Below are 141,784 nucleotides of genomic sequence, written 5' to 3' on the forward strand. Positions count from 1 at the left end.
TCTAGCGGAATCAGAGCAGTTGGTGGTTCGGCATCGAGATGTCGTCCTCGCACACATGCAGAAATTGGGGTTGAGGCTCAATGCCAAGAAGAGTGTGCTTTCTCCAGTACAGTGAACTACTTTCCTTGGTGTGGTCTGGGATTCAGTCACGATGTGAGCCGTCCTATCGCCCGCTTGTGTAGCTACTATCCTCACAGCCACGAAAGAGTTAAAGCTAGGCCAGTCACGCACTGTGAAACAGTTTGAGATACTGTTAGGCCTCATGGCAGCAGCGTCCAATGTGATACCCTTTGGTCTGCTGTACATGAGACCTTTGCAGTGGTGGCTCAGGACCAGAGGGTTCTCCCCAAGGGGAAACCCACTTCGTATGATCAAGATCACGCGGCGGTGTCTCCGCGCCTTGGTTATATGGAGGAAATCTTGGTTCCTGTCCCAGAGGCCAGTGTTAGGAGCTCTTTGCCATCGAGTTATGCTCTCGACAGATGCTTCCCTCGCTGGCTGGGGAGCGGTAATGGAAGGCCGCTCAGCTCAGGGTCTCTGGAGCACTTATGTCCACAGAGCTGCCCCGTGGAGAAAATCAAATCAGCTGTTTGTCTGTTTTGGATCACCTAAGAAAGGTCTTCCAGCTTCTAAGCAGACGATCAGCAAGTGGATAGTCGAGGCTATTTCTCTTGCTTATGAGTTCTCTGGCCAGCCATCACCTTTGGTGGTCAGAGCTCATTCTACTAGGAGTATGGCGGCCTCCAAAGCCTTAATTTCAGGGGTTTCCCTAGAAGAGGTGTGTGATGCAGTGGGCTGGTCTTCCCCACTCACATTTGTGAGGTTTTATAGCCTGGACCTGGACGCTGCCCCAGGGTCTCAGGTGCTTATGACTTAGTTGCCAACAGTTTAACAGCATTTGGGTATTATCGTTCCCAAAGCGTCATCGACGCAGTGCGAGTTCCCTCGAAAGGGAACGTCTCAGGTTACGACTGTAACCCTAGTTCCCTGAGAAGGGAACGAGACGCTGCGTCCCCCTGCCATACTTCCTGCATCCCTGTGATCGACTTGCTTCGGCTATATCGGAGCTAACGTCGGTCAGATCGGATGTACTTTTATCCTTTCCTGGATGTGACGTCACCCGCCCGTGATGCTCTCTCGCGCCATTGGACCAGTTGACATACGTGCTTCAGACGCAATCACGCAGGGGCGTTACCAAAGTGCCATCGACGCAGTGTCTCGTTCCCTTCTCAGGGAATTAGGCTTTCAGTCGTAACCTAAGACGTTTTTTACCCTTTGTAAGAGTGACATTGTCACTCTTACAGTAGACAAGGATGCTTAAAAGGTTCTTTTAAAAGGTTATTTTCACACGTTACAAAACAGTCATGTATATGTTTTTGTATACATAATAATCTTCCCCCATTTTTTTTAGAGATAATATACTTTAAGTTACATCATTATTCACTATTCAGTGATGTAAACGCAGGTTTTAGCCAAGCAAATAAATGTTTCCTGGTCCCAAGCACAGTTTCCAGAAAAAAAAATCCATTTGAAACTGAAATTACAGAGATTTTAGTGAATTTTCAAAAGCTCAATTCTGTTTTACAAATACACAACAATTATTTTGTTAGACTACACTTTTGATTGTTTCACTGCCAAATACTTGACTGCAAGTGTAATTCGCACTTTATGTAACGCAACCTTGTTTTAATTGCAAGTTTAATGCTGCTGCTTGATGCTTTATCATTATATTTCTCTAAAGGTAAATGCACACTATAGGAATGCAAACTCTGAATGAGAGGAAATGAAAGTTGCCTGAAAATAATTCAAATGACACAACTTTATAACAATCCTTCTTCTTCATTATAACTACAAAGCATAACTTCTACAACACATACTGTAAATAATGAAGGGGAAAAAATCTGAACTATGTCAACCAGTGACTTCAGTCTAAAGCTTCTTTGGCCTAACAAACACTTGCAATAAAACATAATATCACATTACCATGACACATGGAATCAATTAGTGTAAAATGTTTACAATATTGTTTACGAAACAACTGAATGATGATTTTCTGCTCATCAGACTCTGGCAAATATCAGTAGTGCTGTAAATAAAGGAACAATCCAATACTTCACAATCAAACCAGTGTGAGGCTATTCAAGCTGTCAAAGCTTTAATTTATTTTCCCCCCTTTTTTTCTTTTGTCAAACAAAGGTATTGATTTAATACTAGCGTAGAAAAGTGGTAGCCTGATTTAGTTTAAACGTGTACAGTACACTGGCTGGGAGGACCAGCCATTCCCATGATGCCATGAGGTACTCAGGCATCTATACCCGTGCTGACAAGCAGTTCATAGGCAGGGTCATGACCTCTGCGGCAGAGGACCACACATGCACACAGCAGCCCAAGCATCTGTGCAGAGAACAGGAAACTATGGTCAAGACATACATTTACATTGAGGATGATGACAAAAAAGATTATGAGAAAGTATTTAAAATATTCTGTATTATCTGTAAACATCAAGGCAGTATAGTTCATAAAAGGATACATATATGTTCAACGATGTTTTGATCAAAGAACTAACAAAAAGAGAATAGCTGCAATGAGCTCTAAATAAACATGTTTTTATAACAAACAGATAGGCTATTACACCCCATACACAAAAGAAATATATGTAAATATATTTTAAAGTGTCGAAAATATATGTGGCATATATTCCAAATACATTGACGTTGTCCACTTATATTTATCATTTTGAAATATATTCTGAAATATAACAAAAATATATGATGTTAAGTGTGAAATATATTTACATTTATATCATGTAATTTAAAATATATTACAAAATATATGGTCATAAAATGTTTAGCTTGCTAAAGAAGGGTCGAAAATGTATTTTTTAATCATAGTAATTCCTCTACCTTTTCCCCAATACACAAGAGTAGGCTACCATATTTCACTACTGTATTATGACACACAGCTATAATAAATACTGTACTTACATTTAAATGACTGCAATGTAAAATGACAGATAGTTGCTTTCCTAGGACTATTAGGCCATATTAGGTGGCACGTACCTAACACTAAGTGCATTTATTAGATTTATTGTTGTTTTATTGACATCTTTCCTGAAGTCATTTAAATATTGAAAATATGCACAATATTTTTGATGCAAGTATAACAATGATACTCCAACAGTGAAGTGCACTTAAACAATAGATAGAACTCAGTGTCTAACACTGCATACACACACTATTAAATATCTGTATTCAATTCTGTAAAAATAGGGGAAAAAAAACTCTGCATTTTGTGTTGTTTCCTACATAAAATTGTCATTTTAGGCTAATAAAGTTATTAAAGGGGCAGCCGTGGCCTACTGGTTAGGGCTTTGGGCTTGTAACCGAAGGGTTGCTGGTTCGATCCCCGACCAGTAGGAAAAATGTGGGTGGGTGAAGTAGAGCACTGCTCTCCCATGCCCACATCCACGGCTGAAGTGGTCTATCTAAATAATAAATTGAAAGTGTGTTGTTTGTTTGTGAAAATGTTGACTTTTTAAATTTCTAAATATATTTACATATATTTAACTAAAATATATTTATTGGGCCAATTTCAAATATTTGCATATATTCCAAAAATATATTCTGAAAATATATTTCAAATACATTTCTTTTGTGTATGGGACAGCTCTCCTGATCACTGCATGGAAGCTTGTTTCCACCACGCGACCACAGAATAAAAAAATAATAAATGTAATTGCGACTTTTTTTCTCGCAAGTCCGAATTTATCTCCCAATTGTGGGGAACAAAAGTCTGAATCGTGACATATAAAATTGTAATTCCGAGGGAGTAAAGTTAGAATTGTGAGATAAAAAGTCGCAATTATCTTATTTATTTATTATTCCATGGCAGAAACAAGCTTCCATACGATTCTGATTGTTCAGTAATACAGACAGTGATATGATGGTGCGTTCCAGATAAACAGAACTCTCTGGGAGCATCTCAATCAGCACCCTAGGTCATGAATCGGTATTGTGTACACGAATTCAGGTCCTTGTGATTGAATGGAAAGCGTTTAGAAGTTGGGCATTCGCTGTATATCAAACCGCTCGACTTGGTGTCACGAACAATTGGGTCCGACGGTCAAATGGATCAGCCAAATATAGACGATTTTAAATGTAGAACAAATGACGCCATCTATCATCAGTATAGACTGTTTTTAAAATTACCTCAGAGGACGTCTTGTTGCTAGGCCGATTGTTTTGTACATTTTATTTGTCTTTACTTAATATAATATTCAGGTAAGATTATTAAATAATTTGGAATCAATCTTTCATGTTCACGTATTTATTTATTTGTAACCTGATTAGCCAGGTTACTTTTTCCATGTGGTGTTTCCATTATTTTACACTCCCTGTACTTACTGCTATGGTATGACAATGGTTGGCCTCAACTGCAAATTACCTGTATAGCAGCGAATGTTAATGCAGCCAGTATGACGTACAGCATAATGTCCTTAAGTTTCTTTACTACAAGAACTTCACAGCCCTGTAACAAGAAGTTCAGTTATAATAAATTAGTAATTTAGCCTAATAGTTTTGGACTTTTGGAGAATGTGTGTGAGGGTGTTACCTCAGGGAAAAGGTCTCCTGGTCGCATTAACGTCCCAGTGCAATTACCGATGGTGGGTTTGCAGCAGCTCACTGGAACGCTATTGTTTTTGGACTCAATAAACCAGTGAGTGTTCATCCAATCAGAGTAGTTATGAATGCCACAACAGTGGAGCTAAAAGTGAACGATTGTAAGAAGAGAGGTTTAGAGAGAATTGGTGGAAAAATTATGAAAAAAAAGAGGCAAAGGAACTGAAGGTGTTACTTGTCGCTGCACATAGTCAATGGCCCTGCTTGGAGCGTCTGTGTTGGTGCCTTTATATTCATTATATACTTTCTGAATAGAGTGATTCACCACAGCCTCGACCTTTGGGAGAAGAAGAAAATATGTTTTAACAATGATACTGTCAAACTACCCACATGCACATGTCATTTTATTATTTCCAAGTTACCTTGGCTCTGTAAATATACCCTAGCACCACTACAACCACCTCTGTAGCGAAGACCAGTAGCAGCACTGCTGAGAACTGTAGAAAAATCAAGAACAATCAGGAAAGTTTCTGAATAAAACGCTGCTCTATATATGTTGAAGTGAGGAGTGTCAGACTGTAGTTTACCGTGACCAGGCCACAGCGGCTTTCTCGAATGGTGGCACAGCAGCCAATGAAACCAATGACAAAAAGAAGCGTGCCCACAGCAATTATCACCATGGCAGGGATGAAAGTGTAGATATCCTCAAAAAAATGATCATAATCATCATATGTAATAAAAACATAGGCCCCAATGTAGCACAGTATACCTGCGGCAGCCTGGGAAGGGTGAAACAAAAATATTGTTAGTGGGTCTAAAATTGCACACAATACATTTTTATAAAAACCTATTTTGAGAGATTAAAACATCTTTCTTTTGTAATTTTTGTTGATTGTCATTTTAATTGCAGTATATCAAATTAGGCATCATTTTATACAGTTATCTCTCCAAAAAAAATTATCTGTTGTTTTTGAGCCTGATTTAGAGGCAATATCACAAACAACCTGCGTTGTTATGTCTGTCTGAATTAATCAGTTGTCTCTGTGAGGGTCTAACTAAAATGTGGATACATTTTTATTAAATTGTCACAATTACTATTACACATTTATTATAGTATTTAAGTTGTGTATTGACAACCATGAACTAATTGTAGTGTTATGCATCACAAGCCACCATATTTATATATTATATTATAGGCTATAATACTGTAATATAGTATAGGCCTACCGATTATATAGGCTTACCAACGATGTCACAATCGTGTACTTCAAGTTTCATTATTAGACTTGATTAAGATAAAAAAAAAATGATTGAAACAGGTGATCAGTGATATCTCAAAGATGTTTAAGACAAAAAAAAAGCTTTTCAATTTTCAGAATTAATAAACAAAAACTAAAAAGTGCTGCAATTATCCCTGCTACATATAAATCCCTATACAATGATATTGTAGAAAGACATACAGCCTTGATTTTCCTTGCAATTACAGTCATCACAGAAATTGGGGATCTTATTTAGCGGATCTTATATAATAGAATAAGGATAGATTGAAAATACAAACATGACGCATAAAGGACAAAATAGACAGATCTATTGAAATTCGCCGGGTGAAATTTAGCGCTTGGCTTCTTTTAATGATGATTTGAGTCAAAAATCATAATAGTTTTCTGTCCATTAAGAGCCTGTCGATTATACATGTAACGTAAACAACAGCTCATTCGCTGTAGCTCGTGTATCCCTGCAGAGCTATGCCATAGTGCCCGCTAACCACTGCATTCCAGCTATTATACTCTAGCCAACTTACCCAAAATATCAGATTTAGGAAGACTAAAACCGTCTTCGAAGAAATAATACCACATTGTCCCATGATCACGCTGAGGCTAGAGTAAATATTTTAATCCAGGGAGAGATATTTACGTTAATAGCAGATGCATATCGTGCGATTGTCAAGCTCCTCTAGTCAACACTTAACAGAGCATCCAACTGGACAGCGGCAGTCACGTGTCCCACTGACCTCAATAAAGCGAACTGTGCTATTTGTTCTCAGCGGCAGACAGACGCTAAATAAAACACAGTCCAATGTTGTGTTGTTCTAAGAAACTGCGCCAGCCTGTTAAAACTATTAAAAATGTATGAATTAATGAAGAGTGAGTCTAAAGACACCCCTAAGGAAAGCTTAATGGGTATTTTGCACATCCATCTCAACAATTTGTTGTGGTAGTAGGCTAGTTGCAGGTCTGAAAGTGATGTCTTTAGTAAACGAAAGTAACAGATGTTTTTTTGTTTTTGTTTTTTTTAAACAAACAAAAAACAAACAAATCCAGGCCTATTACACAGCATTTACAGTCAATTCAAAAGTCAAAGACAATGACAAAAGACAAAAAAAAAAGTTATTTCAGTTCTTCACTGTTGTTAATGTATGCAATTTGTAGGCCTGGCTACATCTTTGGTTCCCTTTCAGTCAGTCACTGCGAGTTGAGTTGTCAGACACTGACAATTGGGGGTTAGAAAACGAGCCAATGGTATAAAAATACCATGGGTCTACGGAATTTGCATCGCGAACTCCGCCCCACCGCGTGGGTATAAAAAGAGCCGTGAGTGCAATCTCGCATTATGTTTCTGCTTTGGAGCCAAAGTGTTTATGTGCTTCTCTTCGCCTTCATCTACAAGCAACGAACTCTCTCTTCAGTCTGTGTTGGTGTGACGGCACGTTTCAGCGGATTCACAATCCTGCTGCTGGTCTGTGCAGTGGCTTGCACGCGGCTCGTGTTTCTCCCCTGGGCGCTTCAGCACTGCTGAAAGAGTTTTTCTTTTCTGAAAGAGCTGCACGGGCACATCTTTTTAAAGATGTCTCACCCGTGTGTTTCTGGTTGTGGGCACGTGATCCATCCGCCTAACGGTCACGAGCACTGCCTCGCGTGTTTGGGCTTTAATCACGGTCAGGTAGCGCTCGTGGATGAGTCATGTTCTCACTGTGGGAACATGACCATTGCGATGCTTAGATCAAGACTCAATGACCTCCGAGTCCCCTCTGCCACACCCCAATCTATCTCCTCCTCGAGAGGGGATACTTTGGCTGGTGGCCAGGGTGATCTGAGGGTTTTGGTGTGGAATAACCCAACGAGTCTTCCTCGGGCCACGCCCCCCTTCTCATCGCAAGCCGTGGAGCTTCTGGATGAGCCTGGTTCCTCTCGGGGACCCAGTGTTTCATTCGGGGCTCTGGTGGATGATGCCATGTTGCTTACAGCATCATAAGGCAGGCTTGATTCCTCTGGAGATGACGATTCGGCTGCGTTGCCTCCCTCCGGAGTGCCAGCGTTGTCCGAGTGGGATCCGGAGCTGACGGCCATGCTTGCCCGGGCAGCTGAGAGCATCAGGTTCGAGTGGCGCCTGCCACCTTCCCCCTAGCTCTCAAAGCTGGATGATTGGTTCCTGGGAGCGGCGCGTGCCACCTCAGTCTGCTTCCTGCCGAGGGCGCCCTCCTGCGGCTCCCGCCCCTCCTGCTCGGCCCACGCAACAGCCTTCACCCAAGCCCAAGCAAGGAGAAGGTCGCAGGAGCGCCACAACCCGTCTCCGCTAATGAGACGGGCAGCTCAGAGTTAGGCCTCAGTTCTTTTCAGGAGATGGTGGCCGGCGGAGGGCCGGGGGAAAATATTTTGTTCTCTTAAAGAAAGAACTGACTCCCCTTCCTCCAAGCCCCAAGAGTTTGCGGATCACAGTGTGCGACGCTATGCCTCGCGACGCTTGGCCCCTTCTGTCGCCAGACCCCTGTCAGAGCAGGCCACCGTGGAACACTCGTCCTTCCCTGGCCTCCACTGTCAGGACGCGGAACATGACCGCACCCCGACTTCGGGACGCTCCACCTCCCACGTCTGGGCCCGTCATTCCGCTTTGCTGCCCCATCGTTGGTTTGCAGCGATCGACCTGAAGGACGCGTACTTTCATGTCTCCACCCTGAAGGTTTACGTGGCTGCGATCTCTACGCACCACGACCTTGTGGAGTCGAAAATGGTGGGACAGCATGACCTGGTCGCCAGATTCCTTTAGGGGGGCGAGGAGACTAAATCCTCCTCGCTCTCCTCTTATACCCTCTTGGGACCTCGCAGTGGTTTTATCTGCCCAACAGAGAGCTCCCTTTGAGCCATTGCGATCAGTCAAGCTTAAGTTCATGTCTATGAAGACAGCGCTCCTGGTCACTTTGGCCTCCATCAAGAGGGTAGGGGACCTGCAGGCATTTTCGGTTGATGAAGTGTGCCTAGAATTCAGGCCGGCTAACTCTCACATGGCCTGGATACGTGCCCAAGGTTCCCACTACTCCTTTCAGGGATCAGGTGGTGAACCTGCAAGCGCTGCCCTCGGAGGAGACAGACCCAGCCTTGGCACTGCTCTGTCCAGTACACGCCCTCCGTGCTTAAATAGACAGAACGCAGTGTTTCAGGACCTCAGACCAGCTCTTTTTCTGTTTTGGTGGGAAGCTGAAGGGAAAGGCTCTCTCCAAGCAAAGGTTTTCTCACTGGATAGTGGACGCCATTGTCTTGGCTTACCAGACACAGGAGTGTGGCTTCCTCCTGGGCTTTAGCGCATGGCACCTCGCTAACAGACATAGAGCTGCAGGCTGGGCGACACCCAACACTTTCACGAGATTCTATAATCTTCGGGTAGAGCCAGTTTCCTCTCATGTACTCACTTCCACTAGCCAGTAAGTAGGACCTGCTCAGTGTCATCGCTTGCTGTGCCATTCCACTCCATGGACTGGATACGTGCACTATTTCACTCAGATGAGTTCTCCTTAGACACTGAGTTCCTCCTGCACTGTCGATGCCGTCATCAGAGTGCATGCCCGGTTGGTCAGCCCAGGCGAGAAATAATGCGAGATTGCACTCGCGGCTCCTTTTATAGCCGCGGACCGATGGTATTTTCATACTATTGGCTTGTTTTCTAATAACTTAAAGGTGATAGGGCTCTCTAGCGATACCCTCATTCGTCAGTCTCTGACGTAACGTCTCCGTTCCCTTCTTCAGGGAACGAGGGTTACATACGTAACCGAGACGTTATCTGGTCATGTTTAAGAAAAAAGAAGGAAAGTAGTAGGCTATAGCTAGTGTTATATTGAGTAAATAGAGAACAAGGTCTGGTCAAAGAAAATTGTTGTCATTTGTATTTGTCTAAAGATAATGAGCTTGTATAGTAAATTTATATCTGAGAAGATTATGGTCAACTGATCTTCACATTGACAGAAACACGACTCAAAAGGTACAAGAATGAATATATAGAGCACAAGTAAGTATTTGGTAATTGGTTGCACTCTTTGCACACTGTTTGTACAAGTATTATATTCCGTTCTCAGGCCAAGAAATATATTATATAGCAATGCGTTATTTTTGTATATACTATTTTGTTATTTTAGTACATTTACAACTCATCTTGTAGTGCTTTGAAATTTGGATTTTGATGGTTTGTCAATGTAACTGTTAAATCTATTTGAGGTGTGAATTATTCATCTGGATAAGTGTATTGCTTATTATCTTTGAAATCTTTGATTTCCATTTGTGATGTTTGTGTGATTTTGGTAAAAATGTGAACACTCAAAACTAGGGCTGGTTGATAAAATGATAATGAATTGCTGAACACCTGAATTCAGCGAAGAACACAAATGTCAGTTTAAAGCTAAGATCAGGGGCGTAATTTGTGGGGGGGTTGGGGGGGAGATAACCCCCCCAATATTTAAATCTATGCATTACAACCCCCCCCCAATATTTATACCATGATCACATGAAAAATATGCAGACCCAAACTTCAACCCCCCCAATGTTCAAACCAAATCTGCGCCCTTGGCTAAGATGAAACAGCATTGACATTCTCAACAGCACTGATGAACACGAGAAACATTGTTCCATGAATGATTCAGAAGACTTTTCAATCTACTAATCGCCGTCATTTACGTCATTTCTTGCAGAAGTGTGGTATGTTCCTGTTGAATTTTATTGTAACAAATATATAGTTACATTTAACCAGGGTATGAGGTGCTATATGCATGGTTTTACCTATGGTTATCATGATCTAAATGTATGATAGCCTATATGAAAGACCAATGGTTAATTTTAATAAAAGCTTAACCCAAACACTCAGAATATTAAAATTTTAACCTATTTTTTTATATAGATGTTATATTTTTTATTAATTAACATAAATTTACATCTGTGCCATCAAAGTCAGGCAACACAAACCTGTTTCATGATTTGAAACATATCACCTGTTCACACATGCAGAAAATAAGAAATTCTTTTCTTTTTTTTCTATTAAGATATTTCTTTTGTTTAAGAAAAAAGACTGAAAATTGACTTTACTTAAGTTAACTCGTGTATATTTTGATGCAAAGTTGTCCAAAAGTACCGACTTCGGTACCAAGTCGGTAGCCTACTGAAATTTTAAAAATGTGACGCTTTGAGCGCTTTTGAGCGGAATCGTAAACACCTCTGAATCTGATTGCCCGTGATTGTGCTCACGCGCTCATCAAATATGTCTGTGATTGGCTATGGCTACAATGAATGATCAGCGCTTCAAAAACACGTTGTAAACATACATCAGTGACGCTCTTCACCGAGCGCTTACAGACGGGCGCACCGGTCATTGATAATTGATCATTGTAGCCAATCACAGACATATCCGATGAGCGCGTGAACACAATGACCAATCAGAGGTGTTTACGATTCCGCTCAAAAGCGCTCTAAGCGTCACATTTTTTAAATTTCAGTAGGCTACCGACTAGGTGCCGAAGTCGGTACTTTTTAACAACCTTAGTAGAAATAATAATAAATAAAAAAAAATTAAATATAGGCCTACTAGGCTACCTCAGATTTGCGAGATGTTGACCTGTTTGGCAAGGGTTTGTCATGTTCAGACAATAAATAGTAGTTTAAAACCACAATAAACTGTCTGATTTCTTTCACTCAGGAGCAAAATCTGCCTTTAAACTTGAAAGAAATAAAGAGTTGACATTTATCGTGATCATTTTTTTGTGCCATAGCCCAGCCCTGCTCTTTTCTGAGATTACTGTTGTGCTTTGGTTGATCACTTTTTAGTTGTTTTGTTTTCCTCAATCATGTCTCGAATTTCCTTCTGATGTTTTCTGTGCAGTATTAATGTGTAACATTTTTAGTTTTCATAAAACACCATTTGTTAGTCTAAATGATACCTTCTACAATTACAGCTCATTAATCAATGAAGCACCAAGAATAACTGTTCTCTAAATCTGTCAATCCAGTTTTACACATTCACTGAACTTTCACTGAATATAGAAATTTAGATACAAATTATGACACTTTTAACATTGTAGTTGCATGCAGGAGCAAATGACTTCACTAATTTAGTCTTTATTTAATACAAATTATTGAAAAAAAAATACAATTCTGGACATCCTCTAAAAATAAATATACAAGTAACTTGTTGCATTTCTTGTGACATGGAGGTGGTTAATAGGCTTAGTTAAGGAACAAATTACAGTTGATGAAAAAGCAGTTTCAAATTCCATGTGAATTGAACCTTTGAAGATTTCAGACAATGGAAGTCATCATCATTTTTTGATTGTCTTGGATGTAGCTTTCTAATATCTTCATTAATATTGCAGTCTCCTAGAACAACCAGAAACAGTTCATATGAATCAATTGTTGATCTGTGGTTAACTGATATTTTAAAACTAACAAGCAAATTCATTTAAATCGCATTATTCATGAAAAGTATTTACAACAGAAGAATATTCTCTCTCATATTTCGTCAGTCATTTCAGACCAGAGTGCAGTATAATCACTTCAAATCGACAGAAGATCCAGTCTCGGTTCTTACCGGAACTTTATGGCGGATCTCCGGCGAGTCGAGGTGTGCTTGAAGCGCGATCCTCAGCATCTCCTGGTAGAGGTCCGTGGGCTCGACCTGCTGGGGATTCAGAGCAGCCTCGAAGGCTTTCATCGCGGAGTCGTTCTCGGTCGGGAAGCGTTCGCTGTCCACGACACTTTTCTTCCCCATAAAATGACCTTAAGTTAAGTGTCAAATCACAGTTCTGTTCTAGGTATGTCACGTTATATGTAGCACAATAATAAGTCATGTATGCACCTCACCTGTTGCCCATAAATTTCCTCTCGGGTTAACTTTGATCTTTGCAACTTTGTTTCTTAGTTCAGTCAAGTCAAGGCTCACTGAGGACGTTACTGGAATGTAAAAAGAGAACAGCACAAGGTACGTGAGGAATCCACAGTGACAAAAACTGGCTACACTTAAACTGGACATTTCTAAACGTTGTCGGTGTCTCCTTCTCTCTCTCAATGCGCGTACATCTACTACGAGTGGGGGAGTCAGGTGTTGTTTTTATATTGCGCGGATGGGAGGGTGTCGTGTAGTAATGAATGATGACTTATTGCGTTCCATTCAGGTCCAGCGAACAGCTGCGACGTTGTCAGTATCTGCAAATATGGCGCGTGTTGAGAATATAAGCGAGCTTATGGAAAAGTAATTTTCACTTGCTAACACGTGCCAACATTTTGCAGAGTCAAATGTCTCTGATCTGCAGCGTTGAGTTCAGCACCATGGACAACGCTCACATCACATGCTGCTAACAGTTGCTGTTGGCTTCCTAAAGGATTGAACATGCTTTGTTGAACTGAAAGATGTTTATCCTATACCTTGTTTTGTTTTTTATTGTTTGTCTTAATTCCTCATTCTGTGTAATGTTCAAAACAATGTCACATAAATCATAAATTAAATTAAATGATTAAATAAATGGTCAGTATGTTTTTGAATGGGTTCATATAATACTTCTGGTACAAATTATTGAATTGCCATTTGTAATCAATACAGATAATGTGTTCTTTGCATCATGATCCATTCATATGTTTGTTAAATGCAAAAATGTCAGGTTCAAAAATGATCCTGTGAGTCAAATCACACAATATGTTAAATGTCAGTTATGACGTTATGTGAAATAGATTTTTTTCAATGATTGGGTCAATGGCATGCCTTACTCTAAAAAGCTTGCTTAAACATTATACAAGTACATCAGTAAAGAAATCAACTTTTATAAAAGAAGGATTTATATCAGGTTCTCCTCGTCTTGTTTTTTCCCCTTTCATGGAAATCAATGAGTTTTCCTGTGGGAGGAGGGGTGTTTCCTTCATAGTTTTCCGGAAAGGAGAGGGTGGGAGGGGGGTGTGAACTTGCTAAGGGTTGAATGTGAAAATGCAATCCATTACCACCAGTGACACCTCTTTTCCCAATAGCCTGACATCCTGAAACCCTAATGGTGTGACTCCACTGAACACGCATTCGGTTCATTTTTTTTCTCTGAAGTCTGAAACAAATGGGCCAGTGACTCACAAGGGACACAGCATGCCATAAAACTCAGATGTGTGGAAGCAGATAATGGCTGATTAATACTGAGAATTTAAAGGCGCTAACCTTCCCCTGACTCACACCTTTCTTTATGATAACCCACATAAGAACTAAGCTGTAGTAAGTTAGAGTGCAGAGAGAGAGAGAGTGTAACCCTGAACCTGTCCTGTCTCTCACCCATGCCATTAACATTTACACACTTTATAAAGTGTGAAAGAAAAAAGCAGAATGATTCATGTTTTATGACGCTGAATGTGATAAACACTATCTAATTATCACTTTGCGTTAGTGCTTGCCCTTTTTTAATAGATGCCAGTGAGGGAATATGTGTCTTGTGTTTTGACAGGATAAATTGAAGCAGCAGAGACAGATCAAATCATTTTCAGAGATAATTTATAGATGTCCATTAAAAGTTAATATTAATGATGATTTAAGTTTCTGAATACATGGAGTTTATCATAAAATGTCCATAAATGGCAAAAAAATTATTGATTCAAATGTGAGACTGATCATGTGAACGGTTCTGATCTACAAATTAGAAAGACATCATGCAATACACTTATCACCTCAGAAAACTACATCATTTAAATGTGATTGATAACTCAACTTTTTAAAGATATTTTTATCACATTATTCATCTTGCATTAGTTCAGTACACTAGAATAATAGCTATTAATGGGTGGCATGGTAGCTTCGTTGATAGCACTGTCTTGTTGCACAGAAAGAAGTTCCCTGGGTCAGTTCCACATTTTCTACACATAGGAGAATTTGTATCATCAAATTTATTAAGCTTCACTGGAGTTATATAATATTTATACAAAAATGTATAATTAGTAGTCAAGGGTGAGGTCAATTCAGTGCACAAAATTAACCATTCTTTTTCACTGAACTTCCTTTTAAGGTCTAATTCCCAGTTTGTTTTCAAAGAAGAAAAATAATTCTGGGAGCTTTCAGACAAAATTTTATACTAACAAAATATTTTTAAGCCTCATCTCTAAACTGAATGTTTGGTAACACTTTACAATAAGGTCTCATTTGTTAACATTATTAAAGCATTAACTAACATGAACAAACAATGAGCAACATATTTTTACAGCATTTATTAACCATAGTTAATCTTACTAAATAAAAAATTTCATGTTAGTTCACAGTGCATTAACTAAGGGTTATGAATACAACTTTTTATCAAAAAAATGAATCAGTAAATGTTGAGATTAACATTAGCTTGATAAATGCTGTAGAAGTGTTGTTCATGTTAGTTCATGTTAACTAATGCAGTTAACGGTCATTCCTGTTGTATTATCCCACAAATGAACACCACTGCTGTTTTCAAAATATGTTGTAAAATAACCATCCTAGGTTCAGGAAAATGACAATTATGTTTTTGAGCCATATACGTATAAAGTGTAATGGAAATAACGTTTCTTATTTTAATGCTTTTCTTGTGCTTGTATTTTTGAATGAGGACAGTTCAAACACAATAATTAATCACAGTATTTCCATCTTTATCAGTCTTTGCTCACGCTGACAGTGCTGAGTAAATATTTCCATACTCAAAATGTTTCTCTTTATTATCATGAAATGCTGTTCTAATTTCCTGTAGGGATGTTATACTATGAAGCGCATTATTATGGTGATCAAGCTCAAACAATTAGGTGAGAATGACACCCTAATTTATGAGTAGGTAATTAGTCTTAGTGTGTAGTCCGAGAGTAATCTCTGGAACAACAGGTCCTGGCCAATTTCTTAGCATCTGTCATTGTTTACTTGAGATTACAAAAAAAAGTGATTGGTTACTTTATTGTCTTTGCAGAGATACTGTCAGCAGTTTCAGTTTCACAACAACATCAACTTAACTAAAAAGACCACTGCATATTGTAAGTTTACTCTAAAGAAACACATCGATGGACATTGGACAAACATTGCCACTTTAATTGCTTAGCTGGTTCCCATGGCGGTATGAGTACATCTGAGAGGGCCGGCTAATCTTATCAAAACAATGTGACACTCCATATGTTATGCTAAGAGATTCACACAATATATTGGTTAACTAGCAGTCGTATTGCCACAGTCTGAATCAGCCAGTCTTCAAAGAAAAATGACGACATGCTGTCTGATCCTAAGGACTGAATCAGTTCCCAATCAGCTAACTTTTTATGACTGAGGTCTGCCTCATGCAAGCAGAACTTTGTTTCTTTTTTCCAAACTGAAGATTTGGTGAAGCATGTCAGTATTTGTAATGTTTATGTACATCTGACTGTAGGATATGCAGCTGGATCTATACACCCAGATGAGTCTTATAGTTTCCACCTCACTCTGGAGAATGCACACCTCCGTTGCACCTTTGTGTGTGTTTGAATCACTTGCCACACCATTAAATCCTTTGACAACACACACCTGCGCTGGGCATTATGACTCACATTCAGCCTGACAGGACAACATTGACTGAGTCATTCCCTGATCATGTCATTTCTTGAATGTCAGTTGATGGGATATTGCCGATTAGTTATTAATGGCAGTGAAGCATATTATAGCTACTCAACCCCCACGTTTTACAGCTCTGGATAATAAACTGAAAATATTTACAACCAGTTTTAAGAAGTTGTAAAAGTCTTGTCAAATCATTTTTATATGCAAAATTAACACAGACACAGAATCAAAAGGTGAATAACCCGTATTTATATATTATTATTTATTATTATGAACATCCATGAGTTCAAATATGCCTTTCTTGCAGGGAAAATGAGTTTTCCTTTATAAGGATGTATGATGAACTGATCCATATGTGTTTACAGCAGATGGTAGAAATACAACAATGGAGGCTGATTTGAGAAGTCTATGTTGGTTGTATTGATTGTATATTGATTATGTAAGTGATAATGTACTACCAGCAGGCCTTTATCGTAAAATAAACATTGAATACTCACCCTGAATGGGTTTATTTTACGATAATTACCTCCTGACTGAACATTATCCTGCTTATTACACGCGGCTACATGAAATATTGAACTTTTTGCTATCACAATGTAAGTTGAAATTAGAATTTTACCTTTACAATATCTACGAAAAAATAGTCCATTACAAATTATAAAACCGATGGCCTAGCAACAAGTTGAACGCTACCACAGTATTACAGTAGCCTAAAACTGATAGGTCTATAAGTAACTGCTCTGATGTCAGTTTCTCGAAAATCGAGTTGTGTCTAGTTGTCTGCATGAAGCATCAAAGTATTTGTGTTTTGTATTGCCAATTGACATAAATTAATATCCAGTTTGATGAACTAGGCTACACTAGTCCTGCATAATGGTCAATCGCGGAAATGATTAAACACTGACCAAAGGACTATTGATCTAACCTGTAATCTTTCAAAAAGCATTATCATATAATTAGTCAGTCATGATTTCATTCAAAAATGTTTAGCCTTTTCTCTTGTTAAGATGCACAGCGCGAAGGCTGTGAGATTGTTATCAGAATGTCAGAGCAACACACAGTTCACACACACGGTCTGCAGTGCCAGATTATACCACCAGTGACAGTTACCACAGTGACGGCATAGACACACTTGCTGCCTCCAACTTTTAGTGGATAAGAGATAAAAGTTGTTAAAATGCCAGCGCTATTGTGACATTTCAGAAGCTTCGGGTGCTTCTAATTCAATTCCATATTTAGTGCAAAAATTACATCCCACGTGTCATGATTATCAAAATGAAAAGATGACAGTATATTCAACCTGATATTTCAACCTGACCTTTTAATAATATTATATGGTAAGGTGTATTTTGCGCATGATCTTTTAAAAGCACTGTGTTTACACATTCAAACCCTTTCCTCTCATCCTTCTTACTCTGCATTTGTTTCTAATTAATGAGTTTGCCTGTTCATACTCAGTCTGGATTCCAGTCTAACCCTCCACTTTGTAGCTTATTACTTCATCATGACGTGAACAGACAATTACGCATAAGTACATGCTAGGGACTATAATTAGGCTCCCTCATGGTAGGCATTTGCAAAACCTCAGGCTAGAATATATATTCGTTCATTCGACTAATTTATCACAATCAAAGTATATGGCAATGCCTTATCACCAATCCTCTGCTGGATATGAGAGACTATGTTAATGCATTCATTACTCTGCACACTCTTCTCAGATCCTGTCTAGGTTTTGGAATGTTTCATTTTGTATTCATAATGTTTTCTCCATATGTGTCAGTGTTAGCCGTTGACTGTAGTTTGCCCACAGACCAATATACACTTAGAATTAGGTTGGTTTGGTAAAATTTCCTTCAATTTGGATATAACAGTACTGTATCCATAATATATATATATGTCTTTATTTTATAAGTCTAAATGTTATCACAGTTGTTGACACAATCCTTTATTATAGTCAACATTATAATCAGTTAATCTAACTTCATGATTACCTGCATTAATACCTCTTACTCACAGAGTCTTACTATATGTTTACCGACCCAGTATTACCAGAACAAAGGCAAAACATGACAGTTATCCATCAAAGTCATTCAAATCAGATTCTGGGGCCAGATGCGAAATGGCTGTCATGATGAGCTATGGTAAAGTTATTGTTAAAACGCATACAGAGTGCATACATATGAAACAGAGTCCATGCAAGCTTGTCTCATAAACAAGGTGAAATTGAGCAGTGATTATATAATTGTCTATTCCATTCTGAGACAAAGTCAAAATCCACAAATATTCATACATATGAGATGCAACATACTTGTACTCTTTGGAATGATTCCTTTCCCTTTCACTTAAGCCAAATGCAAATTTACAGATTGATCACCTGCATCTTCTACACAGTAAAATCGAATAAGTTATTACTTAAAAACAGCATGCAAACCGATTGCCTTAAAAAAACGAAGTCAAGTGAAATAGGAATAGTAATTTGTACTGACAAATGCTTAGTTCACAAGAGTTCAAGTAATTAAAAAATAACTGTAGAGTGTTTACAGAACTGTGTTTTGCATGCTGAATGTTGAAGTCTGTGTGTCTCAAGAATGGTCAATTGCAAGATATTGTCACAAACATAGAGGGATTACATCAACCCAATTAAAAGTTCCACAAGGTGTTTATGACAGAAGTGGCCCAACCAAAGCGAACATTAATTCCCATAATAATGAGTTCAAACAAAAACATTTTAGGGAAATCAACATCAATTTATGAAGTCAGTATCATGTGATGCTCTCTCAAATTTTTCAGTTGTATTGACAATTCAATGTTCAAGATCAAATTAGTGAATGCAGTGAAACTAGAGAAAGATAACTGCAGAAGTGGAGGAAATTAGTGAAAAGACTATTAAGAATAGTCCGGCCTCAAAACGTATTTTTTGCTTGACAAAATGGCACTCAATGTCATTATATAATAAATAAATAATGTTAGCATCAGTTTCTGTGTTTTCTATTATATGCCTCTCACATCAAGCTCAATTCAGCCATAGATAGTCTTATAAATGTTGCTCCCCTTCTTATTGTGCAAAAAGTTCATTTCTTCTGTGGAGCACAAAAGATTTGAGAGTTTGTATTATAAAGTGCAGTAGCATTTTAATGGACAACATTCAATAGCTTTCTAAAAGTTAAAGATTATAATTTGAAAAGTATTTATCATTTTCAGGATACGCATCACGTTAATCCACAACCAAATGGAAATAATAAAATAAAAGGTCATTTATAACTAAATTATTATATTTTTTTAAATTATTATTTACAAACAGCTAGTGAGCCAATAGCACTGTACTTCCTTTAGAAATAAACAAAGAGGTAATAACATTTTGTAGTGCCACAGCTCCTCTTGACATTTTCACGCACATATACAATGCCCTTTCAAAAAACCTCTGAGGATTATACAACGGATTCTGAAAGGATCACTACAACAGAAGATTAGGGTATGTTTCTGGATTTACATATTTCATTTAAAATGTTGCATTTATCAAAAGAATGTTTCTTACTTGCATTCTGGTTGTAAGTGCAGCTGCATCCTATATGCAGATCAGTAGGCAACCTTTCCTATCAATAACAGATATACTCCTTTTTTCCCTTTAGTTTTCCCTTTGGCCTATTTTAAACACCTTCATTTCGAGTTAGGCTGAGGTCTGAGGGTTCAGCTTGCGGGATACTTTGGGGCTCTTTGTGGACTTGCGTGAGGTTTGGGGACTGGAGGAGCTGGGATCTGTTCTTCGTTGTAGTAGTGGGCTGCTTGAGCCTTTGGATCTGGATGGAGCCTGGAGTGTTTCTGGGGCTTTGAGAGGTTTGAGGTTTAAGAGACCACAGAAGTAATTACACTGATGCTGAATGTGAAACAGCTCAAAAACCTTCGGATTAGCTTCACAGGGAAACCCCTGATACCTGCATCAGAAAAAAATTAATAAGAATGCATCAAGAAATTACAGAATATTATAGCACTGTAAATTAAATCACATACAATACCATTCAAAAGTTTGAGGTCAGTAGGATTTTGTAATGTTTTTGAAATAAGTCTTTAGTCCAAGGCTGCATTTATTTGATCAAAATACAGTAAAAACAAGAATATTGGTAAAAATTTCAATTAAAAATAATTTTTCTATTTATTCCTGTGATTTTAAAGCTGAATTTTCAGCATCATTACTCCAGTCTTCAGTGTCACGTGATCAGAAATCATTATAACATGCTGATTTGGTGCTCAAGAAACATTTTTTATTATTATCACAGGTGATAAATGTGCTGCTTAATATTTTTGTGGAAACCACGATATGTTTCATGATTCTTTGACGAATAAAACTTTCAAAAGAACAGCATTCATGTGAAATTTTTGTGTTTTTTTTTTTGACAATGTAAAAGTCTTTGCTCTTTTGATCAACTTAATGCATCCTTGCTGAATAGAATATTAACTTCTTTCAAAAAAAGATTTTATCATTAGAAAACATGAATGAACTGTTCTTACAATACCCACCCCTTTGACCTGATTGCTATTCCGATATTTGTCAATATTACATCAACTCCTGCAAAAAACAATAGTATCAAAGTCAGCATTTGAACTAAAACTAGTGCGAAGACATGCATAATCATTTGTTTTGGATATATTTTCTTTAACTTACCCTCAAGTCTTGAGAACAGCACATTTCCACTGGTCCACTGGTGGATCCAGTGCTGGAGAGAAGAACATTTTTGTCCCACCTCTAACTTCTCATTTAATACCATTGACCCGGTATGATCCAATCCACAATACCGCTTATAGACACCCTTAAGCTCTGCCTCCGCTGTTGCATAAGGAACACTGCTTGCTGGACAGTACATGAAGTATAGAGGGATTACCCTGAAAAATATACATAGTCACAGTGACAACACATGTCAGATCAACTAGGATCCTCATATGCTCTTTGACTTTGATATACTATAATAAATCTACGGAATGAAATCACATGATTTGAGCAGATCTTGGTAGAGAAAAAACCTCACTTACTCCAGCGCTGCACCAAAGCTCTCTATCACTCTCGTCTCTGTAGCAAAGATCTTGAAGTATTCTCTGGCCATGTTCTGAATTCTACATTCCTACAAATTAGAAATTTATAGTCCTATAAATAAGGAACTTATGGGAAGAAATTCGAAATATTATATAGGATAAAAGTGTTACAACTTATCGTTGAGAAATGTTACAATTTTACCTGGATTTTTCAAAAACTTGAAAGAGCTGTCACCTGTTTTGTGATTTGGAGATTCCTTTCAGCCAATACAGTCTCCTCTCTGCTCTCATATGCAATGGGGCTCCGCACTTTTATAAAACATGAGCTGCCCGACTCAAACACAGGATCTAACCCATAGATCACTTTCAACCGTCTGGTTTTGTGCTCACATCCCATTCCGACCTGAGCTTCTTCTGTTGTAACACGGCCGTAGAACTTTGAGCCCCAGCAGCCAGCTTCAGCAAGACCTTTACTAAAGATCAGAGGAGTCATCTCAATCTCCTCCCCAACTTTATATGAAAGAGAGAGAGAGAGAGAGAGAGAGAGAGAGAGAGAGAGAGAGAGAGAGAGAGAGAGAAATGGTAAAAGGGACAGAGAGATTTATATGTATACTGATGGGTCAACAAAAGACTGAAAGCACTAGGCTATACAGCTGCTATTTTTTCTACCTTCCTGGAGCTCCTCACGCAGAAACATATTGGAAATAACTGTCAACAGATGTAACAGACAACATGAAGCACAGTCACAATTAGAATACATTCTCTAGAAAAAAAAAAGTCTGTGAGAATTTTATCATGGATAATTTAGACAAAAGAACACATTAGAAAGTTAAGAGCATAGATAAGACTTACACTCTGCACTGAGAAGATACTCTGTGGAATCTTTGCCATAGTCATTGGTAATTGTGCATCTGTAAACCCCACAGTCTCTTTTGGACATCCGTATAATAGCCAAGCACACCTGAGTCTCATCTCCTGCACTAAAACAGAAAACAAAACAATATACAAGCAGGCAGCAGAGTACGTAAGCCTATAATAATATAATAATACTAATATGCATCATGTTGTATTTTGCACGTTGTCATATGACACCATTAATGAAAGCATTAGGGTTTGAAGCACTGGATAACACTAGGGGTCAGTAAAACTCTAGGAGTGCGTACCTTCTCTTTATCTGTGCAATCTCCACCTCATCCTTGTACCACCTTATTGTCGAGTCACTTACTATATTGAAAAACTGACACCAGAGTTTCAGATGTCCAGAGGCATCAAACACCTCTGGTCGGATTTTACGGATAACCTGTGGAACTGCAAGGAAGGAGAGGGAGGACGAGAAATATAGGGGGATAAATGGTGTGATAAACAACATCCAAAGGCAAAGTGAACAACGGCCATAAACAACACAATAAGTTTGATTCCCAGGGAATGCATAAAATGCAATGTAGCTTTGCATTAAAGTGTGCCCAAATGTCTGAATAGAAATGTAGCAAAATGACACATGTCATTGTTTTATGTTCAAACACACCGTCACATTACAAGCATTATAAATAGTTGCTAGAATTCAGGTTTTCCGTCCGCTGTGAACCACTTGTCTACACTATTAATTGAAAATAACTGCTTTAATTGTGTGTTCAGTGTCCATTCCTCGATATCTTTACCTTTGAACTGGTTTTCTTTGTCTTTCTCTGTTGATTTGGGCTTAATGTTCTCATTTTCTGCAGGCTTGGGGAGGTCAGCCGGGACACTCTTCCGGGTGAGACGAGGGGAGTGCGTTTCTAATGATGTCTTCAACTGTGAGTTACTGACTGATTGTGACGGAGATTCAGGTTGTGTTTTCAAAGATAATATGTCCCTCTGATATGCATCTCTATTTGCTTCTTCAAGACATATGGCCATTCCCATTTCACTCCTCTCTGTTTTAGTGCTAGGTAATGTAGTCTTTTGATTCGTCCTGGTGGCAAGTTCACTGTGGGCAGCAGTAGAGTTGTCCTGATGGTCTGTATTCTTCAGTGGGATTATTACCTTACAGACACCAGGCTGGATCACTGCAGAATTGACTTCCTCCCCATATTTATCATTGTCTCTTGAGTTTATATGTGTTGCAGCACTGGACATGGTGCTGGTGGAACTTTGATCTGACATCTCAAGGTCCAATGCAGCTGATTTCAATTGTTTTATGAAGGAGTCAGAATCAGTTTTCAGATTAAGATCTGTTTTTGGATGACGAGTGGTTTCAGTTAATTCACACTCATTTGTCTTTCTGCTTTTGTCAGCATTGTGATGTTGCTTAGGAACCTCTGATAGTCTAATATAATCTGTTGAAACCTTCTCAGTGGAACAATGACTTGATGATTCAGGTCCTTGAATCAGGCTTTCTTGACTTAGTGAATGTTGATCAGGCTTGTTGACTTCAGAAGTTTGTGAACGTAGGGAGAGATCAAACTTCTCATCACGCAGACCTTCTGTAAAGCCGAAACAATCTCTGTTACCTTAAATTATACGCTTATCTCTGTAAAGCTGCTTTGAGACAATCTACATTGTTAAAAGCGCTATATAAATGAAGATGACTTGACTTGACTTTAAATTCCGAAACGGCTGTGGTTTTGTTTGTGGTGTCTGTGTCAAGTGTACTTGTTTGACTGACAGTGTTGCTATTTGTCACACTAGAGGTTACTGCATTTGCTTCAGTTCTGATTTGAACAGTATCTGATTTATTAATAGCACTCTTGCATACAGTGTGTTCTGTTTTGTCTGTGCTATTTTGAGATGTGCCGTCCACATCTGTAATACATATTGCAGGAATGGTAAATTCGGTGGGTAAAGCTTTTGAATGTTGGGAAAGGAATGTAGAGGGGCCAGAATGATCAATGCCTTTTTTTGCAGAGTAACTTTGCATCTTGTGATGAGTTGATACTGGTACTTCAAATGTGGTAACTTTAGATTGTTCCTGTGTGTCCATTTTAGAAACATTGTTTGTAGCTAGAGAAGAGCTCTGACACTCTCTGGCCTTAGTATCTTTCATTTCAACTTTAGTAATAGAGGAGCTATTCATGGTCTGTGGTTGCACCACATTCGAGTTTAACTTGCAAATTTGAACAAACTCTGTGACAATGACTTGATTTGTGGAATGGTTTGAGTTTGCCGTTGATTTTTCTTTTGAAATGCTGTTCTGTACATGCACATTTGTACTTGTATTTATGTTTGTCATCTCATTTTCTTCCATATTGTTAAAAGACACGGATGCAGGTTTTGTTTCACCCTTAGGTTTGTCAGACTCATTGATGAGTTGGTTTTCAGCTTTGCTATCCTTCTCAAACACGCTGGTTAATGTGTCATCTCCTAACGAGGAACTCATAGCTGTTGTAACTTGGCCATCATGAAGCATGTGTGAAACATGACCTGAGGAGATTTTCTCACTCGGCTGAGTGTTTTGAGGCCCAGTGACAAGTGTACTGCTCTTTGTTGATGCCACAGACTGGTCACCTGCTCTCAACTTCTGTCCCTGTGATGCAAGGTGGCAGGAACTTAGTGTGTCCGTAACACTCGCAGTGACCTCACGCATCAATGGGGGTTGCTCCTTTAACTTCTTGGATACTTCTTTATAAAAGGGAGGAATATCTTCAAGAATCGGTGACTCTGTGGGCGCAGTGTGAGTATCGCCTGCAGCCTGAAATCATAGAATTATATTTATTTATATTCAGAAGCCTTACCCATATTTATGTTGTTCCTAACCCTTGTAACTTTTCTTTCTTCTGTGGAACACAAAATAATATATTTTTTTCTATGCAATGAAAGTCAATGGGGTCCAAAGCAACATTGGAACCCACTGACTTTAATTAGACACTACACTAGAAATCTGGGTCGGTAAGATTTTTAAATGTTTTTTAAGAAGACTTTTATGCTCACCAAGGCTGCATTTATTTGATAAAAAAATGAAATATTTTACAGTTTAAAAGAACTGTTTTCTATTTTAATATATTTAAAAATTGTATTTACCCCTGTGATGGCAAAGCTGTCATCACTCAAATCTTCAGTGTCACATGATCCTTTAGAAATCATTCTAATATGCTGATTTGGTGCTCAAAAAACATTTCCGTTGAGCTGTTTTATAATTTTTGGAAATTGTGAAAAAAAAAAAAACATTTGGTCAATTAAATGCATCCACATGGAATAAAATGATTATTAATTTCTTTCAAATTAAAATCTTACTGACTGTAAGTATGAATGTATGAAAAAAGCCCACTAAGATCTTCTTTTGAGTTCCACAGACAAAAAAAAAAAAAAAATCCTACAGAATTGGAATGACACGAGTCAGCTAAAGATGACAATTTTCTTTTTGGCGGTAAATTATTATCCCTTTAATATATACCATATACTAATATATATTCTCATGTACCTATTTACTTTTAATTGTAAAAAAAGACATTTCTTTAATGGAAAGCTAATTTCCTCATACCACAGAAATAAACCAGTGACCAGTTGCATACACTACTTAGACAAGTCTTATAGGGGTGGTTGATTATGATCTCACTTTTTCTAACTTTAGTTAGTGTGTAATGTTGCTGTTTGAGCATAAACAACATCTGCAAAGTTACAACGCTCAGTTCAAAGCAAAGGAAGATATTTGCTTTTAAATAAATAGTTTTTTAAGGACTACAACAAACGGCTGGTAGGGACTACAAGACATTCCTCCCGGGTTAGTGACATCACCAACCCTATAATTTACATAAACCCCGCCCCCTGAACACGATTTATTGATTATCAAGACAGAATATGCTAATCAATGACCAGAAGATAACTACACATAAGCTACATAAATTCATCAACTAAGCATACAGAAATGTCCTGTTTTATTGAGTGTGTTACAACTTCTTCTTGAGTCTCTCCATCATTGTCTGACTCCGGTTTAAACATAAAAGGCTAAACGTTTTTGGACACAAGCTCTTGAAGCTCCGCCCTCTGTGCCAGGAGCAGCAGCTCATTTGCATTTAAAGGGACAGACACAAAAACAGTGCGTTTTTGCTCACCCTCAAAAAAGTGACAATTTTAACATGCTATATAAAATATCTGTGGGGTATTTTGAACTAAAACTTCACATACATACTCTGGGGACATCAAATGCTTATTTTACATCTTGTTCGGTTCTAACTTTTTGAAGTCTGTTGCATAAAAAGGTTGATCGGTCTAATTTTAATCAGAAAATTAAGACCGATGCTGCTAGTTTGTCAAACTAGTTCTTAAGACCTTGAAATCTTAGTGGCTCAGTTTATGCAACTGGCCACAGATATACTGGTTCTGTTGCACTGTACTAATGCCAGATCCCTGACTACTGTAAATCTGCAGGGAGATTCTGCCGCTTAGCACTTGAGTCCTTAATCTAAAATCAACAGAGCATTATATTAGCTGAACCTCTGTAATATTAGCACTTGATTATCTCTCATTTAGCTAGGACAAGAGAAAAAACAAGAGGAAGAACCAGAGAAAATAAGGGGATTCAACATTACTTTATTTGAAAGACCCCAATATTAGATAATGTGAATGCCCTAATTATATGATTACAAGTTAGAATGAGAAGCCACCTGTTTTCAGTTGACTAGGTCTATCTTTGCTTCGTATTTAGTATCTATTGCCTTGGGGAAGCTGTTGCACTGGCCATATTTAGCAAGTATTTTAAGGCTTTATGAGATCGGAGGGGAATGTGGGATTAAGGAGAGCAGCTGGTCTGTCGACAGCACTTACGGCTTACACAGTAAAGTTGTATTTTGTATCTGCTTTTAAAACGGCATGTAGCAACAGGTGGTTTGGGACAGCAAACACATCTGATTGATCTCAGGATCTCTATACTACTGTGTACCCTGGAGCCACAATGTGCGTAATGGGAATATTATCGTTGTCTGTGACCCTACTTGTGTGTCATTTAAGATGGGTCTTGTCACATCATCAAAGTCATGCTTGTGGCACTATTTATAGTTTATGATTGTGGCTGAGGGGGGTTACTGGTCTCACTACCACTGGGAACATTACACTCGCATGAAGTCACAGCCAGACCATGAGGAAACACTCACCAAACCCCTAAGGGAGCATGCAGATACATTCCTCTCCCCTGTGTCCACATTGACGTCATTCCCGCCACAAGAATGAGGCAAGATCCTCACACATGTACTTACTGGGTTTCTATTCCCGTGTTCATCAAAAAGTTTGAGGTTTGATGTCCCTTTCTCAGATGATTCTGTTTGCTTCGTGATTTCGACTACCTTGTTTGTCTGGGTTGTCATGGAAACCTTCAACGGTGGTCGTTTTTGGGTTGCAATTGGCTTTTGAACTCTTTTTGATTCTGAGGAACTTTCCTGTGCATTCTCTGACAGTTTTTCACTCTTTCTGTCTGTTATGTCCATATTCTTTCTAGATTCAGTCACTGAGGCGATCTGAGCATCCTGAGCTCTCTTTGATTCTTTTGAGGGACCTTTGTTCACATTCACTGACTGTTTTTCTTTTCTTTTTGTATCTGTTATGTCCATTTTGTTTCTAGATTCAGTCACTGAGGTGATCCGAGCACCTTGAGCTCTCTTTGATTCGTTTAAGGGACTTTTGTTCACATTCACTGACTGTTTTTCATTGATTTTTGTGTCTGTTATGTCCATTTTTGTTGTAGATTCAGTCACTGTGGTGATCTGAGCACCTTTAGCTCTCTTTGATTCTTCTGAGGCACTTTTGTTCACATTCACTGACTGTTTTTCTTTTATTTTTGTGTCTGTTATGTCCATTTTGTTTATAGATTCAGTCACTGACTGTTTTTCTTTGATTTTTGTGTCTGTTATGTCCATTTTGTTTCTAGATTCAGTCACTGTGGTGATCTGAGCACATTGAGCTCTCTTTGATTCTTCAGCGGCACTCTTGTTTACATTCACTGACAGTTTTTCTTGGATTTTTGTGTCTGTTATGTCCATTTTCTTTCTAGATTCAATCACTGAGGCGATCCGAGCACCTTGAGCTCTCTTTGATTCGTTTGAGGGACATTTGTTCACATTCACTGACTGTTTTTCTTTCATTTTTGTGTCTGTTATGTCCATTTCATTTCTAGATTCAGTCACTGTGGTAATCTGAGCACCTTTAGCTCTCTTTGATTCTTCTGAGGCACTTTTGTTGACTATCTCTGGCTGTTTTGTACTTTTTTGTCTGTCTGTTATGTCCATTTTGTTTCTAGATTCAGTCACTGAGGCGATCTGATCGACTGTGTTCTGTACCTCCATCTTCTCATTGGAAGTCCCTCTCTCATTCATCATCTCTTCCCTTCTTCCAGTTGGTCTGTTTTCCTTGCTTCTCTCTGTTGCAGCTGTCGAGATTTTGAGCTTCTTCTTGATATAATGCTCATTGGTCTGTTTGCTGGAGGCATTATGCACAGTATCATGGATATACATTAGCCCCTCACTGTCTTTGTCTCTGTTTGCGATCATTTCAGAGTTTGAGATGCCATGGAAAAGTCCTGCTGCTGACACTTGAACTGGAGCAGTTAGTCTGTCCTCTACTGGAGGTGTTTCCACCTCTACGGCTTTCTCCTCTGAAGGGCTGCCAGCGCCCTTGGTCTCCATGGACCTGCGTTTCCTCTGGGCTCTTTCAGGACTACTGTCGTGCTCAAAGGCTGCTGGGACATTCTCTTTGCCTATATTGCGGTGCTCCTCCTGCTCATGGCGACGGTTCTCGTTTCGCAGTTTAAGCTTTGCAAAGTAATTTTGATGAATCTTGTACTCGCTCATTGTTCCGACCTCCAACACACCTGAACATGACACAATGCCTCGACTGTTCTGTGCTGATGCTTGGTAAATTGCAGCATCCTCCAGAGTACAGCTAAGATAGAAATAAGCACTGTAAATGTTCACTAAACAATAATCAAAAGAAGAAAAAAGGTTCTAAGAAAAGAGCATACTTGTATATTTGGAGTGTGTGTGTCTTGTCGTCACGTGATATTTCATATTTGGGAAGGCCGCAGTATCTGTCCAGCTGTATGTCATCTTTGTACCATGTCACCTCAGGAACTGGGTAGCCTGCAAATGGGATGGTCAAAAACAAAACCTGGTGAGCAGAAAGTTTGGACCACTTTACTAATGTTCCATTATACAGTATAATGCATTCGCTTGCTTTGATGGGATACCTGAGACCACACAGTTGAACTTGACGTTTGCATCTTCAGACACAGCTTTGGATTTTAAGGTGGACTCAATTGTTGGCGGTGTCTCCTCAGTTAATTGAGCCATGACACTGCAGAGAGTGCTCCTAAAATGGAGGTAAATATATAATTGATCTAAGGCTAAATTTGCATAAATCATTTGCATTATCATCAGCATAGCACTGTCATCACAGTCACCATTATTGTTAGCATTCATGCAAAGTAAGATTTACAGTGGTTATATTAGCTAGGTAAGACACAATATTAAAATAAACGGAAAATTCTAAATATTAGAACTGAATAACCAATAGTTTGTTGTATAAATTAGCTGAGAATATGTTGTTTGACTCTAGATAATGGCAGGTAATTCTGATGTTACAGCATCATTGATGTGTTTATCATAAGCTTTCCTAATACCTTACAATGACTTCACCAATTGGGTGTTTTTTCTATGTCCCTTTTGTTTTATTTTTGTTGTATGAAGTTGACAATAAACAGAAAATTAGTCTTTGAAAGTTTTTTCATAATTTATTCATTCATTTTATGTATAGATAATATGGTTCTAAAAATTGTTTTTGTGATTTTAAAGGGGCTATATGTAAGAATTTTCATGTATTAAACATTTTTTATTGCCAATGTGTGATGTGAATAGCTTGTACCGAAACTTAAAAAAAAACGAGACCTTCCCTGACTTCATAGGTTGTCTATGATAGCTGTAGACTGATTTTGATGTCAATGACTTGGGATGATTTTATCTGGAAAATCAAAGGAATGTGTTACCTGTGCTCCCAAGTGGCTCTCTTCCATTCAATTACACATTAAATAGGCCTATATTATTCAAATTTCAAATAGTAGTCAGAACAATGCCGAAAGAGCCATTCTGTACTGTAATGTCAATTGTCATGCAAAGAAAGGGATTAATTCAAACAGTCTCACATAGCCAGATTTATATAGTCTCAAATATAAATTTGCTTCTAAGCATATAGCGAAAAAGAACTTGGCCTTGAACATTTTGGGGCCTTGAATGAATCACATTCAGTCTCTTGTAATGTGCATGAGTACGAGCGCAAGCATGAGCAATGAGTTGCTGGCTGCAGTTCACATCGGCCACCGGTTTCGCTAATAAAACAGGTTTCTGAATTCTACATATAGATTCATTATTTACTCCCCCTCAAGTTGTTCCAAACCCATAAGACTTTCGTTCATCTTAGGAACACAAATGCAGATCTTTTTAATGAAATCAGAGCTTTCTGTCCCTCCATTGACAGCCTACGCAACTACCACTTTCAAGGCCCAGAAAAGTGACATAATCCAAGTGACTCCAGTGGTTTAACCTGAATTTTATGGTGACGCAATTTTTATTTTATTTTACCACTTTAGTTACAAAATATTAATCTCAGATGTGCATTCACGCAACAACGTCTGCTCTCGCATCAACCCGCATGCATCATGGTGCACTCGTGAACGCACGTTTGAGATGAATATTTTGTAAATAAAGTGGTGAAATAAAATGGAGGCACATGAATTACTTATGGTGTCTTTACTACCTTTCTGGGGCTTGAAAGTAGTTGCTTAGGCTGTCAATGGAGGAACAGAAAGCTCTCAGATTTCATCAAAAAGATCTTCATTTGTGTTCTGAAGATGAACAAAAGTAAGGACACAAGTAATTAATGACAGAATTTAAATTTTTGGGTGAACTGCCCTTTTATCTAGACACATTAAGTAAGGAGCATGCTTGAAATATCAATTGTGAGCAGGATTTTTGTATTGTGCATCAAATTATTTATTTACTGCATTTAGGATACAGTACAAACAATTTTCAACACCATCATTTTCATTGCAAAATTCTATTAATCAATTTATCATCAAGATGTGATGGAAATTACACTACAGTGGGAATTTTCATGAAAAATGGAAAAACATCAGAATTCTCCTGTGTATGTTGGACATTGTTAGTGAAAACAAATGAAATCAACTATTGAGAGTGTGAAAATAGTGTTTTAAGAGACTATTTTCTAAAAGTCCACAAGAACAAAAGTGCCTGAAATTGAAGAAACACCAATAAATCAAAACTGCTGAGAAATTTGTTAAGTTAGCCAGTTCTGGATAACAGTTGTTTTTTTACCTGGATGGCTTGAACTGAGAGAATCTATGGCCAACATAGCTAAGCAGAGATGAAGCAAGCACAAGAATCAGCCATGCGCACAAGTTTGTTTTAGTGATGAACAAAATCACACAACCATAGCATTCAGGTCTATTTGTAATGAAGGACATGAATTTCTTTATTTTGGGAATTATGTTGGCCAAAACTGAAATCAATAAAATCTCCATAGTAATTTATAATGCATGTCACATTTATTTTTTGCACATTGTAAAGCTTTCATAATATTTAAAGGTTGTGTTTTTGACAAAACAGATTTGATAAAACCGTTGCTCTTGCGGTAAGTTGGGCACTGGTGAATACTAAAAGACATTTATTGAGGGTGGCATGCGCACTACTTATTTATAACCTTATGACCTTCACACAAGCCTTTCAAGAGTCCAACAGTGGTGGAGCTCTGAACTATTGGCAGTAAAGTAAGGAAATCAAATATCTTCTCTTCAGTCACCCTGTATTCTAGGCTTACACAGTTTATTATTATTATTTGTTTATTCAGAATTATAAACAACGTAAGCTTGAATTAATTCGTAATATAAGGAAGCATATGGCTTGTAATATGCATTCTTTATGTGCTGTTTATTTAAGCTTATAAATCTAAATCGTTGTTTAAGCCCTACTGCATTATTTATCACAAATCTCCAATTTAACAATCACTAAAAACATGTATATTTTGAAAGCAGTCATCTAACAGATGCTTTTATCAACATATTACAGGGACAGTCCTTCTGTCCTTTACATGAGGGCACTGATTTTACATCAGGAATCATAAACCTGTACCTGCTTTCAGATCGGACACTGCTCAGGTAGCTCCTTCTGCCAGACCTTCTATTCTGAGAGGCATCGCTGGCACTGTAGTAAGACCGTCCATCACTCGAGAGCGAACGGTTCATCAGCCTTCTGGAACTCATCTTCTTAATCTGTAAGTCTCACATGCATTCACAGAGTCATCTGCTTGTATCCGACATTCTTAAAGCCTGTCAACATTAAACGCAAAAGTGTTTGTTTTCCCAAACTTAGAAAGTTAAGGGGTCGAGCAAAAATCTTCTGTCATCACAGCCAGCATCCCAGCAGTAGATTTCTCACTGGTTTATGTCTTTACTTTGACACTCAGGACAGGGGTGCACTTTACAAGCTCAGTGTTTTCTTTCAGTGCCGTTGGACTCCTGGGGTGGTGCACGGGGGCATAAGACTCTGCTGTTTCCAATCAGTCTGCAGCTTGTGTGGCCATGAAGGCTAATTATAGCAGGGCCACAAATAGGCACACAAACACATCACATTTTCCAAAACTGACTTACTAGCTTTTTTTTTTTAAATAAAATGTCATTCTCTTGCTGAAATCCATGATCGAAGTCCCTATTACGTTTTTCAAGCTCTCCCAGCACCACTAGCATAAACAGGTAAGCCAGAACCATGTTAATATGCTCCCAAGTGGGTGTTGAGAGGATACGTGGTGTTTGTTAGTCCTGTCGTAACCCAGCATAACCCTTAAATGGGCCGTCTATTCAAGTAAACCTGCTCGTCTGCCTGATGGCATTTCTCTGAGCTCCATTAAATCTGACTATAAAGTCAGGCATCTGGGACATGGGGATCCTTTCCAAGCACCAGGAGGCTGTAGTTACATGGACATCTCATGATGATAGTTTTCATCCTGTGTTGATCAATGGAAGTATGGAAAGCTTGTCAAGGACTTTGATTTGTGGTGCCACATGCAGGTGAACATCAGGTCACACCAGGAACCACTGAAACCAGTAACCTTCCAAAATGTACCTCTTTTGTATGACATGGGCTGGATATGGCCTACACTACCGTTAAAAAGAATTTCCAGCATCATTACTCCAGTCTTCTGTGTCACATAATCCTTTAGAAATCATTTTTATATGCTGCTCAAAAATGCTGAAAAGTTGTGCTGCTTAATATTTTGTGGAAACGTGATAGAAAGCTCAAAAGAACAGCATTTATTTGAAATATGAAATATTTTGTAACATTAAAAACATTTCACGAAAAAAGAAAGAAAGAAAAAAGAAAATAAAAGAAAAAACTTACCCCAAACTTTTGAACTGGAGTGTATAAGGCACTATTAAACATAGAAATAATGGGCAAATTCAGTCTTAATTTCAGATTGGAATAAAATATCTGTTTTTTTACGGATATATACTCAACATTGACTCCAATTTGCTCAGGTTTAAAGAAAATGGTGGCTTGGGTGTGTTTCATCATTATTAAAGCCCATTGTTAGGATAATAGTAGGTAGCCTAGTTAATTCAGTTAATTTGTAGCACTGACAGTTACATTGCACCAGTGCTGCTCTGAGCTGTGAGCAAAATTAGTTAAAGTCTATGACCAAAACACATACAAATTTAAAGGGATAGTTCGGCCAAAAATGATATTAAACCCATGATTTACTCACCCTCAAGCCGTTCGAGATGCATATGTCAATCATTTTTCAGACGAACACATTTTCAGTTATTTTAGAAAATGTCTTAGATCTTTCAGTGGTTATAATGTCAAGTTATGGGGTACACTCCTTCAAGTCCCAAAAATGTGCATGCATCCTTCACAAAAGTAATCCATCCGGCTCCAGGGGGATAAACGAAGGCCTTCTGAGGGTAATCCGTGCGGTTTTGTCGTAAAAATATACATATTTAAAACTTTATAAATGAAAATAACTGGCTTCCGGCAACGGTCGACGCGCGTTCACGGGAGATGGATGCCGGCGTATGACGTAGGACGTAGCGTTTGATTTAGCTATACTTCGTTCTACGTCACAACGCTTACTACGCTACGTCCTACGTCATACACCAGCATCCATCTCCCGTGAACGCGCGTCGACCGTTGCCGGAACGTTACGACAAAACCGCACGGATTACCCTCAGAAGGCCTTCGTTTATCCCCCTGGAGCCGGATGGATTACTTTTGTGAAGGATGCATGCAGATTTTTGGGACTTGAAGGAGTGGACCCCATAACTTGACATTATAACCACTGAAAGATCTAAGACATTTTCTAAAATAACTGAAAATGTGTTCGTCTGAAAAATGATTGACATATGCATCTCGAACGGCTTGAGGGTGAGTAAATCATGGGTTTAATATCATTTTTGGCCGAACTATCCCTTTAAGATGGCAATCTGACGTTCCGTATACCATGCTTGAACTAAGGCTGGTTAATTTAGTGTTGACAGTGTTGTGTTCATTCTGCTGCTTTATGAATTTCCCCTCACTTTTTACCTTTTTTTGCCTGTTTAATGTCTAATCTCTTCTGTGAATAAAAACCTTGTGCATTCAGTATCTACAACCAATTCTGAGGTATGGGGCTTTACACAGATAATATGGCACCTTTGACTTTTTCTGCCATATTTTGTCATGAATTACTTATAAGCTCTCCTTGTATATAAGCTCTCCCCTCTCATCTCCCCTTTTAGGTTTGCCCGACGATTAGCATTAGCAATATATGAAAATTTGTTGAGAGATTTGGATGAGAGGAGTGTTTCTGCCGACTAGTGGTAATTGCTTAACATTGCAATGATTTCTGCAGCGATCACACTTGCCTGTTGACTCTGATTGATTACTCAAATACATTAAGATATTAGTTAAACGTCATTTATCATGCACTTTCACATCAGTAGGCTACACTCATATGTAAGTAAGAACATTTAGAGAAGGCCTCGTTCCTACAATGTCTCAGAGGATCGCAGCAAGGTTTCTGGAAATTATTTTAAAATAGTTCAGTAAGAATGTTGAAAGTTGAGATTACAATTCTACATCGATTACTGCAGACCTACATCAAGTGGAATTTCTTATTTATTTTTTTAATGATTTTATGAAACTCACAAAACTGCGTAAGTACATTAAATTTGGTTTGGAGAAGGTTTATTTTTTTTATTTTTTTTAGAAAAACATAAAAATAAACTGCTTTAATGCCTTCTTGGTACAACACAGGGTAACCAAATTATGGTATGAATCAATGAAAATAAAATATGTAATTTACAGAAAATAATAATCTGATGCTGTACAGTGAGCAGGAAGATCACATGGCTCAGGCACAGTCGAGTCATTGTATAACAGTGTAATTCATTATCCATTTCAGATTGTCTTCTGAAATACAACATTTCAATCTGCTATTGCTTTGAGTGAAACATACCATTTGAAATGTCCGAAACAGTGTCCATCGTCACCAGTAAGAGATCTGAAGAATTAGTCAGTCACAGTATATTAGAGCTGATTTATAGCGCCACCTGCCGATTGCAAACGGCACAGTGTCAGACAAACAATCAACACATTCTTAGGTTACTGAATTTGTAATGCACTTCTCAACCATCTTGTTGTTTTAGGTTAACAAAACACTTTTCTGCTGGCTTATTAGTGTCATTTTGTATTGCTTCATTTCTTTTTGTATTATTATCGCATAATCACCAGTGCAGAGACAAACATATTAGGATTTCGATGCAGGTGTTTTCATCTGTGCCATCAGTGGTATTGTTGCATACTGTTTCTAGTTAGGCTATTTTACGAAGCTACACACACACAGCACACAACAGCACATAAAAGAATTACATCACACTATGTTGCTTTCTCGAAATGTAGGGTTTCAACCCCCAAATCTTTTCAGGACATTTGCAATTGCTGTAGGCCTGACAACTGACAGTACCAACGAGTTCCAGTTAGGTTTTATTTTTATTTTCTTGACATAAGCTTTTCTACCAAAGATATTTAAAAATGTGCATATAGTTATGTGTGATTACTTCCACAGATGACCTTTGTGTCTTAAATTTACCATCAGTTTGTCATTTAAATTAAATTACTCTGCCACTTGTCTTACAGCTAATACAACCCTTTACTAATATGTGTCTCATGAAGGCAACAGAAAAGTAACAGAAATGAAACATTTTGTCATTTGGTTTAGACTGAAAATGCATTTACCAGTTCAGCCATTCTGAGACTATATGCCTTTGGATAAGATCATTTCATAATCACACAACTGGATAAACTAGTTGTGTGAACAAATTCATCATCACCTACAGAAGACATCGTCACATTTTAATTTTGAAAATTAAGGCTGTGTAAGTGAAAGAATGAGGTCTCCAAAATAATGATGCATGCTTAAAAAAATAATTGAACAAATTATAGATAATTCAATGTTCTTTTCAGAAATAGGTTAGACTTTCAAATATTTCACATTACTTTGTCCATCCAGTGCACTTTCTTCACCCTCATCAGAACATTTGAATCTCAAGGCCGCCATCTTCCACTAAATATCAGTGCTCATTTGTATGGGATAAAATATCGTTTCTCACTCTAGATTGGTTAAAGGACAGTGGGAATTTTCAGATGACCCATACTTTGGTGTTAAAAGTCTTTACACAAATGTATTCTCAGTAACTCTTTACCATAAGGTTGAATTTATTAATCCATTAGGTATCATGAACTAACAATGAGCAACTATATTAAAGCATTTTTTAATTTCAGTTAATTTAAGTGTACTATTATTCATTGTTAATTCATGTTTGTTCATAATAAAGATGAATAAATAGTTTATGAGTTCATGATACCTATAATGTGAACAAATCAAACCTTATAGTAAAGTGTTACTAAATTCTCATCAAAACACCACTGAAGCACTATTAAAAGAGATGACACTGTCAATGGCTTTGATCCATACCATCGACCCACAATCATGTTTACAGTATGATATGGATCAAATTTACACCTTGTACCAACATATTACACTTACAAAATACCTCACACAAAAAACCTCCAAACTCACTCTCAAACTGTCCAACATTAAAGAGATAGTTCACCCAAAAATGAACATTCTCTCATCCTTTACTCATCCTCATCATGTCACATGACTTTGATTAATCTTCGAAAAACATATGAAGATATTGAGAACTGTCTTCTGTCCCTCCATTGAAATTCCAGGTAACCAAAACTCCAAAAAGGTAATATAAAGGTGTCATGAAATGAATCCATACGAATTGGGCAGTTAAATCCAAGTCTTTTAAAGAGATACGATCACTTTATATGATGAACAGAATTAAACATATCACAAATGGTCAAAATGTAGGTTTTTTATTGTTCATCATAATCTCTCATAATTGATTCTCACACTGGAGCTTCTGTATGTTCACCATATGTGATGTGCTTTATGAATGTGTGTCACTCATTATTTAGTAAATAAAAGACTACACTGAATCTGTTCATCATATAAGCGATCAAATCTCTTCTTGTAATAAACCACTCGATTCATTTGGTTTTGTTTTATGACAAACTGGATGGACTTTCAATGAAGGAACAGAAACCTCTCAGGTTTTATTACAAATATCTTGTGTTTTATTAGATTAGATTAACCAAAATCTTACGGGTTTAGAACAACATAAGGGTGAGTAAAAGACAACAGAATTTTCATTTTTGGGTGAACTATGGCTGTCTCGGCCCCTGTCTATTGTCTGGCCAATAAAGGCAACTTTGTCTTTGATTGCAGTATGAGGTCTTACTTGTCACAGTCTGGTTGAACATTTCTTGAGTGTAGATATTACATTTAAATGATAGATAAAGGACGTGTGGGTGACAGCAGCATTTAAAGACCTATACATACAATTTTTTACCCAAATGCTGCAGAGAACAATTTCACAATAACTAGAGTTGAAACACACAGGTTCTCGTCTTGGCATGGTAGGAAGTCCACGGCTTTGGCTATGTAGATAATAGTAATTTCGTTTTAAACTCATGGTACATGGTATGATATTAATGCTTAGAACGTCCCACTCTCAAACTACTACAGACTACACTCTCAGGAGAGAGGGGTGCTATTGCACTCAAGTCTCAGTTATTTGTTAATGAGATTCCCACCCATCCAGCGCAACTTGCAGGCCAGCCAGCGCCTAAGGGGGCAAAAGTATTCATAGTGGAACTGCTGGAATTCGGGTGTCCTCCGGATGTCCCTAAGAAGGGCCAAGTCCAGCTCAGATTCTGTTAGCACAATAAGAAGGATAAGGAGGGCAAAGAGCAGAGCCAGGGTCACTAAGAAAAGACGGGCCAAACTACAGATGAAATCATTCACCCCTTCCTCTGGGCCGTGTTGGGTTGGCTGAACCTTCTCCAGGTGGGAACGTTTCCCTTTGGGCTTAACGGCCTGTGGCCTTGCCTGGTTTTGAGTGCACGGTTCTGTTCCTCCTTCATCTTGGATCCTGCGTGGGCCGTTCGTGTGGCGAACCTGAGCCTGGTCCGAGGGGTCATTGGACACAGGTGTGGGAAGCACGCTGTCAGAGGGATTGTAAGAATCCTCAGAAAATTCAGCTGTTCCGCTTCCTCCCTCGGCTCCATTTCCATGGGAGCGTAGGAATGAGTTGCCATTGGAGACCGATCGTACTGGTGTGGAATGGCCACTGTCACGCAGGGACTCCAAACCTGAAACAGAGTAAGGATGTTCAGTGATTGTGTTTGATGCATTGATGTCTATTTGCTTTCAGGATTTTGTACCAGTCAGAATTGAATAAAAGGAAGTGCAATTTACTGAATTGGTTTGAGAAATGTAACCAGCTTTCTGGGAAATTAAGTTTTCTTCCATCCTGGACAATACATTTGTAAAAAAAAAAAAGTATAGAATATATACACTATGTACACTAAGTTTGGGGTTGGTATGATTTTTAAAATGCGTTTTATATAAGTAACTTATTCTCACAAATGCTGAATTTATTTAAATAAATATTTCAGTGATAGTGTGATACTTTAAAAGAACTGTTTTCTATTTTAGCATATTTTGAAATGTAATATGATCCTGTGATGTCAAAACTAAATATTTAGCTGCCATCACTACAGTGTTCGGTGTCACATGATCCATCAGAAATCATTCTAATATGCTGATTTGCTGCTCAAGAAACATTACTCATATTTATCAATGTTGAAAACAGTTGTGCTGCTTAATGTTTTTGTGGAAATCGTCCTACACTATTTCAGGATCCTTTGATGAATCGAAAATTCAAAAGAACAGCATTTATTTGAATTAGATTTCTTTTTGTATTTACTGTCACTTTTGATCAATTAAATGCATCCTTGCTGAATAAAAGTATTAAAGGAACACTCCACCGTTTTTTCATATTAAACTATGTTATTCCCTTAACTAAGACGAGTTGATACATACCTCTCTCGCCTCAGTGCGTGCACTCAATCGCTCTGGCGCGCGGCGGAAAGGATAACTATAATGTATTTGACGAATAGCACTTGGGAGCACTTCGACTCGGCGCAGTAATATCATCACTCCTGAAAAATCCTCTCCCCCTCTCCCTCTCACTTCTGTCATTAGAACCAACGTGACTTTTTACTGCGCCGAGTCGAAGTGCTCCCGTGTCCCAAGTGCTATTCCGCCATACATTATAGTTATCCTTTTTACCCGCTTAGAAAAGCGCCACGTTTTATTTTGTGTCACCATACTTGGTCGTGTAACTACTCGTATAACTGTATTTAAAATGGGGAAATGTGGAGGTGTTTGGTCGCTTCTAACTTCATCTCTGTTTGGTCCCTAATGAATGAACTGGGCTAAGCTAAGTGCTATCAAAGTGTCGCCGCGCACCAGAGCGATTGAGTGCACGCACTGAGGCGAGAGAGGTATGTATCAACTCGTCTTAGGATGGAAGAAAACTTAATTTCCCAGAAAGCTGGTTACATTTCTCTAACCAATTCAGTAAATTGCACTTCCTTTAATTCCAATTTAACTTCATGTGTGCTGTGGCCATTTCATTTCAAACTGAAGAATTAAAATCAAGTCAATTATGAAATTGCCCAATCCTAATGTATTGTACTGATTTCACAAGCTTATCTGTACCACTGGTCTAAACAATGTTCAAAAGTTTCAGAATGGGTAAATTAATTAAAAGTTGTATATTGGTATGGAAAGATAAATGTGTGGCAAATCTACTTCAGCACATCAATATCCAAGCTGCCTCCAAATAATGGATATTCAGAAAAAGAAAAAGTTATTAGAAAATCAGAAGAAAAAAAAATCTGTTTAAGTTCTTTATTTTTTTTTGCTAGTTAACATATAAGTGACATTCCATTATTATTCACAGAGACCATTTACATTCATTAAACTGGTACCAATGTATTGATAATATGCACTGACTATGATGTACTGTTGTAATCAAAATTATTAAGCCCCATTGCTTTCAGCTGTTTGCAATAAACAAATAAAAAAAAGAAGTAATTTAAGTAGTTCAACAACAAATGTTTGAAGTGGTTTCCCAAAATTCAACTGAAAATGCAACTTTTAATGACTTCTGCAGTCTCGAAATTATTCAACCCCGTGAATAGAATCCCTCACAACAGCACAAATCTGCAAAACAGGTGTTGTCTCAAGCAAGTGAGCAAGTGTGCTTGAGCAATAACACGTGTGGCAAGTAGGGCAGGCAAAGAGCCTACAGAGAACAGCGCGAGCCGGTGGTGTGATTGATAATGAACGTCACCTGCGCACCACACTGCATATCTCACGGAGGAGCTACGGAAGCATAAAAGGAGCGACTACAGTGAAGGAAAAGAGAGGACCAGGCCTGGACTATTTTAAGTAATGTGTTTGTTTATGTGCATTTATGTTCATGTTACTTTCATTTTGTGTTTGTTTATTTATGATTAAAGTTGTTGAACGTTCGCCGGTTCCCGCCTCCTTCTTCCCCTGGACAACTAACCATGTTACAACACAAAATATCTGTGCTGGCTAGGTTTGTTGATTGTCACACTTTACTGCATGTTAGAAATGTCAAAAGAATGGTCCAAAAAGTTAAGAGAAGATATCATCGCCCTTCACAAACAAGGGACAATATACAAAAAGATAGCAAAAGGCACTAAATGTTCCTAGAGAGACCGTTGAAAGCATAGTTTGCAAGTTCAAAGTTAAAGGAACAGCGGTTACACTACCTGGACGGTGCAGAAAGAGGAAGCTATCAAAAGCTGCAACCAGATTTCTGAGAAGGCAGGTTCAGAAAAACCCTTGAGTGACTGCAAAAGACCTGCAACAAGACTTGGTGGCAACAGACATTGAGGTTTCAGCTTGCACAGTAAGGCGCATACTAAATGTATGCAGTTTCCATGCCAGAGCTCCAAGACATCCACCACTACTGACCCCAAAGCACAAGAAAAGGGCTCAATATCAAATAAATAATTAAGCCACAGAAGTGTAGGGATTCTGTTCTGTGGAGCTATGAAACAATGGATCACCCTTACGGATCAGCGGTATGTCTGGAGGAAGAAGAATGAAGTGTATGCTGAAAAGAACACTGCCTACAATTAGGCCTACATGATGGCTCTGTGATGCTCTGGGGCTGCTTTTGCTCTGGCACTGGAAACCTGCAGCGTGTGAAGATAGATTCATTGAAGTATCAGGAAATCCTAGGAGAAAACATCATGCCATCAGTGAGGAAGCTGAAGCTTGGGTGTCATTGGACCTTCCAACAGGACAATGATCCCAGGCATACCTCAAATTCGACCAAGGCTTGGTTGCAGAGGAAGTCCTGGAAGATTCTACAGTGACCATTAGTCACCTGACTTGAACCCCATAGAAAATCTCTGGTGGGATTTGAGGAAGGCGGTTGCAACACACAAACCCAAGAATATTACTGAACTTGTGGCCATTTCTCATGAGGAACGTGCTAAGATTCCTCAGATTCTTCAGAAACACTGCCAGAAGCTGGAGTCTGATTATACATCTCTTAATTATACAAGATGCTTGCCATGAAGGGGTTGAATGATTTTGAGACTGCATAAGTCATTAAAAGTCATTTTCAGTTGAAATGGCGAAACCACTTGAAACATTTGTGTTGAGCAATTACTTTTGTTGGATTTGTTCATTACAAACAGCTGAAAGTCTGTACATTTTGCCAGTAAACCTGATATAACTGCCATACATATTATTTCTGTTATTTAACATGTTTTGTTATATTTGTTTAATCCATTCATGAATATTGAGTGTCGAAAGTACATTTTGCGTTGCACTCGGACACTTTTCAAGGTGCAACAGGAAAAACACATATTTGGTGAGAAGTTATTCTCCGTGTGTGGATTACAAGAGTTACTCGTGTTTTGAGTGAAGAAGTAAAGATGTTTTTCGTTTTTGTTTTTTGAACCGGGTATTTTCAAGTGAACTCATTCCCTCTTGGTTATATGCAGCCAGCGAGGTATGTGTATTACGTTTGTATTTCCCGAGTGTATTTGTATTTACCTCTTTATAGTGTATGTGAACGTGATTATCTTTTACATTGTCATACTGTAGTTTGACGGTGGATTTCATTGACGGTGAATGTGATGGCGGAGAAAAGGATGACAAGAGCAATAAATCCATCAGTAACCAGAACCGTGGTGTCGTTTATTTCCTGGAGGGAGTGATACCTGATTTGCAATGGGGGTTGAATAATTTTGATTACACTGTAAATATAATTAGTGTATATTGTAGAACTACACAACAACACAGAAATATGGCTCCACCTAACAAAGGTGGCACTCCAATCCACTGTATACTAACAAATTCAAATGCAGTCACACTGAAATAAGTTGGACGCCCAGCTGTTCCAAATGACCTAGAGCTTTACCTGCAGTGCTGGTGGGTTGAACACCAAGTCTGGATGAAGCTCCAGAGGAAGTGGAGGAGCTGGGCAAGGAAGGGAACAGAGGCAGAGCTCCTAGAGCTTTCCCTAATAGTCTAGGTCCCATCGTCAACACCCGTACCGTCACATCCCGGTAACAGTGGTTGATCATCCGCAGGTGAACATTCACCTTTGTTTTAATCCGTATGAGACACTTCACCATGGTTTCAGAATGTAGCCGCTAAAGTGTCTGATGTTCTCACCCCTGCGTCAGTGTATCACCAATAGCCCCCTTTCCTCCCTCTATCCTCCTGAACAAAAATGACATAACACTACAGTGTGTGTGTGTGTTTGAAAAAGTGAGTGTGAGAAAGCGAGAACACCCTAAAGCCCTAAAGCTCCATAAGTCCCTCTATGCCCAAAAGCCCAGCTGCCCTGCATGCTCCAACCCCCTCAAACCCATTATGGGCTGTAACAAAAGAGCACATACACAACACACACTCATTCTGACACAAACCACATGACATACATGGTCAGGCTCTCTATTTATAGACAGTGTAATAATAACAGTGATGGTTGGACAAGGTAAAATCTGTCACTTCTCATTGTCTCTGTATTTTCTTGTGCACGACACAAATTGTCATGAAACCCACTTGAAGGACTTGTGAAGCCTTAATTTGTACTTCCTGTTAGCTTTTACCCCCTGTTTTAGTATAGTGAATTATTTTTAATTTACCAGTAGCCTGTGTGTTTTTGCAAGCACACTGTGTCTGTTTCACTAAAGTACTAGACTTTTATTATTTCTGTACAGGGCAGGTACTAAAACAAAACTAACCTTAAACTCAAAATATACAGCACACTTATAGAGTACCCTCACACACAGACAAATGCAACCATGATGGCATTTGGCAATGCGGTAAAGTGACTGGAACAGGTGAACGTCTGGTCACATTGTGCACAATGAGAGCAGCTCTCATGTTACACATAGAGCAATAGAGGGAGATGGAGTGTGGTGTATTCCTATCCAGAGCACACTTTTGTTATCTTCTCAGCTTCAAGGTTTGTAATCATGACTATGTACACTGACTGTAGTTCAAAAGTTTGGGGTCAGTAAGAAATTAATACTTTATTATGCAAGGACACATTAAATTGATCAAAAGTGACAGACGTTTACGTAGTTTAAAGAGAATTGTAACAATCTATTCATCAAAGGAACCTGAAAAAAAGACAGTTTACACAAACATGTTAAGCAGCACAACTATTTTCAACATTGATAATAATAAGAAATGTTACTTGAGCAGCAAATCAGCATATTAGAATGATTTCTGAAGGATCATGTGATACTGAAGACTAGTAATGAGTAATGATGCTGAAAATTCAGCTTTGCCATCACAGAAAGGAATTTCAATTTAAAATTGTATTTTATTTGATAAATTTTCGATTTTATTTATTAAAACATTTTTGCATTTTTGATCAAATAAATGCAGCTTTGGTAAGCATAAGATACATATTTTAAAAACACTAGGAAATCTTACCCCAAACATTTGAATGGTAGTGTACTCTGTGTAGGTTTACGCCTAACTGTATATGTGTTTAAAGTTGAATTATATATTTTGAAAAACATTGCAGCCAGAATTGTGTTGTGAACAGAACTGAATTGTGAATTATAATTTTTATTACATTTTTTTAATCTATAGTATTGTAGTGGCTGACACAAAAAATTGGCAAAAATGGTAAGGCATTAAAAAAGTACTGCAAGTTATAGTCCATAATATATAGTCCACAATAATGAATCATGGTGGAGGAATAAACCAAACAAAAATCTCCATGATGCTTTTTATTATAGGGGAGATACAACGTTATACCACCAGATAGCAGTATTTCAGTGAGTTTGGACCAACAGATCTTGCCTTGAGTTGGATTCAGAAGACAGAATGCATAACTTTTCTAGTTACAAATTAAATAAAATTTTTGTTATGAGAAAGGAGCAGTTATATGCTTAAGTGTGTGCGCACATTTGTGTTCTTGTTTAACCTACATTGCGAGGAGCAAATAATAGTAAATTAAGTTTTTGACATTGTTGGGACAGGTGGCCGGGGCCCCATAAGGAAAACAGCTTATAAATCATACTTGATGGGGTTTTTTTTAAATGCAGAATGTTTTCTGTGAGGATTGTGTTTAGGAGCACTGTTAGGGGATAGAATATACAGTTTGTACAGTATAAAAACCATAATGTCTAAAGTCTACATAATGATATAAAAACATGTTTGTTTGTGTTTGTGTGTGTGTGTGTGTGTGTACTTGTACAACTATCTTTGTGAGGACCAGTTTGAGTTTTAGACCATTGGAGTGAGGACAAAGAGAGTAAAGTGAGGACATTTTGGCCGGTCCTCACTTTCTGAGACCCCTTTAAAGGCCTGTTTGAGGGTCAAGACTTGGTTTTAGGGATAAGGTTATAATTAGGTTAAGGGTAGGTTTTGGGTAAGGGTTCAGGTTAGGCACTTAGTTGTGATGGGTAAGGTTAGGGTAAGCGGCTAGAGATTGCATTGTGTCAATTAATATCCTCATAAAGATAGATGTACAAGAATGTGTGTGTGTGTGTGTGTGTGTGTGTGTGCGTGCGTGCGTGCGTGCGTGCGTGTGTGTGTGTGCTTGTAGGCACATGGGCATACCCTCCATGATGGAAATATGGACTGCTCTCCTTCGTGTTCGGGGAACGCTACTCTGTCGTGGGCCATGAGTGATGGAGGGACAACTCCTACTGGGGACCATCCCAGCCCTGAACCCACAAAAAGATGTGACATAACAATTGGCATACTGTCAAACACAGTTAAACTGTTAAGAAAACAAGTCAGTGTTGAGAAGACTTACCTGTGGATCTCTGGAGGCTCTCGTCTGATTTTGGCACTCTGTTCCATCACTTCCTTGGCCACTTTACCGCTATAAGGGAAATTATGCAATCAAAATCTTAGTGTTGCTTGCAGCTAATCCATTAATTAACATATATTCACAACACAAGCCTAATTAAGCAGGGCTCACGAACTCATGAGGTTCACTTATAGCAGATACTACTACTCACCTATATCTAAAGCGGCTCCCTTTGAAGAAAAGATTACTACTGGACACAGTGCGAACTTGACTTGATTTCTCAAACCTGTAAGAAATGGAGAGAATGAGAGATAGATTTAAAAATAAATAAGAAAAATAACTGTTTGTCTAAACCAGTGGTTTTCAACCTTTTTGACTCGTAGGCCCCCCATTGTCCAACATAATATCTAAAGGTCCCCCATATTGGCTAAGATATTTCTATGGAGTCAATAATGTGCCATAATTAAACAAACAAATCCAGCATTTTGCAAACAAACTCGATCTGCTATGCAAAGGAAAACTCGATTCGCAAACAAACAGAAAGCAATGTGCAAGTACAAAGGTCAATTTGAGTGAAAATGCAGTGAAGTAACACATATGCATTGTGTTTTGCAAATAGAAATAAGTGAGCCTAGATCATATTTCACAAATAAATACAAACCATCCTACAAATTGCATGTAACCTTTGAACAAATACCAAATCTATTGCATAAAAATGCATATCTGTCTGTTATGATTGTGAGACACTTGGCTTTTTATGAGATCTCTTGGCTCGATTTTCTCACAAATGTGTCCAGAAGATTTTCTCACAAATGCAGTTGAGCAACTTCCTCTTCTAAAACAGTAGATGGCGCTAAGATAGGGGATTAATTTAGCGCTAGTCTCCCAGGAAAAGCACTGATTTGAAATTTGGCTTTGCCTACAGCTGAGGAAAATGACCAGTGAACAGGTGTGTTTCTGTCTTACTTTATCTATAATTAACCTTTTTAAGGTTTTATTTTGCAAAATTTGATTACATATCTAGACAGAAATCCACAGTAGCACTTACAATTCACTCTCTCTAGGATAGGGGAATCTATAAGCTGAAAGCTCTGCCATTATATGTTGCTTTTTTACATTTTTGTAAAAACGTTACATTTTCTGAACGAGTCTATTTCTTTCGTTCTCCATAAATTAATGAGAACATTTATATATTTAATTGAAAGGAGGGTCCCACTTATTTATTTACTTCGTTGGAATTCAGTCAGCTTAACTGTTAATGTAATAAAACAATTAATGAACAAAACAAACTATATACAATTGTTTCTTAACTTGCCTGTGACGTATGCAGTGCCCAAATTATTATTTTGGACAGACAAATGAAACCCTCCTTTCAATTAAATGAAATGTTCTCATTAATTTATGGAAAACGAAAGAAATAGATTCGTTCAGTGTAGACATAATCACTAATTTAGTCATTTCGTATGCATCCGATGCAGAAAAAATGTAAAAAAGCAACATTGCTTTGATGATGGCAGAGCTTTCAGCTTATAGATTCCCCTATCCTAGAGAGAGTGAAGTGCTACTAAGTGCTAATGTGGATTTCTGTCTAGATATGTAATAAACATTTTGCAAAAGAAAACCTTAAAAAGGTTCATTATAGATAAAGTAAGACAGAAACACACCTGTTCACTGGTCATTTTCCTCAGCTCTGGCAAAGGCAAGTTTCAAATCAGTGCTTCTCCCGGGAGACTGGCGCTAAATTAATCTCCTATCTTAGCGCCATCTACTGTTTCAGAAGAGGAAGTTGCTCATCTGCATTTGTGAGAAAATGCTCAATGGTGTTTTAGCCCCCAATGGCTCCTTAGAGGCAGCTAACCCTAACCTCAACCATAAACCTACCCATCCCCTCGCTGCCTGGAAGGCGCCGTTGGGGCTAAAAACACCAAACACCTGAGAGGATCTGCCTGGACACATATGTGAGAAAATCGAGCTGAGAGATCTCATAAAAAGCCACGTGTCTCACAATCATAACAGACAGATATGCATTTGTATGCACTAGATTTGGTATTTGTTCAAAGGTTACATGCAATTTGTAGGATGGGTTGTATTTATTTGTAAAATATAATCTAGGCTCAATTATTTATATTTGTAAAACACAATACATATTTGTTACTTCACTGCATTTTTCGCTTAAATTTACCTTTGTACTTGCACATTGCTTTCTGTTTGTTTGCGAGTCGAGTTTTCATTTGCAAAGCAGATCGAGTTTGCAAAATGCTGGATTTGTTTGTTTAATTATGGCACAATATTAACTCCATACATTTCCTCTCGTATTTTTGCTCTAATTATTTTTATTTTAGTGACAGAAACTTGTAGAGTTAATTTTGTATTGTTACAATGTCAGTAGTATATGTAAATTAACAATGTTTTCTCTTTCTCCATTTACATCCATGTTTATTCATGCAAAACATGTCAAAGCTCTATTGCTTTCATGAAAACTGCAGATTATACTTTTTGTATCCCCACCCACAGACAGTCAGATCGACAGAGCGTTATTAACAGAACATTTATTGTAAGGGTAGGTTTATCACTAATAATTGTATTGTACTTTGTCTACTCTTTAAACAGCATTATGGTAAAAAATGGACACTATGGGAACAGCTTTCTTACCTGTACGCAATGCCGTTTTGCTTTGGGGGTTGGGCGGAATTTTCAGTTTTTTACCCTCCGTTTGGCCTAAAACACTGTGTTCGTTGTCATCCAGTTTGAAATGGAAACTACATGAAGACTACAGATTTTTTTTTGTAGCAGTGTTCTCTCCATATTTACACTTATTTGCAGCCTTTAGCCCAGGGGTTCTCAACTCTGACCCTCAAGGTCAACTTTCCTGCAGAGATTAGCTCCAACCTTCAAAATCAAACTTTCAGCGCTGCTTTTAAGTCCAATTTTTATGCCCTACCCTCGATGACTTCTCTCCATCTCGGGGATAAATTAAGTTAAAATAAGTCCAAACTGCTGTGACGTCACAATCTCAACCTTTGTAAGATATAAGGCAACATTTTAACCGCATTAAAGCTTTTTTTTTTTTTTTTTTACCAAATCCTTACGTTTAAAAGTGTAATTCAGCAATTTCTGGCAAGGTCACGAATGAATCCATCTGTTATATTCTTCACTGCACGGGAAACGAAGGACACATTTGGAGGCTGCATTTGAAGGAGCCTTAGAATCGGGACAGCCTTCGTCACGCAGCTGTTACACAATCGGCCTTTGAATGTGGCCTTCGAAGGATGCAGCCTCTGAATTGGTATAAAGCTACTGAGAAGGCTCGCTCCATCTGTCAAAATCTAAGGGTCGAGGGTCTGTTGAACGCGGCGGAGATTCCCCCAAGGGGAAGTGCAATTCAACACCATTATGACTAAAAGTTTGCTAAGACGTAATATAGCAAATATAGTAAATATATAAGGCGATCTGAATGGTCAAGTCTAAACATAGCAGACTGGGAGTGGCCTTGGACGTCAACATGCCCAGTGCATTATGGGTGTTGACGTTTTCCTACCTATAGGGCAAAAGGGAAGATAACAGCCTTTTTTCTGTTTTCTTTAGCCATTTAGCACCGATTTAGCACCGATTTAAATTTTTCCCCCGCCTTTCTACTGCATAGGCAGCCAAGTTGTATTGAAAGCCATTATGCCAGCGATGAAGTACCCCCTTTAAGTTTTCATATAATTCATTTTAAGTCCTCCTGTAGACTCTTTAGAAGATTGCAGAGGCCCCAAAATGGGTCCTTGTACCCTAGGTTGAGAACCACTGGTTTAAACTAAATTAAATAATTGGCAAGATGTTTTATGCTTGATTGCTTGCTCTTTCTCTTTTTATGCTATTTCCATGCTTGAACCAAATTTCAGCCTGATAGGTCAAAAAGGTTATGCACACTCACTGGTAGAAAGCTTGGTTTTCCACCCCACACTTCCATAAATGCTTGCAGGCCTCAGGTGTTGGAGCAAAGTAAGTCAAGATGATCTTCTGATCCTTAGTAAAGGTCACAGGAGGTCAGTAAGTGAAATTATTTACTTGTTAAATAGAACAGGTTGGTTTCCTGATCAATTCCTAGGTCCTGTATCAGTCTGCATTCATCTTACTTTTGACCATTTGTTCTTCTGCATAACCTGGGGCTGCCTTGCTGTCACCTACCTCTTGATAAGTTGCATATATATGGAATGTCTTTCCTTCGAACTTTAGTTTGGTGACCTCGTTCCTGTACAATATGACAAAATACTGTCAAAGTTATTCATATACACAGTCATTTGATCTTGACTACTAAGCAAATGAAAATGATATGCGAGATTAATTTCGCCTCTCACCATTTGAGGAAATGAATCCTCCTGTTCCCCTGCAGTACCACAAAGCCAAAGGGGGTAAATGCAAGAAATGCTGCATTCCCAGACACATCCTGTCATACAGAAAAAATTCAAACATGTTTTTAAATCTGTGTGTTTACACTTCTTTGTGAATGTAACAATTCAGCTTAAAAGACTTTCAGTTCAGACACTTGTGTTGAAAATCATTTCCTGTATATGAGCAGCTGATACATTTGGATACTGACTTTGCAGGGGTGTGGATCTACTCCATATGTTTCTAGAGACTGAGCTTTCCTTAAGAAATTCATTTCAGATGTCTCAGGACTCTGGCCTCTGTAGGAAATAAACAGACTAGTTAATATTCTGTGTTTGTTCTGGGAGATAAATTTCATAAAATATATTTAATCTCTCCATTAAACACCAGCACAGCTTTAAAAAGAGTGACATACTGCATGTGACAGGCTAATTGAATGTAAGCTTACGTCAGCTCGGATTTGTGGATCTCAGCAATGCGGCGCTCCAGGCGCTCAGAATGCTTTGGAAAAAACTGAAACTTAGAGCTGTAACCTTCCGGATGCTTCCCTGGGTCATAATCGCCAATCTCAGCTAAAAAAAAAATTTGAGAAAGAATAAAACAAAAACAGTGTCATCTTGAGAGTCTTGTCTTACTGTAATGTCATTCATATAACATATAACTCTTGAGATGTCACAATTCAACAAATATTGTAAAGAATGGCTCCTGTGACTGTGGTTTGCTGTTACCCTGCAGAATAAATGCGGCCAATGCAGCAGCATCTGAACTTTTGCACAGGAGTCGGCCATGATACAAATCTCTTTTAATCTGTAGGAAGACATGGTATCTGAAAACAATGCAGAGTATATATTGAACTGTCAGTGTGTTAATCATACATACATCAGATAATTGTAAGACTCTGTAACTTGTCTAATATGATTTCCTATAGATTCTTTAACTATGTTAATTATGAATAATAATGGACTCCATGTTAATGAGCAGTACCTAGTGATCTCTTCTTTAAGAGCTGCAGGGTCCGGAGGATAGAATTTAACACGCAAACACATGGTGTAGGGTGGCTGAGCTAGGGCACAAAATATCCATATGGATGTAATTAACCAGACAATATACATTTTCTGCCTTTTAGAAGGATATTTGAATGAAAAGATTATTCTTTTCACAACATGCACACAGTGTAAGAAGGATTTTCCACATACAATATGACTTACATCTCATTTGTTTGGTAATTGGCTTGCTGAATTCCAGCCAGTGCTGAAACAACAAAATAAAACAGAAATGATGTCTAGAATACAGATAGAAATTCCAGTTTAACACATTGCTATGACTATCATTGTCAACTGATGACTGTTCACAACATTACATATCGATTGCATCACCCCTTGCAGCTCTTCATCTGAATCAGCATGTGATCTTTGGGTGTCTTGCTTCAAGCTCAAACACAAACATTAACATTGCTTTTATCAGGCATGGTTATTATATATATATAATACTAGCATGAACCTTAGTCAGGGTAGATACCATATTTAAATTGATGGGACATAGATGAAGGCTGCGATGAATATACAGTCAATTTGTTGTGCTGTCTGAAAGTCTACTTTTTCACAATCCATGGTTTGTGTTTTGTTGACTGGATTATTATTATTTATTTTTTTTAAACATTTTCAATTACATTGGCTGAATAATCAACATCAAGGCACCCAACATTACAACCCATTGAACCAACTGTATGGTGAGGTGGTTAAGATAAAGCGCACAACGGAGGCGATACTAAGGAAGACTTTAATCTAGAAATAAACATGAAATAGTACAACCACATAACACTCAAATAAAAATATATATGATACAAGACAAGGAACATGGAGAAACAGATCAGGGAAACGAGACAGCTGGGGCAAATTAACTCAATGACAGTAACCATAGTAACTTACAAGATACAGCTGAACCAAAAGAACTAATGGAGTGGCTAGAAACTAAACAATGAACGCAGAGGAAGAGCATGCAGGTGAGGGCCAGGGAGGATGATGGGAAATGTAGTGACCGTAACACTCACAGCCTTGTTTTTATTTGTGTAAAATTAAATATGGTGTCCACCTTAACTATCACCTTACCACCTTAACACCTAACTATGTCCAATCTCAGTCAAAATATAAAAATAACCATTTTCCACTTAGTACACTATTAACAGCTCATTTTATATTTATACTATAGAAACTCACTCGTTGCTTGTCTGGGTCCACAAATCTGATGCCAAAGTAGTCTTTCTCCAATAAGTTTAGATAATGGCAGACCTGCTCAAACAGCCATTGACCTTTTGCATCCCTCTGGAAAAGAGAGACACAGGAATCAATGTGACAATGTTTGTATACAGTTTTTGGATCATATCAGTTCTACAGTATATTGGACATAACTCAACTTCTTTTGCTGACCAGTGTAGTGGGTAACACATTACAAGTAGCATAAGTTATGTAATAGTTATGAATGTATAATGTCATTGTTATTATGAATTTTTGTTTTGTTTGTATTGTTGATGTATATTTCTATTTATGTGTATTGTTGTCATAGTGAATGAATGTTGTATGATTGTTGGTTATTTTTTTTGTTAGTTTTTATGTTACTGGCTTAGGGACTGCAGATGAAAAATAGTATCTTTTTACTAATTCTGGCATATTTACATGGTGTATTTTTATACAACAATGTACATGAATATGCATGGTCCCTATTAAATAAACTAATAAATTAAAGTTATGTAACCGGATTACTTTTTTCAAGTAACGAGGAAAGTAACACATTACTTTTAAATTTACAACAAAATATCTGAGTTACTGTACTTTTTTGTTACTTTTTAAGTGACTTTGTTTTCCCATTTATTGACTGACAGCTCTCCAGTCCCCATGGTGAGAGAAATCGGGAGTAAAGGTGCAGAGGCGTTGTGTGCGCTGTGTAAATATGATGGTTATCCTTCGATGATCCATGATTTTTGTTGCTGAAGTAAGAATGTTGACCTTTCTTCTCCTGTGTCATTTCACTTTTTTGGTGTGAAAGAGCCTTGATATTTGTCAAAAATTTTACTTTTGTTTTTTTGCAATAACAACCTACCAAGCCCAGCCCAAGTGAGAAAAAGTAATGCAAAATAACGTGCAACATAACTTTCCATAAAAAGTCACTAAGTATCACATTTAGTTACTTTTTTAGGGAGTAAATTAGTTTCACAAGTTACTTTCCCAAACACTGTTGCTGACATCCCATTTAGTGTAAGGTAAATATGCCTTAACAATGTACTCTTTCAAAAACAGAAATTGTTGCACTTGAGCAGTTGTTTTATAAAGTAATTTTCCCACATTTTTCCAAACTATGTTTTGTAACCAGTTTTCACATAAAAAAAAATATATATATATATATATTAGTGCTGTCAATTTGATTAAAAGCATCTAACATAACCGTTTTTGTTAACATAATATATTTGTGTATATTAGCCTACAGTATATACAGTCTATACTGTATATATACACACATATATATTTATATATTTATATAATATATATAGATATATAAATAATGCAACAACAATGCAGCGTATAGGTTACCAAAATCTGTTGCCCCTCTCTATTTAATACATAGGCCTAATGGCTTAAATGTTACCCAAATTCACACTGGTGATGACTAACCTATTGTAATTTATATCCTAGAAATATTTTTTGCCTGATGTGAACAACTGCAGATATACTCAGTATCACCAAATCCGACAACACAGCATTATAGGTTATCTAAATCTGTCACCTCATCTATAGCAGTTTATCCTGATGTGAACAGCTGCAGGAATACAGCAGGGTCACCAAATCCGACAAGGCAGCATAACAGGTCACCGAAATATACACACAATGGCTTTAACGTTACCTAAATTCACACTGGTGATGTCTAATCTCCTCCCAGCAGGCACACAATGTCATAAGACATTGATATTTTGTTGTTTTTAGGTTGTGTTGTAAAGTTACTAAATTCCAACGTCTCCTTAACTTCATAATGGTGATGTCCACACAACGTCAAATTCAAACATCATTCATATGTTCAATGAAAGCAGCCACCTCATGCAGCCACATCTGTTTCTTTCTGCACCAAAGCTTGTTCTCGCGTAAAATCCTTTCAAAAGTGCGTTTGTTCCGAGCTATTCCATGCCTTTCCATTCCATGCTTAATAAGGCAAGAATTTCATCATTAGTAAAACCATGTTTAAAATACTCCTTGTTCACAATTCATCCTGTGTCGGGTTACGTCAGATCAATGAGCTTGCAAGTCATAACTTAGATTTAGTTATGTCATCATTTCGACTTAGTTATGTCATCATTTTGATTTAGATATGTCATTATATTAACTTTTTATGCATGATTTTTTTTTTTTTTTTTGTGGCGGAAATGGGCTTCCATAGCTCTGAAGAACTGTTTGTGAAGAATTTGTTTACATAAATTTACTTCTACCAGAAAGACTCGGGAGATAGAATGATGTAACAAAGCATTAATTTATTGACAGCCCAGCAAGCAATTATTTATAAAGTTCTTTGGCATAGGCCCTGTCCGTAGTGCATAATCCGAGGGTAGCGGATCTGCTGAAGACGAAGGCAGGGGCACAGCCGACCCCCTGGGAGGTATGGACAGGACCATCCTGGTGGTGGTGGGGAGGGTGGAGGTAATTGTTTGCGTCAGCGTCTGCGAACTCAAACATGTGTAAGTACCGATCTTTTATACTGCAAGTATTAGGACATGATTGGATAGATGTGAAGGAAATAAGTGACGTAGTAATTGAGTCTTCCTGGCAGAACTTATGCTAAAGCTTTCATATCTGAATAATGAAACAGTTTTGGAATCAATAGTCGTGTGAATTAGTGACAATTTTGTAGATGTTTCAGTTTCAGATGTTGGATGTTGACCGATTTTCATTTCCAACCAAAATGCAACGTCTGTTCGACGTTGGATATTGGCCTCAATTTGACATTGGGTTCTGACATCAACCCGATTTTCATTTCCTACCAAAATGCAACGTCTGTTTGATGTTGGATGTTGACGTCAATCTGACACTGGGTTCTGATGTCAACCCGATTTTTATTTCCAACCAAAATCCAACGTCTGTCCGACTTTGGGGTCCAACGTCAATCTGACGTCATATTAACGCCCGGTGCCTGCTGGGCTATGTTTCATACCCGAATAACATTACTATTTTGTCAAATTTCACTATAATTTACTCAATTTATGAATCAAGACAAGAATGTGATGAGACAAGAAACATTATAGGAGCATATTAGGCATTAGTTTTAAAGTTTAATGAACCTTCAGTAAAATAAATAGGTAGATTTACACCCAAATAATTTTTTTACCAAAACCAAAATTAAACTTTTCATTTAGCCCAAAACCAAAAATAAAGTTTTTTCACTTTCAGAAAAGAGATACAAAAGCTGTCACTGGAACTGTATCCTTTCAAAAGTGTACACCCTTTACCCAGAGATTTTCTTATTATTGGGAGATGAGAGGGTCTGTGGCTCTTAACATTGGAAAAAGTGTAACTGCTAATTTAGATCACATGAGACACCTCAGCTATTATTATCATATTATGGCAGTGACGTCAGTGGCCAGCGTTCAGAGTTTTATGACAGTCAGTTGTAGTTGTTGCACAATGTTTCTTGTGGATTTGTGTTTTCGTTTTGTGAAAAATGTTCTATATTTGATGTTATATCACTTGTAAACATACAGTTAGGACTGCAATGTTTGTGGAATGTGCTTTCCCAGGCTTTACTGAGCGGAAAAAAGAGCACCTTCATTAATTTACCTTTATTCTTTAAAAAGCGCTATCATTATTAGGCATAGAAGTCAAAAATCATTACAATTCAAGTCTAATTCATTTGTTGAAACCTGGAAGCCAGAGAGCCACATCATTATTATTATTTTATTTTTTTCCGTTAAACAACAATATAATACAATATTTATAATTAAATTATTAATTTTCTCTTTATTCATTCAAATGCTTTATATATGCCATCATGGTGCATGGCAGTCATAGTCATTCAAGTCTTATTATAATTTGTAAAACCTGAAAGCTAAAGAAAGAAAGTGTCTCGGTTACTATGTAATCCTAGTTCCCTGAAGAGGGAACGAGATGCTGCGTTGAAATGCTGTGGGAACGCCTCTGCGTGATTGCGTCATGAAGCACGTAGGAAACCAGTCCAATGGCGTGGTGACGGAACGCCATGTGACGTCATCGACCAGGAACTATAAAGCACACCTGAACCAAACAGCGCCAGCTTCTGATAGGCTGAAGCAAGTCGATCACGGGCATGCCGGGAGTATGGGAGGGTGACACAGCGTCTCATTCCCTCTTCAGGGAACTAGGGTTACATACGTAACCGAGATGTTCCCTTTCAAGGGAACTCGAGTGGGAACGCTAATACCCACGCCGCCATAAGAGCAAGTGTCTGTCTTTGTGAAATCAATGCTCACATCTAGGCGAAAGCACCTGCGCACCTGAATTTGGTGCAGCCATACTGTGTGTACAGCCAAAAGTGAAGGCTGACTGGCCAACTCATAAGCAAGTGAGATTGCCTCAACCATCTATGCTTAAATGCGGGGCACCCCTCTATGGGTACCCCAAAGCATACAAACAGTGTTTAGACTTTCTCTACAGTTCTGTGGACGTAAGCATCTAAGGCCCTTACTGGGCAGAGCAGATAAAGAGTAGGTAAAGGCCTGTAGTACTCTAGGTCTTACAGTATTAGTAGGAACCTTAGGAACTTAACCTGGTCTTAGGGTGAAGAAAATCCTTTACCATACCAGGAGCAAATTCCATGCACGAGGGAGATACCGAAAGTGTTTGAATGTCTCCAATTCTCTTGAGAGACGAAATAGCGAGGAGAAAGACAGTCTTTAGAGAGATATTCTCAGAAACTTCCTCAATGGGCTCGACCCTTCTAGTACAACAGCCAAGTCCCATGTCGGCACCCTCGTGCGGACTGCTGGCCTCAGCCTCAAAGTGCCACAAAGGAAACAAGTTATTAGTGGGTGTCTCCCCAAAGATACTCCACTCAAAGGGATGTGGAAAGCAGCTAGGGCCGCCACGTACACCTTCAGTGTGAAGGGGGAAACCCTGCGGAGAAGTGCTCCTGCAGGAACTCCAGCAGGATCTCCAGCACTGCACCGACTGGGCAGTTAACTGGGTCAAACTGGTTCTCTCCACACCAGGAAGTGAAAAGTCTCCACTTCAAGGCATACAGTTTCCTTGTGGATGGAGCTCTGGAGTGGAGAATGGTCTCAGCAACCTCAGTTGAGAGACCAGAACTTATGAGCTGGGCCCCCTCAGAGGCCAAGCCCACAGTTTCCACAGTTCTGGGTGGGGGTGAAAGATCGACTCACTCGCCTGAGAGAGTAGGTCCCTCCTGATCGGAATCTCCAGAGGAGAGCCGTTGAGGAGAGACACTAGGTTCACAAACCATACTCGGGCTGTCCAGAACGGGGCTACTAGCAGTAGACTGGCGAACCCTTTCCAGAACTCCTGGGAGCAGAACAATTGGGGGAAATGCATACAGATGTGATCTCGGCCACGTCTGCACCATAGCGTCCAACCGGATGCAGGGCTGGATGGCTGAGTGAGAACCATAGTAGACAATGTGTGGTCTCTTGGAATGCGAAAAGGTCGGCCTTTGCTCGACCAAATTTCTCTCAAAGGAGCTCGACCACCTTGGGGTCGGCTTGTGTGCACTTTTTTCACTCCTCCCCACACTGCAGCCGCCTACTCTCGCATACATTTCAGGCGAGGCAAGGCGCATCTCAAACAAGCCTATTATGTTGACCCAAAATCTACGCGCTGCCTCAGCAAGCACGAGATCCAAGCTAGTTAAGACTCAACAGGGGCAGAGCTAAAACTTCCTTTATAGTGTGTGTGTTTTTCTACACATAGGGAACAATAGGCTTGTTTGAGATGCACCTTGCCTTGCCTGAAATGTAGGTGAGAGTAGGCGGCTGCAGTGAGGGGAGGAGTGAAAAAAGTGCAGGCAAGCCGGACAGTTTTCTCTTCTCGCAGTGGATCTGACACCTGTGAGATCAAAGGTGGATATCGCGGGATTCACGGGATTCACGCTCGTGCACGGTGTTGCTAATAAACTGGATGTAATTTAAGTTCTGTTGCTTTTATATGAAAATAAATACAATGAACAAGACACCCAAAGTACTTTAATTCGATTCCAAGTACGTGTTTATCAATCATTTTTGCTTTAATACAGACATGTGTTTTTATATTTATTTTTTAAAATAAAAATTACATCACATAACCCATATCACACTGTCAGATAATTTATTTACATATAACGTACTGTATGTATACACATAAAACATGATATCAAAGTTTTAAAATCAAACATTTTAAAAGAGAACAATACATCACGGTTGTTTAAACCAATGAGCATTAAGCTGTGTCGTCAGCAAGTCGTTTCCCATGGTGCTTTTGATCAGCACAGTCGATGGAGAGCAACTGCACGCTACTGCAGAATCCGACGCGTGCGCCTTGCGGTCGTGAGAGTTTTTTGACATACGTCAGCATGACATCAGAGCAAGGCGGACCGCACTCGGACGCATTTCTAACCGGCATGCATCTCACGGTGATCACCGGTGATCGGTTCTGCGCAGATTTTGCTCATCTCAAACAAGCCTTTTATTATGAATGAAACTGTCAGCCCACACTGACGTGCATGCACCGCAGCCAAACATACATTTTAACCACGTCTATACCCGCCCGTAATGTTGTGAGGGCAGGGAGGGACACAATTCAAAAGGCTGTTTGCTTCACATGAAGTGGCGAGTCTGTTTCGATAACTACAACATTCAGCTCCTCCGAACTGGATAATTGCAGTATCGTTACCTCATTCGGGGTGGAAGTAACCGCAAAGCGTGCTCCCCGAGATGAGACACTGGACCTGGCAGGTGAAGGCAGAGAAAGGGCGAAGCCCATCTCTAACCCCTCTGCCAGATCCATTTGTGAACCCCGCAACTTGAGCCCTCCTCAAAGAGCGATCGGCGGGAGCACTGTGTTCTCACAACAATGCTTATATTCACCCCCCTCGAGGGCTGATTGAGCATGCTGCGCTCCCAAACGAACAACACACAATACATGTGTATCCCCACCCATGATGTAGATTGGGTAGGGATGAACACACTATTGAAATGTTGTTCGCTCGCCATTATACTTTTTTTTTTATATATATATATATATTTATTGGTGAAAACTCCTGCCTAGCAAATTCAGACAAAAAACACCAGGACATAGATTCACATAGAGCGCTGTAGAGTGCATAGAGCACAAGACACAGAAGATGACACTGTTTGGTTCAGGTGTGCTTCCTGATCGCTGACGTCACATGACGTTCCGTCATGCCATTGGACTGGTTTTATACATGCTTCATGACGCAATCACGCAGAGGAGTTCCCACAGAGCGTTTTGACGCAGCTTGAGTTCCCTTGAAAGGGAACATCGATATTGTTTATTTTCTTTTGACAATACACAATATCATTCAATATTACACAACACCTATTATTAAATACTACTACACATTTGCTGGTGGTAATGCCGTGAATGAGTCTTACCTGTCATGACATTCCCCACTCAGCCTTCTCTTAAAAAATAAAAATTTTATCATAGTGAAATCTACATATAGTTTTCAATGAAAGTATTGTTTAGTTTAAAACATATTGAAGATTAGCGAACAGGCTGTCGATTCATTAAATGATTAGCTATTTCCTCACAAAACTGTTTATTCAGTGTGGTGATATACATTTTTAAAAAATGGCCTTTTGTCTCCTTCCCTGCATACAGCCAAAGCAGGAGCATTAGCTTTAGCCGTTGCGATTTTTTGGCTAACGGTTGGAGGCTTGCCTTTTAGTGACTTTGCTTTACCCTTTTTTAGGTACACTTTTGTACCTAGAGTGCATAATAGTACCTCAAAGCCAAAGGTACATATTGGTACCAAAAGTGTATATTAGTCCCTAAATGGAACATACCACAAGTAACATTAATAATCAAGTAATTATACAAATTGATTTAATAATCAACACTCAAATAAAACGTTATTTATAAGTTGTACAATCATTTAAATTGCACATAATACTATTAATAATAGAATTATGTTTCTCCTCCCATTTTTTATTGCAATATTATCATTAATAGGTGGCATGTGTGCTACAAACAATGTTTAGTGAGTTGACGCATCATTGGAAAACAGTATAGATTAAAAGAATTATCTTGAGATTTAAGAATCCATATCAGTATTGATTTAAATCGAGAAATCTATATTTTCCACACAGCTAACATTTACCTGTTGTGGTCTATCCATGTTGTGGCGCGAAATAGACACTGATACAGACAAAACGACCTCCACTGTATGGGGATTCTTGTGTTGATTAAGGCAATCTTGCTGTTAGGGGAATGTGTCTCTCTAAACATCATTGCTGAATGAGGTTTTTTGTTATAGTGGTGAAAAGATTTTTATGCCAAGCCCTGGTTGTGGCAATAATTTCAGTGGGAGTCAGAGGACAATTAAGGAGAGAGGGTGTGAGCATTTGGCCTGCCTTCTGCTTAATATTTCAGAATCTCTCTGGAGACATCAGAGCTCAATCAAATATTAACAATCACACAGCACTTTGAAGGCATCTTAGAAAGCTTTAGAGCTGTGTGATAGAGGAAAGTCAGATTTTAAAATAATCATTGCCTGCAAAAAGCAGTTCAGGAAGGCGAGGGATCAGGGTCACAACAGCAGCTTTCAGGACTAAACAGACAGATGTGAACTAGCAGACTGGCTTATCAGACATTATAAGCACTAATGTGGAGTACTTCCCCGGTTCAGCACATGTATGTATACAGTATAACACATGGGTGGAAAAACACCAGGAGATGTTATACACAGCAACATCTGCAAGTCGTGCAAGATCGTAAATAAGGCAAGTATTTTGTTTGTTTTTTATAAGTGTGCTTATGACTGGAAGAGAGGCAGAGTTCATGTTAGAAAATACAAGTAATGTCTGACACTAGTAATCTCAGTATGTACTCAGATCTCTATTCACTCGAGATTAAATATTTAAATCAGCTCCATATCAGCATCTCAAACAATATTAATAAATTATTCCTTTCAGGTCATGAGAAGGGAATATATAGTGAGAGTTAAAGGTGTGATTTGTATGCGTGTGTGTGAATGTGAATGTGAGAGAAAAAGACTGAGGGATATAGATGGTTCATATGGTTCTCTTGGTGAAAAGCAGTCTCTGGTTATTGCTTGCTTGCTACTACTTGTAAGCCCGTCTAAATCGGCCCAATGGAGGTTTCTGATAGAACGGGTGAAGGTCTCTGCGTGTTACTGTCTTTACGCGAGGCAAAGTAATTTAATTCCATTTAAGCTTTTATCTGACTCCATCTGACTCTATTTTATCACAACCTCGAATTTAGGTTAGATTGCCAATTGGTTATTGGTAAATTATATAATAGTTTAGCAATACATTTGATTGTTCAAAACTCTTTACTTATATTTTACCCGTTCATAAGCTATGTCGCTCAGAGGTCCTCACGCCTTGTTTAATGTGGGTCTCACGATCGCAAACTCGCCAGCTTCGGTCACCAAACAGAGGTAATTGCTATATACCTGAGATTGGTCGCATTCACGCTTACACAATCAAAGATACGGTATAGCCCCCGTGATTGCATACACTTGAAATTAAACTAAAGTTTACTTCAGTAGAGGTATGGCCACTACTAAAGATAAATTAACCAAGTTTACTTGTCTTATAATAGCTTTGGATTGGCCATGCCGTGGTTTCCCACGTGCACTTATTTAAAGTAATTTTAAATTAAAACAGAGTTAAGACACACCCACATTTAGGTTGGTCAAGCAGCACTTTTGCTGCCCTAAACGGAAATTCACTTCTTGTCTTTGCAAAACACGTACACTTGATTTAGTGGCAAATATTAATCGTCACTAATCTGACGCAAAACTTGCGGTAACATACGAATCCGTTTAATCTACTTGGGAAAACAATTTCAGCCACAGTCGGACATTATAAAATACATGATGCGGAGTGTATGCAGGCACTAATTTGAGTTACAAATCACCACAAACCTTCTTCAGCATCTCCCTAAATACTCAGACCAAGGCAGAAACCTCTTTTCAAATGTAAACATGAGTTCACAGTGAGAATTTGCATGAATCACGGTCCCAGACTTACAGGGGACAGAGGTTGATTTACATTGGGGCACACCCACAGCAGTTAACAAGATATCTCCAAACTCTCCACACCTTATTACCTTTTTGGTTTACCTCTGTGGGAATGAGAACTTTGTACCAGTCGCACTGAGACATTTCAAATGATACCAAACATGTATAATACTGTATGATAATTGTTCATATTAAACCATATTTGTGGGTGAATTCAGGTAGGGATGGGTGAAGGGAATGATGTGTAAATTGGTAGGTGATCAACTCAAGTGTGATCATGTCTCGAATGGGGATGGTAATATTAGCAAGAGAGTTCACATGTTAATTTCCTTTGTTTTCTCAGAGACTAGCCCTCTCTTCCAGTTCTTCCAGTTTCTCCAGTCTTACATACTTGACACCAAAAAATAGTATTGTAAGGAGAAGAACTATTTTCTTAATGAAAACTTTTCCTCTCTCTTTTTTAGAACAGTTTTTCTTTTCCTTTTTAAATATTTTATATCCAAAACCCCAAACCTTCCACATCATGATTTAGACAGCTGCACTGGGACATGTATTGAAATCTTGCAATTAGGACAGAGTGATCTGAGTGACAAAATGATCTACACCTACCAGCATATGGCCAAGATTTACAGCAACATATTCCCCTATTTTCAAGGCATGCAGTAGGTTAGTATCAAAAGAAAAATCAGTTTCAATTCTCCTATACCTTACAGTGAAGTCTATTAATTTGTAAAATGTCAATGCTGCTACAAGTCATATTCCTTGCTGTGTTTTTATGCACTGAGCAAATGTGATTTTTTTTTAATCCTATATGGAGTTTAATAACCTGTATTCACTATTTGCTTTTATTTTATGGAAAAGAGCAACATGAAAATTATGCTAAACCTTTCCTTTTTCTTTTCTTTTTTCACAGAAGAAAAAAGGCAAATGGGTTTAGACTGATATGAGGGTAAGTAGATCAGTCATCATTTACTTAATAGGTAAGTAAATGATGACTGAAATGAAGAGTAATTTTGAAAAACATTTTTCAAATTTTTTTCAAATTCAAATTTTTTTCAAATTCAAATTTTTTTCAAATTTTTCAAATTTTTTTCAAATTTTTCAAATTTTGAAAAACATTTTACATTATATGTACAGCCATGTGAGATGAATCCAGTTATATCAGTAGCTTAAATAAAATATGTTTTATTTTACAAGAAGCAAGCACTGAAACCGCGACTGCCATATTGGCCTAAAATGATCAAGAACTTAGAACTTAGCTCTTTCAAATACATACATACACACACACACACACACACATATAAAGGGCTAAGTTCTAAGTTCTTGATATATTGTATATTATACATAAATACACTGTATGTGTGTGCTTGTGTATATATATATATATATATACCATGTATTAATTCATACAAACATTTCATTGCATTTTGAAGTAACCAAGTAAAATCCCCTGAAACTTCTATATAAAGCATGTCTTCACAGAATGACTTGCATCCTGGTGTATTAATTTATTTTTTTCATCAAAGTGTAAATTCACCCTGACCTGGTTTATTTAATCATTTTATCTTTTAGTTGCATTGCTTAATGATCAAAAATAAAGGAGAAAACCACTATTACGTACAGAATATAACAGCAAGTTCTCTTATAACAAAATGCTGCTGGTACATCTTTATATTTAACCATCCAAGTCATATAAGACAATACAGTAAGTGATTTCAATGAGTAGGTGAATTTACATTTATTAATTTAGTAAATGCTTTTATTCAATTGAATGAATTTAATTTATTTTCATGTATTTGGCAGATTTAAGGTATTACTTAGATAAGTTAACATTATTTGAGCTACAAGAATTTGTATTGAACACTTTTAGAGAAACCAAAATAAAAATAAAGATCTTTTTCTCTTTTGATATATTCTGCACATCACATTTGTATGTCTTTTATCATGAACAGAATGAAATCTCTTTTACTCTTTTTTTCTCTCATTCTTATTGTTCATGGTCATGTGTCGATTTAGAAGATTTAGAATGACTGACTGTGGAGTTTGATCTGATGAGGCAGGGGAACTAGCCATACCCTACGGTCATTTTACAAATTACACAGTTAGTTGAGTTTATAAATGCCCTCCACTCTTCTTCTTATTACTCTTCAGCACAACAACTGCTGGACTACTCAGTAAAAAAAAAAGAAATTAAATTTCCAATAACATTTCCAAGCCGTAATACATGTACAATAGAACAAGGATATTTCATTCCACACTACACATGAACACATTTTTGTCCTCAAAAGTATACTGTTTAGTAGCAGGCAAGCAATAACCTCAGGCAGTTGCATAAACATAGCCATTATGTAAAGACTATGACTTAAGTACTAGTATCACTTAGTCAAGGGGCAGTCAGTCTTACTTTTTGGTATCAAATTAGACCAATCTAAAAAAAAAATTGTAACTGACTTGATAAAGTTATGTACTGTATGAACCTTAAAGGTTCGGTCTTTAGGGAAAGTCTTAGCAGTTTATGCCTCCTTTTTACCAAGAGAACCATTTATGGACCATATCTCTCATTCCATGTCACTTTCTTTCTTTTTCTCTCTCATGTGCAAACACACACATACAGTAACACAAATCTCACCTTCAACTCTCACTATAGGTTTCCCTTCTCATGACCTGAAAGGCATAATTTATTAATATTGTTTATGTAGCTGATATGGAGCTGATTTGAATATTTAATCTCAAGTGAATGGAGATCTGAGAACATATACTGACACGCTGTCAGACATTGCTTGTAGTTTCTGACATGAACTCCGCCTTTCTTCCAATCATGAGCACACTTATAAAAATACTTGCCTCATTTACCATCTTGCAGATATTGCTGTTTTTCCACCCATGTGTCATACTGTACTTGCATGTGCTGAACCAGGCAAATGAATACAATAATACAATACCATTGCCATTGTTATTTGACAACATGAAATACAATACCATTGTTTTCATTCCTCAAAGGATTTGATTATAATTTGTGTTATAGAAAAAGAGATGCCATCCCCATGAAAACAACGGCAAATCATAATGCCTCATGTTCATGTATGCTACTGTGAGATATGAAAGAAAGAGAAGCAATTAGATACTGCAAACTGAGCAAGATGTGCCTTCCTGAGGACATGCCCTCAACAACTGGTACTTTCATTTCAAGTTAATTATGACTCTGAAATGCTAATTAGAACAATGCAGCCAAAATAGGATAAGTCAAGAGCGGTACAGTGGACAAATTATATAACATTTTACAAGTGAATTATCTGAATAGTTGACGTTTGACAGACGTGTAGTATGTGTGGCCAAACAATAAGCAGTGAAATATAGCTGAGAGGCACCGCTGACCTACACAAAGGTGAGCTCTGTAATGAAGGTATATGTGTGAGTGTCTCAGATATCTGGTCTCTTGATGTGTGACTGCCAGGAGTCAAACGCAGTCAGCAGTCTCTCAAAAGAGAGAGGCCATATTTCACTAATAAGCATTTCATCACTAACCAAACTCCACTGTCCTGATCAATCAATTACAGAGGACGATCCCAAGTGGGACAGGGGCGGAAAGGACAGAAGAGGATTGTCTCTGTTTGCAATGTCTAGCCGCCATGTTTGAATGAATCCTGTGAAACAGACGGGTATGTGTGTTTGCACACGTGTGCTTATATCCTGTCTGACGAGAGCAGGAGCAGCTGGGAACCGATGATGGAATCGGCCTGTTGCCATGGAGACCACAGCATCACACAGAATTCCAAGGACAATGGAATGTCACAATCTGATGCTGATATTCCCAGACATACCACAAACATGAGCTCACACAACTAGTACCAAGAATGACCACCAAATTCACTATTCCAAGAGTTAATGTTTCATGTTGGCAAATATATAACTTATACACAGAACACTTACTATTTCAAATCCATTAACTTCTTTTCTTGGAAAAATAATTTGTTCCAGTGTTTAAGAATTCTGCCTCAACTGAGCTCTGAACATAATCCTTTAGTAACTTGTGCAAGTGGAGTTCAGTCATGGTAAACTGTCCCACCAAAATGAGTTTCAGACACATCAGCACACACATATATATATATAAATATATATATATATATCCCCAAACCCTGGGTTGAGCCATTTTTTAGGGTTATTTTTTCTGTGTTTGGATAGTTTTTGTGTTACCCAGCTCCTGGGTCAGACGTAACAACCCAGTGATTGGGTAGTTTTTGTGTAACCCGGATACTGGGTCAGACATAACAACCCAGGGGTCGAGTTATTTAGTGCGGGCTTTTTGCGACCTCTTCAGGAGAGAGCAGTGCAGCTCTGTCAAATTGGTGAAGGTTTGTGTACATTTTATTTTAGCTATAAATTCGTTATTGTGCTGTATATTGTTTAATTTTATGCAAAGCAACATCCAGCGGCGTGATGTGAGTCACCTACACGAGTGTCATGTGACTCGCGTCGGTCTTTTCACGTGATTTCTTTGTATAAAAGTTTATGATTTTATTCAAAAAGATACAGAATATATATTTAGGATGTTAAAATATGTCCTCAGAGCTGTTCACTGTTTGTTTATGGACAGGTTATGGGGCCATTCACCGCATATTTTGGCTACGGTCTTAAGTTAGAAGTCGTCATCCCGTCCCAGTTAGAGATGAGTCCCACCTTAGGACCCAAGCAATCCGATTGGTTCAAAGCACATTTTATGGGTAATCGCTTTAGTGCCTGGTTACAAATCAGACAAAATCACTTTATTATATAAGACGTTTGAACTACGTTATAACGACCATTCATGTCTAAACTTATATGTTTTTCATATACTAGTATATAACCGAAGCTATAGATTGTAAAAATAAACATTTCTCGTTCTTAGTGTTTTTTAAGTTAGCTTACATATACAATTAAATTACTATACAATAGCTGTCTGTCTTTCTGTAAAGCTGTACTGTGAAAAGTGCTATACAAATAAATATATTACTTGATGGCAGAAAACTGCTAGACTACCTGCTTAAAATGTTTTTACAAACTGCTTTTATCTTATCTTGTACATGGCAGCGGGATTTGGAATGCTACATAAAGTTACCACATAAAGCTAAAACAGCTCACGTTAGCTACAAGAAGTTATCGCAAGAACAGCTTTAGATCAGGCATACGACTGGGGTCCTAAGGTGGGACTCATCTCTACGGTGCTGGGACTCATCTCTTCACCACACAGGTGTGGTGATGGGTTTTTTTTTTAGCGCCTGATTACAATTCCTACAAAATCATGTTATGATAAATGCTGTTTGAACTATAATGACCATTAATGTCTGTATTAGTTAGCTTAGCATAGCATACAGATACCCGAATTAGCCTGATAGCTTTATACACGCATCTTCACTTGTTCTACATTTACAATCATCTTTAAGGTAATTACATGTTAAATAAAGTGTTAAATGTCCAAATATATTTCAATTATAAAAAGAATGTAATGATGTTCAATTATTCACTTAATAGGCTATTGTTATTATTATTATTATTAATAATAATTAAACTAATTAACAGTTTATCAAGTGAAAGAAATGTTCAATTTGTTTTTTTATGCACTAGGCTATATAGTAACCTATATATATTTTTAAATTAATATCGTTCGTATATACTTAGTATAGGCTAATCAATAAGTGATAGTTGAAAGAGACCCGATTTCGGGGGAGGACCCGATTTGTTGTGACACCGGCACGAGAACAGAGACTGGTCAATTACACTTGAATTTCTTCTAAATGTTTTTATTTTTACTTTTAATATTTGTTAAATGAGCTTAAATGTAGGCAATATGTATTAAAAACCGATATATAATATGCTATACTGTAAAATATGATCGAAAATAAAGGAATTATCATGCAAACCAGTGGATGTGTGCAGTATTTAAAAAAAGTTTAGAGGATTTAAGTTAATCGGTAAACAATATTTATGTATGAAGTAAATAAAGAAGAAAGTATTATATAAAAAAATTAATCAACCCATTATGCTGGGTTAAATAACCCAGTTTGCTGGGTAACCCAACATGTGTCATGTCCTATTTTTACCCAGCCCTTGGGTTGAAAACAACCCAAAGTGGGTTGTTTTTAACCCAGTGTTTTTCTGAGTGAGAGCAGCTGCAAAGTACTAGGCATATTATAGCTTCTGCAATCTTTCAGCAACTGTTGTTGACTCTGAACATCTGTGAATAGCTCAGCCCAGGAGGAAACTCCTTAATAAAAACATGCCTATCACTTTCATTCCACCTGGGATATTTTCATTCTCTAGCTTTTCAAGGACAACATGTATATATATTTATACACACAAAACCACTGCTCTTCTTGGCAACTTAGCATCTCAGCCAATGATTTTGCTATGATATTAAGATGACTCATTATAACGATCCCAAACTTTGCTTTTAATTATTCACTTAATACAATGATGCAATACAACTCAATAAATGACATTAATGGCACATTCTAATCAATTAACTTAAAGCAATGAATCTCCATTCATGCTTTTGGGCTGCCTTAGACAAGTAGTGGAAACAAATGCATCAAGAAGACTGTATAGCCTATTGAAACAGTCTGGGAATCTGTCTAGAAACATAGCTGAATTGCACGGTAATGTGGCTTGTAGTAGCCTATGTTTGGCCAAACAAGAAGAACAGGAACAGCTAGTGAATCACCATTACAGTGTTGCACGTATATGCTACAACAATCTTTCAGCAGCTGTTATCGTGGATAGTTCGCCCCGTGAGGCAATTTCATGTATGAAACCTTTCCACTAGTGCCTCTTCCCACTGAATGTGACTCAGGTCTCTCGGGCTGGCGGCAGGCACTACGTGACAGGTGACCCGATACAGACGGGTCACCGAAACCAGCGCTGATTCATTCATCAAGGAAATGTCCTAACACGTTAATTAGCCATTACGCATTGCAGCCCTTGTGCAGTGTCCAGATTCGTACAGATGCTCGCGGATTTTCCCGCTTGAATGCGCAGTATCAGCAGCGCGAGCATTAAAGCACGTGTGTCGGTGATGGGGATAACCCGCTTGTGATGATGAAAACATGTTAATACTGACCTGAACCGTGCAAGTGTATTCCGAGTCGTCCAGCAGTCGCACTGTACAGTTGAATTCCCTGTCAAGAGTCCGATCGCTGCCACTCATCAGTCGGCTCAACATATTGGCCAGTCAGTACAGACGCACGAGCGTTTAGGACGAGCGCAACATGTCACTCACTGCAGACATGCCAGACAGACCCTTCTCGGTGATCAGAAGCCCCTTTGAGTCATTGCTCCCCATCATTATCCTTCGGACTGGTCGGTGTGGTCTCCTCTGCCGTTGGTGGTTCTATGCCAACGTTGGAGGTAGTCCAATGCACTGAATAGGCTCAGGCACAACAGCCCATCCATATTCATGCATTATTTCAAGGGAGGGCTGAGGCGAAATGTATTCATAAACTGAAAGCCAGTAAGAGTCAATGTTCATAACTGTGTAGATGAAAATAGATTTGTCATATGGACTCTGGAGGATCATTTACACTTAGACTATTAAAAATCAGTGAAAGAACACTATAATAACTAAAGTTTCTGTCCAACAAAATGTATTTTACATGATTGTTTACAACTATTATATCAAGAGTTAAGATGGTCTTGCTTGTGCCAAATATTTATTTACATCAAGAAGTTTTTTTTTTATTTCCTCTGAGATGTTTCAAAATCTTCTTGCTATGTCCGTGATTATATGCCATTAAGACGATTCATAAAATCAATCCCAAACTTTGCTTTTAATTGTTCAATTTACATAAGGCAGGAATATAAACAACTTGATTTAAGGTAATAATGACATAATAAATCAATGCAATCACAAATCAATTCAACTTCCAGGGCTGAGGTAAATGCAAAAAAAAAAAAGAGATAGGCTATGTTTGTAACAGATATTTGAGGAATATAGGTCTATAAAATAACTTTTGAATTGCACAATAAGTTGATGTTTCAGTTAGAGGCATCATATGTGACAGACATGATGTAAGCCCTTAAACCAGCAATTGTGTGCATGCAGTTTGCACTTGACAGAATTTATAATTAAGGGGTCATGAACTGAATTTGTAATAATTTTTTGTTTCCTGGTGTGCACTTATAGTGCAAGTATGATTTTTACATCAAAAAGGGTCAATTTATAAATAAAAGGCCATTTACCCTGATTATAGCCCTCTGATTTGAACACTCTGTCGGATGTGTCTGCTATGAGACTCCGGTGTAACGCTCACTGCTGTGACTGGCTAGCATCTTTGCACATGAAACAAGTATTGCATGTGGAACTCTTCTGAAAACTTTTACTAGATATTTACTATTACTGCTGTCAAGGTTACATAATCATGAAAAGTATTGATTATAGCATTAGATTTAGATCTACTCCTACCACATGAATTGTTGCAGCGATGAGCATTGTAGCCGATGACAGACACAAAAGCAGTGATCTCGTCATTGTAACTCGATTTCTGCACTCTCACAAATGCTTTTATCATAACAGTCCAAACACAATGTTATTAAGAGATTCATTGCGCCGTGTAGACAGCGTAATTGATAAACGGAAGTTTTGGTGAGAATCCAGAACTCTTAATGCTGACACATTAACAGCAATAAACGATTTTGAGACAAAGAATGTCGGACTGTACTTGAATCATATTAGAAATCACTGATCACAGAACACGGCTACTTACATGTTATGGCATTACTGTCGGGTGACTCGTGTCCATATCTTACAGTAAAAGGCTGTTTGCAAAGCCTGCGCCGTAATTGCGACTGATTTACCAAAGAATCCACAGTGAAATGTACCAAACAAATAAAAGACATTCACATAGCCTAGTTGAAAATAAATAACGACTTTCCTAGAATTAGGATCCTTTGCAGGTAATGTTGTTTTCAGTCCAGTGATCCTGTATCTCTATTCTCGTCTCAGTAATGCGCCAGCGGGCGGGGCCAAAGATACGATGATGTAGAAGTAAGCGTTGATCTGACTCTCGTCGCATTATTACGTCATAATGTGACGTAATCCGAAATGAGTCATTTTCGGAGGAGGGTTTCAATAAAAGCTGTTTTTGGACTAACAAGGAAGATTTGAGTTCTGAAACCTGCAGGATTTTTTTATAGTACAATGACCTCTTACATGTCAAAAGATCAAAGAAATGTTTATTTCTCAATTCATGACCCCTTTAAGAGATGAAGGGGAAAATTATATTTTTTATAGTTTGCCAGATATATCTATACATATAAATAAATCACCTGCATGAATTTTCCCTTTTGAATGTGGGATAAACAAAGAAGGGCTTTGCTAAATAGAAAAATAGAGGTTCAACTCAACAACATAATCATTCATTATCATATCATTATAGTTACCATACAAAAACTACCAAAACTATTGTTTTCTATAAAGGTATGTTAAGACATATGCATTTAAAGTTGACAAAGGCACACTTCAAGTGGATAAAGTACAATTGTAACAAAACAAACAACACTGGTACAAACCAAAAAACAGTAAGATGTGGCATTATAAAGGTGCAGCAGGTCGATTTCCATTACTGCAACAGTAAGCAATGCACATAGAGGCCGATTTGAATATACAACACAAGATAATGGACTCTTTTAGTACATGACTCTGTAATTAAGGCATTTTGTTTGACATCAATGTTATTTTTTATTGGTTGTAGGCAACAGTCAAGACTTTTTGTTTTAAGGGAATCAGACTAATAAATCAGCAGATTATCTTCAAGGAGAGAAGACGGCAAACTAGAGATCTAGGTCTATGTGCTGGTGGCAACACTGGCTTTCTTGTCATTGAAGAAACTCTTAAGCATAAGCACCTGGCCAATACAGACCACAAACAGGATGATGGCCTCCCCAATGGACCAAATGTGGACACGCTCATTCAGATCTTCAGCCCTGAGTCGGTCCTGAGCCTCTCGAAGACGATACCAGGTCTGAGAGTCTGAAACCACTTTCAGGATCTCATGGATAGACAAGCAGGCCGACTCCATCTGCATGATTTATTCAGAGGTTCATATCAAATGCATATATGCAGAGTGCATGCTGTGTGTGAGTGCATGGCATTTGTGTTTCTCACCTGTGTGAGAGCTGTTGCTCCGTTCATGTCAGGCAATAATCTGGCATCCTCTCCAGTTCGGAAGTCCAGGTATACAGTTTTGTGAGAGAAGGTCGAGAACTCGTTGCTGAAGCAGACCTTGTACACTCCCTTCATTGTTGTTGTATGGGAAAAGCTGTCATATTGCTTTTTTCGTTCCTGATACAGCATATTATTCACTGGATCTGTCACAAAACAGTCAACATCATAGTTTCCTCCAGCAATTACCTGTATGAAAAGGAGAGAATTAATACTGGAATTTGGGAATATGTAACACATCGTATCTTCAGTCGTTTAACCGTGTTGAATAATAACATCTGAAGCCGCAGAAATCACGGTAATATCTGTTTGTGCTCCAAAAAAAAAGAAGTAAATAATCAACAAACGTGGACTTGCAAAAGATAAATAATCAACCAACATTGCAAAACACAAAAAGAGTAAATTAACGTTACCTGAAAGTCTATATCAAACTTGACTCCTTGTTCTAGGTCTTCGTAAAAGCATTGTTTCTCGTTATCGGGCAATTCAAAAGTTAACTCGGTAGCATTTATAAAGGCTATGTACACAGCCAAAATTAAAAGACAAGGGTGTCTCATGATGGAAGAAAACTTAAATTATTATTCTTTACAAAGCACAGAAAGCCTCCTCCATTGAGTTAAAGCTGGTTTGCTGAACTCACTCTGCTACTTGACAGCTTGAAGCGACACACCACTGACGTGGCAGGACGACGGGACACTTCCGGGTTATTTGGCGTTTTATTTTTCAAAATAAATAAAGGTGCGATTATTTCATTCATTATTTAGATGGTTTCAGATTATTTTTATTTTCTTATTCTCAATTCTAAGTTCCTTACTGACCTGTTCTATATACAGTCACCAGTAGGTGGCAGTAAAGAAGGCAATAATATCATTCTTTTTTTTTCTTTTCTTTTTTTCTTTTTTTTCAAACGTCTGTCTGTCTTTTTTTTTTTTTTATTAACAAAAAACAACAACAACATACAAAACTCTCGTAGGGGAAAAGAATACACATGCATATATTTAATATCATTCTTATTACCTCATGGTTTTATCCTATTACTTGGACAAATCAAAGCTGTTTCCAGTACATAAACTATTTGGTGTACACTTTATAGTTAAAAGTTTTCATGTTCTGATAGCTCTATGAAGTGTAGACTCAGGAAGTGGGGTAGGAAATACATATAGGCTATAAAAATAAGCAATTTAACAAAACCTAGGCTATATCTTTGAACATAAATTAGCCTACTTTACAAAGTAGAAGACTTAAATATTTGTATTCATATTTTTTCCCCCACTTTTTCACTATGAGTTCTGAAATATTCTTTGTTTAATGCTGTATAGCAATCAACAACAAATTTATATGAAGCTTGCGAGTTTTATGATCCTTATTTCCAAATATTTGATTTTCTACACAGCCTTCAAAATGTTGACCTTTCTAATCATTGTTATTTTTTCATTGGCTAGGAAGAAAAAAAAAAAATAGGCTGGAGCCTTAAACCTTGGCATGATGTAGCACAAGGTTATGTACACAAATATGTGCTCCTCCATGTTTCAGGTCCTCGTCTGAATAGAAAGTATCAAATACACACCCAAAGACTATTCTAACAATTACAATGAACTTATAAAGAAAATGTAAGTGGCACTGACCAAATCCCTATGCCACAATGTTGTCTCGACAATTTTCTCAGTATTTACTAAAGCAGGAGTTTTCAAAAAAAAAAAAAAAAAAAATTCAAACAAAAAAAAGGGGGAAATATTTACTTTGATTAAGTTGACTATGTTTTGCACCAGTCTATCTTATAAGGTAGACTGTCAATTCAACCCTGTCAATTTACGTGTACTTTTTTCGCTTAAATCAGACTGTAAGCCAGCAGTAGTGAATCATTTCAAATGTATTATGACACTATTGATGATTGTTGTTCCTGTGTATGCCAAAGCCGCATTTTACAACCTTCACTCTTATTTTGAAATTCGAGGCTGGAGCACATGAGTCCACTGTGTTTACTCCGAAGTTCTGTGTGTAGTGCGTGTGTGTGTGTATGTGGGCGGTGACTGACCTCTCCGTCTCTATGTCTGTCTGTAGTCTAACACTTTCGATGCTGAAGGAGCTCAAGTAGTTGAAGGTGAATCTACCAGGTGTAATAATGCAGGAATACACAAAGGCAGCGAAGGAGTTTGTGGAAGAACATCCTACAGGTGTCACTGCTGTCCTGGTTACGGGTAGGCAAAAGTTAAACCATAGTTTGCATGTTTATTACTTGTTCGCTAAAATAATGGCTTCCCAGAACAATAAGGGTTCCTACGGCCACCAAAAACATGTCAATATGAGGCACTTTTAAAACTGCTAATTTACACTCGTGGAAAATTAATTTCATAAATAGAATCTAAAAAATATATATAGATATATAGATATATATATTAAAATGTGTAGCATTTTGCAGTTACTCAGCCAAGAAAGTGCTTTTAGTGCGTGCTATATATGTCAAATGATAAATAAATAAAAAGGGTAAAAGAAAAAAGTCATGGGATTTTATTGATTGAAAGATGTGGGAACACTGTTATATTTAATTTAGTGAGAAATAATGATACATCTAAGATATATCTTTTTTTATATTATCTTATTGATATCTTTATGAGCCTCTTGCATGTTTATCGGATAACCTTTGCCTGGGCTTATCAAAGATACCAACGTTTTGAGAGTAGGTTAGAGGTGAGGTCTCCATAAATGTAGTCACTGATTCTAAGCCCAATTTTAGGCTTTTCTGTGTTGATTTAAATGTCTCCCTTTCGTCTGAAAACTGCTAAAACTGCTGGTAATTAAAACAATTATGGTTTCATCATAAGAGTTACCTCCTGATTTCCTAAAGATGACTCTTTTTTTTTTAGTTACTTGTATGTTTATTCATTTATTGTATGTTTAATTTAGGTTGCTTTAGGCTATATTTTTTGTGAATTGTTTTTTTAGTAGACTATCTCTGTTTACTGTATCTTGCTTGAAAATGTAATTTATTGCCTTGCTCTACCTTGAGTTTCTTATCCTGTTTTCTTAAGTGTTTATTTGTGATATATGTATCCCCTGTGATTTTTGTTTACAAAAAAAAAACACCACTTTTGCTAAACAAAAAAAGAGAGTGAAAAGGTTAGAGGTGAGGTAATGATGTTGCTGTACCGGTAGGTGTGGGTCTCTTTGCCCTGCGGAGATGGCTGGGTGGTGGAGTCTGTCGCAGCAGAGCGCGCTTGGACGGCAAAACTGTTCTGATAACGGGAGCCAACACTGGTATCGGTAAAGAGACTGCGGTGGACATGGCCAAGAGAGGTCAGATCATTTTAATGGAGTTCCTAAGTTATTTTAAAGTATTAGTTAAACTGGCATCATGATAGGTCTATATAGCAAGTCTATTTTTTGATATTATATCAGCAAGGATGTTCAAAATTATAACAAAAATAATAGCCTTTTAAATCAAGTTTACAACGCTTGGTAGGGTTAATTTAAAAAGAAAGAAAGAAAGAAAGAAAGAAAGAAAGAAAGAAAGAAAAAGCCCAAAATATGTAAAAAACAGAAATAAGTGATTTCTGAGAAACACTGTTGAAATTGGATCAGACAGAGCTCCACAACACACTTGTAGCCAATCAGCAGTAAGGGTGTTCTCATTAGGGCAAGGTGTCTGTGTTGCATAGCCTGTTTGTGAATTTTGGAGGCGGAGCCATAAAGGTAGGTGTGCAATCCTTTTGTGGAAGGGCGTGTTTGTTTTGGTGATTTCAAATATCAACAGCATTTTTCAGAAATCGCTTACTGCACCTTTAATGACAACCTTAAAACACAGTAATGAGCAGGGCTTGACATTAACACCCTCCAATGCGGGTGGATTTCAGAAGTGGCGTGTAACGCAGTCACTATGGCGGGTTGAATTTTAATATAATATACATTTTTCAGTTGTAGTCTTTTAAAGGTACAATATGTAAGAATTTTGTATCAAAATATCCAAAAACCACTTGCACAGTGTTATATATTTATTTCAGTTGCGTACTTAAATTATCCTAAATGTTTCCAAGAATTTGTAAATTCAGAGAAATTCACAATTTTAAATAGTGCCCGTCCCTTGTCGCCTGTCAATGACGCAATATCTGCGTTACCCCTGGTTTCCGCTTGTACTGCCATAGTAACCATGGCGACAGATGTGGACAACTGCGCAATGTATGGTGGCACGCTGTTGTTGTTTCGTTCAAACATTATGGACCATGGCAAGCAGACTTTGGGACAAAAGGAGAAATAAGACAAGGATCAATATCAGCGTGGCGTTTTCGAGATGCCGAGAGCTCCGCATCCGCGACAGACTTCGACTTGACAGAGCTGTACGACTTGACAGAGACGCCGCTCTTGCTTGCACTTTATTAGACAGGTGAGCAAATGTACATAAAACGAATCAATGTTATATAGCTCAACATGATGAAATGTTAGAATATGATCAGTATGTTATTCTAATGTTGATCTAGCTTACTGCTAGTCTCATACAGACAAGAAACTAACACATAGAATAACATTATAACTTTCAACTCACTCAAATGCAGTTTAGTATGATAGTGTAACGTTAGACCAAGTGAAACAGCTCTGCGTTACCTCACACGTTTAATTCGTCAAATAAACTGACCAGTTTGATTAGTAATTCAGCACTTGCGGGTAGTTCGATAGAATGAAATGTCCTCATTCCTTTAGATCCACGGGACTCGTGTGTTACGCTGATATCTGATGTCTCTCATTGGCAATCGAGACCTGCTTCATACCAGTCATGTTAAAAAACATGAATGTATTCACTCATAAACATTATTTCCCCTTAAACATTATTAATGTTAGATCCATCGGCATGACGACAAGTTCCATGATTCCACGCTCATTTACTGTGTCATCAATCTACGCCTTTGTTATTGTAAGAGGTTGGCGACCCCTTGAGGCAAAAAAATTACATATTGTAGCTTTAAAAAGGCATCTGAAATAATAAACTAAGTGCAATGAAGTGTTGTCAAAAGTATAGATTTTTTGATACATATCACTAAAATTCTCTTCTGCAAGATACACAATACCAGCTGCGCGTTCTAGCTCTATAATCTCTCCGACAGCGAGTTGAAACACAAACCCTTTACTCACTCGTTTCATTTGCTCTGGATGAATATTGGTGTGTTATAGGGCTTGAATTTCGGAGGGATTGCACGTATTGAGTATAATTTTACTCATTCCCGCAGATTTTGTGCTCACAACCAAAGTGCGTGCACATAAAAGAGTATAATGTTTCCGTGCGTCAGGTCTTAAAGTGACAGCAGCCTAATATACCGGCTGCCAAATTATGAGATAATATTAAAAATATCTATATGGCAGTTTTTCCCTATGGTATCAATGTCAAAATTGTGGCCAGTGAAAATGCTGAGTGGCTAGTTACTCTGGAAAACCACTAACCCCAGTGGCTGGTGAGCAAAAAAGTTAATGTTAAGCCCTGGTAATGAGGGTCTAAAGGGTCCACTCTGTTTTGTGTTTTTAGTGACTTGGCAAAATGACCTTGATTTAGAGGACAAACGTTTAAACAAATATTATAGTTTAAAACAAAATAGCTTATTTTTACTGAAAAGTACTAAAGTCACTATTTTTTTACAATCTCTGGACAGTTATACCACCTTGACTTTTAAGCTCCACAAAAATTAAATTGATTGTATGTTTTTCATAGTAGAGGTGTATTCAATTCAATTTGTTGGTCTGAATTGAATGTTTAATGTATTTTTGAATAACTTTTTGAATCCAGACACAAAATGAGCATCACATCAATGACCCTCATAACAGTGCCGATGGAACTCTGTACCTGAATTTCACAAACAGGCCGGTTAGATGATTGTTGGAGGCTCTATCTTATTCATTTGATTGATTTTTATACTGATTGATATTCAGTACCCTCAATGGTATATCTGATGGGTTTGAAAAGGATGATAAATTCACAGTGGGGAGATAAAACTGGTTTAATTAAGCAATCCATCACTTATGAAACCACACTAACATGGCCCAGTTTGTTATTCTGAGGCTAATGAAACCCCTTCAAAGTTGGAAACTGCTGTGGTCAGCAAGAGCTTTTTTTATAAGAGCTTTGTAGTACTGTTGTATTTGTTGAAGGCTTGATGGTTGCAGAAAATATTGCATTGTCACAACAATTACTGTTTATAAACCTCCATTGTTCAGGTGCAAGGGTGATTCTGGCTTGCAGAGACATGGGCAGAGCCAACAAAGCAGCGGATGAGATCAGGAAGAGGAGCGGAAATGGCAACGTGGTTGTGAAGATGTTGGATCTGGCCTCCTTGCAGTCTGTCCGAGCTCTGGCCAAAGATGTACAGCAGAATGAGGAGAGATTGGATATTCTCGTTAATAACGCTGGTAAGGAATGTCAGACAGATTATAATGCAGAAGCACATGGTTGATATAGAATCAAAGTGTTTTATTTTTTGGCAAAAGATTACAAGGTTTGCTCTGTCAGCAAATGAAACCTATGTATTGTATGTATTTACTTATTCATTCATTTAAATTTAATTTGAATTATTTTTTTTATTTTTTCTGCCAACAGGGATAATGATGTGCCCACAGTGGCAGACAGAAGATGGCTTTGAGATGCAGTTTGGGGTGAACCACCTGGGCCATTTCCTGCTTACCAACCTACTTCTGGACTTGTTGAAGAAATCAACACCCAGCCGTGTTGTCAATGTTTCCAGCTTGGCCCATGAGAAAGGTGTGGAATCCCATCTATGTCTTTATGTGCTTCGCTGAATTATGCCTAAAAAAAGCTTGAACATTTTTATCATTATCATTTTATCATTTTTTATCATAATTATTTAAATTATTGTAAGCAGTAATTGAACTCCTCATCCAAATCCCTGACAAGATGCTCAGTTTTGACAAAATGTAAGGTAATTGTATTGTACCATTGTAGGGCAGTGTGCAATGATGGTATTATTTTCCAACGTATTTTATTTTAATGTATTACAATGTAAATATATTTAAAGAGTTTATTTGACACATTAGATTCTTTGATTCCCAAGCATGTAATTCATTAAATTTTAGATTATTTTCTGTTGGATAGGCAAGATTTATTTTGATGATATAAACCTGGAGAAAGACTATGATCCATACATAAGCTATCGACAGAGCAAGCTGGCCAATGTTCTGTTTACCCGTGAACTAGCTGTCAGGCTGCAAGGTAAGCTATAAAGAAAACGTTCTCATTCTTATTGAATTGAAACATCACAGTGTCACACTCTCAATCATGCTGCTTTCAAACACTTTCCCTGTATGTCATTCAGGCACAGGAGTGACAACTTACTCTCTGCATCCTGGGGTGATCCGTACTGAACTCGGCCGACACTTTTTACCCGCCCTGCCTCTGTGGAAGAGGCTTATATTCTTGCCCTTTTTTTTCTTTGTCAAAACACCTTGGCAGGGTTCGCAGACCACCATCTTTTGCGCAGTGGATGAGAGTCTGCAGAATACCAGTGGCCTTTACTACAGGTCAGTGGCTTTTTCTGTCACATGTGTTAAAGGCAGGGTAGGTAGGTTTTTTCTAAAAAAAACTTTTCCCCAAATTTGTTTAAACTGTCTTTATATACCAATACATAATTAAAATGTAAGTACTCTGAAAAGGAGAGTATAAAAATCGAGTGTCTGTAGTCCTCTCAGGGCTGCAATAAACACAGCTACTTATTTCCATTCGGAACGAATAAAATGATTGGCTGGGCGACTGTCACTCTCCCTCGCTACCATGGCTACCACCCCTGCTGCTACAGGAGCTGCCCACATGCGCGCACCCGTTTGACTCGAGGAGGCGAAGAGGCACGGAAGCTGCATATACAGTCAGCGAAGGCAAACAAGGCAAAAAAAGGAAGACAGTATTCGAAAAGGCTATGACCAAAAAGTCTTTGGATAAAGCAAGAAGTCAGACAAGCGTAAATATCGGCCAACAGTGCTTTCATCGTCGAAGCTCTTACATGCAAAACACCGTATATGTTAACTTATGAATCTTACACGAAATTCACCTTCATCACAGTGTAACTGATGGTAATGGGAAAACGTGTATCAATGCAACCTGTTTTTAGCTTCGCCTTATGTTACTAGCTCGTTACCGAATCAAACTCAATATATTTTAAACTTTACCAGTACCGATATGCTAGCTTGATAGTGAGTACTAACAGCCATGTTAGTTGTTTATATTCATAATGATAAAGTTAGGTATTTTATTACATGTGATTCTGATATGATGTCACTGCATGCATTGCGCTCCTCTCCGCTCGGCGCTGGCAAACGCGTCCTCCAAGCTGAGCGGTCGGCATCGCGCGTTCATGTGTTTTGGGGGCGTGGCTTTGGAAGGAGCCCAGAAGGGAGGGGGTGGGAGTGAATGGAATAAGTAGCTGTGTTTATTGCAGCCCTGAGAGGACTACAGACACTCGATTTTTATACTCAATTTTTCAGAGTACTTACATTTTAATTATGTATTGGTATATAAAGACAGTTTAAACATTCAACAATTTGGGGAAAAGTTTTTTAGGAAAACCCTGCCTTTAACTGCAATTTAGTATGATTATGCTCATCAAGGCATGCATGGAGGTGTAAACAACTTTTCTAAAGTTAGCGTTACAACGCAAAACATGGTTGCATGTGTGTCACCTCTCCCAAGATATCATAGACAGGCAATTATAGGAAGAAGTTGACAAACTTGATACAACGAACAAGCTTCGAAGTTTTACAATGGATGTCTTCATCATTTTAATAAGGTCAAAATAGAAAAAACAACAAACTTTTTTCCATACATTTTTAAAGCTTTTATTCACACTATTGTCTGAGCATTGTCGTTAAATAATGATAATTTCATGCTTTTGGTCATTGCTTTCTTTTGGTCATTTTGCAGTGATTGTGCACCCAAAGAGGCGGCTCCTCAGGGTAGGGATGATGCTGCAGCCCGCAGACTGTGGGATCTCAGTGCTTCCATGGTGGGCCTGGCTTGAGACAACACCTTGCCCAATGAAAATCACTCTCTTCATTTAAAAAAACAGTGTGTCGCCTTTTCCTGCATAAATTTTACATTCCAAATTTTCAGTCTATTTAATCTGCTTACTTTATATATAGAACGGAGAGCCTGTTTGAGTAAGAATGTAGGAAAGTTGTCAGGTTGGTGATGCCTATGCAATAAGATAAACTGCAGTATGAAGTGTAAATTTAAGCATGAAATAATTTGTGAGATCTTTATTAGCCATATTGCATAGCTATACAAATTAGACATTTAATATACCTTTCATATTCAAATTTCATTGCCAGTTCTTGTGTAATTTGATACCATGTATCACAATAAAATTCTATGCATAACATGAAAAAACATTTTCTCAAAGCCTATTCTTGAATGATTAAATAAATTGTAAATTAAAGGTAAAGAGTATTTTACACAGTAAAGTTTGTAGAATGACATGAGTTGCATTTGAAATAAAATTGGAATGTTTAAATTCTTTTCTCCTTACATAAACAGAGTTTATCTGAATGTTTTTGCTTGCAGATTTATTTGTATTGCGCCTATATAAAACGTTGGTATTGTTGTGAGCATTATTGTCATCAAAAGATAATAATGTCTGTATTAAGAAAAGTAACACATACTCTACCAATGTGCAAAGTCAATGAATCTACTGCTAACTTATTATTATAGAAATTAATGTGATTGAGAAGTGTCCTGTTTGGTAAAGCTGAATAAAAAAAGAGACTAAAAATACAACATCACCAACTCATGTGCAGCCCGAATTTACATTGAGACATACATACATACACCTACATTTCAGTTTTAGTATAGTAAAAAAAAAAGTTAATTTTGGTTCTCATTGGGACCGTAATTTAGAAATACAAAACTCAAACATGATGATTATATGTATGCAAGTAAGACATGAAATGACCGTCAATTATGCTGTTTCAGCAGTATCTGGAAAAAAGTTCAAGTTAATCATATAAGAGTTAGAAAAGGTTTTAAAATAATACTGAGTTAAACTTATTACCAACTACTAGTTATTCAGTCATTGACATTCACAAATGTGCACATATCACCAACGCACCCTGACCTGAGAGCCCAGCAGACACAAAGCTGTATGTGTCAGCCACATGCCCTTATCAGTTCTCCGTCCAACAGATTCACCATCTTTAGCTGGGCTGGAAAAGTGATAAGGAGATGTGAGCGACCATTTGAACATATACTCAACAGCTCCACTGAGAACTCCAACTGCTTCCATACAAATCTCCGGCACAAGTTCCCACCTGCTCTGTCCAGCATTTTTCTTTCAGCCAAAAGAACAGCAAATGAGTCTTCATGACATGTCTCCCCATATAGGTATCTGTAGCTGTTATTACCAGTTTAGAGAGGACATCTGTGATTTTTCCAGGGCTCTCGGCAGCTTTGCACCAGGATGAGTCTAAGTCCGCCTTCCACAAACCATAGTTTTGAGGCAGGAGATCTGCACGGTGTTGTACAGACTCACAGTCTGTACGTCCGCCACTGTGGACACACCCCACAGATGAGTTTTATTTCCTCTCCACCCCACCTATCTGCAAGTCAACCATGACATGCTATTGGTTCACAATTGGGGATCATAGATCAAACCCCTTCAGCAGCCAAACGAGAGTGTTTATTTGTTGGTTGTGCTGTCAGTCATGATCAAATCAGCCAATGAAAAGGGAAAGACCAGGTCCAATAGGTGTGTTTTATCCCAGGTGTGACTGAAATGAACATTCCAGTCTTCACATACCTATCTATCTCCTCTTCTTCTGCTTCCCTGGCTGCGGCACACCCTCTTCAGATAAGCGACAGAACACTTCCTGCTGTTGTTTTTATGGGCTTTCATCTGCCAAAATCACTTAGCATCATTTGTCACTTATTGCTCAATGAGACATAAAGACATAAGAAGACTAGAATGTAGAGTTGGTTTGGAAAACTGAGGAGAACATTTTAAAGAAGGAAAAGCTTTTGCTGAGTTTTAGAGTTGAATCAAGGACTGCACTGAATCTCACATGCACACTCACTCATATAACCAGCTAATAGGAGACATTCTCGGTAACTTTGGGTAACATTCTGGCAAGGTTCTTGTTCAAAGTTATGAACGTTAATAGAACGTACATTCAAAGTTATTTGGTCTTTGACAACGTTATTAAAACATTATCACAAACATTTTGTTTATAGATCATTCATGAAACATTTTTCTGAAACATTTTAGTTGGATGTTAGTCTAATGTGTCTTGTTCAGATGCTATAGAGAGAAGTAACGTTCCCGCAATACTTGCAAAATTATAAAATAACGTTCTAACGTTCAGATAACCAAGAAAACGTTTTCATAACCTAACGGGAACATTAGTAAAACATTCATAGAACAGTCACCCTAACCCTAAGCCCTTAAATGCATAGTTCACCCAAAAATGTAATTTTAAACCTGCTGAATACACAATAAATGTTTAACAGTTTTTTTCAAAACAACATTGGACCCCACTGACATTCATTGTATAGTCCCAAAAACCACATATTTTTGATACATTTCAGAAAATGTAAAATTATGAGAGCATTTTCCTTTTTTCTTCTTTTTTTTTTTTTTTTTTTTTTTGTGTGGACTGTCCCTGTAACAGGTGCATGCAGTAACATGCACTGTTTGCTCCGAGCAGTCAACATCACATTAAATTTCCCCACGCACAGACACACCGCAGGATTTATTAGGGTGTGTGTGAGTGTTTGTCATTGTACACATGTGCCTCAAGGTGGTGTGAGAATGCCGGTTTGTAGCATTCCAGGGAATACAAACTCACTGCACGGCTTCAGCCTAAGACGAGTTAAAACAAGTAAAAAGATTAATCATCCTTCAATGCGACTAAGAACTTATCGCTTGCAATCATGTGTAATGGATGTCAGACATAAGGGATATATAACGCTTATGTCTGGTACAAAATAGGCTGAAGGGGACACAGACACGCACAAATGCACACATACACACGCATTCAAACGCACATCCCAGACAACTGTCCAACAAATTAAATCACGCTCATCTCTCATGACTCAACAAATGCTTCACTGACAGAATATGATGCGTTGGTTAACACTAAAATGAACTTAAACTTCACAGTTAATAAATGTTCATAAAAGTTAACCCACTGTGGGACTAATTATGAAATCACAGCTAGAAAAGATAAATGACTTTATATTTTACATATATTTAAGCCTAAAATCGTTTTCCATAATTAGTTTTCAACATCTGACCTTTGACCTTTTTTAGGGCGCTGTCATTTATCACTGACTTTGTCCTATTAGGGTAAATTATTTTCGCCTGAAACTTGTCTGAAACTTCACACACATTTAAATGCATTTTCACTATCTGAAAAGTATACGTGAAAAAGTCTTAGTGTTTCAAAAAACATTAAAAAGCTTTATTAAGATTCCATTTTATCGTGCGCTGCTATATTTCATTTGGAACTTACATTTGAAAATGTCAAAAACTTGACACAAATTTAGATGCAACTTAGCTGCCAGGAAAGTAGTGAAACCATGTCTTAGACTTAATGTTTAAAAAAAACATAAAACAAAGTATTTAACATTGGAATTCCAAATCAATGATTGTAGCACAAGTGGAAATCAACATGACACTTCTTTTTCAGTGAAGCCCACACTTTCCACACGTAACTCGATTCTGTTTAGTCATCATTTTTGGATCATTTGTTTGTCAGTGTAGTGAGACCAATAGGCAGTGGCCTCTTTCCTGACCTCTGGTTGTAGTCTGGATCGCATCTTCCAAACTGCCATAGGATAATGTTACAAAATTCCTGACTTCCACAACAATCTATGGCTTATATTCTTCATCTCTGCCATCACCCGCGCTGCTTCGATTTTCCTTGATCTTCAACTTCTTCCTTTCTTACTACGACCTTATTTTCTGATGCACTGCCGTCCCTATCATCAATACTTTCTGGGAAAGGTACAGCTTTTCCTCTCTGTCTTCTATAAAACTTATTAACATCAACACAGGCAAAAATACTATTATACTTCCTGCCAGTACTGAACAATAGTGCAGCTACACAGAAAGTATCCCCTAAAAGGACTTTGCCATTTATGCATTTGATCTTTGAGTTATTTTACCAAATGTGCACTAAAAATGACTAAAACCATTTGAAAACACATTTGGATGTATAATGATATAAATGACTATGCCCCATAAAGGGTGTAGATGATGTAGTTTATATAATTCCCAGAAACCAAACCCAGTTTCAAGCATTATATACTTCCTTATTAGACTCTTCATTGGACAACTGTGGATTGCCTATAGCAGGTTTATATACATAACTAAACATGGAATTTTTGAAGAGCTATAATAAATATTTTACATTTTAAAAAGTGTATTAAATCAAATGAAATTTTATTGGCAAATTTAAGACAACTTTACTCCCGAGAGATGAGCAGTCGTTCCGCCTGACTGGTTGTTTTGCGAGTGATGGTTAGTGATGTCTTAGCATGCCTGTGTCAGGGAAAGAGAGGCAGTGACTCTGTGGGCTTTGTGGCCAATTATCTAGTTGAGTTCCTCTGGATGGTGTGAAAGTCGCATGCAAAGCAAACAAGCTTCAGCCGTCCTTTATCTGATCCTGGAGTTCCGTCCAAATCACACACCAGGATCATTCATGTGGATAATAGGATATATGCTAAAACATCTTCAGCAACGCAGCAGGATTACAGAACACACATTCCCAGCATTACTATTAGTCATCTCCTGTTCACCACTCATCAAAAAATCATTAAAACAAGTTTAATTCTTAAACTATTGTTTACATTATAGTTCATTTTTGTGAATATACATTTGGGACATTAAATAAGGAATATTGCGCAATTTCCTTTTAATTATCTAAAATCGAAATTAAGGACAACATAACTAAATGTGTATGGCTTTCAATACTATTCAATACTATTCAATTTTCTCTTAATTTAACAGATGTTTGAAATTTGACTGACTTGTTGTAATGTTATTGAACATACATATTATGATTAATATATGCAATACTGCAATATTAAGTTTTATTCAAAGTACATATAGAAATAATTGTAAATAAATGTCATTTTAAATGTCATTTTATTTTCATTCTTAAAAATAGAAGTGGTTATATGTTTTTCAACAACTTACATTAAGAACAGCTATAGGCTGCTGTATCCACCGTCACACTCACAAATGTTAAAGTGTTCAAATGTAAAGAACATAAATTCCTTGCTTTATTTTCAGGTGACTATATTCTGCCTGATACAACAGTTTCATTCTGAAAGAGCAAATTCAGACCGACTCCTTTGTCAAATTTTTCCTTTGAGCAGAAAACATGAGAAGTTGTGAAAAAATAACCCTGCGCTATACCTGAATGAGCAAAAAAAACAACTGCAGAAAAAAGGGGGGGAAAGCTAAATGTCTTGTTTGTTTTTTGCCTTGGATATGAAATGTGGTTATTTCTGAGAAATACGATTATCAACTTCACACTTTCACATTCAGACAAACGTAAGTTAAAGCAACACAAATTTGGTCATCACTAGTTTTGTCATCAATGTTTGGAAAACTATTAAAATATTCATAATTTAAAGCAGCTAGGCTACAGTGAAGCTACTCATATAAAAAGTTACACATCAGCTTGGTACACTGAAGCTACTTAAATGGGCTTTATTAATTACTACTTTACAATCATACTGAATAAATTGAAACATACATTTACACTAAATATAAAATTTAAATTAAAAGCCACACAAGGACTTCTGTAAATATTTTTGAGGTTTACACACACACACACACACACACACTCAAACTGTTAATATGATAATTTTCTGCCTTTCCTATCGCTTCAAATAATGAGAAGAGGAGAGCTTAGTATGCACTAGCTCTAGTAGTAGACTTATACGTATGACCATGATGCTTTACGCGTTTGTACAATTGCACTTCTCAGCCACTAGAGGGAGACAACTCCCTGGAACTAACAACAGCATAGCCTACTAGGCTACTATTTTTACAAAGACTTGGTGAATTCGGAACTGCATACTAGCATACTACTTCTACTATTGCTGTCATAGAAAGATATTGTAAAAGTAGTAAGAGTAGTATATCATGCGGCTCCGAATTTTAGCAGCTGTGTCCGAAATTGCATACTTCCCTATAGGCGAAAAACAGCATTTAATAAAAGAGGTAGGCTAATACAAGTACCATTGCATATACGATGGATACTTTACTATCCCATGAGACCATAATAGAGGATGCAATAGGCTAACTGATGCTGCAGGTCACATGATAACGACAACACGGCGAATGTAGCCTAGTATGTCTGGATATCATTCATACTACATACATACTATAGAGCTAGAGTATCTATGGGGTAGCCTAAGTATAGAGAATGTAAGTAGTAGGCTTATTTGCAGGACCAGAAATGTCTCTCAAATTGGGCCCTCTTACTCGTTGTCTCTTCACAAGCCACTAGAGGGTGTAAAATGCCTCTATCACCAAGATTAATAAAATAAAAATAAAAACACATAAGGGTTAATAAACACGTTGGAAGTGATTTAACTCATAGCATGTAAAGCAAGAATAAAATAATAAATAAATCATTAACAAAGTCTAAAAATAGGTTTAAATTACAAATTAATTAAATAAATAAAAGCTTAAGCGTAACTCTTTCATTTTCTATTACGCCGTGCACGTTTACTGCACCTCACGTGCATCGGTTTATAGACGTGAGCAGAGTTAAATAAGAACCCAAACATGAAACGTCACGAGGGCACATTAAAACACCTCCCAGATGATGAATATCAAGATGGTCTTCAGACATGATCAAATCAACTTTCACTCTTTCAGTGCCATAACAAAAGGGGCGGGGACAGTTACAAAACCGGTCAGTAACGCGGGAGTTTTCATAACAGCAGCGTGATTCAAAGGAAGTGTGTTGAATAACCTCACCTGCATAGACATGGATGCAGATACAAGTGAAATAAGTTTAAAGACGATACAACTTTTACAGGTGAGGTGCACTCCCGTTTCTCACTTCCAGACTTAATAAAGCACGTACTGATGATAATAACTAGTCTGTATGTCATAAGTATCTTGCCATTATCTGCATACTATAGACACTAGAGACAGTTTATTTATTGCACTGTGTAGCTCGAATGCGTGATTGACGTTTGATTCACACGTATGGCCGAAGCAAACCCGACTTACACTTTTTAACTTTAGGTCCGCTATGATAGAGAAATAATTACGACAAAGTAAACCATAGCCAGATAGAACTGCTTGCATCTCCTGACGGCGAGATGAGAAAATTGCAAGCCGGTTAAACCGTTATTTCGATTATTTATGGCTGACGAGGCACTGAACAACAGCGAAACCTATTATATTTTGAATAAAATAAAGTTAAGTACTGTAACGGACGAATAAAAACCGATGCGGTCAGTATTATATTGTTTTTGTAAAGAAACTCCTGCAGTCCAATGCAGTGATAATAGCGCCCCCTGTATGACACAGGGCGCAGAAATATGCTGGTCGTTAATATTGGTTAAAGCAGGATTACATTTTTTTTAATGTAAAATTTATCATTTTTAGGAGAAGACACCGTCTCAGAACCCTGGAATGGACGAACCAGTACGCCGGACTTCCCGCCGAATTAGCGAGAGAAAACAAGAAAAGAAACAAATGTTATCCCCAAAATGTCTGACATTTAACGTTAGGCCTAAGGTGAAAAACACCAGAAAGGGAGTCAAGAGAAAGGTAAAGAAATTTCCCTTATGAAACATTAAACCCCTAATTCTGTTTGTGAACATGTATATTGACTATTACATATTATCTTAGAAAAATGACAGTGAGGAAGAAGAAAATGTTCAAGAGACACAAGCAGACAATGACAATGAATTTCCTCCAGTAAGTGCAAACACTACACGATCATGTCTACTTCAGAAGGTCCTCTTTTCATCTGAATGGCAAAATCCACCTTTTCTGTCATCTCAAACAGGGTTATCGTGAGGGTTTGTCTGAATATGAGCTGGAACGACTGGAGAATATCAGACAGAACCAGGCCTTCCTCAATTCCCTGAAGTTGCCGCAGGTAAAACTTTGTAGTGAGGCAGGAGAGTAATATTTTTAAATAATTTGGCTGTTTTTCCACATAAAACTTGCTTTACTTTATGCCCTTGACTTAATTAATTAGTACATTGGTACTTGTTTGCAGATTTCTGAAGCTCTGAGACCCAAGCCAAAACCTACTCTGAAAGGCCTGAAAAGGTAACTATTAATAGTAACATTTCAAAATGGCACAATAAAAATGTATATAATAAATAATATTTATTTTAATATATATAATTGTATTATTTTCAGTTGAAGTGCTCCTAATGTTTAAAAGTCAAAAACTCCACAGTCTCACTTACTAAAGAAATTATTTAATTTAGGGAAAAGACAGAAACAGAGATGCTCCCTGTTCGCAAGTCGCTGCGGTTACAGAATAAGGGTCCTCAAACAGCTGTTACTCTAGAAATGACCCCTTCTACTGCCATAGAGCCTGTAAGTAACAATTGAAAGTGTTAATGTTAAATTTGAACACCATTTTGACAAAACACTATGAAATGATTGGATATGAAATTAAACAAAATGTGTCTTATTTTAGGAAAGAATTGTTAAAAAAGCCCCTGGACCAATACCACTGGATCCAGTCAACCTGGAGGAATATGTCAGGGTACCTGAAGATTTATTAAATCTCTGGAATGAGGTCAGTGTTTACACATGGACAAGAACACTCCTATATTAATCGGAATTTGGTCATATTCCAATTACTTGTGCATCACGTATTAACCCAAAATATGTATGATTTATATCTTTTATAGGTCCCATTAAAACAAGATACAGAAACATTGGATTTGAAATCGTGAGTAACATGTCAAAAGGAGAGTGTTTATCTATGCATGTAATTTTGGTGTCTCTTCTGTCAGTTTCAGATGAGGTCAATCTTGTAGCAATATACGCAATGAGAATGTATCACTTTTTTAAAAAATGGAATAACATATTTTTTTCAGGTACCAAGAAGTGCTGCAGAAATTATCCATCGATGAAGGTTGTGTGGTGAAAGTTGTGAAAGGTCGGGTCTGTTCAGCAGCTTTTCACCCCTCCGCTTCTAGCTTGCTCATGGCAGCAGGAGACAAGTTCGGCCACCTGGGACTCTGGAAGCCAGTAAGATAACAGTTTACTGGGGTGATAAAAAGGAGAGATGTTTGTGAAAGTTGGATAGTGGGAATGTGATTAAGTGACTAATGGCTATTCCAAGATTTTCTCTGCTATGCCTATCATAATGTACAATGTTAACTGTGTTTCCCTTAGGATGCTAAATGGGGCGATGATGGTGTACTCTGCTTTGAACCCCACTCTCGTGCAATTACCAGCATGGCCTTTTCATCTCACCCTTGCAACCTCATCACAGTCAGCTATGATGGCTCTGCACGCAGCATGGACTTGGAGAAGGCTGTGTTTGATGAGGTGAAAACTACAGCCAGTCTTTGAAATGTTTACACTGGTCATATGTAGGGTTGGGTATCATTTGAATGTAAGCCATTCCGATTCTGCTCATCGATTTCGATTCTTATCGATTTATAGCTTTGATTCCAATAAGGTAAAAAAAAAAAAAAACGTAGCAAAAAAATTTATTGCAACTGTATACCATGAACAAAAATCAATAGGCTTAAGAACACTTACACACGGAACTTTGCCTATGGTTTTAACAAAAATATCACAACAAAAACAACTAGCCTAACTAATATAAATAAATAATAAACTAGAAATAGCACAAATAAATACAACTGAACAACGATACAAATAAAATTTGTGTTCAGGTAATCAAAATCAAATGTAAAATAACTGCGTTTTATAAATAAAATATACATTACAAATATAATTTGAAAAGTTATTCAGTCAAGATCAGTGAGTTTGATTTAATGTTAATTACACGGACAGCAGCAGGAATATTGGGCTGCTGTCACTTTAAGACCCAGTGCACGGAGCCAATATACACATGCCTTTTCTTTCTCAACTGTTTACTTTCACTTAAGACAAAACTGACTGTTTTACGACGACATAATTTTGTGTGTATTTGTCCGTTCAAGTGGAAGAAGAAGTGAAAGAGAACTTTCTGTGCACTCCTTGGATGTGTGCACAGCACAAAAGCAGCGCACAGGTTTTCTTGCGCTTGAATGGTTTAAAATAACATTAAAATGCACACAAAGGAATTAATAAGAGGAGTAGAAAAGTATCCAATTCCAGAAGTGGAATTGATTTTTGATTCCCATCCCTAGTCATACGTATTTATTGTGTGATATGTGATGCACCATTGAGCAAGTTGCTATAGTAGGTTTTTGTGTAGTCAAGCTACAGTCTTTGTCCATGTATATATACAACAGTGTGTAATTGATTATTTGAAGGATTAAATGTATTACTGTTTTACTGTAAATATGATCAGATAAATCCAGCCTTGGTGAGGATAAGAGACTTCTTTCATAAATGACAAAAATATTGCATATTGGCTACAATCATGAGAAAGAGAAAAGTGACAAAATATTGAAATTTGTATTTTTGAAGATATTGGAATCTGTCATTTGCAACAAAAAAAAAAAAACATTATTTTACACACGTTAGTGTATCCCTAGTAAATCAGCTTACCATCCAATATCTGTTTTTTAATCCTGTTTTGGTGCCATCTTACAGATGTACAGCCTTCAACACTTTTAAAGATAACTACTGTTTTGTACTCAGGTGTATCGCTCAACTTCTGGACTGAAAAGTTTTGACTTTTTGTCAAACGACTGCTCCACTTTACTCCTCGGTGAATGGAATGGAGAAGTTGCTGTTGTTGACCGTAGAACTCCTGGGTGAGATCGAAATGTTAAACCTAAATACCCCATACAAATATAAGTATTTACATCATAAATTATAAAGGAAATGTGTGATTGCAGGAAATATGAATCTTTGCATACCATGGCTGAAAAACCTATACGCTGTGTTCATGTCCATCCTGTGCAACAGCATTACTTTGTAGTGGCAGAGAGCAGGTATCACATAACACTTCTCAACTAGACTGTTTCAGTTCATTTTCACCAAATAATGATCAACGTGATGTTTCACAAGTTGCTGAGTAAATGACATACACTGCAGACAAAAGTATATTTTTGTTATGTTTGTTTTTTTCTCCTTCTAGTTTTGTGAACATATATGACTTGCGTCATCTAAAACGAAGGAACAGTCTAGCAGTCTGTGAACTCAAAGGTCACCGCCGCAGCGTCTCCAGTGCCTTTTTCTCCCCACACACAGGCAACAGAGTTCTGACCACCTGCATGGACGACAATATCAGGTGCTGAGAGATCACGAGCGGCACTGCTAGAAGTTGCTTGTGTTAAATCTTCTTGCAAATGTACCAATAGAGGGTGCCAGAGCATCATGGCTATGTGCCAGAATAGGCTTTGTATTAATTTTTGTGTTTGTGTTTTTCTTTCCCCCTTACTATAGTTCTGAACTATACAAAGCAATTTAAATTGAAATATAAAATAGTCTTCCAAGAGTTGTAAATGCCACCTATCCTCCAAACCGCTCATCCTCTTTAGGGTCTGCTGGAGCCTGAAGAATTGGAAATACATTACAATTTGTTATACAAATGTTTTATTAACCTTTTTACAATTTTGTTTTAGGATATTCAACACTTCCCAAATGGATTGCAATACTCCTGTAATAAAATCAATTACGTAAGTATTTGTGCTATCATGTGTTAAATCATCTGTTAAATAGCACTGTTCAAAATATTGGGGTTAGTAACTTTTACATTTGTTTTTACATTACTTTTACTTGTGTACTTTTTTACATAAATGCTGTTCTTTTTAAACATTTTATCCATCAAAGAATTCTGAAAAATATGCATTCATTTGATGTTTTCCACTAAAATATTAAGCGGTTTTCAACACGGATAAGAATAAAATGGAAAATTTGAAAATCTTTATTTTAAGTAATAATACTATTTCATAATATTACTGTTGTTATTGTACTTTTGATGATAAGAGACTTCTTAAAGCATTAAAATCTTACTGATCCGAAACTTTTGAACAGTAGTCTCTACAAAAATCATGATACAGATCGGTTTAAAAAATAAAAAAGGGCTGCAAAAATGAGCTAAGCATCATATAACGCTTTGAGACCCTACACAAAGTGGGTGCCAAAATCATAAATTTACAAGCCAAAACCTTAAATGCAGTTATTAACAGTAGCAACAATACATTATTTTGTGTGCATTTATCTTTTATAGATGTTCATATTTTATTCTGACTAGATGTCTAGATTATGCAATATTCTATGTTGGAACCAGTTAACAACCTTTTTTTTTTTTTTTTTATCAGAGGTGCCCATTGTAACGGCCTGTTAAATTCTTTCTATGTAGGCACAACATGCATACAGGTCGGTGGTTGTCCAAGCTGAGTGCAGTATGGGACCCCAAGCACCAAGATTGTTTTGTGATTGGCAGCGTGAACAGGCCTCGCCAAATTCAGGTATATCACGAGAGTGGTCGTCTCCTTCACACTTTTCGCAACATGGACCACCTGACCACAGTGTGCTCCATCACAGCATTCCACCCAAGCAGGAACACTCTGCTTGGAGGCAATTCAAGTGGGAGACTGCACACCTTTACCGACAGTTTCATCAACTAGGAGAGATGCATTTATTTACCCGTTTATTAAATTGATTGTGTTGGTTTTCTGCTTCCCTCTTTTTTTTAAAACACACAACAAAGCACTTGCTTGTACTGTTGTTTTATATAAAATACATTGTTGGTTTTCGTTCTTATAACATTTAACATTGTAATTTTATTTTTTGGACCTGAATTATTTTTTTTTATGTTCATCCTGAATTCAAATGCAAAGAAAGTTTATGGTTTTGGTTTTCTGCTTCTTTTTTTTTTTTTTTTTACACACAACATAGCACTTGCTTGTACTGTTGTTTTATATAAAAGATGTTGTTTGTTTTCGTTCTTATAACATTTAACGTAATATTAAAGAAGAGGATATAGACTTGAATAATCTTATCTTAGTCATATTTTTTCTTTAAAAATAATACCACGTGATGCAGTAGCTGATTGTAATTTGTACCTGTATTTTTTAATGAACACGTGTTCATCCTGAATTCAAATGCAGAGTTTATAGTCCAATCTAAAAGTAAATTTTTAGCACATTATCCATTAACACACAATACAAATAAACTTTAAAAAAAACAAAAACAGGTTTATTTAAGAATCTGCAGAGTTGCCTTGAAAAACAATTTACTATGGATGTGACAGGCTTTATCTCCTTAAGTTAGACCAGAACTCAAACAGTCAATGATGAAAGAGGCTCATCACAAGTAATTATTCGATTTTTTTTTTTTCTTCAAAGTGCAAAATAAATAGCAAATCAGTACAAAAGAACAGTAATTTTTCCATTCAAGAGGTTGTTAAACCACACTTCAGATTAGTTTAATTCTGGCAACAGTAGTGGTGCTCAGGAATGGGCGGCATATGGTCCTGTACCCAATGAAGAGCTGTAGCTTTGGTACATAGGGCCCAGGCACACGCTCACTCTTTTTTTTTCTTTTTTTTTTTGCTTTTTTACCCACACAAGCCTATCTACTCATGCAGATATCCAACCATTTACATGGGCCTTACATGTTTTTTTCTTTTACACTAGAAATCTCTTGGTGCGTTTCTTTGAGTTACTGTAAGTGAAGGCAATATAAATGAAAATAAGTTAATACAACAGACTGTTCTGAGGTACCACACTGATGAAGGCCACAAGGCTGCATGCACCTCCTATTTCCATATTCCCAACCAAAATTATATTTGGAGGACGGTGTGTATTACTTTAACAAGACTGCACGTGTATGCACCTGCATGTCACGAAGCTAATGTATTGGGTATTAATGTAACCATGTGATCCACTTCATTCTAAAAATACAGCGTTGATCTTTGTTTGAGATGAAAAGAGTTAAAGGACTCTTTGCAAACTATCGGCCCATTTCATTTGAGATAGAACCGGAGTGGCTACCCAATGAGATCAACCAGGAGGTCAAGATGGCCTCCAACTACCTGCTCATTTGCAACTCCAAAAAGTTGAGCATTGGTTCTCATGGAGGAACATCTCAATCAACTCATGGTTGATAAGTGCCAGCACAGGCCTTTTGTTCCTTAACATTTATTCAGCTTGACTTTAATTTAAAAAAAAAATTATGCTGTACTGTAGTTTCCCACATCCTTCCCAAAATTATAATAGTCAAGTTCCTGGATGGCCACTTCAGATAGCTTAGTTAGGTTCGGTGCATCATTGTTTTCCATATTCTCTGGTGCTGTAAAATTGAAGTTCTCATCCTCATAGTCCTCATGGGGCTCCATGTCTGGTGGGCCATCTGTATCAAAAAACAAAATTTATATTATAAACATTTAACTGCCATGTTAGAGAATGTTGATCAAGTACTGTTATATTCTTCTCACCTTGTCCATCTGGAGAGACGTCCATTCCATGTTTGACCTTCATATGTCTGCTAAGATTTCCCTTCAGGTTAAATTTACTCGAACAGCATGCACACTTGAAGGGTTTACTGCCTGCATGGAGGTGCATGTGGCCCAGGAGGTTGTACATTCGGTTAAATGACTTACCGCATACCTGTGGAAAATGAATCAGCGCTTTACAAACAAGATGGTGAAAGTGTCAAAGAGATGGTGTGAAGAGCATTTTAAGTCTTACCTTGCATTTGAAGGGTTTCACAGGCAGGTGTACGATCATGTGAGTTTTGAGCGTCTGTTTTTGGACGAAAGATTTGAAGCACACGTGACACTGGAATGGCCGGACGCTGGCGTGGATTAACATGTGCCTCTTTAGGTTTGCAGACAATGTAAACTCTCGGGCACATACGTCACACTTAAACCCCTTTGTTCCCTAATGGGGAAAAAAGCACAACCAACAACTAAAATGTGCTAAAGTGCTAAAGGTTTGATGCAAATTGTACATTTTAAATCATTTAGAATTTTATGACAGCAGTGGATAATTAGTCTAAACAATCAGCATACATATGAGCTATTTGTTATGGTATCAACTGAACTACTCTACTGCAATGTTTACACTGAATTAAGTACTAAAGCTGGCTAGCTAGATATTGTGCTACAATGGACATTGTTCAAAGGAAAATGGCTGAGTGAAATTGAGAGGGAATTGAAAATGGAGGGATGAGAAAGGAGAAAAGAGGCCTTTACCAGAGGGAGTAGAGAGAGATGGGAGGAGTTAAAGAAAATAGTAGACAGGGGTAACCTAGTAAAATCGCATTAGGGTAAAGAGGTTGTAATAAAGGTAAGAGGTAAAAAGAAAAGCAAGGAAGAAGAAAATAAAGGCAGAAAAATAAAAGTGCAAACTGTCAGGTAAATCACTAAAACATTCCATGGGTATTTGTACTGAGACAATTTTACAGACATAATTTCTAATGTGATGTAATATAATGTATAGTATGAAAGATAAATATTCAAATATATATATATATAATATAAATATATTCAAAAGAAAAAAGTTAGATAAGTTAGTTAAGTTTATACCGTAATCTATCACTATCCCTTTACGTTACTGCTAGATTTTGATTTAAATTGAAAACAGTTGGAATGACCCATTATAGCCAATAATTAAAACTATGGCCGATTTACAGTACTTAAAATGTTACTATCATAAAATTATTGTTTACGTAGCATGGGGCCACACCATAACAGAGCATAAAGACACCAATACAACAGCAGCAAGGATATACAGCTGTTCAAAAACACACTAATAGTATCTGTACCTTGGTAGCGCGGGTCTGAGGCTTGTTTGTCTTGTGTGTTAGAGAGTGCTGGCGTAGCTGATGCAGTTGAAGAAACTGGAGGCCACACTGACTGCAGGAGAAGGAGCGCTGCGTTTGGTGCTTCAGCAGGTGATTCTGCAGCTGGCTGCGGTAGGCGAACGACTTGTTGCACTGGCTACACTGGAAGGTGGATGGTCCTTGGTGGCTCACCTGATGACGCTTCAGGTGGGCATAGGTAGGAAACTCCATGCCGCACTGCGAGCAGACGTGGCACCGGCCTCTTTCATGCTTTACTTCGTGAGCACGGAGTTCACTGGGGTAGGCAAAACCACGACGACAAAAACGGCAACTGTAGGGCTTCACGTCGGTGTGCTGCAGCATGTGCCGCTTCAGGTGGCTGGTCTGGGTGAAGCCCTTCTTGCACACGGTGCACTTATGTGGCCTTGTGCCCTGGTGCGTCAGCAGGTGCGTCTGTAAGTGGCTGGGCTGCTTGAAGAGTTTGCCGCAATGTGGACACGCATGTGGCTTGATGCCATTGTGGCCCAGGATGTGCGTGACCAGATTGTACTTGGAGGTGTACGACTTCTCACACATGCGGCACTTCCATCGCTTCAAGCCCTCGCCAACGTCCACGCAGTACGACTCATTGATCTGGATGTTGATGTCCAGTCGGTCGATACGGCGGCCACGGGGTGCCTCCCCTTCCACAGGCTCTGCCCAGAACATCCCCTCACTGTTCTCATCGAAGTCCCCGACCCCTTCCATCTCGCCTCCCTCGTAGCCGACCTCGCTAGCCTGAAAATAGCTGCTAATTTCCTCGCCGCCGCTTCCTGCTTTACCCATGCTATTTCTCGCGTTGTCCCTATCCTCGCTCACCTCATCTACTCCTTTTTCATGTGTGTGGCTCCGGTTGCGTGAAGGCACCTCATGAGGTGTGTGGCTGTGGGAATGAGGGTGTAAATGTTGGTCAGGCGGAGGATGCGTACTCTTGGGGTCTCGGACGCAGGTGGTGCAGCAGTTGTTGGGTTGGGGTTTGGGCAGGACCCTGTAGCTGGAGGGGTCCACCATCTGCATGCTATCTCTGGGCACCATGTTATTCATCATGTGAGTGCAAGAGGGCAAACCTGGGGTCACGACCTCTCCTTTAACGTGTAACGCCATGTCTTGGTGCTCTACAGGGGGTTTACTGTTCTCAGGTTGCCCCTGCCACCTTCTCTCAACACAGCTGGAGTGCATGTGCCCATCCTCACCCAAATTCTCTCCAAGATAGTCGCCGTTGGCACCTATAAGCTGGTCAGCGTACTCGTAGTCCATTCTCTCACCTGGCGGAGCGGGGGACTCTTTGGGGTCTCCGGTATAGAAGCCGTTGGGGGCGATGGTGGCGCCAAAGACCTCGTTCTGTGAGATGAGTCCCAACACAGCAGCTTGGGCCAGCGACAGGACCACTACAGGGTCTGTCTGCGTGCCTGCGTCCATCTGCTGGTGCATGGCCTCAGAATAACATCTGACCAGCCGCTGTGTCTTCTCCTCCTGTAAAGCACACACATAAGCACATGCAGATAAGTTTAGTAGGCCTTCATGCCTAGTTTCTCTTTTAGTTTCGAAACTACCCATAATCATTTGCAAACTTTTATCTAAAGATATTGTGTGGTTAAGGTATTATGACTATCACACCATTGGCTGAACCGATATTGCTGCTTGTTAAAACAAACAATTGTAATTCTGTTTGGTGCCACTAGTGGTGCAAAAAAAACAACAACTTTACATTTGATTGGCTAAAACAATTTTTCATAATTTACTCACCCTCATGTCATTCCAAACCTGTATGACTTTGAAGAACCAAACAGTTTTGGTTACCATTGACTTACATTGTATGAACAAAAAAACGGACATTTCTCAAAATATCTTGTGTGTTTCACAGAAGTAAGAAAGTCAGATTTGGAATGACGTGACGGTGGGTAATTGAGGACAAAATTAGATTTTTTTGGTGAACTCTCGCTTCAAAACTAGGTAACCCAGTCAGCGCTGTCTAGTATTCATACTTGCTACCTCTCCATCTCACTCACAAAACCTCATTCCCTCAGACAGGCGTCCCTTTTTAAGGAGGATTCTACACCTTAAGAAAATCCAAACTCTGCATGAACATCATGCAAATCATGAAACAAAAGTAATTATGTAATGATGACTGTGCTAGTGGGTATTTTCAAGAACAACCGAATATCTTTAAAAAGGACAGTGAAAGTCTATACAGACTATAAAGGGAAAGAGAAGGAAGAAAGACAGCAAGGAGAATGAGTGAGTTAACAGAAAGAGAAGTAGAAAAAGAGAGGGAGGGGCAGAGAGTGGCTGGGTGAGCGAGTGAAAGCAAGCAAGAAAGAGAGTGAGAAATAAATAGAAAGAGAATGAAAAAAAAAATTAAAGACAGGCTAGATGAAGGATTAGGGTGTAAGAGACAATGAAGACTAAAAGCAGCTGAAATTCGAATTTAGAAACTGATCAAATGATAAAAAAAAAAAAAAAAAAAAATCACTGCAAATAAAACATTGTGGTCATTAAAAACATGAATCAGATTCAGATATATACAAAAATATGCTGAGCCATCTGATCAGGCCATTTAATTGGGCCATCCGGTTTAGTGAACACACATACTCACACACATGCATACATACATACATACACACAAACAATCTGCTAGACAAACTAAGCCCTCAGAAGGCATCGGAACAGTTGCGAGTGGAACTCACCACATTTTTCTTGGTCTGTGGTTTCAGGTGTTTGAGAGATCTCATCCTGAGGCAAAGTCACAGGTTTGAATTCACCCGCTGCCCTCCCCTTCATACATATGTTCTCTGGACCAAAACAGACACTCTCTCCTCTGTGTTTCTCGTACTCTCTCTCTGTTCTCTGTGTATGCGTGTTCTCTTTTTCCTCTCTCACTCTTTTTCTCTCTCTGCTTTCCCCTCCCCCACTCCCCTCTCTCTCTTTTTCTGTCTCTCTCTCTCTCTCTCTCTCTCTCTCTGGCGCAAGCACACACATACACACAGTGCTCTTTCCCTCACTCCCTCCCCCTCTTTTTCATTTTTTCTTTCTTTCTTTCTTTCTCTCTTTCATTCTGTCTCTCTCTTCCTCTTAGCCTTTCCAACTGTCTCACTCAGACATTCTCTTTTGCATACACTTGTGAAACACGTTTGAGAACACAAACATTTATGCTGTGAAAAGATTGTGAGCTCAGCCATAAAGGTATGGGCATACATGAACATCACAGCGAGCACACAAAGAGAAGATGTGTTTGACAGAGCGTAAAAACAGAAGCGAGCTGCAAGAAAGTATTTTAAGAGAAATACAGAAGACATATTCTATAAAACAATCCGGATACAAGATCAAATGAAAGAGTACAAAATGGATATGTATAAGCAGAAGGGAAAAAAGGAAATCATCAGACAGGTTCAAGTAAATGTCTAGTAGGCTGAGAGAGCATACATGCATCTGAGAGAGTCTGTGCCAGGCGAGGACCTTTTGGCCTGTGCGCTGAGAAACAGGAGCATGCAGTCTGTCTCTGCTTTAATGCTCAGCAGACACAATGTGATGTGTATTTATGATCTCACATATGAGAATCCATTTTTTATTGTTAAGCTGTTATGATGCATTTAAGCTTCGCTGTTCTTCATATGCCTTCAAAAACATTTATATGGCATTCTCTCCATGCGAGTCAGTCTATGTGATTGTCACACACATTCAAAAGATACAGGTACACACACTGACCACCAATCGCAACTTATTTTTCTAGCGCAACTGTCACAGAATGGAACGCACAGGATTGTGGGATATCAAAGACAGCGAAGGATACATCTATGCTGCCTTCAAAAATCGATCAGATGAAGGTATCTCAGGAGAAAGGACGTGAAGCTAACTTTGGATTAGGACGTGCCCCAATGCCTTCCTACCATGGAATGCATCTTCAGCATTTTGGCAGCATTTTTAAGATTTTGGACGCAGCCAAAGTCACAACTAATCAGTGTGCATTATTTAACTACAAAACTATATATACATAATTATGAATATGGCTTTTGCACTCAGATTCATGAAAGCAGAACAAATCTGTTCGTAAAGCCATTCTTGAAACGCAATTTATGTAAAACCGTTTTTATGAATCATTCATCCATAGAGAAATTCATTTTGCGTGTGTTTCATGAATAAGGCCCATTGTTCAGTAGTGATTAAAGTTAACTTATAACTGTGGTATATAATTACACCTTATTTCTACATTAATTCGCAATTATTAAGCGAGTATTGATTTTTAATGGATTCGAGATAAGTACATATACCTCCATATAAAATGGCTGAGAGAGAGAAGGATTGTGAAAGAAGAGAAAATGGAGGGATGAGGGAGGAGAAGAGAAGCCTTTGCCTGTGAGGAGGGAGGGGGGGGTATTGTGAGAGAGCAAATGGTGAGAGAGCAATCGAGGGAGAGAGGGGAGGAGATAAAGAGAACAGGAGAGGGAGGGGAGGGAGAGAGAGAGAGAGAGAGAGAGAGAGAGAGAGAGAGAGAGAGAGGAGGGAGAGAGAGAGAGAGAGAGAGGAGGGAGGGAGGGAGAGAGAGAGAGAGAGGAGGGAGGGAGAGAGAGAGAGGGGGACAGGGAGGGGGAAAGATACAGAAAGAGAGAAATGGGAAAGAGGGAGAATCACACGAAAAGGGAACGATGGAGGAAAAAAGTAAGAAAAGAGAAAAAGTAAACTGTGTGTGTTGTAGGGGTATTAAATGAAAACAAATGGAAAAGAAGAAAAAAAGGAGAGAAAATTCAAAACATTGGGGGAGGGGAAGGAAGAGAGAGAAAGAGTGAAAGGGTCTCCACTGAGAAAGGTTTGCACATATACCAAGGAATGTGGTACAATGCAATGAATTAAAGCAATATTATGAAATCAAGTGTGCAAAGAAGTTGAATAATACTCAGCAGCAAGGACAATCACAAGATGCAAATCAGATATTCAGATATAAGCAATGTTTGGACAATTAATATGCAATATGAATAGTGTTTAGCCTTTCCAGCCTAGTCAAAACAGAAATGTAGCATTAACACTACATCAACACTAGAACTGACAAAAATGTATAGGCTACATTTACAAACCCATTCATATTTCTCTGAATCTGATTACAGTAGAGCTAAACCCATCTGTCACAGGACAGATCACAATAAGAGGCCTGATAACTGTTTTGACTAAATGTGTAGCAGAACTGGTGTTTTGAATCCTTTTGCAAATCATGAAAGCACTAGCAAAGGACAACTAACCAATTAAACTAAAATACAAACAGACGTAGAGGCAGGCATGCAACAAATCTACCAGTCTAGCCACCATCTAAACTACTTTTAAGTTGTGATCTTACAATCTTGAATAGAAAGCATGCAATAGCATCTCCATTAAAAATCTTGTATGAACACTTAAGTATCACTAAGCATGTTTTTTTTTTTTTTTGAAAATGATGGAAAGAGAAATCATTCATTTGCTATTTTTACTCCTCAGCAATTGTCTTTGTTGTCTCAAACGTAAAACTAATATAGATGCTGGCCACATGCAAACAGAAACTATTTTTGTTTGACCATACAAAGGGAATGATTGCTTTTCCTGACTGCATTTTAGAGAGTTTTCAGAGCAGCGAAGGTACAGCAGGTAGCTGTAATACCCAGATAAAGAGCACTGTGGCATGATTCACTGGACTATGTTTCCAATAGCATCTAGGTCATTCAAGCCTAATGCTGTGCTACAGAAATATCACATAATAAGGTTTACATTATAACAAAGCAAGACTTACAACATAAAAGTTATCCCATGTAGCAAAGTCTTTAAAAAGTCTTTAATCTATATTTTTAACAAATATAGAACAGCCATTGTAGTTTATTATCTTTCATGCCTCATTGCTGCATGATAGCACATGAAGCTTCATTATCTACACATTGTGCCATATAAGAAAAAAAAGTGTATTTTTAGTCCAAATTTAAACACCACATGATGTTTTTATTAACAAAGTTCGGGAGGAGTACGTTCAGATAATTAACACGGGCACTCAGCAATCAACGATAAGAGGTGTATATATATTCAGCAGTCTCACCTCAATTCGTTGACAGTTAAACAGCATCCCCCCACCACCAACTTTACTCCCTCTAATTGCATGTAAGTGTGAACTCGTGAACAATAATAATAGAGCATTACATCAAGCAAGCAAGCAGAAACGTATACAAGAATTAGAAACTACCATCTGTCCCAACCAAACCATCTCAAGTAGAGCTACTTTAATAAAAGATTGACTTTTAGATTTGTGATGGTTATAATGCTAATAAAGACCACTAATATCATTCTCATCTATAGATACCTGGGTGAAACATGACTGATTATGTCACTAAGGAGCGTGTGATAGAGGGAAACGGGTTGGGCGATTTTACAGTAATTTACACCCCACATCTCTCATCAACTGTATTTATAAGAGCGAAGATTAAAAAAAAAAAAAAGTTTTAACACTGATTCACACCTCGTGTAACACTAACTAACATCTGTAGGCCTACGTGTTCTGCCATCCTTTGCCTCATCAAACCTATTCATTACCATATGCGTGTAAAAAAAACAAAAAAAAACCAGAGGTAGACTGACATGGGTTTTTCAATGACCGATACCACTATCTAAAATAGCAGTGACCAAATGCTGATATATAGCTACTGTACATAAGTATTGCTATTTACATAAATTAAATAGTGACTTGAATAGAGTGTACATTAAACAGCATAAATTAAATAAACATATATTCTCGATATTTATTCAAAATGCATTGCTTTGGAAGACTTTGAAACTGATTTAAGCATGTGAACTACCCATTCACACCAAGAAGGATAACTACAACAACTAAAGTTTTAATAATCTTTCTAAACTCACCTATAACAAAAGCCTGTTCACCCCAACAATAACTATAAAGATAACAATAACGATAACTATATCAACACCAACGTTTATTATACACGTGCACTGCAGTTATGTCATCTTCTGCTTTAAAAGCTCAAGCTCAAGTCGAGTGGGTTCTTATTGGCTGTTAATGTTTTTTTCATCAGATTTAAAAACCGAGTCTTAAAGTGATTCCAATGATATCGTTCCTCTGTGTTGTTATCGTCATGTAGCTGTGATTTGGACTCCCCTATTATCGTAGAATTAAGGCCTGTCACACAAAGAACAAGAACTATAAAGATAATTATAATTAAAAAATATGTCTCCGGTTGCGTCATCTGTGATGCTATTGGGAAACACCTTTCTCCTAGAAATACTGAAGCCTAATTGGAAAAACACTATTGTAGCACAATAGCCGCGTATCCATTACCCTTAAAATTGCGCACATTGAAATTGCGAATTGAAAATTCAGCCAAAGGAAACACGTCAATTTCACAGAAAAAGTTTTTACGCTCGAATGCGGTGGTTTTTGCAGGCAATTCAAAAAAGGAATATTTTGCAAAACTGCAATGATAGGAGTTTTTGCACATTTACAGGTCACCTGATGTAGATGGTGCGGTATGTTTGGACAGAAGACGAGACAAGAGTTCGCAAAAGTTTTGCCTAAATCTGTAATGGAAACGCAGCTAGTGGCATGCTAGTGGGAACACCTCCTATTTAATGCAGCGCCAAATGACATTTACTCAGAATCTTTCAACTGAATAAGCCACTTACGAAAAACCCTGAGCATAGTCGTAACACTGCATGAACGCAAAGTCTTGTTCCCTCATTTCAGGGAACTGAGGTTACATCAGTTATCTCAACGTTGCGTCATCTGTGACGCTATGGGGAACGTGCTCCAATCACACAGTGTTATGTGAAGGGTGCTCAGGCCCTAATCACAATATCTCACAAGCACTTACACGGCCAGGAATGCGAATAATACAAGAGATAGACGCGGCGTATTTGAGGCGTGGTTTACGAATGCCCAGAGCCGTTTATTGGGCGCTAGGAATGTCTATCAAATGCGCCTGTACGTAGCTCATAGCCAATCGTTTCAATTATACCAGATGACGTATGTAGAGCGACAGAAATTCGAGGAAGACGACGAAAATAAACTTGCGTTCTAAACTACTTAGAACACTTTCTAAGGCTGCATTGAAAGGTAACTTCGCGTCTGCTGCCATGTTGGATCCATAGATATAAACAAACTGCTTCGGTGTGTTCGTCATCGTCTTGCTGCTCCCTTCCCGTTCTGTGATTGGCCCCCTCGCTGAGGCGAAAATCTGGTCCATGGTATCCAGGCTGCCTAGCAGCGTGAATAAAATCGCGCTGCGCTCAAGGCAGCATGGGGAAACCCAGGGTATAATGGCAGTCCAACACAACCAAACTCCCCATCGTGTGGCCCATGAATTGGGCCGTCACGTTAGTAGCCCGCAGGGTGAGGTAGCCAGGCTGGAGGAACGTCTCGGTTACGTATGTAACCCTCGTTCCCTGAGTAGGGAACGGAGATGTTACGTCGGAGTGACCACGAAAGGGAACTACTCGTCCAACCCTCTGCGTTCTGGTTCCACATGGGGGACCACTCCAGGTTGAGTTCCTCCACTGCTTTAGACAGCACGCGGAAGAGCTCCTCATCCGCATATCCAGTGTTGCTGCGGTGGCTAGCGGAGTCATCTATGGGACTGGCAGACCAGTCCACTGTATCAGATGACGCCATGTCTACTGCGGCCTTTCCTCACCGGGCGCTCCAAATGAGATGGAAGGGGGCGGGAGCTTGTTTCCCAAAACATCACAGATGACACAACGTTGAGAGACCCATATTGAAAGGGAATAGCTATAACTACATTAGCGATAAGGAACTGTTTATTATAAGCACGCGCAGCATTCACCTTGTCTTCCACTGTAAATTCACAAACTCTTTAAAGTCGGGTGAATTCTGATTGGATGTCAATGTTTTTATCGGTCGTCATCGAGAAAAATAATAATTTTGTAAGTCATTCCAACTACACCGTTCCTCTGTGCCATTATCGTTATAGTTTCTTTTAAATTTCACGAGTTCACATCTACATATAATTAGTACAATAAGTTTATGCGTATTTGGCGTGCTGTCCGGGGAGAGGGCTCCGAGCTCGGAGTTAGGCCCGAACCCAGAGTACTCCCCCCAGTTGGTAAGTGTAGATGGAACTGGAAGTGAGGAGATGGGGTGGAGGAGGGATGCTGACAAACTTTCAATGAACAGAGCTAGGTCTGCTGTGAATTTATACTCTGTCATTGAGTTGATTACTGATTAATCTCCAGCTGTGCATAATTTGGTTAATTATCTGAACCTGCTCCTCCCGAACTTTGTTAATAAAACATCATTTAGAATGATTTTTAAAACTTTAGTTAAACATTAGTTATCATGCTTGTTGTGAATAGGCCTTCAGAATGATTAATACAACTTTATAGTTATTGTTCTTTGTGTGTACAGCCTTTAACGACGCAAATGAATGATATTATTGGAAAGAAAAAAAAGCTTGAGCATTTAAAGCGATATATCAATTGCATGTGATCAATATCATTCTTGGTGTGAACAGATCTTAAGAAGGTAATATAGTAATTTATCTTCATATTGGTCTGTCACTTAACAAAAGGATACACTTCATAGTCCTATAAATGAATTTTTGGACAGCATCGTCTTCAAAAGTCAAATTTAAACATCATGCTTCATGCAAGGTCAGTCTGAACACATGAGATGCAAACTGTCACCCAAATGGTAAAAGTAGCTAAACAGCTAACGTTACTTTTCTTTAAGCACGCAGAGCATCTGATATGAAGATGCGTGACAATTATCCACCTGACTTGCGCTCAGAGATGTTGGAAAACAGTCGCAGTGATCATCGGTGTTTAATATATTCACTCACTATCTTTAAAATAAATATGGAAACGAATACCCATGAACCACACCACGACAAATCCCAAGCAAATTCACTAGCCAGCTAACTTAGCTGCATCTTAAAACTTCCCCACATTCTTCAGCATCACCAGCTACATTCAGCCCAAATGTAAAGAGTTGTGAAAAGAAACTTCAGAGAGGGAAACTTGAATCCAGTCTGCACGGGGATGGGCCTGTCTTAAGTTTTGCTCCGGTCAAACAGTGAGCTAGGCTAACCGAAGGCGAGTGTGGCCTGCTCTATTCGTTTATGCGGCTCTTTTTCACTCCCTCCATTCCCCTCCCGACGCCATCTGTTTGTGCCATGAGAGAATGTGGAAGTAAAAAGAAACCGCGACATTTTGGCTCTATAAAATGACCTAAATACGGAATCGCTCCCTCGGAAATACGAAATGTAGATGCCAGATGAAAAGCGGAAATGTAAATATCAGCATCCAGTTCAGAGTGCACATTATATTTTGAGGCCAGTTATACAGAAATCGGTGAGTTTCGCTGGGATAGATAGACAGTGGGACAGCTTTTTTCGGGGGCTATTCGATCAGTTTCGTTTTCTGTTTCTATGGCAATAATGAACGGACCGTTGTCGAACTTACCACGCTCCAAAAATCGGGTGTATACGTTGAAAACACTTTGGAAGATTTGAATGTCGCTTTCTAGTTTGAATTGTTGCTGGTCTGGTTCTCTGTGTTCGGCAGGAAGGAAGGAAGGAAGAAGGGAATGAGAGAAAGAGTGACGTGAACGAATAAACAGCCCGGGCTCCTCCTCGCTGTCACAAGTAAATGATGGAGCTCATGGGCACACAAATATGTGCCCATACCTTTTGGATTTAATGCAAACATTGGCAACACAGACAATGCTATTTGTAAAAGAAATGTGCAGAAATTGAGAAATGACCAAATTACATGCTTTTCAAAGCACTTAATTTATAGATTTAAATCATAAAGCAGTAGGCCTATGTTTATTCTGTGTCTGTGTTCAATTTGCATATTTGTTTTGGGTAATTTATATAAATTAGAAGACTTATAACGTTACATGAAATGGACGTTAGAGGACGCTTCACTACCCTTATTATGCATCACTAGAGCAGCATGTGTAGTTTCTCGCACAAACAGAAGAGGTCGCCCTGTCATTATATATTGTGAATTACTTCATAAAATGCGAGCAGTTTATTTTAAATGACCATACATTGGTGTATTTAACAGAGGTGGGACAAAGTCATTGTTATGCAAGTCACAAGTAAGTCTCAAGTCTTTGCCCTCGAGTCCCGAGTCAAGTCGAGTCAAAGATGAGGCAAGTCCCGAGTCGAGTCAAAAGTCAAAGCCAACAAGTCTCAAGTCGAGTCCAAAGTCCTACCATTTTAGTTTCGAGTCATTTCAAGTCCTCTTACCACAGAAATAAAATTTATACAAATCATGTACGTCTGTAAGATTTGTATTTATTTAAACCTCTTTTTATACTTTGATTTATAATCAAATACAGTAAAAAACAGAAAATTTAATTTTCACAAAAAATGCTTGTATTTCAGCATATTGCACTAGAACAATGCACAGCATGCAGCTTCAGTCCTGTATTGTATTAACCTCATATTGCAAAACACTTTAACTTTCAAATAGAGGGTCGTTTTAGCCTAAACCTTTTTAAACATGTCATCAATAAAATCCTCACTCCTCAAAATTATCACTTCTGAAAAACTGGACCAACCTGATAATATAATTGGAATGTGTGTTGCAGTGCATATGCGGTGCAAGACCAGCACGCGCGATAGTGCTTTCACATATGCTGCGTTTGCAGTGCGTGATCCGCAGCTGTACCACAAATACATGTACTCACTATTTGTATTTCAAATCCAGAAGTTATTAGCATCTTTTATTTAAAAACAATTTTTTGTCAGCATTGCGATTCTCTTTGTACACACGTATACACTCTTTAAAAGACGTATTCACGTTTACTGTAAATACAATTTAAACAACGTATTATTTAATGCATTACTCTTATAGAATTATAGCCTATATTAAGTTGCTCAAACAAGTGGTAAAATATTTAACCATGTACTTATATTAAAATCGCAAAAACAGCAGACTCATACTCTTTCTTTTGCATAATTTAAATCTTTATACAATAAATCTCACATGTCACAAAGAACTTGTTTTTCCACCTCCACGAATGAGACGAGTGTTATGTTGCCTTGTTGAAATATGTATTTTCCCCTGATTTAGGCTACCCCGGTCTTACGTCTCAGCATTGCGATTCTCTTTGTACACATATACACTCTTTAATAGACGTATGCACGTTTAAACACAATTTAAACAACGTAGGCCTATTATTCAATGCATTACTTCTACTTATATGAGGTTCCTAAAGCAAGTGGTCAAATATTTAACCATAGGCTACTTATATAAAAAAACAGCCGACTCTCATGTCTTTTATTTTATATTTAAATTAATACAAAAAATCTTGCATGTCACAAGGAACATGTTTTTCCACCTCCACGAATGAGACGAGATTTGTTCATAATGTCGCCTTGTTGAGGTAAATTGTAGTTTTCCTTGCTTTACCCTGGTCTTAAAGTGAAAATAGTATTTAATTAAATACATTTATGGTGAGATTACTACATTTTATTTAATTAATCACATTTATGGTGAAATTACTAAATTTTTAGGTCAATCTGTGTTCATGTTGACCACGAAACATGCGCTGTCACTTTAATTCAGCGCGTGCAGCACATGTGCAGCACAGCAGAAATAGACTCGGTGCGGAAACGATCGCGGCACTGCTGTATACGCACCGCACCTGGAACGGATCGACGGACTGCAACCGCGTGCAGTGTGAAAGCTCTAACCTGTTAACATGGGTACGGAAAAAAATACGCACCCGCTGGCGCATACGCACTGCAAACGGAGTATGTGTGAATGTGAAACGGGCGTTATGCTGTCGAATCAAAACAACGTGGGACTACAGTGATTGGATGTCGTGCAGGCAGCGCGCGCGCTCTCTGCATGCATACAGGTGGTGCACATTTTTTTCACAGATGCAGATAAACTGAGAGCGGCGCGGCCATGTGGACATTTTTTCCCCCAGTTTTCATGGGAAGTAGCAAGTCTTCTCGAGTCAAAAGGCGCAAGTCCAAGTGAAGTCACGAGTCATTGATGTTAAAGTCCAAGTCGAGTTGCAAGTCTTTGTACATTTTGTCGAGTCGAGTCTGAAGTCATCAAATTCATGACTCGAGTCTGACTCGAGTCCAAGTCACATGACTCGAGTCCACACCTCTGGTATTTAATGCAATAAAACCTTTAAAATCTAGCAGCTATCACTCTACAACTCTCCCCTTGTTTCCCATTCAAGCTAAGCAGGGTTGAGCCTGGCCAGTTCCTGGATGGGAGACCTCCTGGGGAACACGATGATTGCTGTTGAAAGAAGGGTGTTTGGTCTGTGGGGGTCCAATTGTGTAACCTAGGCCAATTTGCATATTGTCTTTTATCAATCATGGCCTCCTTCTTATTCCCATTTGCACTGGTGGTAAAGGACCCATGTGACGTGTTTGAGTGTGTAAAAAAAGCAATATGAGTGTAAAGTGCTGTAATTCAGGGTTCCAAAGTTGGCAAATATTGGCTAAATTATATGCTTGTACAGAGATTTTATTAGGTGTGACAGTAAAACAGTGCAAAGCAAGGGTTTAGTGGAAGAATAAAAAGTGCATTAATGATTGTGGATCAGTTGCTTGTGGAGAAGTTCATAATGAGAATAAGTGAGGTAAAGGTTTCATACAAGATTTTTCTTTCTTTCTGTAAACCATTTGTTGTGTCAAACAATTGTAAAGCCACATAAAAATAGCTTCTGATATATTGAATATTGATATTTGATTCAAGGTTATTTATACAGTGTTTCATAAAAGTTCATATTATAATTTGTGATAAAAATTAAGATGTTATAATTTGATGGATTTTTTTTTCTGCTGGAATCCCATGAAGTTATTGCTCAGGGTTAGTGCTGATCTGAACTGAGATAGAGATCTGTTTCTTTGCATTGCATCATGTCCCCTCAACATCTGTGACCATTGGGACCTCCAAGCTGGAAAACTGAGCGTGTGAGTGTGTGTTTGACCCTACAGAAATTGTATTAGGCTTCAAGTGTTCACATCCCATAGGGATGCATGTGGAAGGAGTAATCATTGTGACTCAAAATGTGTCCTGAATGCAGGAATTATAACATACAGCTTGCTTATATACATATACAAGTATCTTGTGTACATGTGCACAAGCACATCAACTAACAGGTGGCTACTGTACTATAAGCCAGAACATTACTTCAGCTCTTGACATCTGAATGTGTGAAAGAATCCTTTCTCCTTCTCTGGGTGTGTATCCACACCCACAGCAGGGTGTGTATAAATCCAGTGGGAGAGATTAGCTTGAGAGTTTCTGGCCGTAATTCAGTGCTGAGTGAATCATAAAAAGAACATCCACACACACAACACATGAAGCACATGTACTCTCCCACATTCAGTGACACACCACCACCCCCTGTGTACAATGTGAATGGAGTGGCATTCAGCGCTAGGTTGACAGGTCTGTTTTAGCCCAGTTCCCATCATGCAGAGCTGGCCTAGTGTTTTAGGACAAGACTCTCATTAGTATCAAGCCTGGGCATACTGAGTGGAACTAATGGTGAGAAGTGAGGTCTAAAACAGCACTTTATGTCCTGACTGGTCTTTTATTAGGGTCAGTGCTACTTTCATTTCAGAGATCCGGAGAATTATTTATTTTTTTCTGTCAAGATGTTCAGTTATACAGTTTGTACTTGTTTGAAACCAACCTGTTACTGACAGAGAAACTGGAATCAGTTTGTTGAGCAGCTAAAGAAAAAGGTCAGGGCATTGACTTTAAACATCCTGCTCTCAGTTTCTGTCTTTCTCTCCTTCTCTCAGTTTCCCACCCCCCATCCCTTTTTTCTTTCACCGTTTCTCTCACTTGATTCCTGTTTTGTTGCTCTGAGAGATGAGGTAACGGTCCCTAGAGCACTATCCATTCTCATTCAATTTTCATTCAAATATATCTTGCAAACAATCCTGAATGATCTAAAGAGTGTCCTCTGAGCAAAAAATAAGCCCATACTTTGGTTTTGCATAGTAATGACAACATTATCAGCATTTTTACTCTGAAATAACAATTTATTTTTATGTGTACATTTCACAAACAAACAAACTGAGTTATGACAGCTCATTATTTCAGAGAGTTTGCTGCATGGTCAGGTCATCATTAGACTGTTTTTCTTGTTTTAACGTTTCAAGAATACAGCTGACCCACATAGACTCCATGAAGGCCTGTATCTGACATTAGTGTCAAGTTTCATTTTGATAAAAACTTCACTTATAGAACCAAACTGCTATGAAACTGTGTTCGATTCCACTACTTATTGCATACGTATAAAAGTACATCCTCATTTCATCCTAATTTTATCACTCAAATTAGAATTTAAAGGATAATCCTTCACTCAAAAATAAAAATTCTGTCATTATTTTCTCACCCTCATGTAGTCCAAACCTGTATGACTTTGTTTATGGAGTTTGGGTTCCTTGCTATTGTCACCCCTTAACTTGCATAGCTGGGTTTAAATACATTAAATAGTCAGTAATATTATTTATTTAACTCCACAGCTTTATAGCTGATTCGAAATTAGTTTCATAACTGATGAATTTTGCAACATCAGTACAGGCATTGAACTGACTGAGCTGAATAACGACACTGTTGCCTTCTACTACTTATAGCTGAACTGAACACATTTCATTTATGATTAATTTTACACAGTGATTGAAGTGAACTGAATCAACTCTGAACTGCCTAAGCTGAAACATGACACTATTGTAGTTTTTAGAGCTGCTTTGCTGCAGAATTTCAATTTATTTCATTTTATTTCTTTGAAACAATAAAGGGCTATATAAATTAAGGCGACTTGACTTTATTCAGTGAAACACAAAAAAATATATTTTAAAGAATGTTGCTATGCTGTTTTTGTCCTTACATATAATAGTCAGTGCGGTCCAAAACAACACTGAACCCCATGCACTAACTTATGATTGAACCCTATTAATTTTTTTTGCCCAAAGCATCTTCTTTTTTGTTCCACGGAAGAAAGAATTGCAAACAAAAGTTTCATTTTTGGATGAACTATCCCTTTAAGACTTATGGTAAAGTCTAAGACGTATTGTGGCTGGTCCTGTAAACTGGTTGGAGGCATAATTTATTTTGTCAAATGGACTGCTGGTCACTCTGACTAACATTAGTTCTTAATCACCACGTCTCCGAGCCTGGGAATGCAATCCCTCTGTTTACACAAGATATCCCTCTTCCTTGCCACAACTCATCAGACTGTTCACGCCATGCACTGAGGGGCAGAACTGCCCAGCAGCAAGATTTAGAACTGGCTTGAGTCCTAGAAGTATTAACAGTTTAGTGACTCTTGGATGTTGTGGTTTCATTTGAATTTGAAGAAGAGAATGTGACAGCTTGCTGAGTCAAACGCATGTGACTCGGTGTATATGCAAGAGAAAGAGAGAGAAAAAGAATGAGGCAGGGAGGATTTAGGTTTAGCTCAGCAGCCAGTCCATTAGGGGTACCACTACCAGATATATTTATGAAAAAGCCACTCTGTCTCTCTCTAATATCTTTGGTAGGCTACTCCAATAGAGTGCTTGAGTTGCACTGTCACGTCTAGACTATTTTGGTTGTCTGCTCTATCTGCTGAATGCATTTGGTCTCTCAGCTCTATCATTGTTTCACACACCAAACCACATTTGATAGATTGTCATAAGTCATCCATCTAGCTGTGCATTTGTATCTCTTCCAAAGAAACGAATGTGTTGGGAGATTTATGTGAAATTACACAGTACTCCCTACTGCAGCAGTGTAGCCTAACTCCAAAACCACATGACATTTATTAATTTAGGTGCATACAACTGTGATAGGAGACTCAACATGATAAAACAGGAAGTTCAGGACTTCAGGTAACAAAAGCATAAGAAAAATGTTGAATAAGACCTGCAGTTTACCTTTAAATAGCAAACCTAAAATTGTAGACGAAGCTGGTGTGGTCCACTGTGTAAGAGTGTGCACATGACTCAGGGCTCTCATTTCTCATTTGTTCAATTGTGGAGTAGACTGAACAGGTTACCTAGGAGACAAGCTAAATGCTGGTAAGGACAGACGCTGAGCTTATTTCAGTACGAGTAAGAAGACAGCACAGCATGATGAAGAAGTATAAGAATCTTTCTCTTTGGTATAGATGAAACACTGTTTTATATTTACACAAGTTCTCCACGGCATGAATTCTGTTATTTCTGCACAAACAGGGTGCAGTTGGTGAATGAATACCATGTGATCAAAGCAACAATATAACTTTGAATCTCTATCAGGGTGCACAATAGAGTGAACGGTTCAAAAGAATGTCATTGTAAGTAAAAAGAGGATGGAAAAGACTGTACCCGTGACTGAAAAATATTCTTTTGATAACTAACTCCTGTCTAAGAGCACAACTGCTCATTAAACTGCATTTGATGCCAGTCTGTCGTAACTTTACTAGAGATTTCATGGATGCCTGAGCTCAGCTCTGGCCCTTGCTGCTGATCTACCTCTAATCCCCTGTAATTTCCTTTGAGCATGAATTATTCTCCTCAATTTGAAGGACTATCTAACTTTGGGAGTCCCAGAAAACCAGAAACCTAATATATCACCTGGTTGGCTGCACTATTATTCAACTATTAAACATTTTTAACTTAAAAAAACTACAACAAACAAACAAACAAACAAACAAACAAGGATCTCAATATGATTACATTTAAAAAGTTCTTGTTTTCAAGATAACAATGGTGACCAAAATTGACTTTTGAATTTTAAGGTTATAAAATGTTGCTGATGTATTTTCATATATATTTATAATATATATATATATATATATATATATATATATATATATATATATTTATTTTATTTTTTTATTTTTTTTGGCCAACTATAAATGAAAGTACAGATTCTTGACTTGTCTTGATTTGAACATTTTTATATGGCTCTTTTAAATAGTCACATGACCTGTTTGCTCCTCTGAAACTTGAAAGTTGATGTATGCCTCAAAGCTCCATAAAAGGAAAGTGATGTGTTAAAGGTATAGTTTACTTAAAAATAAGAATTCTGTCATCATTTGCTCACCCTGTAGTAAATGATGACAGAATTTTCATTTTTAAGAGAACTATTCCTTTAAACATAATAATACAGATACATATTTTCGACAGACGGTATAAGGACCTATTGTTTTTTTATTATAATAGATTGTATCATATAATGTAAACATGCTACTGGTCACATTTATGACCGGTGGAAAACCATTTTGTATAAGTAAGTAACTAAAAAAACAAATAGCCTAAGTAGGCTATAATTAAGCTACTAATTCAAATTCTAAAATTTTACATTTCAAATTAGGCTAATAGCCTACATTAAATAAAGTTACATTACAGTAAATGAAATGTGAATTATTCTTGGATTAGCATGTCATTTATTTGTCCTCCACAATTGCCTGATATAAAACACAAAAACACTTTCTGGTTCTTGTTTAGGCTACCAGAGAGAAATTTTGACTGTTAGTTTCCCACTGGTTACAATTGAGACCAGAGTTCGTCGGATAAAGGGAGAGCACCTCTAGTTTGATGTGTGTGTGTGTGTGTGTGTGTTAGAGGTGTGGCTCCAGTCAATGGTTTGAGGAGGAGGAGTGTCGAGTGTCTCAGTCAGCGCAGCGGTAGATCCATGAGCAAAGAAATCAGCGGCTGAATTTTATACAGTTAACCGGGACCGAGAGGAAAGAAACATGCTGGAATACAAATCTAAAGGCTCATTTCCAAAACACACCAACTGGCAGTCTCTTCGAAGAGAGATGTATTGGCTTTAGTGGTAAGTTACGTATATAAACAATAAGTTAAAGAGGGGGGCAGTGGGTAGACCAAGAGGTGCGATCTAGGATTCAGTATTGTTCGTATGAATATGTAGGACTGACCACGTTTATCTGTTGAATGCTGGATGCGTAAAATCACCTGTTGCAAAACATCACTTTTTACTATCAGTCAGTAATTTATTTTCGTTTAACATAAGCGATATGGTGTATTAGGATTCAGGCTGTATATCGTGTAGCCTATTTGTATAGTGGTATTAGAGGGTGGGTGAGTTAGTTGGGGGTGGGTATATGTAGGTAGGGTGGGTGGGAAATGGGCTCAAATAAACAAGGTGGTGCTGGATTGTGCGCATGTGTTATCATGCAGTCACGCAAAGTAAAGCTCGAGAGCTTACAAGTACTTGTGAGGGAGAATAAACGTTAAAAATGTAGGTGAACTATGGAAAAGTATAGTCATTTTTGTGAAGGGGGCGCTGATAAAAGCTGTATTTTTAATGTGCTTCCACCCTCTTTAAATTGATTAAAAAACGTATTTATTACAATATTATTGCGACTATTTTATGTCAATGGTATAGGCGTTGCTTTTCATAACTGTTGTTATCATATCACGTGGAGCAGATCAGTGGGCAGCGGTTTTAAGTTTACAGCAAATATGACCACTGCATTTAAAGTAAAGCAATGTTCTGATAACAAACTAGTTATAGATTTTTTTTTAGATTTTTATCAAATTAGGTCACTGTTGGAAAAAACAACCCTAGCCTACTAGACCTTCATCAAGATTGTAAATCGCTGCCCATCAGTTGGTAGTCCAGCAATCCGTTAACTACAGTTTCGGCCAGACATGTTGACCACAAATGACCAGCACTGTCCAGCCTGAAACCATGTAAAACCAACCACCATCACAAAGGTTACACATAGCCTAGTCTAATGTATGTTCTCAATAGTCCAATGATTCATGACCATATAAGCCAGTTCTAAACAATTAAAATAACTAAAAATCATATTCAGTTAAACTGATAAAGCAGACCCTCATAAATAATCAGTTTGATACTGAAGCTTACTGTTCACTATGAATATTGTCAGGCAAATGAAAGCATGTAGCCTACAGAACGAAAAAAAGACTATTAGCCTACATTTGTTTACTTGGATATTTAAAGGGCAGTTGATATTGAAATGTACTTGTCCCACGTTTGCTGAACCCATCCTATAACATGTGAATTTTCTTTGTTTCAATGTCAAAGATACTTCAATCAAGTAGTGCATTCATTAACATTGATATTAATCATTTTAATTATGAGTGGGATCTGAAACTGATACCATCTTGCTTAATTGTGTTGGGTGGACTTTTAACTTTGTTTACGCTTCAGATCATGTAACTTTGGAGTGTAGTATGAGGGAGTTTGATAATGATTAACATGTAAGATAACAATTTAAATGAAATGAGTGATCAAGACATTTTTTTCCACAAAAGTTAGTCACAGAATAAAAAACAAGTAGCCTACCGTAATCTAAACTGTGAGATATGTGGTAATATTTTCAGTCTAAGACTGAAGATTGAGTGTTGCTAAAAATAAATATAAAAAAAACAGGTTAAAACTATAATTCCTCTAGGTGGTTAGATGAGTGAAGAGAGCACATGAAAGCAGACCTTTATTGTTCACATAAAATCTGCTCTCTTTAGAACAGCATAAGCCTTTTGCATCAAAGACTATGAGGACTAATGAATACCTTGTATGCCCTATCAAAGAACCTTTTGATGTTTATATCATTTGGTAAAGATAGTGTGAGTTCTCCTGTTTTGAGTCAGTAGGGAGTCAACAAATGATAACCAGCTCTCCATTTGGTTTATCACTTTGCCAGAGGTAAAGCCCTAAGGACTCACTATGTAAAGGGAAGTAGTATAAGAAAAAGATCAATGGTGTTCTGCCTATTTCCGGCTATAATTAAAGTGTTAGTGGAAAGATGCTAGGCAGCTTGTAAATGTTATTGCATATATCAGAGATCTTTTTGAAGTAAAAGATAACAAGTTTGACCTCAGTATCTGTGCCATTCTTCTCTAGATGTAATGTTTGGCAGAATGTTCAATTGTCTTTGGCGACAATGAGACGCTTCATTAAGAGTGTCCTAAGAATGTACGATTTTATTGTATGTTTACACTTGTTCACATTGCATAATATTTTCTGCTGTTAAAAGTTACATCACACTTTTTAATCAATCATAATCTTGAGTACAAAAATCCTCAGGTTGATAGGTCAAATTATTAATCCCCCTTTCAAGTCATCATCTTTTGAGATCATGCATGTCAGATCATTTCAACATTAATGGAGGGTCATTAATTTGCAAAAGTTCTCATTGTAAGGGAGATTTTTTATAGAGCCTTGTTTTTTTGTGTGTGTACATGACCGGTCTGCTGTAGCAGTAGTTTTTGAAAGTGTACGCAGCATGATTTATTTTTATCTCTGTCTTTAATCATTTAGAAGTGCCTGTCTTCCAATTCTGACTCTTGAGTCTTAGCAGCAGCACAGGGTAGTTATGTGACATCTGCAGGCTGTATGGGTGTTTGTGTACATCTTGCACTTATGTCAGTACTACATGCATTTAGGTGGAAATTTGTTACATCTATGCACGATTTAGGCTATATTGCTGATGTATACATCTGTAGTTATATGTTTACATGGCCAAACTTTGGGCTGTTTAATGGTCTAAACTGTTTTGCGTTTTATGGTTTACAATGCTAAAGACAAAATGGTCACCTGATCTTACTGACAGTTTATTTACTGGCAGTCCAGATTCGGAATTGACTGTTGATTTTAATTTTCTCCAAAATAATAATAAATAAATAATACAAATATTAAAAATAAATAGAAATTGAGAACATAACCTAAGCGTGATCAGTATGGAATTTTGTAATTTTATTTGTGTGTTGTGTTTGAGGCTACAGAGACTACACAGCCTTCCTGTTTTCAGGACATACCACCCTTAAAAGCTGATCAGGCCAAAAGGGAGGAGTTGATGCATTTCCAAATTCTGTTTGGATAAAGTCATGCAGAGGAGGACATTAGATTCAGCCTCTTTCCCACAAAAACACTGAAACATGTGCTGTGGATGTTGAGATCAGCCTCCTTTGAACTGAGAAACATCTATGAGTTGTCTTGAGTTCTTTAATTCAGGCGTGAGGTGGTTTTATCAGCTGTGAATGGCTATAACTCTTTATTATGCTTATTATTCCCTCCCAGGGAAGCCACATCATTCAGTCTGTTCGTTTCTGTTTAATCATGTGATTTAAATGTGCTTCTGTTTCTCCCTCTGCAGATTCCAGACGGTCTAATTGGAGTTTGCTACGTGGATAGTCTCTTTTAGGAAGAATGTGTTGTTTAAAATAAGTGTGTGTTTGCCCACAAGGATCTGATATCTCTCCACCTTTGACCTCTTTGAGGGCATAATTGCAGTATGGCAAGGTCTCGGTGACCTTAAGTATCCCTGAAAGAATCAACGACAGGGTGTAAACATTTCATTTGAATACCAAAGATACCTGGAATATTACAATCTTCAATTGCAAAGCAGTTGACCATGGCGACCAAACGGAAAGTCCAATGGAAAGTATCCATGGAAACCACAAACTCTCTCTGGCTCTTGTTTTGGACCATATGGACTTTTTTGGCTGGAGTTTTACAAGCAACCGTGGTTATTGAAGATGATGTCACAGCACGAATCAGTTTCTCATATAGTAAGTGCATGAATTAATTAGTTATTCAGCAGATGCTTTCTTATCCAAAGCTATTTACACTTCACTTACTACTGTAAATCACACCAAAGAATGAAAACTATAATGATAAAGATATAGGGTAGTTCTAAAATAAAAGAAGGTAACACTTTATTTTGATGGTTCCCCAACACACATTCTACTGACATAAGTAACTGTCCAAGTACATGTAAACTTATTCTGCTAACTAGAACCCCTTATTCTACTAACCCTACCCCTACTTCTAACAGTCAGCTAACTCCTAATACTCAACTAATACTCTACTGCGAGTTAGTTGACATGTAAGTGCAACTCTAATTATACCCAAGAGAATGTCTAAAGGAGACCGTCGAAATAAAATGTAACCTAAAAGAATAGCAGATGAAGAACTATAACGATAACAGCACAGAGAAACGATATGTTTGGAATCACTTTCAGAAGGTTTTTTTCTGGCTGATGAATGATAAAACAATGACAGCCAATCAGAATCCATCCTGCTTGAAAGAGCTTGAGCATTTTAAGTGGCAACAACATTATACAGGGTTCCTACGCAATTTGGAAAAGTATGGCATTTGATTTGAGTAATTTTCAGGCCTGGGAAGGTATGGAAAAAAGAAAGCAGTGTATGGAAAAATATTTGCATTTCCAGACTATTGCCCCTGTTTTCTATAATTATAGTTTTCTATAATAGAAAATTGAGAATTTAATGAAAATAAATGTATCATACAAGAAGTGTGTTTTCATGGCAGTTGTTTAGTGATTCTTTAGTGATTGTCAAACACGACTGCCCCTATTGCGCCATCAGCCCATTTGGCTGTGTAGTTTCTTGGCCGCCACAGAGTACGTGTTAAAGCAGACCTAAGGCTTTGAAAAATGATGTACTTCCCTAACGAAAGCCAATTTTTGAACACTTTTTACAATACCAGTCTTTTTTTATAGACCCTTGAACTTGGCAAATAGGACAATGCACACAGCTGTATTGTGCCATCAGCCCATTTAGTGTCATGGTTTCTCTGCCGCCACAGAGGATGCATTAAATTGGACATTAGGCCTTGATATTAGAGGTACTACCCTAAGGAATGGCAAATTTTGACTCTATTAATTCATATGCACCCATGCTCTCATTTTCTTTATAGTAAGATGGCAGTGACGCTCAAAGGAAATAGGTTATATATAAAACTAGAAATTGTAATGCGTAGGCACGCAAAAAAATTCCTGTGCGCATGTGAATAGTTTCTCAAGGGCATGCAAAAGTCTGTAATTTTTTTTGTATTTTAGGAGCTCTGTATGTTGATATGTTGACCCCTGAGAAAATAAACATATTTACAGATTGCAGTACTATATTCCAAATTTAAAGCTCAAAATAATGTTGTATTAACCATTAATGTTAAATATGGTTTATGATAAACAGAGAGGTTTGGAAATTTGAGTCTGGAAAAGTATGGCATTTTGAAATGTTTAGCAACTCTTACCAAGGCTGCATTTATTTGATCAGAAATACAGTAAAAACAATAATATTGTGAAATATTATAACAATTTAAACTCCTTTCTATTTTAAAGTGTGATGGCAAAGATTCCTGTGATGGCAAAGATGAACTTTCAGCATCATTACTCCAGTCTTCAGTGTCACATGGTCGTTTAAAAAATAATTTTAATATGCTGATTTGGTGCTCAAGCAACATTTCTTATTATTATCAATGTTGTAGTATCAATGTCACAGTTGTGCTGCTTAATATTTTTTTGTGGAAGCCATGATATTCTTTTTTCTTTGAAGAATAGAAAGTTAAAAAGAACAGCATTTGAAATGGAAATGGCATTTTATGCTCACAAAAGCAGCAATGTCAGTAATGAGCACTGCATTCTGTGGAAGAAGCTCTGCTGGCCCAGATTCCCTCAGACTACCACTCATCTGCTATAATTTAGCTAAATTTTAGGGCTACTTGAACTGCCATGATGTTTCTTATTCCCAAAAGACCCATTACGAGACTGTTCCAAATGTTGCATTCACTCATCTTAGCCAAACACACAGGAGGGTTTAATCCTTGATTGTAAACATTTACAAGAGCTATTAGAACCATTTGCAAACCCTGGCTGGTGTACTGTATCAGAGTAACAGCTATACTCATTAATCATTTGAGGTTGAAATGCAAATGTAATGGTTGTACTTAGAACAAATGGCTTGTGAAAGGTTTTATGTCAGTAAACACTGACGTTCGTGACCTCTGTGCCTTGCCAGGAAAACCTTCTGGACATGCGAACCGACATAATTTTAAAGGGTCGGTTTGTCTGCTAGGTTTGTGTAGTTTTGAAGGAGCATTCCATGTGAGGAATGCAAGATGCTTTCTGAATGTACTGTAAGACTTTATTTAGACAAATATTTTACTTTATAAAAAATATATATATATATATATGTGTGTGTGTGCGAAACATTAAGATTTTTTTGGATAACATTGATTTTTGTTCTTTTTATGAGATGTGCAAAGTAATATTTTTGCTTCTGGGTGTGTTCAGATGCAGAAGGGCGATCAGTGAGAGAGTTCTCTGTGGATGGTGTGTATAACTATTCAACTCTTCTGCTGAGCCCAGATGAAAACAAGATCTACGTGGGAGCCAGGGAGAACATATTCTCTCTCAGCCTGGACAACATCAGTGTGACGTATCTACAGAAAACAGTAAGTGTGTGCGAGAATGTTTGTAGTAGTGTGTAGGAGTGCATTTTGATGGTACTCAGCGTTGTTTTGTCTCTTCTGCAGCTCACATGGAGCACTCCAGAAAAGAAGAGGAAGGAGTGTATCTTCAAGGGAAAGGACCCCCAGGTATAAGTGTGTTGCGGTTATTGTTAATGTAAATGTGACATAATATATTAAAACAACAAACTAAAAGATAATCTGCCTCTTATGTGTTTCAGACTGACTGTTTCAACTACATCAAGATTTTACTGCATTTGAACAGCACACACCTGTATGTGTGTGGAACATATGCCTTCAGCCCCATCTGCGCTTACATTGTGAGACATCTCTTCTTCTTTTTTTAAATCTATTTTAAAAATTAAGTTCTTAGAAATGTACTCTCTATATGCATGTCGGATTCACATAGTTTTGGAAAAACTTTAAGATTTAAATGTAATGTCTCTAAAAATGTGGTATTACGTAAACAGTATTAATATAAAATTAAAACTAATCTGATATTCATATATATCTGATGGTCATGAAGGTCTATTGACAGTTTCTCTATGGTGTCATTTATTTAATTTGTATTATTATTGTTGTTTTTCCACACACACACACTCTCTCACACACACACACACACACACACACACACACACGTGTGTGTATATATATATATTTCATTCTTTTACTGAAGCTTTGTTTCTTCATGATGTTGATCAGGGCACCATATTATATATATGATTAAATGCTTTTCTAATGTATTTTTTTGAATAAAATAATATATAGGACAAAAACCTGAGCTTTATGTCATTGACCCATTTGTGTAAGTGTGTCTGGTGTCATTTGATTTAACGAATGACGTGTTTGTGTTTTTCATGAAATTTGTAGAACATTTCAAGTTTCTCTCTGGAAAGAGATGAAAAGGGGGAACCCGTTATGGAGGATGGCCGTGGACGCTGTCCATTTAATCCAGAATCCAGATCTACAGCTATTACAGTGGGTGAGTATATTCATGCAAAAACAATGCAATCTTTTTGTTTGAACTTCATATATAAACATCATTAAGTTTGATGAAAAGGTTGATTTAGTGTTAATGAGCACTTGAATGTTTTGTTATAGATGGGGAACTGTACACTGCTACTGTCAGTAACTTCCAGGGAAATGAACCCACCATATATAGGAGTCTAGGGACTGGCACCCCTCTCAAAACGGAGAACTCTCTCAACTGGCTCCAGGGTAAATATATACAAACACACACACTTCCTCACAAGGGACCTTCTAAGAGATTAATATCTAAAAATAAATGCCAGCATCAGTGATTACAGAACCATGCTTTCTCACGCATGTTGGAAACAGAAAATTACTGACTGATACTGATGTTAAATAAACAGTTGTACAGTTTTGTTTTCTGGAATATGGCAAATAAGTGTGTGTTTGTGTGTGTGTGTGTGTGTGTGTGATCCGTCAGACCCAGCGTTTGTAGGTTCTGCTCATATTACAGGTCAAGACAGTGAGAGAAGTGATGATCAGATCTATTTTTTCTTCAGTGAGATGGGAAAGGAGTTCGACTTCTTTGATAACACCATAGTGTCCAGGATTGCACGTGTGTGTAAGGTAAGATGGAGTGTTTAAGCAGTTCACACAGTGCTGATAAAGTCAGCATAAACCTGAAAAGAAAAGAACACGCATACAGAAATCCCAATATATCCACTATCAGTGTACACTAAGTATATTCATATCTTCTAAAGATTCCTTATCTCATTTTTTGTTTAGCACCAAAGGTCAAAATGAAAAAAAAAAAAAAAATCAACTGTTTACTTTCTTTATACATGTTTCCTGGTGTTATAATGCAAAATCCATCAGTTCACATTATATTATAAAGTCTTCATAATCTTTAATTTAAGTGTAATAATTTGTTCTGGCTTTGTATGAATTTTTTTGTATGCTTATTAGATATTGTTAACCAATAGCTAAATAGCCAGTCAACATTGCTCCATTCTCCATTTTGAGAGAACCCTACTGAGAAGGACAAATGATGGTACCTAGAAAGACATTGACTTAAAGGGGTAATTCACCTCTGGCAAGATGTGCTTTAAATAAAACTAGACGGTTTATGCAGTAGATAGCCTTTCTTTTAATCAGAGAAAAGGGGTGTTGGTGGTGGTCCCTTTACCAAACTATATTGTGCATGGATGAGGGATACAGAAATGCGGATGTACAATTTGAAGTTTTAACAAAAGTCAGCCAGATGACATGTTTTGCATTATCCAGTGGACTTTAGCTGACAAATAAACCAGGAGATCTTGGTGCAGATAACATGGGGAAAGAATACACATTTTTCATTTATATATACTATTGGGATTGACAAAGCTGGTTGAAAATCTGCACACTTGTCATTTAATTAGAAGTCATTGAGCCTAACAGATGAAACTGGCACATATTTTTTAGTAAATTGTTGGGACACTTTTGAAACCGGGGCGTCTGGTCACCCTAGTTTCATGTTAATTTAAGAAGCAGATGAACAAGGTGAATCACAGAAGGCTGTGAATTCTGCCCTATTAATGTTCACATATGTGTTATCTTCCCACCCGTTGACACTCCCTGCCTCCCTGATTTCCATGGGAGTACATTGATAATACTATGTTTGTTTGCTTTTTGACATGTACCAAGGTATTACAATATTATTATTTGAAATACCCTGGATAATTATATAAATACTATAGTATATGAATATGAATATGATAATTGTTCAGTACTGTGGTGTCACTATCTGAAACTGTCACTGTCCCATTGGGACTGCAATAATCCCCCCCCCAAGATGCTCTGAAACCAGGGCTGGAGTTCTGATGCCCCCTAGTGGTCTTTCAGAGTATTATAAAATATTGTAAGTGAGGAAAATATGTTGAAAGTGTTAATCAGCTGCTTGTGTGTGTTTGTGTGTATAACCTCAGGAGGATCAAGGTGGAGAGAGAGTTCTGCAGAAGAAATGGACCACATTTCTTAAAGCTCAACTCTTGTGTTCGCTACCCGATGATGGTTTTCCTTTCAACATCATTCAGGATGTATATGTGCTTCCAGCCCAACACAAGAAAAACACACTCCTCTATGCAGTGTTCACTTCTCAATGGTGAGCGGAAAAATAGAGAGGGGTACAGGAAGATAATGTTTTTCTGTACTGATACTAGTAATACTATACTAATACAATATACTAGAAACTGTTTGCTCTAATTTAACACTGCAAATGTGTGTCCGTTCTAAAATGTAAACTTTTTTTCTAATTTGTTGCTATATGTTTTGTAGGAGTAAAGGTCTAGCAGGCAGTTCAGCAGTGTGTGTGTTCAGCATGGATCAGGTAGAACAAGCGTTTACTGGCCGTTATAAAGAGGTGAACCGAGAGACACAGCAGTGGTACACACACACTCTCTCTGTACCTGAACCACGACCTGGAATGGTAAGATGACACACACTCCCACATATACACTTTACCAGTTCTGTATAAGTGGAGGATCTTCTGTGAGTTTCTGTGAAGCTTTTTGTGAAGATTGTTTTTTTGTTTTTGTTTTTTCTACAGTGTATTACCAATGCTTCAAGGCAGCTGGGAATAGACTCATCCCTAGATATGCCAGACAAGGTACTAAACTTTGTGAAAGACCACTTCCTGATGGACAGACCTGTCAAAAGTCAGCCTGTGCTCTTCACGCACTCCGTGCACTACACACAAATCGCTGTACACCACGTGCAAGGCCTCCACAGAGCTTACGATGTGATGTTCATCGGCACAGGTATGTTGTGTTTTTTGAGTGTCTGATTTTCTCTGATTTCAATTTCTTTTCTAATTAGCTGTTGATGTTGTGCTCTGTGATTTGACAGATGATGGACGTTTGCAAAAGGCTGTGAATGTTGCTGGTACGATGCACATCATTGAGGAGATCCAACTGTTCCCAGAAAAACAGCCTGTACAACACATTGAGCTGGATTCGGCTAAGGTGTGTGTGTGTGTGCGTGCGTGCGTGCGTGCGTGCGCGTGTGTGTGTGTGTGTGTTAATGTAAGCGGTTCAAGCTGTTACTATTAACTAATGTATTAAATACTGTGAACTAAAAATAAAAAATACTTTTACAGCATTTATTAACCTAGGTTAATGTTAATTAATGTTAATTTCTGCATATACTACATTTAATATTCATTAGCATGAATAATTAACAACAATATGTGGTATATTTAACGAAGCTATTTTAATAAATGCTGTAAAATGATTGTTACTTGTAGGTTCTTGATAACTAATGCATTAACTAATGTGAACAAAACGTGTTACTGTTTATTTGTACTTATGAAAAGGTGCATTCATTTTATACACTACCATTCAAAAGTTAGGGGTCAGTACGATTTTTTTTATGTATAAGTCATATAACTATTGTCTTATACTTGCCAAAGCTATATTTAATTTGTTTAAAAAAAAAAAACAGTACAAAATGTAATTTTATTTCTGTAATGGCAAAGCTGAACTTTCAGCAGCTTTTACTCCACTCTTCAGTTTCACATGATCCTTCATATATCATAAATCATTCTAATATGCTGATTTACTGCTCAAGAAACATTTCTTAGTATTATCATAATGCTTATTTTTTTGTGTATCTTTTTTTTCTTTTCTTTACAATTTTATAACATTATGAATATCAATACTGTCACTTTTGATCAGTTTAATGTATCCTCGTTCAGAATTTTTTTTTTTACTTATTACTCGCCCCAAACTTTTGCACAGTAGTGTATTTGAATTACACATTTACTTTCACTTGTTCTCTACAAAGATTGTATTTCACTCTCTTACTCTCAATCCTCTCTCTCTCTACAAACAGGGTTTGTTATTTATGTCGTCACACTCTGGTATTGTGCAGTTGCCTGTAGCAAACTGCAGTTACCATAACAACTGTGGCGAGTGTGTTTTGGCCAGAGACCCATACTGTGCTTGGACAGGAACACACTGTACTGACGTCACACGAATCACACCACAAAAGTAAGTCTTCCCTGTTTCAAATGATCTATTGAATGAATCATTTTCAGTACCAATACCAATCTTTTACCATCCTATGTGTGTTTCAGACAATGGCAGCAAGATATTGAGAAGGCTGACACTTCATCAAAATGTAACGGCACAATGTTCAGTGTGGACTCTGAAAGCTCAGGTAAACCTGCAAATCCTTACATATACAAGCATCTTATCATCCGTCTGAATATGTTATAGTATATATTTCTTCTCTCTTTCTAGTGTTACCACGTTCTTTCCCAAATTCCCAAGCATCTAATTGTGAGATCATCATTGTCCCAGCTAACACCCTTCGCCTGCTGCCCTGCAATCTTCGCTCCAATCATGCCCACAGAAAATGGTTATACAAACCAGATGTAAGTCACTTCCTGTTCCCCAGCCCAGATGGTGGATTGGTTGTCAGCGGCCGACCAGGCGGAGATGAGGTCTTCTCTTGTTGGTCAGGAGAACGTGGCTTCTGGCAACTTTTGGCCAATTACTGTGTAAAGGCAGAGCCTTTATCCGAGACCACAACCAATACTGGGCAGATAGATACACCTCTTATAATCCAAAGCATATCGTCGGACATCCTGTCCGGTGAATCGGCACGCTCTGCTCAGCCTCGCATAAAGACGTATGGCACAGAGCTGGCAGTAGTGTGTGTTTTGTTAGCTGTGTGTGTGCTTTCGTTCGGGCTGTCGGTAGCCTATAGACACAGGGGCCGGATGAAGGAGGTACTAAGAGGGGGAGAACAAACTGGAGGATCCCAAAAGAGCAGAGTCAGGCCTGGGGAGAGTGTGCCCCTCAATGCTGGTGTGCTTCCAACCTCCCCATCCGACCACAAAAGCTACCAGACTTTGGAGGAAAACTGCGGTTACATAATCGCTCCATCAGAGACAAGCACGCAGCTCAACTCCAAGGAAGCACAGACACTCGCCCAAACGCCACAGAATGGGTTCAAAGAAAGTCATGTGGAGGTCAGTGACATTAGCCCTCGCCCCCGGGTACGACTGGGCTCTGAGATCAGAGACTCTGTGGTGTAAAACATAGACATTGCCAATGAGTTTATATGATTTATGCTTAAACAATCTAACAGTCTTAATGTTCACTTGGGCAGCTTTCATGAAGACTAAGCGTACTGAGCCCTGAGTATTAAGAATAGATGTGACGTGCTCAGTGTGCAAATTGCCAAATTTGAGTTATTCAAGACAATGCCCTCAAATCCACTCTCACATCTTCTTCACTCTTTAATGTTAAACTTTAAATTATGACACAGTTTATTGTGTTGAATAAGTGTTGGAACAGAGATGCCGTCAGAGACAACAACTGGAGAAAGAGTGGACCAGATGGATGAGCAGGAGAGAAATGGGCAGCAAGCCTTCTTGTGTGACTGGTACTGGTGCTTTATCACTGCCAAGACTTGAGTAATGATGCTTCACTCAAGGTGAAAAAAAAAAAGGTTTTACATGTCTATTTGTATTACTTTGCCATTTTTGTGCAAAGATTCAATGCATACATGTTTAATGAGGGTATTTTAATCTTAAAAGCTGACTATGAAAACAATAACCCATCCTCTGCAAATAGTCATTATACCAGCATTGAACACCAGGCAGTTCAAACCAGAGAGCTTGTTAGTGTCGCAGAACTTGGTAACTATCTAAACATTTTTAGAAATCTGCTATCATTTTTATTTATTTCTTCTTTTTTTTTAAATCAGTTTTTTTTATTTCTTAGCCTTTTTGAGGAATTAGTATGTTAGTGTTTTCTATTCTGTGATTCAAATGTGTTCTTATTAGTAAAGTGCCTGGTGTTAAATAATGGTATGATGTGTATGGAAATTTTAAATGCGAAAAAATAATAATTTGCTTTTAGATAAAATGTAGCAAGCGTGTATGAGCATCAAGAAACGATGTTTCTTAATACTTTTGAATGTACATTTGAAGAGCACAAGTACGAGATTATGTCTTGCCACACAGGTTGGTGGTAATTGTGTTCGGTGCAGCATATAGTGCAGTGGATGGAGTCTAAACAGACAGAAACAAAGACAATGACACGGTACAATAGTACAGTATAACTAAATTACAGTCGAAACAGTATTGTTGGCATTTGGTAAAGAGTGAAGTATACTGCAAGAGAAAAGAATGATACACATTGTGGATGAATTTGATGTAAATGTACAGTACAGCATGTACAAGGAGATCATTTGGAGATTCCAGTTGGAAAAGGCTGAAAACATCTGCAAATTTGCAATCTGCTTTAGGGTTAAAAAAGAAAATGTAGAAGAACATGGTTACGTTAATGGGTCATCCAGACTTAAAACAAACCCTCTCTGACACAAACACTAACTTCGCTATTATAGACTTCCACTTGGAAAAATCTTTTTAATCCACATTAACCGTGACATGTTTGATGTTGTTTAATCATGTGTTACATTCCAATGTGTTTTCAGCTTGTGTGTTTGAATGGAAAATGTAAAGTAGATTGTGATTTTATATACTTTTGACACTGTTTTGCTGTTGTTTTACATTGTACATTCACGCACTTTATTTTTTCTACCAGTATTTGTAAGCTGTAAATGAGGTAGGCCACTGTCAATGTCTTGGTTTCGTAGTCAAGGTGTGTACATTAAAAGAAGTTGTAAAATAGGTCTGAAAGAGTGTCTCCACAGTCTGACATGCAAAATAAAATTTTGCATAAACTTGAACGAGTATCCGTCTTTCAAATTAAGGTAATTTCATATGCAGTTAAAAAAAAAAAGAAAAAAAAAAGACCAAAACATTTATTATACATAATTATTATACACAGGTCCAAAACCTGAAACTGCACTCGAAAACTGAGATTCAAAAATGTAATTGAAACTTAAAGCTTAAGAGTTTAAAATACTAAGAAATGTTTTGTTTCAATCAAAAATGTGGATATCATTTTTATTGAAAAAGAAATGTATAAAAAGTATAACAGAAGCAGGATTCTTACTCATATCATCAGATTGAAGAATATATTATATATTACATATGAGAATTCACAACATGTGGAGTGGTTTTACAGAGATTTAGAATAATGCATATTAATGTGCATTTTTCCAGACATTGCTTTTCCATTGAGCATTTTTAACATCAACATGATGGAAACAAATTTAATGACAATAAAGGTGGATGCATTAATACGGCCTAATATGAAACATTTCTCTCAAACAAAATTATTTAGGTGGTCAGTGAAATATTCTGCAGTGATGGCATCTCTGGCAGCTCTGCCAGCAGGATGGTCCCGATTAATGGGGTCAACATCATCATCATCAGCGGGGAGATAATATTCATCTGGCACTCGCTCCTTCCTTATAGTGGCTATGTTGTGAAGGACAACACATGCACCCACAATCTGAGATGCCCGCTCAGGTGACACTCTCAGGTCACGAAGACAGTTAAACCGTGCCTTTAAAATGGCAAGAGTCGTGTCAATCTTGAGCCTGGTTTGACTGAGGGCCACGTTAAAGTCATGCTGTGGTGTTGTCTCAGGGTCAGGGTAGGGAGTCATCAGAAAGCTCTGACATGCGTAAGTCTCGTCTCCCACCAGCAGACCGTCAAACAGCCCTGTCAATGAACAGAAAAAAGACGTGTCACAATAACAGTCCATTTTTGCAAAGTGTTGTCTACTGTTGCCATTTTACCATACCTTCCTGTAAACGCTGGCACAACGACGAGTTCTCGAAAATCTGGTTGTCATGCATTGAGCCAGGCCATCTGGCATCCAGGCTTGTGACCATACACTGATGGTCACAAGTAATCTGTAATGAACATACTGCTGGTGAGTCCCACGTTTTACCATTACAAATAATTAAAGTGGATGCATATTGGTTAAATGCAATATACCAACCTGAACATTGAGGCTGTGAGTAGCCTTTCTGTTAAGAAAATTTGCCTCAATTTCTTTTATTGGAGTCGAGATTGGAATGTGTGTGCAATCAATTGCTCCAATAGCTCTAGGGAATCCTTGCAAAAGATCACAGCATTACCAACTCTTAATATCGATAATTATTGATGGTGTATTAGTGTGATGATCAATCTTACCAGCTATATTGGAGAAGCCCTCTTTTATGGCCACAGTGGGTAAATGACCGGGAAACACAACGAAAGTGTTCAGATATCTCTGGAGTGCGATAACTACCCTACGAATTGTTCGGCAAACTGTGTTCTTGCTGAGCTTCTCGGCATCGCCCACTTCATACAGGTATGTACCACTCGCAAAGAAACGTAAAGCAATACAAATCATTTGCGGGACAGTGGTCGCGTGGCTCCGCCGCGTCGGATTTTTAATATGGGGTTCTAGAAGCCGACAAAGATACAACATTCCCTCCGCCGAAAAGCGGTATTTCTCGTGTAAGTTCGCGTCAGAGAATGCTAGGGGGTTTTGTTTATCTCTAAGAACTCTTTCTCTGCGTAAAGCCCTTTGTACAATTTGGGCTCCGATATCTACAGGATTATCCAGAAACGGTGAAGCCATTTTGCTACTAGTACGCTCACTATGAGAATGGACTTGGTTACGTCAGAGTTATGTCACTTTGCTCACAGCTGATTGGTCTAATATCTGTTTACAAGCTGTTATCATGAATGAACGATGAACAATAGAGGTGTCTTGAACAAAACATGTCCCAGAGCAGTTTAACGTGTAGCATTTATTTTTACCATGGCTGTGTAAAATAAAAAGTAATCTTTCTTGAGTTGTGAAGGCTGCTATAGTTGATACTTTATTGAATCGGATGTTTTTTTCTGGTCTGAACGATTTATAAATCAGACTTCACTGGTGTAAATGTTTAATAGCAGAAATGTTAAACCTGCTTGTATGAAACTGTTGTCCACACACACATTGTTTATTGTTAGACACATTCATACTCTTAATTATTTTATGATCTGAATCATTGCTGCAACAAACTGAACTTATGCACAATCAGTTACAATACTCTTAATACTAAAACGTAATTGAAACCGTAATAAACAGGAAAATGTGTACATATGGCTTTGTTGTCGTAAATATGCAACGCCAGGATGTCAGCGATCACGAGCTGTTCGAAAGAACCGATTCGGTGTAGTTAACTGATTCGCTAGCCCCGCCTCCTCTCTGCAAAACCCCGCCCCCCGAAGACATGTCAGCAAATCAAAATAATCGACAGGCGGATGGCGGCTCAGTATTTGATCTAAAACAGCATCCCATGCGTGGTCAGATTCGTTTACAGTGTGTGGGTTCGTGTGGATTCAGTGATTATTTCAAGTAGCAGCAAGTAACGACATTTTCTGTAAAAGCTGACAGCATATTTAACAAGGGTAACCACACATTTATGTTTTTGTGACACAGGCCTCATATATTAAGCTTTTCCCTGTCCACACAGGATTATTTATATAAAATAATAAGCAAAAGGCTTTCCTGTAGCTCAAACAGTAGAGCGGCAAGGTCATGGGTTCGATTCCCAGGGACAGCAAGAACTGATAAGAATGTAACATCTAACCTTGAAACGCAATGCAAGTCGCTTTGGATAAAAGCATCTGCCAAATGCATAAATGTAAATATACTAACAGTGGTGACATATGCATTATTAGTCCGTTCCAACAATTGTCAAAGCCAACTTTAATAGTATATGAAGAAATTATTGACATTCTGAATAAGTAGAAAAAAAAAATTAAAGAGAAAAAAAATGTACTTATGTACCTGTTATGCCAGTAGAGAAGCTGGCACTGAGAATTCACTACTGCTTTTAAGCATTACTTTTTAACATCAAATCAGTCTGATTAGAAACATGCACTGCATTATTTGAGTAGTCAATAATCATGTTGGAACTGCCTAACAGTGATATGGTTAAGGGTTGCGGTTTATAGAAATTTGCCCTCAACGCTAGTTAATTCCGTAAAAATAAGGAAAGAAAAAAATGTGAATGATTAAAAACCTTAAATTCTAAAACACACATGCATATAGTATTATAGGGATAACAGTTTAATTGGTAGGTGTGAATTAAAATGTACATTTTTATTAAGAAGGGCACTTTATACAAAAATACAAGATTATAAGTCCAGTCCAGACATTTTTAGACTCCCATTTATTTGGGCTTGCTCGGATTATTTGAACATAAGAAACTCTCTCCCCCTCCATAGCTGAACACAAATCATTATGTACTGTGAGGTTGATATGCCCTTTCAAGCACATTATGGAGTTTGGGATGAAACATTAAAGAATCAAAGTCTCCACATCTACACAATGAAAGATATTTTTTTTCTTGACTAAAGGAAAAAAGATCTTGGATGCCATGTCGGTCACAACCCCATCCACTGGTTATTTGGCTTTAGGGTCTCCTTTCTCACTTGCCTTTTTTTGCTTCTGCTGCATGATTTCAGCATCTCTGAAATACAAAAAAAAAAATCAATCATATCCGCATTCAGTAGGATGCGCTTTGTAATTCAAAGCATCTATATGTTATTGTTCTCTTTAGGTGTACCTTTGCTTACGGGCAGCTGCTGAGAGGCCATCTTCATTTCTCTTCCCTTTGGTATTATCAGTTTGCTTCTTAGCATTCTTTTGACGGGCAAGCTCACGCTGATTTCCCCCTGCAGGACGAGAGATTTCAACACTCTTACTAGCTTGTTCATGCTCTACTCCCTTGAAAAGACAAAGATTGCAGACAGGATTGAACATGTATCAACAAGAAGATGCCACTTTGTTTAAAATCTCCAATCTGCAAATCTATCCAGTGTCAAGAAGTGTATTTAGAGAACGAGGAAGGTTGATGCTGTGTACAGTATAACACGTAAATCCAAATCTGTGCACAGTATAATCATGTGTGGCAGTGAGGCGACGTGGCAATGAAGGCGCCAGAGAGCCTTCAAAATAATAACAACATCCGCACAAAACGATAGACTAGCAGTTACCTACTATCGCCGATATCACAGAATAAACAACATCCGGTTGTCTTATAAGATAAAAAATACTTTCGCTGTATTATACCTGGGTGGCATTAATGTTGCATTACAATTGACGATATAATTTAAGTTTGCTAATGTTAAACATCTGTCAACTTTTAAACTTTTTGACAATGTTTTAAAAAGTTTTCCGTGTCGTAGTATATATACAAATAATTCGTTTTCACTAACGTCACCCTAAATATGCATTTTGCCCGGTTTAGAAGCTTAATCTTGTGATTTCCTTTCGTGTACTTTACACAGAATAAGCTAGCTGGCTAGTTAGTTAGCCTTGCTATTGTATTGCTCCTGAAACCTGGATTCCATTAACCTGTACTTACATTAGTAACAGTAGAAGCTTGATATAATGTCAACCGATTTAATAAAAATCAATACCCACTCGTCATGGTCGCTCTTTTGTTGTCGCCGGAGCGCAAAGCTCAACCAGGCGTTACCTCTGGTACTTGTGATGGCTGGCGGACCCGAGTCTACTCGGAAGATTTTACGACAACGCAGTGTCGGAACACAGCAGCGCGTTTCCAAGTGAACATCCCTCGTGATTCTTGTGGGCGTCATTACGTCACATGAAGATGAGTCAACAACTTATTTTACTAAAGTATATTATAAAAATGTAATCTCTGTATTTTTTGCAATGTGAAAAAAAAAAACAAAGAAAAAAAAAACATTTTACTAAATAAATAAACACACTTCGGCACGTTTATTCAGAGATAATATGAATTATAATAGGGACTAATAATTTCGCTTTATTCACTGAAACTCGTTGATGAGCTCTGATCTACTTGATTTTGCCATTTAAAAAAAAAAATTATAATAATTTGTACCGTCATACCTCTCAAATATCTATTTTTGTATTACAGCAACATTTTAATATTTTGTATTCCTGCGCCACATGGGTAATATTTTCCAAATCATTATTTCTCATCAAAATTAAAATATTTAAATTCCAAAATGTATTTATGTCTATATATATATATATATATATATATATATATATATATATATATATATATAAAATGTGTTCAATGAAAGTGACTGAAATATTGCATACAATTCATTTTTGTGTGGTATTTATGGAACTATATGAATGTGTATTTCTGCTCAATTCAACAGAGCGACATAGAAACGCCATCTCCGTCATATACGACTAAATTAAATATGTAATTTATTGTAATAAATGTAATTTCATTTAGTGTTATTTTGAAACGTCACAGTGGAGTGCATAAGCACTTTGCCCAGCAGGTGGCGCCAGTGCAATAGCGTTTCTTTGTTTCTTTCTTTGTTTCTTTGTTTCTTTCTTTGTTTCTTTGTTTCTTTCTTTCTTTCTTTCTTTCTTTCTTTCTTTCTTTCTTTCTTTCTTTCTTTCTTTCTTTCTTTCACACAACCTTTTGTGTCTTTCATGAATAATTGTGTAAACGACCATTTTAACAATAAAAGACGGACACCAAACTATTTATTTATTAAAAAAATTAAACAAATTGTTGTTATTATTACATTTATTTATTTATTCAATCAATCATTATTATTTTTTTATTCATTTTTTTGAGAATGCCTGTTCAACTATAGACGCCGGTAGACGCTAGTTTTTGCTTTGGGTCTTTTATTTTGTAATATGGTGCGGTATTATCGTTGATTACTTCATTCATTGTTGTTGCTTATTTTTGACACATGGCGGTATAAGTGGATATCTAGCGCCACATCTGTCATGAAGCTTTATAGAGGGAACATGTCAGTGTAAGATTTGTACTTGGTTTACTCATTCTTCACAGATCTGATCATGTCGGCAGCGTGGACAGCGCGCCAGGGGGAAGTGGGTGATCTGAGAAGCAAGAGTAAAGATGAGCTCCTTGAGATACTCTCTCGACAAGAAAAGTTACTGTCTAATATGTAAGTGATGTCCTCTACCTTTTTATTTGATTTTAGCCCAATTACCCCGAATATATAATCATAGTATATGTATATAAAACTACATTAAGATTACTGGCTAGAATACCGTGCTGCTTAAATATTCTGGATCATTCCAGGTCCACTCACTGGCGCCCCCACAGTAAACTTTCTTATTAGTCGTGTAAATATCATAGATACGTGCATCATCCATCCCATGAGTGGCAGTGTACACTTCTACACTCAAAAGTTGGGGCGATTTATAATTCAAAGCAAAAACACCCCTTATATGTAATACAAATGAATTTGTTACATTGTTTAAGTAATTGATGAATTTTGCAACATTAACACTGTTATTGTCCTATTTATTACTATCAAGCTGCTTTGAAAAAAGTCTAATGTTAAAGTGTTATATAAATAAATATATCTAAATATGAATTGTACTTTTGTGATCTTTTCAGGAGATTTGTTCAGAGCCTCCCCGATAAGGGAAAGAAGATTGCTGACTTTGTGGTGAAAGTACACCTTGCACTTGGACATCTGGAGGAGGAAGAGAGAAAACAAGCAAATTTAATCTCTGTCCGGACAGAGTTACAGGCTAAATATCAGCAAGCCCTTGCCAATCGAAGCACAGATAAGCATTCAGGCTCAAATTTGGACATAATTATTCCATCCCATGACGGAATGGAAGTCAATGTTAATATTGATGAGGCTAACATACAGGAAAATGGTGGTTTGTTTGGCCGAGAGGAGTCGTTGACATCCCGGCCACAGGCTGCTGAAACACTAGGAACAGCCGGTGGGAATGCACCAGCCTCACTGATGAAAGACACAGAGCTTTTGGAGGCGTTTGGACGAGTAACACTTGCTGAAAGTAACAACGCCTCCAACCAAGGCACCATCAAAACCCTGCCTTCTAGTAAGCCCTTTCTGGGTAATCAGCATCAGAAGAAACTACATTACATAGAGGTCCTGGAGAGGACAGAGAAAAGTGTGAATATGAGGAAGCCCAGATTCAAACCAAACCAGTTAGTGGAACTACACTGTCATTGCATGGCTTTGTATTTATTTTACTTTTTTAAATAAGCTGAAATTGAATACTACATGAATACACTTCTTATTTCCTTTACAAATTAAGTTTCTTTATAGTTTGTTATAGTTGTAATGAGAAAATTGGTCTAGTTGTAATAAAAATTGACTTTTTACTTTGTTGGTGCACATTACTAGTCTCGCTGTGAATGAATCTGCAAATTAATGCACTAAAAAAAATGGGTAAAAATTTGTCTGGGTAGTCTTACATCAATCTTCTTCAATTCCAATTAAGAACTCTGATCTAGAATGTGAGGAATATGATTTTATGGATGTTTAACATTAAACACTTATATAGCTTCAGGTCTCAGGTTAATTTGCCCTTGCATGGTGCTAGTAAAAGCCAAGTCATGGGTTCAAGTCCCAGGAAATACTTAAACTTTTAAAATCCATAGTTTAAATGCTCTGTAAGTCACTCTGGATAAAAGTGTCTGTGCTTTCTTTAGGTTAAGTGTAAAATCGACATCTACATCACCCAGTCAGGCCTCTGGCAGCACCACACCACTTACTGCAGAGGCCAGAAGACAACAAGACCGAAAACACCTGGATGACATTACTTCGGCTAAGCTTCCACCCCTGCACCACAGTCCTGCCCAGCTGCTGTCATTAGAGGAGTCATCTTACCTTCAGCAAGAGCAGACCAGAAGGCACCTGGTAGGTTGAAGATGTCTTTCTCATAGATAAAGTGAGATTTGAATGATCAAAGTGATAAATGACATTTCTAAGCATCTGAGGCCTCAAAAAGGTTGAGAGGAAGTACTACTTGAATATTCCCGGCTGAGAGTATAAAACCTATACGTGTTTGCCTCTCGTGTGTTTTTGTTCCTGCCTCATTGTGTATTCAGGAAGTAGTACATTCATGTAATTGTGTATACTGTTCATTTCAGGAGTTGCAGGCCAAACAAGCTGCCCAGAAGCTGGCAGATGGTCTGAGTATCAGGATGGAGAGTTACAACCCAGAAGGAGGCCCACTGGTGACCTACAGAGAGGTGCATGATGATGGGGCCCAGCTTTCCTCAGAGGAGGACTGACCGTGGGGCCCTACAGGCAGGGTACTGGCTTGCTGATATGTTTGGCCTCTTGCCCTGGACCAGCTCTCGGCCTTGAGCCCATGCTTCAGGACCCTGGAGAGAGGCTTTTAAGCCCGACGACAAGAGGATGTCTCTTCATGAACTGCATTGACAATGCTTTCAGATTCTGCCAAGGAAGATAAAACAGCAGGTTGAATCAAGTTGAGAGTTATTGTGTTGAAAACCCGAACATTTTTGCATGTGGAAATGTTACTATCCAACAGTAACAGATTATTTTGGCAAGCCAATTCCGAAAACCTACCTTGGCAGGTCCACACCTGTTGTCTTGTATAGAATAATACAATTTGAAGCTTTTATCAGCTGTACCTTCAAGGGTGTACTTCATGTGTTATTGTGAAGATGGTAATAGAATATTTTTGTATGACCTTTCTTAGTGTTTATTTAAAACAAAACCATCTGAATTGACCTCCAAAGCTTGTGATTGGTTCTTTGAATCGGATAAGAAAAACCGCAGTTTCATAAACTAAAGGTGGAAGCACTTAATGTTTTGTCACTTGAGCGCAACAGCTTGGGAGACGTCTGTCTCCCTCCCTTTTTGCAGCATTGTTTTGATAACCGCCCCACTGGTTTGATTGGAATGAGTCAGCCGTCGTTTGAAGGGAGGGATGTTGTTATCAGTGCAGAAATCTGTGACATGCCTCAGATGATTAATATATGTAATGTGAAATATCGAGGCTTGAAGGAATTAGACCAATTGGTGGAGTACATCTGGATTGTATTTAGATCGTGTTACTGCATGAAGTGGCAATGCATTCTGGGATGGCAACAATAGACAGACGTGACATATGGTAAATGCAATTTCCAAAGCCATCAACACTGATAAAGAATTCCTAAAATTCACTATTTTATCCTCTTAGGATGTAAAAATGTTTTTTGTTTTTTTTCAGGAATCTTTATATTTAGATGGAGAAAAAGGAGTTTGAAGGGAGGAAATCCAAATCCTTGCTGCTCTGCAGTTGATGACCTGTGATAACCTCTAGTAATTGCTTCTGCCCGTTGATGGGAACTGCTGCCTCAGAAAAAAGATCCTAACACATCTGGCAGGTTAGTGTTTAGACACCGTGTGTGACGAACTCCAGAGTGCCTTACCCAGACGTCTCGTGATAAATATGTCAGACTTGTCCAGAAAGAATCTCCTCTCTACTGGTATTAATTAAGTCTAACTTGCATACAGAGGAAAAAAGACTGTTATCAATTACACACTAGATTCCTGTGCTGATCAGATTCGCTCGTGAGTACATAGATATGCTTGAGTTGGACATGCGTTCTGCTGTGTCTTTAAGTTGTTTCTTTTTAGCTGCAGTGTTTGCTTTCCACATACCCTCACACCCATCGTCTCGGATCAATGAACGGCTCGCGAAGTCATCTGCAAGTGGTCTTGCAGATAACTATCAAATGATCTACCAAAAGTGTGAAATTGTGCCCTGAGAGAATGAGCAACATTTTTGAGCTGTGAGGGGGATTCAAGGATACAGTTTTTTTTTCTTTTTCTTGAAGTGCCCTTTTAACAGACTTGCCAATAAAAACACATATAAATTATAATTGTGCAGAACATAAAAAGGTTGTAACAGTACGATCGAATGATGAACAACATGATGATGCAACGCGGAAAAAATGTATACCTATATATTTTTAAGGCACCTTTATTTTGATACTCTCCTCAACTTTGCGCAATGTCCATCTATTACCCCCAAAATGTTAATTCTCATTTAAACTCACCTGTCAGGGCTCGAAAATAAGGACTGCCCGATGGTCCAGGGCCACCGTGAAAGACTGGACAGCGATCTGAACAGCTCTGTCACTGTCCCAATCGGACCAGTGCTTGAATCCTCACAAAACTTTTATCAGTTGCCTGTATTTTAAGCCTTGCCAATTTAAACATTCAAGCAAAGAAGACACGAAAGAGAACTCATTTTGGTACTCCCACGCTGTGTGAGAAGTTTTCAGTGCGCACACATCAAAAGCACGCACACAGAGAGCCACCTCTCAGATAGAGCGCATATACTTTCTGAATTGAGTTATCTTTCCCTTCTTTTTGTGCTTGAACGGATAAAGTACAGACAAAATTATGTCAAAATGTCCAAGCGACTATTCTCGTAAACAGACGGTTATGTCGTAAGTAAATCTAAACAGTTGAGAAAGACAACACGTGTTTCAGTAAGTAAATTTGTATTAGCTCTTAAAGTTAACTTTTGTAACTCTAATAGGGATTAATCTATATTTAATGTATATAGTGAAGACTGTAGTGTTATTTTACATTTGATTTACTTTATTCGATTTCTGCCCCTGAAAACTTCTGTTAGACCTAGCTGAAAAACCTGAAAAGTGCTGTTATTTAATTTGTATCTTTGTTCTATTGTACAGTAGGTTATTTATTTGAGCCCTGCCTTATCCTTGAGCCCTGCCAACAAGTTTTAACAGCTTTATTTTTGCAATAATTTTTTTATATATTTAGTTTTGTAAATTAATGTATTTTTCTACAACTGGAGTACCTAATTTTTGCTGTTTCCTATTCAGGATTTGCACTAGATTTTACACACTGCACATTTTAGCAAGCCTGAAAGACTTTCTTGTCATGTCATTAGATCACTGATTTTTTCCCCACTATTAATTTTTCTT

At 37.9% G+C, this 141,784-nt stretch overlaps 12 protein-coding genes and 1 long non-coding RNA gene across 16 annotated transcripts in view; 5 read left to right on the forward strand and 8 right to left on the reverse strand.

The window, feature by feature from the left end:
* Nucleotides 1-1,819: 1,819 nt before the first annotated feature.
* On the reverse strand, nt 1,820-6,608 carry tspan3b (tetraspanin 3b). The gene is made up of 7 exons (XM_084404022.1): nt 6,421-6,608; nt 5,207-5,398; nt 5,042-5,116; nt 4,855-4,956; nt 4,612-4,764; nt 4,444-4,527; nt 1,820-2,394 (listed from the first exon to the last, which is right to left on the reverse strand). Exons 1-7 carry the CDS (start codon nt 6,481-6,483, stop codon nt 2,302-2,304), a joined length of 762 nt encoding a protein of 253 aa, XP_084260148.1. The 5' UTR covers nt 6,484-6,608; the 3' UTR covers nt 1,820-2,301.
* A 5,346-nt stretch (nt 6,609-11,954) lies between these two features.
* Nucleotides 11,955-12,947, reverse strand: nmbb (neuromedin Bb). The gene is made up of 3 exons (XM_084404455.1): nt 12,731-12,947; nt 12,459-12,646; nt 11,955-12,247 (listed from the first exon to the last, which is right to left on the reverse strand). Exons 1-3 carry the CDS (start codon nt 12,897-12,899, stop codon nt 12,170-12,172), a joined length of 435 nt encoding a protein of 144 aa, XP_084260581.1. The 5' UTR covers nt 12,900-12,947; the 3' UTR covers nt 11,955-12,169.
* Nucleotides 12,948-19,735: 6,788 nt separating this feature from the next.
* alpk3b (alpha-kinase 3b) lies at nt 19,736-33,849 on the reverse strand. Its single transcript, XM_084404321.1, has 15 exons — nt 32,555-33,849; nt 31,742-31,780; nt 29,602-29,723; nt 29,377-29,494; nt 27,620-29,297; nt 24,021-25,119; nt 23,111-23,914; nt 22,616-22,760; nt 22,305-22,432; nt 22,122-22,160; nt 21,688-21,962; nt 21,453-21,541; nt 21,088-21,305; nt 20,943-20,991; nt 19,736-20,359 (listed from the first exon to the last, which is right to left on the reverse strand). Exons 1-15 carry the CDS (start codon nt 32,683-32,685, stop codon nt 20,095-20,097), a joined length of 5,199 nt encoding a protein of 1,732 aa, XP_084260447.1. The 5' UTR covers nt 32,686-33,849; the 3' UTR covers nt 19,736-20,094.
* A 1,821-nt stretch (nt 33,850-35,670) lies between these two features.
* On the reverse strand, nt 35,671-70,107 carry frmd5b (FERM domain containing 5b). The gene is made up of 14 exons (XM_084403894.1): nt 69,905-70,107; nt 52,800-52,904; nt 51,792-51,834; nt 51,568-51,646; nt 51,312-51,409; nt 51,032-51,155; nt 50,795-50,882; nt 50,553-50,641; nt 50,383-50,446; nt 50,129-50,220; nt 46,421-46,495; nt 46,213-46,281; nt 46,014-46,120; nt 35,671-39,181 (listed from the first exon to the last, which is right to left on the reverse strand). The coding sequence occupies exons 1-14, from the start codon at nt 70,004-70,006 to the stop codon at nt 38,601-38,603; spliced, it is 1,716 nt and encodes a 571-aa protein (XP_084260020.1). The 5' UTR covers nt 70,007-70,107; the 3' UTR covers nt 35,671-38,600.
* A 484-nt stretch (nt 70,108-70,591) lies between these two features.
* Nucleotides 70,592-73,828, reverse strand: tmed3 (transmembrane p24 trafficking protein 3). Its single transcript, XM_084404872.1, has 3 exons — nt 73,417-73,828; nt 72,947-73,192; nt 70,592-72,860 (listed from the first exon to the last, which is right to left on the reverse strand). The coding sequence occupies exons 1-3, from the start codon at nt 73,558-73,560 to the stop codon at nt 72,627-72,629; spliced, it is 624 nt and encodes a 207-aa protein (XP_084260998.1). The 5' UTR covers nt 73,561-73,828; the 3' UTR covers nt 70,592-72,626.
* Nucleotides 73,829-74,942: 1,114 nt separating this feature from the next.
* LOC311287803 (retinol dehydrogenase 11) lies at nt 74,943-82,273 on the forward strand. The gene is made up of 7 exons (XM_084404871.1): nt 74,943-75,201; nt 76,157-76,297; nt 79,199-79,390; nt 79,578-79,739; nt 80,091-80,207; nt 80,311-80,515; nt 81,909-82,273. The coding sequence occupies exons 1-7, from the start codon at nt 75,126-75,128 to the stop codon at nt 82,003-82,005; spliced, it is 990 nt and encodes a 329-aa protein (XP_084260997.1). The 5' UTR covers nt 74,943-75,125; the 3' UTR covers nt 82,006-82,273.
* A 5,239-nt stretch (nt 82,274-87,512) lies between these two features.
* Nucleotides 87,513-95,291, forward strand: wdr76 (WD repeat domain 76). 3 transcript variants are annotated; one of them, XM_084404897.1, is made up of 16 exons: nt 87,513-87,537; nt 89,617-89,781; nt 89,863-89,931; nt 90,023-90,115; nt 90,239-90,291; nt 90,456-90,567; nt 90,671-90,772; nt 90,888-90,928; nt 91,077-91,230; nt 91,378-91,533; nt 92,803-92,918; nt 93,003-93,098; nt 93,245-93,397; nt 93,732-93,785; nt 94,472-94,580; nt 94,657-95,103. In XM_084404897.1, exons 2-16 carry the CDS (start codon nt 89,644-89,646, stop codon nt 94,876-94,878), a joined length of 1,668 nt encoding a protein of 555 aa, XP_084261023.1. In that variant the 5' UTR covers nt 87,513-87,537; nt 89,617-89,643; the 3' UTR covers nt 94,879-95,103. The 3 variants fall into 3 exon arrangements, with proteins under 3 accessions (XP_084261023.1, XP_084261021.1, XP_084261022.1); XM_084404895.1 differs by lacking the exon at nt 87,513-87,537 and adding an exon at nt 88,915-89,038 and having other exon boundaries at nt 94,657-95,291; XM_084404896.1 differs by lacking the exon at nt 87,513-87,537 and adding an exon at nt 88,915-89,038 and having other exon boundaries at nt 94,472-95,166.
* Nucleotides 95,292-95,297: 6 nt separating this feature from the next.
* Nucleotides 95,298-108,512, reverse strand: znf710b (zinc finger protein 710b). Of its 2 annotated transcripts, none has more exons than XM_084404894.1 (5): nt 108,376-108,512; nt 97,882-99,411; nt 96,804-96,995; nt 96,551-96,722; nt 95,298-96,465 (listed from the first exon to the last, which is right to left on the reverse strand). In XM_084404894.1, exons 2-5 carry the CDS (start codon nt 99,367-99,369, stop codon nt 96,287-96,289), a joined length of 2,031 nt encoding a protein of 676 aa, XP_084261020.1. In that variant the 5' UTR covers nt 99,370-99,411; nt 108,376-108,512; the 3' UTR covers nt 95,298-96,286. The 2 variants fall into 2 exon arrangements, with proteins under 2 accessions (XP_084261020.1, XP_084261019.1); XM_084404893.1 differs by lacking the exon at nt 108,376-108,512 and adding an exon at nt 100,626-101,929.
* An 8,038-nt stretch (nt 108,513-116,550) lies between these two features.
* Nucleotides 116,551-130,847, forward strand: sema4bb (sema domain, immunoglobulin domain (Ig), transmembrane domain (TM) and short cytoplasmic domain, (semaphorin) 4Bb). Its single transcript, XM_084403637.1, has 15 exons — nt 116,551-116,715; nt 120,026-120,440; nt 122,967-123,127; nt 123,209-123,271; nt 123,364-123,462; nt 124,013-124,124; nt 124,244-124,360; nt 124,593-124,738; nt 126,076-126,251; nt 126,425-126,575; nt 126,696-126,906; nt 126,995-127,110; nt 127,979-128,136; nt 128,223-128,305; nt 128,389-130,847. Exons 2-15 carry the CDS (start codon nt 120,284-120,286, stop codon nt 129,186-129,188), a joined length of 2,550 nt encoding a protein of 849 aa, XP_084259763.1. The 5' UTR covers nt 116,551-116,715; nt 120,026-120,283; the 3' UTR covers nt 129,189-130,847.
* A 51-nt stretch (nt 130,848-130,898) lies between these two features.
* Nucleotides 130,899-132,721, reverse strand: harbi2 (harbinger transposase derived 2). The gene is made up of 4 exons (XM_084403638.1): nt 132,210-132,721; nt 132,016-132,131; nt 131,815-131,926; nt 130,899-131,732 (listed from the first exon to the last, which is right to left on the reverse strand). The coding sequence occupies exons 1-4, from the start codon at nt 132,640-132,642 to the stop codon at nt 131,332-131,334; spliced, it is 1,062 nt and encodes a 353-aa protein (XP_084259764.1). The 5' UTR covers nt 132,643-132,721; the 3' UTR covers nt 130,899-131,331.
* Nucleotides 132,722-134,134: 1,413 nt separating this feature from the next.
* On the reverse strand, nt 134,135-135,665 carry serf2b (small EDRK-rich factor 2b). The gene is made up of 3 exons (XM_084403639.1): nt 135,484-135,665; nt 134,624-134,732; nt 134,135-134,527 (listed from the first exon to the last, which is right to left on the reverse strand). The coding sequence occupies exons 1-3, from the start codon at nt 135,488-135,490 to the stop codon at nt 134,461-134,463; spliced, it is 183 nt and encodes a 60-aa protein (XP_084259765.1). The 5' UTR covers nt 135,491-135,665; the 3' UTR covers nt 134,135-134,460.
* A 1,029-nt stretch (nt 135,666-136,694) lies between these two features.
* Nucleotides 136,695-139,570, forward strand: polr2m (RNA polymerase II subunit M). The gene is made up of 4 exons (XM_084403640.1): nt 136,695-136,988; nt 137,447-138,013; nt 138,521-138,728; nt 138,962-139,570. Exons 1-4 carry the CDS (start codon nt 136,879-136,881, stop codon nt 139,103-139,105), a joined length of 1,029 nt encoding a protein of 342 aa, XP_084259766.1. The 5' UTR covers nt 136,695-136,878; the 3' UTR covers nt 139,106-139,570.
* Nucleotides 139,571-139,735: 165 nt separating this feature from the next.
* The window catches only part of LOC311287059, a 6,785-nt gene continuing 4,736 nt past the window's right edge, over nt 139,736-141,784 (forward strand). The window contains exons 1-2 of the long non-coding RNA XR_014626685.1: nt 139,736-139,953; nt 140,053-140,209. This is a non-coding gene — a long non-coding RNA (uncharacterized lncRNA). The remainder of the gene's footprint in view (nt 139,954-140,052; nt 140,210-141,784) is intronic.

This window comes from Rutilus rutilus, assembly GCF_951802725.1.
Source record: "Rutilus rutilus genome assembly, chromosome: 3".
NCBI classification, from domain to species: Eukaryota; Metazoa; Chordata; class Actinopteri; order Cypriniformes; family Leuciscidae; genus Rutilus; species Rutilus rutilus.

What these genes read in the sequence shown, in the direction of transcription:
- tspan3b (XM_084404022.1), bottom strand. Translation starts at nt 6,483, where the DNA reads ATGGGACAATGTGGTATTATTTCTTCGAAGACGGTTTTAGTCTTCCTA. An exon ending in CAGGAGACCTTTTCCCTGAG is followed by an intron (nt 4,528 to 4,611) that starts GTAACACCCTCA and finishes TTCTTGTTACAG; the next exon opens with GGCTGTGAAGTTCTTGTAGT. An exon ending in TAACATTCGCTGCTATACAG is followed by an intron (nt 2,395 to 4,443) that starts GTAATTTGCAGT and finishes TTCTCTGCACAG; the next exon opens with ATGCTTGGGCTGCTGTGTGC.
- serf2b (XM_084403639.1), bottom strand. An exon ending in GCAGCTGCCCGTAAGCAAAG is followed by an intron (nt 134,528 to 134,623) that starts GTACACCTAAAG and finishes TTTGTATTTCAG; the next exon opens with AGATGCTGAAATCATGCAGC.
- frmd5b (XM_084403894.1), bottom strand. Translation starts at nt 70,006, where the DNA reads ATGTTGAGCCGACTGATGAGTGGCAGCGATCGGACTCTTGACAGGGAA. An exon ending in AATACACTTGCACGGTTCAG is followed by an intron (nt 52,905 to 69,904) that starts GTCAGTATTAAC and finishes TCTCTTTTCCAG; the next exon opens with AGGGATGCAAAAGGTCAATG. An exon ending in CTTAAAGAAGAGATCACTAG is followed by an intron (nt 51,410 to 51,567) that starts GTACTGCTCATT and finishes CATTGTTTTCAG; the next exon opens with ATACCATGTCTTCCTACAGA.
- znf710b (XM_084404893.1), bottom strand. Translation starts at nt 100,670, where the DNA reads ATGAGATCTCTCAAACACCTGAAACCACAGACCAAGAAAAATGTG. An exon ending in CACAGACCAAGAAAAATGTG is followed by an intron (nt 99,412 to 100,625) that starts GTGAGTTCCACT and finishes TGTGCTTTACAG; the next exon opens with GAGGAGAAGACACAGCGGCT. An exon ending in CGTCTCTCCAGATGGACAAG is followed by an intron (nt 96,466 to 96,550) that starts GTGAGAAGAATA and finishes TTTTTGATACAG; the next exon opens with ATGGCCCACCAGACATGGAG.
- sema4bb (XM_084403637.1), top strand. Translation starts at nt 120,284, where the DNA reads ATGGCGACCAAACGGAAAGTCCAATGGAAAGTATCCATGGAAACCACA. An exon ending in CTGAACCACGACCTGGAATG is followed by an intron (nt 126,576 to 126,695) that starts GTAAGATGACAC and finishes TTTTTTCTACAG; the next exon opens with TGTATTACCAATGCTTCAAG. An exon ending in ACACGAATCACACCACAAAA is followed by an intron (nt 128,137 to 128,222) that starts GTAAGTCTTCCC and finishes TGTGTGTTTCAG; the next exon opens with ACAATGGCAGCAAGATATTG.
- polr2m (XM_084403640.1), top strand. Translation starts at nt 136,879, where the DNA reads ATGTCGGCAGCGTGGACAGCGCGCCAGGGGGAAGTGGGTGATCTGAGA. An exon ending in GAAAAGTTACTGTCTAATAT is followed by an intron (nt 136,989 to 137,446) that starts GTAAGTGATGTC and finishes TGATCTTTTCAG; the next exon opens with GAGATTTGTTCAGAGCCTCC. An exon ending in CCCAGATTCAAACCAAACCA is followed by an intron (nt 138,014 to 138,520) that starts GTTAGTGGAACT and finishes TGCTTTCTTTAG; the next exon opens with GTTAAGTGTAAAATCGACAT.
- nmbb (XM_084404455.1), bottom strand. Translation starts at nt 12,899, where the DNA reads ATGTCCAGTTTAAGTGTAGCCAGTTTTTGTCACTGTGGATTCCTCACG. An exon ending in AGGAAATTTATGGGCAACAG is followed by an intron (nt 12,647 to 12,730) that starts GTGAGGTGCATA and finishes ACTTAACTTAAG; the next exon opens with GTCATTTTATGGGGAAGAAA. An exon ending in AGATCCGCCATAAAGTTCCG is followed by an intron (nt 12,248 to 12,458) that starts GTAAGAACCGAG and finishes TGGTTGTTCTAG; the next exon opens with GAGACTGCAATATTAATGAA.
- tmed3 (XM_084404872.1), bottom strand. Translation starts at nt 73,560, where the DNA reads ATGAGACACCCTTGTCTTTTAATTTTGGCTGTGTACATAGCCTTTATA. An exon ending in AGTTTGATATAGACTTTCAG is followed by an intron (nt 73,193 to 73,416) that starts GTAACGTTAATT and finishes CTTTTCATACAG; the next exon opens with GTAATTGCTGGAGGAAACTA. An exon ending in GAGCAACAGCTCTCACACAG is followed by an intron (nt 72,861 to 72,946) that starts GTGAGAAACACA and finishes TAAATCATGCAG; the next exon opens with ATGGAGTCGGCCTGCTTGTC.
- LOC311287803 (XM_084404871.1), top strand. Translation starts at nt 75,126, where the DNA reads ATGCAGGAATACACAAAGGCAGCGAAGGAGTTTGTGGAAGAACATCCT. An exon ending in CACTGCTGTCCTGGTTACGG is followed by an intron (nt 75,202 to 76,156) that starts GTAGGCAAAAGT and finishes CTGTACCGGTAG; the next exon opens with GTGTGGGTCTCTTTGCCCTG. An exon ending in GGTGGACATGGCCAAGAGAG is followed by an intron (nt 76,298 to 79,198) that starts GTCAGATCATTT and finishes TCCATTGTTCAG; the next exon opens with GTGCAAGGGTGATTCTGGCT.
- alpk3b (XM_084404321.1), bottom strand. Translation starts at nt 32,685, where the DNA reads ATGAGTTCCAGAAGGCTGATGAACCGTTCGCTCTCGAGTGATGGACGG. An exon ending in GTTCAACTGTGTGGTCTCAG is followed by an intron (nt 29,495 to 29,601) that starts GTATCCCATCAA and finishes TCCCATTTGCAG; the next exon opens with GCTACCCAGTTCCTGAGGTG. An exon ending in GGAATTTAAAGTCAAGTCAA is followed by an intron (nt 23,915 to 24,020) that starts GTCATCTTCATT and finishes TCGGCTTTACAG; the next exon opens with AAGGTCTGCGTGATGAGAAG.
- wdr76 (XM_084404895.1), top strand. Translation starts at nt 88,988, where the DNA reads ATGGATGCAGATACAAGTGAAATAAGTTTAAAGACGATACAACTTTTA. An exon ending in GAAAGGGAGTCAAGAGAAAG is followed by an intron (nt 89,782 to 89,862) that starts GTAAAGAAATTT and finishes ATATTATCTTAG; the next exon opens with AAAAATGACAGTGAGGAAGA. An exon ending in ACTCTGAAAGGCCTGAAAAG is followed by an intron (nt 90,292 to 90,455) that starts GTAACTATTAAT and finishes TATTTAATTTAG; the next exon opens with GGAAAAGACAGAAACAGAGA.
- harbi2 (XM_084403638.1), bottom strand. Translation starts at nt 132,642, where the DNA reads ATGGCTTCACCGTTTCTGGATAATCCTGTAGATATCGGAGCCCAAATT. An exon ending in GGGCTTCTCCAATATAGCTG is followed by an intron (nt 132,132 to 132,209) that starts GTAAGATTGATC and finishes ATCTTTTGCAAG; the next exon opens with GATTCCCTAGAGCTATTGGA. An exon ending in GTGCCAGCGTTTACAGGAAG is followed by an intron (nt 131,733 to 131,814) that starts GTATGGTAAAAT and finishes GTTCATTGACAG; the next exon opens with GGCTGTTTGACGGTCTGCTG.